This window comes from Macaca mulatta, chromosome 5, assembly GCF_049350105.2.
Source record: "Macaca mulatta isolate MMU2019108-1 chromosome 5, T2T-MMU8v2.0, whole genome shotgun sequence".
Classification (NCBI taxonomy): domain Eukaryota; kingdom Metazoa; phylum Chordata; class Mammalia; order Primates; family Cercopithecidae; genus Macaca; species Macaca mulatta.
Window position 1 is genome coordinate 91,735,266 of NC_133410.1, and position 144,179 is coordinate 91,879,444.

Genomic DNA, 144,179 nt, shown 5'->3' on the forward strand with positions numbered 1-144,179 from the left:
AGCTGTAACTCTGTGAGATGATTTCACAGAACACAAAGAAGTTTCTCAGAAAGCTTCTTTCTCTTAGTTATCGGAGGATATTTCCTTTGGCCCTATAGTCTTCAAAGGGATCCGAAATATCTGTTCTCAGATTCCACAGAAATAAGGCTAGCAAAGAGATCCACGAAATATAGAAGTAACTCTGTGAGATGAATTAACAGAACACTAAGCAGTTTCTCAGAAAGCTTCTTTCCAGATTTCATCGGAGGATACTTCCTTTTTCACCATAGCCCTCTATGGGCTTCAAAATATCACTTTGCCAATTCCACAACAACTGTCTTAGCGAAAGGCTTCTTGATGGGAAAGCTGTAACTCTGTGAGATGATTTCACAGAACACAAAGAAGTTTCTCAGAAAGCTTCTTTCTGTTTGTTATCAGAGGATATTTCCTTTGGCCCTATAGTCTTCAAAGGGATCCGAAATATCTGCTCCCAGATTCCCCAGAAATAAGGCTAGCAAAGAAATCCACGAAATATAGATGTAACTCTGTGAGATGAATTAACAGAACACTAAGCAGTTTGTCAGAAAGCTTCTTTCCAGATTTCATCGGAGGATATTTCCTTTTTCACCATAGCCCTCTATGGGCTTCCAAATATCACTTTGCCAATTCCACAAGAACTGTCTTAGCGAAAGGCTTCTTGAGGGGAAAGCTGTAACTCTGTGAGATGATTTCACAGAACACAAAGAAGTTTCTCAGAAAGCTTCTTTCTCTTTGTTATCGGAGGATATTTCCTTTGGTCCTATAGTCTTCAAACGGATCCGAAATATCTGTTCTCAGATTCCACAGAAATAAGGCTAGCAAAGAGATCCACGAAATACAGATGTAACTCAGTGAGATGAATTAACAGAACACTAAGCAGTTTCTCAGAAAGCTTCTTTCCAGATTTCATCTGAGGATATTTCCTTTTTCACCATAGCCCTGTATGGGCTTCAAAATATCACTTTGCCAATTCCACAACAACTGTCTTAGCGAAAGGCTTCTTGAGGGGAAAGCTGTAACTCTGTGAGATGATTTCACAGAACACAAAGAAGTTTCTCAGAAAGCTTCTTTCTCTTTGTTATCGGAGGATATTTCCTTTGGCCCTATAGTCTTCAAAGGGATCCGAAATATCTGTTGTCAGATTCCACAGAAATAAGGCTAGCAAAGAGATCCACGAAATACAGATGTAACTCTGTGAGATGAATTAACAGAACACTAAGCAGTTTCTCAGAAAGCTTCTTTCCTGATTTAATCTGAGATTATTTCCTTTTTCACCATAGCCCTCTATGGGCTTCCAAATATCACTTTGCCAATTCCACAAGAACTGTCTTAGCGAAAGGCTTCTTGAGGGGAAAGCTGTAACTCTGTGAGATGATTTCACAGAACACAAAGAAGTTTCTCAGAAAGCTTCTTTCTCTTTGTTATCAGAGGATATTTCCTTTGGCCCTATAGTCTTCAAAGGGATCCGAAATATCTGTTCTCAGATTCCACAGAAATAAGGCTAGCAAAGAGGTCCACGAAATACAGATGTAACTCTGTGAGATGAATTAACAGAACACTAAGCAGTTTCTCAGAAAGCTTCTTTCCAGATTTCATCGGAGGATATTTCCTTTTTCACCATAGCCCTCTATGGGCTTCCAAATATCACTTGGCCAATTCCACAAGAACTGTCTTCGCGAAAGGCTTCTTGAGGGGAAAGCTGTAACTCTGTGAGATGATTTCACAGAACACAAAGAAGTTTCTCAGAAAGCTTCTTTCTCTTTGTTATCAGAGGATATTTCCTTTGGCCCTATATTCTTCAAAGGGATCCGAAATATCTATTCTCAGATTCCACAGAAATAAGGCTAGCAAAGAGATCCACGAAATACAGATGTAACTCTGTGAGATGAATTAACAGAACACTAAGCAGTTTCTCAGAAAGCTTCTTTCCAGATTTCATCGGAGGATATTTCCTTTTTCACCATAGCCCTCTATGGGCTTCCAAATATCACTTTGCCAATTCCACAAGAACTGTCTTAGCGAAAGGCTTCTTGAGGGGAAAGCTGTAACTCTGTGAGATGATTTCACAGAACACAAAGAAGTTTCTCAGAAAGCTTCTTTCTCTTAGTTATCGGAGGATATTTCCTTTGGCCCTGTAGTCTTCAAAGGGATCCGAAATATCTGTTCTCAGATTCCACAGAAATAAGGCTAGCAAAGAGATCCACGAAATACAGATACAACTCTGTGAGATGAATTAACAGAACACTAAGCAGTTTCTCAGAAAGCTTCTTTCCAGATTTCATCTGAGGATATTTCCTTTTTCACCATAGCCCTCTAAGGGCTTCCAAATATCACTTGGCCAATTCCACAAGAACTGTCTTAGCGAAAGGCTTCTTGAGGGGAAAGCTGTAACTCTGTGAGATGATTTCACAGAACACAAAGAAGTTTCTCAGAAAGCTTCTTTCTCTTTTTTATCGGAGGATATTTCCTTTGGCCCTACAGTCTTCAAAGGGATCCGAAATATCTGTTCTCAGATTCCACAGAAATAAGGCTAGCAAAGAGATCCACGAAATACAGATGTAACTCTGTGAGATGAATTAACAGAACACTAAGCAGTTTCTCAGAAAGCTTCTTTCCAGATTTCATCGGAGGATACTTCCTTTTTCACCATAGCCCTGTATGGGCTTCAAAATATCACTATGCCAATTCCACAACAACTGTCTTAGCGAAAGGCTTCTTGATGGGAAAGCTGTAACTCTGTGAGATGATTTCACAGAACACAAAGAAGTTTCTCAGAAAGCTTCTTTCTCTTTGTTATCAGAGGATATTTCCTTTGGCCCTATAGTCTTCAAAGGGATCCGAAATATCTGCTCCCAGATTCCCCAGAAATAAGGCTAGCAAAGAAATCCACGAAATATAGATGTAACTCTGTGAGATGAATTAACAGAACACTAAGCAGTTTGTCAGAAAGCTTCTTTCCAGATTTCATCTGAGGATATTTCCTTTTTCACCATAGCCCTGTATGGGCTTCAAAATATCACTTTGCCAATTCCACAACAACTGTCTTAGCGAAAGGCTTCTTGAGGGGAAAGCTGTAACTCTGTGAGATGATTTCACAGAACACAAAGAAGTTTCTCAGAAAGCTTCTTTCTCTTTGTTATCGGAGGATATTTCCTTTGGCCCTATAGTCTTCAAAGGGATCCGAAATATCTGTTCTCAGATTCCACAGAAATAAGGCTAGCAAAGAGATCCACGAAATATAGAAGTAACTCTGTGAGATTAATTAACAGAACACTAAGCAGTTTCTCAGAAAGCTTCTTTCCAGATTTCATCAGAGGATATTTCCTTTTTGACCATAGCCCTCTCTGGGCTTCCAAATATCACTTTGCCAATTCCACAAGAAATGTCTTAGCGAAAGGCTTCTTGAGGGGAAAGCTGTAACTCTGTGAGATGATTTCACAGAACACAAAGAAGTTTCTCAGAAAGCTTCTTTCTCTTAGTTATCGGAGGATATTTCCTTTGGCCCTGTAGTCTTCAAAGGGATCCGAAATATCTGTTCTCAGATTCCACAGAAATAAGGCTAGCAAAGAGATCCACGAAATATAGAAGTAACTCTGTGAGATGAATTAACAGAACACTAAGCAGTTTCTCAGAAAGCTTCTTTCCAGATTTCATCGGAGGATATTTCCTTTTTCACCATAGCCCTCTAAGGGCTTCCAAATATCACTTTGCCAATTCCACAAGAACTGTCTTAGCGAAAGGCTTCTTGAAGGGAAAGCTGTAACTCTGTGAGATGATTTCACAGAACACAAAGAAGTTTCTCAGAAAGCTTCTTTCTCTTAGTTATCGGAGGATATTTCCTTTGGCCCTGTAGTCTTCAACGGGATCCGAAATATCTGTTCTCAGATTCCACAGAAATAAGGCTAGCAAAGAGATCCACGAAATACAGATATAACTCTGTGAAATGAATTAACAGAACACTAAGCAGTTTCTCAGAAAGCTTCTTTCCAGATTTCATCGGAGGATATTTCCTTTTTCACCATAGCCCTCTATGGGCTTCCAAATATCACTTTGCCAATTCCACAAGAACTGTCTTAGCGAAAGGCTTCTTGAAGGGAAAGCTGTAACTCTGTGAGATGATTTCACAGAACACAAAGAAGTTTCTCAGAAAGCTTCTTTCTCTTAGTTATCGGAGGATATTTCCTTTGGCCCTGTAGTCTTCAACGGGATCCGAAATATCTGTTCTCAGATTCCACAGAAATAAGGCTAGCAAAGAGATCCACGAAATACAGATATAACTATGTGAAATGAATTAACAGAACACTAAGCAGTTTCTCAGAAAGCTTCTTTCCAGATTTCATCGGAGGATATTTCCTTTTTCACCATAGCCCTCTATGGGCTTCCAAATATCACTTTGCCAATTCCACAAGAACTGTCTTAGCGAAAGGCTTCTTGAGGGGAAAGCTGTAACTCTGTGAGATGATTTCACAGAACACAAAGAAGTTTCTCAGAAAGCTTCTTTCTCTTTGTTATCAGAGGATATTTCCTTTGGCCCTGTAGTCTTCAAAGGGATCCGAAATATCTGTTCTCAGATTCCACAGAAATAAGGCTAGCAAAGAGATCCACGAAATATAGAAGTAACTCTGTGAGATGAATTAACAGAACACTAAGCAGTTTCTCAGAAAGCTTCTTTCCAGATTTCATCGGAGGATATTTCCTTTTTCACCATAGCCCTCTAAGGGCTTCCAAATATCACTTTGCCAATTCCACAAGAACTGTCTTAGCGAAAGGCTTCTTGAGGGGAAAGCTGTAACTCTGTGAGATGATTTCACAGAACACAAAGAAGTTTCTCAGAAAGCTTCTTTCTCTTAGTTATCGGAGGATATTTCCTTTGGCCCTGTAGTCTTCAAAGGGATCCGAAATATCTGTTCTCAGATTCCAGAGAAAAAAGGCTAGCAAAGAGATCCACGAAATACAGATGTAACTCTGTGAGATGAATTAACAGAACACTAAGAAGCTTCCCAGAAAGCTTCTTTCCAGATTTCATCTGAGGATATTTCCTTTTTCACCATAGCCCTCTATGGGCTTCCAAATATCACTTGGCCAATTCCACAAGAACTGTCTTAGCGAAAGGCTTCTTGAGGGGATAGCTGTAACTCTGTGAGATGATTTCACAGAACACAAAGAAGTTTCTCAGAAAGCTTTTTTCTCTTTGTAATCAGAGGATATTTCCTTTGGCCCTATAGTCTTCAAAGGGATCCGAAATATCTGTTCTCAGATTCCACAGAAATAAGGCTAGCAAAGAGATCCACGAAATACAGATGTAACTCTGTGAGATGAATTAACAGAACACTAAGCAGTTTCTCAGAAAGCTTCTTTCCAGATTTAATCTGAGGATATTTCCTTTTTCACCTTAGCCCTCTATGGGCTTCCAAATATCACTTTTCCAATTCCACAAGAACTGTCTTAGCGAAAGGCTTCTTGAGGGGAAAGCTGTAACTCTGTGAGATGATTTCACAGAACACAAAGAAGTTTCTCAGAAAGCTTCTTTCTCTTTGTTATCAGAGGATATTTCCTTTGGCCCTATAGTCTTCAAAGGGATCCGAAATATCTGTTCTCAGATTCCACAGAAATAAGGCTAGCAAAGAGATCCACGAAATATAGAAGTAATTCTGTGAGATTAATTAACAGAACACTAAGCAGTTTCTCAGAAAGCTTCTTTCCAGATTTCATCGGAGGATATTTCCTTTTTGACCATAGCCCTCTATGGGCTTCCAAATATCACTTGGCCAATTCCACAAGAACTGTCTTAGCGAAAGGCTTCTTGAGGGGAAAGCTGTAACTCTGTGAGATGATTTCACAGAACACAAAGAAGTTTCTCAGAAAGCTTTTTTCTCTTTGTTATCAGAGGATATTTCCTTTGGCCCTATAGTCTTCAAAGGGATCCGAAATATCTGTTGTCAGATTCCACAGAAATAAGGCTAGCAAAGAGATCCACGAAATACAGATGTAACTCTGTGAGATGAATTAACAGAACACTAAGCAGTTTCTCAGAAAGCTTCTTTCCTGATTTAATCTGAGATTATTTCCTTTTTCACCATAGCCCTCTATGGGCTTCCAAATATCACTTTGCCAATTCCACAAGAACTGTCTTAGCGAAAGGCTTCTTGAGGGGAAAGCTGTAACTCTGTGAGATGATTTCACAGAACACAAAGAAGTTTCTCAGAAAGCTTCTTTCTCTTTGTTATCAGAGGATATTTCCTTTGGCCCTATAGTCTTCAAAGGGATCCGAAATATCTGTTCTCAGATTCCACAGAAATAAGGCTAGCAAAGAGGTCCACGAAATACAGATGTAACTCTGTGAGATGAATTAACAGAACACTAAGCAGTTTCTCAGAAAGCTTCTTTCCAGATTTCATCGGAGGATATTTCCTTTTTCACCATAGCCCTCTATGGGCTTCCAAATATCACTTGGCCAATTCCACAAGAACTGTCTTAGCGAAAGGCTTCTTGAGGGGAAAGCTGTAACTCTGTGAGATGATTTCACAGAACACAAAGAAGTTTCTCAGAAAGCTTCTTTCTCTTAGTTATCGGAGGATATTTCCTTTGGCCCTGTAGTCTTCAAAGGGATCCGAAATATCTGTTCTCAGATTCCACAGAAATAAGGCTAGCAAAGAGATCCACGAAATACAGATACAACTCTGTGAGATGAATTAACAGAACACTAAGCAGTTTCTCAGAAAGCTTCTTTCCAGATTTCATCTGAGGATATTTCCTTTTTCACCATAGCCCTCTAAGGGCTTCCAAATATCACTTGGCCAATTCCACAAGAACTGTCTTAGCGAAAGGCTTCTTGAGGGGAAAGCTGTAACTCTGTGAGATGATTTCACAGAACACAAAGAAGTTTCTCAGAAAGCTTCTTTCTCTTTTTTATCGGAGGATATTTCCTTTGGCCCTACAGTCTTCAAAGGGATCCGAAATATCTGTTCTCAGATTCCACAGAAATAAGGCTAGCAAAGAGATCCACGAAATACAGATGTAACTCTGTGAGATGAATTAACAGAACACTAAGCAGTTTCTCAGAAAGCTTCTTTCCAGATTTCATCGGAGGATACTTCCTTTTTCACCATAGCCCTGTATGGGCTTCAAAATATCACTTTGCCAATTCCACAACAACTGTCTTAGCGAAAGGCTTCTTGATGGGAAAGCTGTAACTCTGTGAGATGATTTCACAGAACACAAAGAAGTTTCTCAGAAAGCTTCTTTCTCTTTGTTATCAGAGGATATTTCCTTTGGCCCTATAGTCTTCAAAGGGATCCGAAATATCTGCTCCCAGATTCCCCAGAAATAAGGCTAGCAAAGAAATCCACGAAATATAGATGTAACTCTGTGAGATGAATTAACAGAACACTAAGCAGTTTGTCAGAAAGCTTCTTTCCAGATTTCATCGGAGGATATTTCCTTTTTCACCATAGCCCTCTATGGGCTTCCAAATATCACTTTGCCAATTCCACAAGAACTGTCTTAGCGAAAGGCTTCTTGAGGGGAAAGCTGTAACTCTGTGAGATGATTTCACAGAACACAAAGAAGTTTCTCAGAAAGCTTCTTTCTCTTTGTTATCGGAGGATATTTCCTTTGGTCCTATAGTCTTCAAACGGATCCGAAATATCTGTTCTCAGATTCCACAGAAATAAGGCTAGCAAAGAGATCCACGAAATACAGATGTAACTCAGTGAGATGAATTAACAGAACACTAAGCAGTTTCTCAGAAAGCTTCTTTCCAGATTTCATCTGAGGATATTTCCTTTTTCACCATAGCCCTGTATGGGCTTCAAAATATCACTTTGCCAATTCCACAACAACTGTCTTAGCGAAAGGCTTCTTGAGGGGAAAGCTGTAACTCTGTGAGATGATTTCACAGAACACAAAGAAGTTTCTCAGAAAGCTTCTTTCTCTTTGTTATCGGAGGATATTTCCTTTGGCCCTATAGTCTTCAAAGGGATCCGAAATATCTGTTCTCAGATTCCACAGAAATAAGGCTAGCAAAGAGATCCACGAAATATAGAAGTAACTCTGTGAGATTAATTAACAGAACACTAAGCAGTTTCTCAGAAAGCTTCTTTCCAGATTTCATCAGAGGATATTTCCTTTTTGACCATAGCCCTCTATGGGCTTCCAAATATCACTTTGCCAATTAAACAAGAAATGTCTTAGCGAAAGGCTTCTTGAGGGGAAAGCTGTAACTCTGTGAGATGATTTCACAGAACACAAAGAAGTTTCTCAGAAAGCTTCTTTCTCTTAGTTATCGGAGGATATTTCCTTTGGCCCTGTAGTCTTCAAAGGGATCCGAAATATCTGTTCTCAGATTCCACAGAAATAAGGCTAGCAAAGAGATCCACGAAATATAGAAGTAACTCTGTGAGATGAATTAACAGAACACTAAGCAGTTTCTCAGAAAGCTTCTTTCCAGATTTCATCGGAGGTTATTTCCTTTTTCACCATAGCCCTCTAAGGGCTTCCAAATATCACTTTGCCAATTCCACAAGAACTGTCTTAGCGAAAGGCTTCTTGAAGGGAAAGCTGTAACTCTGTGAGATGATTTCACAGAACACAAAGAAGTTTCTCAGAAAGCTTCTTTCTCTTAGTTATCGGAGGATATTTCCTTTGGCCCTGTAGTCTTCAACGGGATCCGAAATATCTGTTCTCAGATTCCACAGAAATAAGGCTAGCAAAGAGATCCACGAAATACAGATATAACTCTGTGAAATGAATTAACAGAACACTAAGCAGTTTCTCAGAAAGCTTCTTTCCAGATTTCATCGGAGGATATTTCCTTTTTCACCATAGCCCTCTATGGGCTTCCAAATATCACTTTGCCAATTCCACAAGAACTGTCTTAGCGAAAGGCTTCTTGAGGGGAAAGCTGTAACTCTGTGAATTGATTTCACAGAACACAAAGAAGTGTCTCAGAAAGCTTCTTTCTCTTAGTTATCGGAGGATATTTCCTTTGGCCCTGTAGTCTTCAAAGGGATCCGAAATATCTGTTCTCAGATTCCAGAGAAAAAAGGCTAGCAAAGCGATCCACGAAATACAGATGTAACTCTGTGAGATGAATTAACAGAACACTAAGAAGCTTCCCAGAAAGCTTCTTTCCAGATTTCATCTGAGGATATTTCCTTTTTCACCATAGCCCTCTATGGGCTTCCAAATATCACTTGGTCAATTCCACAAGAACTGTCTTAGCGAAATGCTTCTTGAGGGGATAGCTGTAACTCTGTGAGATGATTTCACAGAACACAAAGAAGTTTCTCAGAAAGCTTTTTTATCTTTGATATCAGAGGATATTTCCTTTGGCCCTATAGTCTTCAAAGGGATCCGAAATATCTGTTCTCAGATTCCACAGAAATAAGGCTAGCAAAGAGATCCACGAAATACAGATGTAACTCTGTGAGATGAATTAACAGAACACTAAGCAGTTTCTCAGAAAGCTTCTTTCCAGATTTAATCTGAGGATATTTCCTTTTTCACCTTAGCCCTCTATGGGCTTCCAAATATCACTTTTCCAATTCCACAAGAACTGTCTTAGCGAAAGGCTTCTTGAGGGGAAAGCTGTAACTCTGTGAGATGATTTCACAGAACACAAAGAAGTTTCTCAGAAAGCTTCTTTCTCTTTGTTATCAGAGGATATTTCCTTTGGCCCTATAGTCTTCAAAGGGATCCGAAATATCTGTTCTCAGATTCCACAGAAATAAGGCTAGCAAAGAGATCCACGAAATATAGAAGTAATTCTGTGAGATTAATTAACAGAACACTAAGCAGTTTCTCAGAAAGCTTCTTTCCAGATTTCATCGGAAGATATTTCCTTTTTGACCATAGCCCTCTATGGGCTTCCAAATATCACTTGGCCAATTCCACAAGAACTGTCTTAGCGAAAGGCTTCTTGAGGGGAAAGCTGTAACTCTGTGAGATGATTTCACAGAACACAAAGAAGTTTCTCAGAAAGCTTTTTTCTCTTTGTTATCAGAGGATATTTCCTTTGGCCCTATAGTCTTCAAAGGGATCCGAAATATCTGTTGTCAGATTCCACAGAAATAAGGCTAGCAAAGAGATCCACGAAATACAGATGTAACTCTGTGAGATGAATTAACAGAACACTAAGCAGTTTCTCAGAAAGCTTCTTTCCTGATTTAATCTGAGATTATTTCCTTTTTCACCTTAGCCCTCTATGGGCTTCCAAATATCACTTTGCCAATTCCACAAGAACTGTCTTAGCGAAAGGCTTCTTGAGGGGAAAGCTGTAACTCTGTGAGATGATTTCACAGAACACAAAGAAGTTTCTCAGAAAGCTTCTTTCTCTTTGTTATCAGAGGATATTTCCTTTGGCCCTATAGTCTTCAAAGGGATCCGAAATATCTGTTCTCAGATTCCACAGAAATAAGGCTAGCAAAGAGATCCACGAAATAGAGAAGTAACTCTGTGAGATGAATTAACAGAACACTAAGCAGTTTCTCAGAAAGCTTCTTTCCAGATTTCATCTGAGGATATTTCCGTTTTCACCATAGCCCTCTATGGGCTTCCAAATATCACTTTGCCAATTCCACAACAACTGTCTTAGCGAAAGGCTTCTTGATGGGAAAGCTGTAACTCTGTGAGATGATTTCACAGAACACAAAGAAGTTTCTCAGAAAGCTTCTTTCTCTTTGTTATCAGAGGATATTTCCTTTGGCCCTATAGTCTTCAAAGGGATCCGAAATATCTGTTCTCAGATTCCACAGAAATAAGGCTAGCAAAGAGATCCACGAAATACAGAAGTAACTCTGTGAGATAAATTAACAGAACACTAAGCAGTTTCTCAGAAAGCTTCTTTCCAGATTTCATCTGAGGATATTTCCTTTTTGACCATAGCCCTCTATGGGCTTCCAAATATCACTTTGCCAATTCCACAAGAAATGTCTTAGCGAAAGGCTTCTTGAGGGGAAAGCTGTAACTCTGTGAGATGATTTCACAGAACACAAAGAAGTTTCTCAGAAAGCTTCTTTCTCTTAGTTATCGGAGGATATTTCCTTTGGCCCTGTAGTATTCAAAGGGATCCGAAATATCTGTTCTCAGATTCCACAGAAATAAGGCTAGCAAAGAGATCCACGAAATACAGATGTAACTCTGTGAGATGAATTAACAGAACACTAAGCAGTTTCTCAGAAAGCTTCTTTCCAGATTTAATCTGAGGATATTTCCTTTTTCACCTTAGCCCTCTATGGGCTTCCAAATATCACTTTGCCAATTCCACAGGAACTGTCTTAGCGAAAGGCTTCTTGAGGGGAAAGCTGTAACTCTGTGAGATGATTTCACAGAACACAAAGAAGTTTCTCAGAAAGCTTCTTTCTCTTTGTTATCGGAGGATATTTCCTTTGGCCCTATAGTCTTCAAAGGGATCCGAAATATCTGTTCTCAGATTCCACAGAAATAAGGCTAGCAAAGAGATCCACGAAATATAGAAGTAACTCTGTGAGATGAATTAACAGAACACTAAGCAGTTTCTCAGAAAGCTTCTTTCCAGATTTCATCGGAGGATATTTCCTTTTTGACCATAGCCCTGTATGGGCTTCAAAATATCACTTTGCCAATTCCACAAGAACTGTCTTAGCGAAAGGCTTCTTGAAGGGAAAGCTGTAACTCTGTGAGATGATTTCACAGAACACAAAGAAGTTTCTCAGAAAGCTTCTTTCTCTTAGTTATCGGATGATATTTCCTTTGGCCCTGTAGTCTTCAAAGGGATCCGAAATATCTGTTCTCAGATTCCACAGAAATAAGGCTAGCAAAGAGATCCACGAAATACAGATGTAACTCTGTGAGATGAATTAACAGAACACTAAGCAGCTTCTCAGAAAGCTTCTTTCCAGATTTCATCTGAGGATATTTCCTTTTTCACCATAGCCCTGTATGGGCTTCAAAATATCACTTTGCCAATTCCACAAGAACTGTCTTAGCGAAAGGCTTCTTGAGGGGAAAGCTGTAACTCTGTGAGGTGATTTCACAGAACACAAAGAAGTTTCTCAGAAAGCTTCTTTCTCTTTGTTATCAGAGGATATTTCCTTTGGCCCTATAGTCTTCAAAGGGATCCGAAATATCTGTTCTCAGATTCCACAGAAATAAGGCTAGCAAAGAGATCCACGAAATATAGAAGTAACTCTGTGAGATGAATTAACAGAACACTAAGCAGTTTCTCAGAAAGCTTCTTTCCAGATTTCATCGGAGGATATTTCCTTTTTCACCATAGCCCTCTAAGGGCTTCCAAATATCACTTTGCCAATTCCACAAGAACTGTCTTAGCGAAAGGCTTCTTGAAGGGAAAGCTGTAACTCTGTGAGATGATTTCACAGAACACAAAGAAGTTTCTCAGAAAGCTTCTTTCTCTTTTTTATCGGAGGATATTTCCTTTGGCCCTACAGTCTTCAAAGGGATCCGAAATATCTGTTCTCAGATTCCACAGAAATAAGGCTAGCAAAGAGATCCACGAAATACAGATGTAACTCTGTGAGATGAATTAACAGAACACTAAGCAGTTTCTCAGAAAGCTTCTTTCCAGATTTCATCGGAGGATACTTCCTTTTTCACCATAGCCCTGTATGGGCTTCAAAATATCACTTTGCCAATTCCACAACAACTGTCTTAGCGAAAGGCTTCTTGATGGGAAAGCTGTAACTCTGTGAGATGATTTCACAGAACACAAGGAAGTTTCTCAGAAAGCTTCTTTCTCTTTGTTATCAGAGGATATTTCCTTTGGCCCTATAGTCTTCAAAGGGATCCGAAATATCTGCTCCCAGATTCCCCAGAAATAAGGCTAGCAAAGAAATCCACGAAATATAGATGTAACTCTGTGAGATGAATTAACAGAACACTAAGCAGTTTGTCCGAAAGCTTCTTTCCAGATTTCATCGGAGGATATTTCCTTTTTCACCATAGCCCTCTATGGGCTTCCAAATATCACTTTGCCAATTCCACAAGAACTGTCTTAGCGAAAGGCTTCTTGAGAGGAAAGCTGTAACTCTGTGAGATGATTTCACAGAACACAAAGAAGTTTCTCAGAAAGCTTCTTTCTCTTTGTTATCGGAGGATATTTCCTTTGGTCCTATAGTCTTCAAACGGATCCGAAATATCTGTTCTCAGATTCCACAGAAATAAGGCTAGCAAAGAGATCCACGAAATACAGATGTAACTCAGTGAGATGAATTAACAGAACAATAAGCAGTTTCTCAGAAAGCTTCTTTCCAGATTTCATCTGAGGATATTTCCTTTTTCACCATAGCCCTGTATGGGCTTCAAAATATCACTTTGCCAATTCCACAACAACTGTCTTAGCGAAAGGCTTCTTGAGGGGAAAGCTGTAACTCTGTGAGATGATTTCACAGAACACAAAGAAGTTTCTCAGAAAGCTTCTTTCTCTTAGTTATCGGAGGATATTTCCTTTGGCCCTGTAGTCTTCAAAGGGATCCGAAATATCTGTTCTCAGATTCCACAGAAATAAGGCTAGCAAAGAGATCCACGAAATATAGAAGTAACTCTGTGAGATGAATTAACAGAACACTAAGCAGTTTCTCAGAAAGCTTCTTTCCAGATTTCATCGGAGGATATTTCCTTTTTCACCATAGCCCTCTAAGGGCTTCCAAATATCACTTTGCCAATTCCACAAGAACTGTCTTAGCGAAAGGCTTCTTGAAGGGAAAGCTGTAACTCTGTGAGATGATTTCACAGAACACAAAGAAGTTTCTCAGAAAGCTTCTTTCTCTTAGTTATCGGAGGATATTTCCTTTGGCCCTGTAGTCTTCAACGGGATCCGAAATATCTGTTCTCAGATTCCACAGAAATAAGGCTAGCAAAGAGATCCACGAAATACAGATATAACTCTGTGAAATGAATTAACAGAACACTAAGCAGTTTCTCAGAAAGCTTCTTTCCAGATTTCATCGGAGGATATTTCCTTTTTCACCATAGCCCTCTATGGGCTTCCAAATATCACTTTGCCAATTCCACAACAACTGTCTTAGCGAAAGGCTTCTTGAGGGGAAAGCTGTAACTCTGTGAGATGATTTCACAGAACACAAAGAAGTTTCTCAGAAAGCTTCTTTCTCTTTGTTATCAGAGGATATTTCATTTGGCCCTATAGTCTTCAAAGGGATCCGAAATATCTGTTCTCAGATTCCACAGAAATAAGGCTAGCAAAGAGATCCACGAAATATAGAAGTAACTCTGTGAGATGAATTAACAGAACACTAAGCAGTTTCTCAGAAAGCTTCTTTCCAGATTTCATCGGAGGATATTTCCTTTTTCACCATAGCCCTCTAAGGGCTTCCAAATATCACTTTGCCAATTCCACAAGAACTGTCTTAGCGAAAGGCTTCTTGAGGGGAAAGCTGTAACTCTGTGAGATGATTTCACAGAACACAAAGAAGTTTCTCAGAAAGCTTCTTTCTCTTAGTTATCGGAGGATATTTCCTTTGGCCCTGTAGTCTTCAAAGGGATCCGAAATATCTGTTCTCAGATTCCAGAGAAAAAAGGCTAGCAAAGAGATCCACGAAATACAGATGTAACTCTGTGAGATGAATTAACAGAACACTAAGAAGCTTCCCAGAAAGCTTCTTTCCAGATTTCATCTGAGGATATTTCCTTTTTCACCATAGCCCTCTATGGGCTTCCAAATATCACTTGGCCAATTCCACAAGAACTGTCTTAGCGAAAGGCTTCTTGAGGGGATAGCTGTAACTCTGTGAGATGATTTCACAGAACACAAAGAAGTTTCTCAGAAAGCTTTTTTCTCTTTGTTATCAGAGGATATTTCCTTTGGCCCTATAGTCTTCAAAGGGATCCGAAATATCTGTTCTCAGATTCCACAGAAATAAGGCTAGCAAAGAGATCCACGAAATACAGATGTAACTCTGTGAGATGAATTAACAGAACACTAAGCAGTTTCTCAGAAAGCTTCTTTCCAGATTTAATCTGAGGATATTTCCTTTTTCACCTTAGCCCTCTATGGGCTTCCAAATATCACTTTTCCATTTCCACAAGAACTGTCTTAGCGAAAGGCATCTTGAGGGGAAAGCTGTAACTCTGTGAGATGATTTCACAGAACACAAAGAAGTTTCTCAGAAAGCTTCTTTCTCTTTGTTATCAGAGGATATTTCCTTTGGCCCTATAGTCTTCAAAGGGATCCGAAATATCTGTTCTCAGATTCCACAGAAATAAGGCTAGCAAAGAGATCCACGAAATATAGAAGTAATTCTGTGAGATTAATTAACAGAACACTAAGCAGTTTCTCAGAAAGCTTCTTTCCAGATTTCATCGGAGGATATTTCCTTTTTGACCATAGCCCTCTATGGGCTTCCAAATATCACTTGGCCAATTCCACAAGAACTGTCTTAGCGAAAGGCTTCTTGAGGGGAAAGCTGTAACTCTGTGAGATGATTTCACAGAACACAAAGAAGTTTCTCAGAAAGCTTTTTTCTCTTTGTTATCAGAGGATATTTCCTTTGGCCCTATAGTCTTCAAAGGGATCCGAAATATCTGTTCTCAGATTCCACAGAAATAAGGCTAGCAAAGAGATCCACGAAATATAGAAGTAACTCTGTGAGATGAATTAACAGAACACTAAGCAGTTTCTCAGAAAGCTTCTTTCCAGATTTCATCGGAGGATATTTCCTTTTTCACCATAGCCCTCTAAGGGCTTCCAAATATCACTTTGCCAATTCCACAAGAACTGTCTTAGCGAAAGGCTTCTTGAAGGGAAAGCTGTAACTCTGTGAGATGATTTCACAGAACACAAAGAAGTTTCTCAGAAAGCTTCTTTCTCTTTTTTATCGGAGGATATTTCCTTTGGCCCTACAGTCCTCAAAGGGATCCGAAATATCTGTTCTCAGATTCCACAGAAATAAGGCTAGCAAAGAGATCCACGAAATACAGATGTAACTCTGTGAGATGAATTAACAGAACACTAAGCAGTTTCTCAGAAAGCTTCTTTCCAGATTTCATCGGAGGATACTTCCTTTTTCACCATAGCCCTGTATGGGCTTCAAAATATCACTTTGCCAATTCCACAACAACTGTCTTAGCGAAAGGCTTCTTGATGGGAAAGCTGTAACTCTGTGAGATGATTTCACAGAACACAAGGAAGTTTCTCAGAAAGCTTCTTTCTCTTTGTTATCAGAGGATATTTCCTTTGGCCCTATAGTCTTCAAAGGGATCCGAAATATCTGCTCCCAGATTCCCCAGAAATAAGGCTAGCAAAGAAATCCACGAAATATAGATGTAACTCTGTGAGATGAATTAACAGAACACTAAGCAGTTTGTCAGAAAGCTTCTTTCCAGATTTCATCGGAGGATATTTCCTTTTTCACCATAGCCCTCTATGGGCTTCCAAATATCACTTTGCCAATTCCACAAGAACTGTCTTAGCGAAAGGCTTCTTGAGAGGAAAGCTGTAACTCTGTGAGATGATTTCACAGAACACAAAGAAGTTTCTCAGAAAGCTTCTTTCTCTTTGTTATCGGAGGATATTTCCTTTGGTCCTATAGTCTTCAAACGGATCCGAAATATCTGTTCTCAGATTCCACAGAAATAAGGCTAGCAAAGAGATCCACGAAATACAGATGTAACTCAGTGAGATGAATTAACAGAACACTAAGCAGTTTCTCAGAAAGCTTCTTTCCAGATTTCATCTGAGGATATTTCCTTTTTCACCATAGCCCTGTATGGGCTTCAAAATATCACTTTGCCAATTCCACAACAACTGTCTTAGCGAAAGGCTTCTTGAGGGGAAAGCTGTAACTCTGTGAGATGATTTCACAGAACACAAAGAAGTTTCTCAGAAAGCTTCTTTCTCTTAGTTATCGGAGGATATTTCCTTTGGCCCTGTAGTCTTCAAAGGGATCCGAAATATCTGTTCTCATATTCCACAGAAATAAGGCTAGCAAAGAGATCCACGAAATATAGAAGTAACTCTGTGAGATGAATTAACAGAACACTAAGCAGTTTCTCAGAAAGCTTCTTTCCAGATTTCATCGGAGGATATTTCCTTTTTCACCATAGCCCTCTAAGGGCTTCCAAATATCACTTTGCCAATTCCACAAGAACTGTCTTAGCGAAAGGCTTCTTGAGGGGAAAGCTGTAACTCTGTGAGATGATTTCACAGAACACAAAGAAGTTTCTCAGAAAGCTTCTTTCTCTTAGTTATCGGAGGATATTTCCATTGGCCCTGTAGTCTTCAAAGGGATCCGAAATATCTGTTCTCAGATTCCAGAGAAAAAAGGCTAGCAAAGAGATCCACGAAATACAGATGTAACTCTGTGAGATGAATTAACAGAACACTAAGAAGCTTCCCAGAAAGCTTCTTTCCAGATTTCATCTGAGGATATTTCCTTTTTCACCGTAGCCCTCTATGGGCTTCCAAATATCACTTGGCCAATTCCACAAGAACTGTCTTAGCGAAAGGCTTCTTGAGGGGATAGCTGTAACTCTGTGAGATGATTTCACAGAACACAAAGAAGTTTCTCAGAAAGCTTTTTTCTCTTTGTTATCAGAGGATATTTCCTTTGGCCCTATAGTCTTCAAAGGGATCCGAAATATCTGTTCTCAGATTCCACAGAAAAAAGGCTAGCAAAGAGATCCAGGAAATACAGATGTAACTCTGTGAGATGAATTAACAGAACACTAAGCAGTTTCTCAGAAAGCTTCTTTCCAGATTTAATCTGAGGATATTTCCTTTTTCACCTTAGCCCTCTATGGGCTTCCAAATATCACTTTTCCATTTCCACAAGAACTGTCTTAGCGAAAGGCATCTTGAGGGGAAAGCTGTAACTCTGTGAGATGATTTCACAGAACACAAAGAAGTTTCTCAGAAAGCTTCTTTCTCTTTGTTATCAGAGGATATTTCCTTTGGCCCTATAGTCTTCAAAGGGATCCGAAATATCTGTTCTCAGATTCCACAGAAATAAGGCTAGCAAAGAGATCCACGAAATATAGAAGTAATTCTGTGAGATTAATTAACAGAACACTAAGCAGTTTCTCAGAAAGCTTCTTTCCAGATTTCATCGGAGGATATTTCCTTTTTGACCATAGCCCTCTATGGGCTTCCAAATATCACTTGGCCAATTCCACAAGAACTGTCTTAGCGAAAGGCTTCTTGAGGGGAAAGCTGTAACTCTGTGAGATGATTTCAGAGAACACAAAGAAGTTTCTCAGAAAGCTTTTTTCTCTTTGTTATCAGAGGATATTTCCTTTGGCCCTATAGTCTTCAAAGGGATCCGAAATATCTGTTGTCAGATTCCACAGAAATAAGGCTAGCAAAGAGATCCACGAAATACAGATGTAACTCTGTGAGATGAATTAACAGAACACTAAGCAGTTTCTCAGAAAGCTTCTTTCCTGATTTAATCTGAGATTATTTCCTTTTTCACCTTAGCCCTCTATGGGCTTCCAAATATCACTTTGCCAATTCCACAAGAACTGTCTTAGCGAAAGGCTTCTTGAGGGGAAAGCTGTAACTCTGTGAGATGATTTCACAGAACACAAAGAAGTTTCTCAGAAAGCTTCTTTCTCTTAGTTATCGGAGGATATTTCCTTTGGCCCTATAGTCTTCAAAGGGATCCGAAATATCTGTTCTCAGATTCCACAGAAATAAGGCTAGCAAAGAGATCCACGAAATACAGATGTAACTCTGTGAGATGAATTAACAGAACACTAAGCAGTTTCTCAGAAAGCTTCTTTCCAGATTTCATCGGAGGATATTTCCTTTTTCACCATAGCCCTCTATGGACTTCCAAATATCACTTTGCCAATTCCACAACAACTGTCTTAGCGAAAGGCTTCTTGAGGGGAAAGCTGTAACTCTGTGAGATGATTTCACAGAACACAAAGAAGTTTCTCAGAAAGCTTCTTTCTCTTTGTTATCGGAGGATATTTCCTTTCGCCCTACAGTCTTCAAAGGGATCCGAAATATCTGTTCTCAGATTCCACAGAAATAAGGCTAGCAAAGAGATCCACGAAATACAGATGTAACTCTGTGAGATGAATTAACAGAACACTAAGCAGTTTCTCAGAAAGCTTCTTTCCAGATTTCATCTGAGGATACTTCCTTTTTCACCATAGCCCTGTATGGGCTTCAAAATATCACTTTGCCAATTCCACAACAAATGTCTTAGCGAAAGGCTTCTTGATGGGAAAGCTGTAACTCTGTGAGATGATTTCACAGAACACAAAGAAGTTTCTCAGAAAGCTTCTTTCTCTTTGTTATCAGAGGATATTTCCTTTGGCCCTATAGTCTTCAAAGGGATCCGAAATATCTGCTCCCAGATTCCACAGAAATAAGGCTAGCAAAGACATCCACGAAATATAGATGTAACTCTGTGAGATGAATTAACAGAACACTAAGCAGTTTGTCAGAAAGCTTCTTTCCAGATTTCATCGGAGGATATTTCCTTTTTCACCATAGCCCTCTATGGGCTTCCAAATATCACTTTGCCAATTCCACAAGAACTGTCTTAGCGAAAGGCTTCTTGAGGGGAAAGCTGTAACTCTGTGAGATGATTTCACAGAACACAAAGAAGTTTCTCAGAAAGCTTCTTTCTCTTTGTTATCGGAGGATATTTCCTTTGGTCCTATAGTCTTCAAAGGGATCCGAAATATCTGTTCTCAGATTCCACAGAAATAAGGCTAGCAAAGAGATCCACGAAATACAGATGTAACTCTGTGAGATGAATTAACAGAACACTAAACAGTTTCTCAGAAAGCTTCTTTCCAGATTTCATCTGAGGATATTTCCTTTTTCACCATAGCCCTGTATGGGCTTCAAAATATCACTTTGCCAATTCCACAACAACTGTCTTAGCGAAAGGCTTCTTGATGGGAAAGCTGTAACTCTGTGAGATGATTTCACAGAACACAAAGAAGTTTCTCAGAAAGCTTCTTTCTCTTTGTTATCGGAGGATATTTCCTTTGGCCCTATAGTCTTCAAAGGGATCCGAAATATCTGTTCTCAGATTCCACAGAAATAAGGCTAGCAAAGAGATCCACGAAATATAGAAGTAACTCTGTGAGATGAATTAACAGAACACTAAGCAGTTTCTCAGAAAGCTTCTTTCCAGATTTCATCGGAGGATATTTCCTTTTTGACCATAGACCTCCATGGGCTTCCAAGTATCACTTTGCCAATTCCACAAGAACTGTCTTAGCGAAAGGCTTCTTGAGGGGAAAGCTGTAACTCTGTGAGATGATTTCACAGAACACAAAGAAGTTTCTCAGAAAGCTTCTTTCTCTTAGTTATCGGAGGATATTTCCTTTGGCCCTGTAGTCTTCAAAGGGATCCGAAATATCTGTTCTCAGATTCCACAGAAATAAGGCTAGCAAAGAGATCCACGAAATACAGATGTAACTCTGTGAGATGAATTAACAGAACACTAAGCAGCTTCTCAGAAAGCTTCTTTCCAGATTTCATCGGAGGATATTTCCTTTTTCACCATAGCCCTCTATGGGCTTCCAAATATCACTTGGCCAATTCCACAAGAACTGTCTTAGCGAAAGGCTTCTTGAGGGGAAAGCTGTAACTCTGTGAGATGATTTCACAGAACACAAAGAAGTTTCTCAGAAAGCTTTTTTCTCTTTGTTATCATAGGATATTTCCTTTGGCCCTATACTCTTCAAAGGGATCCGAAATATCTGTTGTCAGATTCCACAGAAATAAGGCTAGCAAAGAGATCCACGAAATACAGATGTAACTCTGTGAGATGAATTAACAGAACACTAAGCAGTTTCTCAGAAAGCTTCTTTCCTGATTTAATCTGAGATTATTTCCTTTTTCACCTTAGCCCTCTATGGGCTTCCAAATATCACTTTGCCAATTCCACAAGAACTGTCTTAGCGAAAGGCTTCTTGAGGGGAAAGCTGTAACTCTGTGAGATGATTTCACAGAACACAAAGAAGTTTCTCAGAAAGCTTCTTTCTCTTTGTTATCAGAGGATATTTCCTTTGGCCCTATAGTCTTCAAAGGGATCCGAAATATCTGTTCTCAGATTCCACAGAAATAAGGCTAGCAAAGAGATCCACGAAATAGAGAAGTAACTCTGTGAGATGAATTAACAGAACACTAAGCAGTTTCTCAGAAAGCTTCTTTCCAGATTTCATCTGAGGATATTTCCTTTTTCACCATAGCCCTCTATGGGCTTCCAAATATCACTTTGCCAATTCCACAACAACTGTCTTAGCGAAAGGCTTCTTGATGGGAAAGCTGTAACTCTGTGAGATGATTTCACAGAACACAAAGAAGTTTCTCAGAAAGCTTCTTTCTCTTTGTTATCGGAGGATATTTCCTTTGGCCCTATAGTCTTCAAAGGGATCCGAAATATCTGTTCTCAGATTCCACAGAAATAAGGCTAGCAAAGAGATCCACGAAATATAGAAGTAACTCTGTGAGATTAATTAACAGAACACTAAGCAGTTTCTCAGAAAGCTTCTTTCCAGATTTCATCGGAGGATATTTCCTTTTTCACCATAGCCCTGTATGGGCTTCAAAATATCACTTTGCCAATTCCACAAGAACTGTCTTAGCGAAAGGCTTCTTGAAGGGAAAGCTGTAACTCTGTGAGATGATTTCACAGAACACAAAGAAGTTTCTCAGAAAGCTTCTTTCTCTTAGTTATCGGATGATATTTCCTTTGGCCCTGTAGTCTTCAAAGGGATCCGAAATATCTGTTCTCAGATTCCACAGAAATAAGGCTAGCAAAGAGATCCACGAAATACAGATGTAACTCTGTGAGATGAATTAACAGAACACTAAGCAGCTTCTCAGAAAGCTTCTTTCCAGATTTCATCTGAGGATATTTCCTTTTTCACCATAGCCCGGTAGGGGTTCAAAATATCACTTTGCCAATTCCACAAGAAATGTCTTAGCGAAAGGCTTCTTGAGGGGAAAGCTGTAACTCTGTGAGATGATTTCACAGAACACAAAGAAGTTTCTCAGAAAGCTTCTTTCTCTTAGTTATCGGAGGATATTTCCTTTGGCCCTGTATTCTTCAAAGGGATCCGAAATATCTGTTCTCAGATTCCACAGAAATAAGGCTAGCAAAGAGATCCACGAAATACAGATGTAACTCTGTGAGACGAATTAACAGAACACTAAGCAGCTTCTCAGAAAGCTTCTTTCCAGATTTCATCTGAGGATATTCCCTTTTTCACCATAGCCCTCTATGGGCTCCCAAATATCACTTGGCCAATTCCACAAGAACTGTCTTAGCGTAAGGCTTCTTGAGGGGAAAGCTGTAACTCTGTGAGATGATTTCACAGAACACAAAGAAGTTTCTCAGAAAGCTTCTTTCTCTTAGTTATCGGAGGATATTTCCTTTGGCCCTGTAGTCTTCAAAGGGATCCGAAATATCTGTTCTCAGATTCCACAGAAATAAGGCTAGCAAAGAGATCCACGAAATACAGATATAACTCTGTGAAATGAATTAACAGAACACTAAGCAGTTTCTCAGAAAGCTTCTTTCCAGATTTCATCTGAGGATATTTCCATTTTCACCATAGCCCTCTATGGGCTTCCAAATATCACTTTGCCAATTCCACAAGAACTGTCTTAGCAAAAGGCTTCTTGAGGGGAAAGCTGTATCTCTGTGAGATGACTTCACAGAACACAAAGAAGTTTCTCAGAAAGCTTCTTTCTCTTTGTTATCAGAGGATATTCCCTTTGGCCCTATAGTCTTCAAAGGGATCCGAAATATCTGTTCTCAGATTCCACAGAAATAAGGCTAGCAAAGAGATCCACGAAATATAGAAGTAACTCTGTGAGATGAATTAACAGAACACTAAGCAGTTTCTCAGAAAGCTTCTTTCCAGATTTCATCGGAGGATATTTCCTTTTTCACCATAGCCCTCTAAGGGCTTCCAAATATCACTTTGCCAATTCCACAAGAACTGTCTTAGCGAAAGGCTTCTTGAGGGGAAAGCTGTAACTCTGTGAGATGATTTCACAGAACACAAAGAAGTTTCTCAGAAAGCTTCTTTCTCTTAGTTATCGGAGGATATTTCCTTTGGCCCTGTAGTCTTCAAAGGGATCCGAAATATCTGTTCTCAGATTCCAGAGAAAAAAGGCTAGCAAAGAGATCCACGAAATACAGATGTAACTCTGTGAGATGAATTAACAGAACACTAAGAAGCTTCTCAGAAAGCTTCTTTCCAGATTTCATCTGAGGATATTTCCATTTTCACCATAGCCCTCTATGGGCTTCCAAATATCACTTGGCCAATTCCACAAGAACTGTCTTAGCGAAAGGCTTCTTGAGGGGAAAGCTGTAACTCTGTGAGATGATTTCACAGAACACAAAGAAGTTTCTCAGAAAGCTTTTTTCTCTTTGTTATCAGAGGATATTTCCTTTGGCCCTATAGTCTTCAAAGGGATCCGAAATATCTGTTCTCAGATTCCACAGAAATAAGGCTAGCAAAGAGATCCACGAAATACAGATGTAACTCTGTGAGATGAATTAACAGAACACTAAGCAGTTTCTCAGAAAGCTTCTTTCCAGATTTAATCTGAGGATATTTCCTTTTTCACCTTAGCCCTCTATGGGCTTCCAAATATCACTTTTCCAATTCCACAAGAACTGTCTTAGCGAAAGGCTTCTTGAGGGGAAAGCTGTAACTTTGTGAGATGATTTCACAGAACACAAAGAAGTTTCTCAGAAAGCTTCTTTCTCTTTGTTATCAGAGGATATTTCCTTTGGCCCTATAGTCTTCAAAGGGATCCGAAATATCTGTTCTCAGATTCCACAGAAATAAGGCTAGCAAAGAGATCCACGAAATACAGATGTAACTCTGTGAGATGAATTAACAGAACACTAAGCAGTTTCTCAGAAAGCTTCTTTCCAGATTTCATCGGAGGATATTTCCTTTTTCACCATAGCCCTCTATGGACTTCCAAATATCACTTTGCCAATTCCACAACAACTGTCTTAGCGAAAGGCTTCTTGAGGGGAAAGCTGTAACTCTGTGAGATGATTTCACAGAACACAAAGAAGTTTCTCAGAAAGCTTCTTTCTCTTTGTTATCGGAGGATATTTCCTTTCGCCCTACAGTCTTCAAAGGGATCCGAAATATCTGTTCTCAGATTCCACAGAAATAAGGCTAGCAAAGAGATCCACGAAATACAGATGTAACTCTGTGAGATGAATTAACAGAACACTAAGCAGTTTCTCAGAAAGCTTCTTTCCAGATTTCATCTGAGGATACTTCCTTTTTCACCATAGCCCTGTATGGGCTTCAAAATATCACTTTGCCAATTCCACAACAACTGTCTTAGCGAAAGGCTTCTTGATGGGAAAGCTGTAACTCTGTGAGATGATTTCACAGAACACAAAGAAGTTTCTCAGAAAGCTTCTTTCTCTTTGTTATCAGAGGATATTTCCTTTGGCCCTATAGTCTTCAAAGGGATCCGAAATATCTGCTCCCAGATTCCACAGAAATAAGGCTAGCAAAGACATCCACGAAATATAGATGTAACTCTGTGAGATGAATTAACAGAACACTAAGCAGTTTGTCAGAAAGCTTCTTTCCATATTTCATCGGAGGATATTTCCTTTTTCACCATAGCCCTCTATGGGCTTCCAAATATCACTTTGCCAATTCCACAAGAACTGTCTTAGCGAAAGGCTTCTTGAGGGGAAAGCTGTAACTCTGTGAGATGATTTCACAGAACACAAAGAAGTTTCTCAGAAAGCTTCTTTCTCTTTGTTATCGGAGGATATTTCCTTTGGTCCTATAGTCTTCAAAGGGATCCGAAATATCTGTTCTCAGATTCCACAGAAATAAGGCTAGCAAAGAGATCCACGAAATACAGATGTAACTCTGTGAGATGAATTAACAGAACACTAAGCAGCTTCTCAGAAAGCTTCTTTCCAGATTTCATCGGAGGATATTTCCTTTTTCACCATAGCCCTCTATGGGCTTCCAAATATCACTTGGCCAATTCCACAAGAACTGTCTTAGCGAAAGGCTTCTTGAGGGGAAAGCTGTAACTCTGTGAGATGATTTCACAGAACACAAAGAAGTTTCTCAGAAAGCTTTTTTCTCTTTGTTATCAGAGGATATTTCCTTTGGCCCTATACTCTTCAAAGGGATCCGAAATATCTGTTGTCAGATTCCACAGAAATAAGGCTAGCAAAGAGATCCACGAAATACAGATGTAACTCTGTGAGATGAATTAACAGAACACTAAGCAGTTTCTCAGAAAGCTTCTTTCCTGATTTAATCTGAGATTATTTCCTTTTTCACCTTAGCCCTCTATGGGCTTCCAAATATCACTTTGCCAATTCCACAAGAACTGTCTTAGCGAAAGGCTTCTTGAGGGGAAAGCTGTAACTCTGTGAGATGATTTCACAGAACACAAAGAAGTTTCTCAGAAAGCTTCTTTCTCTTTGTTATCAGAGGATATTTCCTTTGGCCCTATAGTCTTCAAAGGGATCCGAAATATCTGTTCTCAGATTCCACAGAAATAAGGCTAGCAAAGAGATCCACGAAATAGAGAAGTAACTCTGTGAGATGAATTAACAGAACACTAAGCAGTTTCTCAGAAAGCTTCTTTCCAGATTTCATCTGAGGATATTTCCTTTTTCACCATAGCCCTCTATGGGCTTCCAAATATCACTTTGCCAATTCCACAACAACTGTCTTAGCGAAAGGCTTCTTGATGGGAAAGCTGTAACTCTGTGAGATGATTTCACAGAACACAAAGAAGTTTCTCAGAAAGCTTCTTTCTCTTTGTTATCGGAGGATATTTCCTTTGGCCCTATAGTCTTCAAAGGGATCCGAAATATCTGTTCTCAGATTCCACAGAAATAAGGCTAGCAAAGAGATCCACGAAATATAGAAGTAACTCTGTGAGATTAATTAACAGAACACTAAGCAGTTTCTCAGAAAGCTTCTTTCCAGATTTCATCGGAGGATATTTCCTTTTTCACCATAGCCCTGTATGGGCTTCAAAATATCACTTTGCCAATTCCACAAGAACTGTCTTAGCGAAAGGCTTCTTGAAGGGAAAGCTGTAACTCTGTGAGATGATTTCACAGAACACAAAGAAGTTTCTCAGAAAGCTTCTTTCTCTTAGTTATCGGATGATATTTCCTTTGGCCCTGTAGTCTTCAAAGGGATCCGAAATATCTGTTCTCAGATTCCACAGAAATAAGGCTAGCAAAGAGATCCACGAAATACAGATGTAACTCTGTGAGATGAATTAACAGAACACTAAGCAGCTTCTCAGAAAGCTTCTTTCCAGATTTCATCTGAGGATATTTCCTTTTTCACCATAGCCCTGTAGGGGTTCAAAATATCACTTTGCCAATTCCACAAGAAATGTCTTAGCGAAAGGCTTCTTGAGGGGAAAGCTGTAACTCTGTGAGATGATTTCACAGAACACAAAGAAGTTTCTCAGAAAGCTTCTTTCTCTTAGTTATCGGAGGATATTTTCTTTGGCCCTGTAGTCTTCAAAGGGATCCGAAATATCTGTTCTCAGATTCCACAGAAATAAGGCTAGCAAAGAGATCCACGAAATACAGATGTAACTCTGTGAGACGAATTAACAGAACACTAAGCAGCTTCTCAGAAAGCTTCTTTCCAGATTTCATCTGAGGATATTCCCTTTTTCACCATATCCCTCTATGGGCTCCCAAATATCACTTGGCCAATTCCACAAGAACTGTCTTAGCGTAAGGCTTCTTGAGGGGAAAGCTGTAACTCTGTGAGATGATTTCACAGAACACAAAGAAGTTTCTCAGAAAGCTTCTTTCTCTTAGTTATCGGAGGATATTTCCTTTGGCCCTGTAGTCTTCAAAGGGATCCGAAATATCTGTTCTCAGATTCCACAGAAATAAGGCTAGCAAAGAGATCCACGAAATACAGATATAACTCTGTGAAATGAATTAACAGAACACTAAGCAGTTTCTCAGAAAGCTTCTTTCCAGATTTCATCTGAGGATATTTCCATTTTCACCATAGCCCTCTATGGGCTTCCAAATATCACTTTGCCAATTCCACAAGAACTGTCTTAGCAAAAGGCTTCTTGAGGGGAAAGCTGTAACTCTGTGAGATGACTTCACAGAACACAAAGAAGTTTCTCAGAAAGCTTCTTTCTCTTTGTTATCAGAGGATATTCCCTTTGGCCCTATAGTCTTCAAAGGGATCCGAAATATCTGTTCTCAGATTCCACAGAAATAAGGCTAGCAAAGAGATCCACGAAATATAGAAGTAACTCTGTGAGATGAATTAACAGAACACTAAGCAGTTTCTCAGAAAGCTTCTTTCCAGATTTCATCGGAGGATATTTCCTTTTTCACCATAGCCCTCTAAGGGCTTCCAAATATCACTTTGCCAATTCCACAAGAACTGTCTTAGCGAAAGGCTTCTTGAGGGGAAAGCTGTAACTCTGTGAGATGATTTCACAGAACACAAAGAAGTTTCTCAGAAAGCTTCTTTCTCTTAGTTATCGGAGGATATTTCCTTTGGCCCTGTAGTCTTCACAGGGATCCGAAATATCTGTTCTCAGATTCCAGAGAAAAAAGGCTAGCAAAGAGATCCACGAAATACAGATGTAACTCTGTGAGATGAATTAGCAGAACACTAAGAAGCTTCTCAGAAAGCTTCTTTCCAGATTTCATCTGAGGATATTTCCATTTTCACCATAGCCCTCTATGGGCTTCCAAATATCACTTGGCCAATTGCACAAGAACTGTCTTAGCGAAAGGCTTCTTGAGGGGAAAGCTGTAACTCTGTGAGATGATTTCACAGAACACAAAGAAGTTTCTCAGAAAGCTTCTTTCTCTTAGTTATCGGAGGATATTTCCTTTGGCCCTATAGTCTTCAAAGGGATCCGAAATATCTGTTCTCAGATTCCACAGAAATAAGGCTAGCAAAGAGATCCACGAAATACAGATGTAACTCTGTGAGATGAATTAACAGAACACTAAGCAGTTTCTCCGAAAGCTTCTTTCCAGATTTCATCTGAGGATATTTCCTTTTTGACCATAGCCCTCTATGGGCTTCCAAATATCACTTTGCCAATTCCACAAGAAATGTCTTAGCGAAAGGATTCTTGAGGGGAAAGCTGTAACTCTGTGAGATGATTTCACAGAACACAAAGAAGTTTCTCAGAAAGCTTCTTTCTCTTAGTTATCGGAGGATATTTCCTTTGGCCCTATAGTCTTCAAAGGGATCCGAAATATCTGTTTTCAGATTCCACAGAAATAAGGCTAGCAAAGAGATCCACGAAATACAGATGTAACTCTGTGAGATGAATTAACAGAACACTAAGCAGCTTCCAGAAAGCTTCTTTCCAGATTTCATCTGAGGATATTTCCTTTTTCACCATAGCCCTGTATGGGCTTCCAAAAATCACTTTGCCAATTCCACAAGAACTGTCTTAGCGAAAGCCTTCTTGAGGGGAAAGCTGTAACTCTGTGAGATGATTTCACAGAACACAAAGAAGTTTCTCAGAAAGCTTCTTTCTCTTAGTTATCGGAGGATATTTCCTTTGGCCCTGTAGTCTTCAAAGGGATCCGAAATATCTGTTCTCAGATTCCAGAGAAAAAAGGCTAGCAAAGAGATCCACGAAATACAGATGTAACTCTGTGAGATGAATTAACAGAACACTAAGAAGCTTCTCAGAAAGCTTCTTTCCAGATTTCATCTGAGGATATTTCCATTTTCACCATAGCCCTCTATGGGCTTCCAAATATCACTTGGCCAATTCCACAAGAACTGTCTTAGCGAAAGGCTTCTTGAGGGGAAAGCTGTAACTCTGTGAGATGATTTCACAGAACACAAAGAAGTTTCTCAGAAAGCTTTTTTCTCTTTTTTTATCAGAGGATATTTCCTTTGGCCCTATAGTCTTCAAAGGGATCCGAAATATCTGTTCTCAGATTCCACAGAAATAAGGCTAGCAAAGAGATCCACGAAATACAGATGTAACTCTGTGAGATGAATTAACAGAACACTAAGCCGTTTCTCAGAAAGCTTCTTTCCAGATTTAATCTGAGGATATTTCCTTTTTCACCTTAGCCCTCTATGGGCTTCCAAATATCACTTTTCCAATTCCACAAGAACTGTCTTAGCGAAAGGCTTCTTGAGGGGAAAGCTGTAACTCTGTGAGATGATTTCACAGAACACAAAGAAGTTTCTCAGAAAGCTTCTTTCTCTTTGTTATCAGAGGATATTTCCTTTGGCCCTATAGTCTTCAAAGGGATCCGAAATATCTGTTCTCAGATTCCACCCAAATAAGGCTAGGAAAGAGATCCACGAAATATAGAAGTAACTCTGTGAGATGAATTAACAGAACACTAAGCAGTTTCTCAGAAATCTTCTTTCCAGATTTCATCGGAGGATATTTCCTTTTTCACCATAGCCCTCTAAGGGCTTCCAAAAATCACTTTGCCAATTCCACAAGAACTGTCTTAGCGAAAGGCTTCTTGAAGGGAAAGCTGTAACTCTGTGAGATGATTTCACAGAACACAAAGAAGTTTCTCAGAAAGCTTCTTTCTCTTAGTTATCGGAGGATATTTCCTTTGGCCCTGTAGTCTTCAAAGGGATCCGAAATATCTGTTCTCAGATTCCACAGAAATAAGGCTAGCAAAGAGATCCACGAAATACAGATATAACTCTGTGAAATGAATTAACAGAACACTAAGCAGTTTCTCAGAAAGCTTCTTTCCAGATTTCATCTGAGGATATTTCCTTTTTCACCATAGCCCTCTATGGGCTTCCAAATATCACTTTGCCAATTCCACAAGAACTGTCTTAGCGAAAGGCTTCTTGAGGGGAAAGCTGTAACTCTGTGAGATGATTTCACAGAACACAAAGAAGTTTCTCAGAAAGCTTCTTTCTCTTTGTTATCAGAGGATATTTCCTTTGGCCCTATAGTCTTCAAAGGGATCCGAAATATCTGTTCTCAGATTCCACAGAAATAAGGCTAGCAAAGAGATCCACGAAATACAGATGTAACTCTGTGAGATGAATTAACAGAACACTAAGCAGTTTCTCAGAAAGCTTCTTTCCAGATTTCATCTGAGGATATTTCCTTTTTGACCATAGCCCTCTATGGGCTTCCAAATATCACTTTGCCAATTCCACAAGAAATGTCTTAGCGAAAGGATTCTTGAGGGGAAAGCTGTAACTCTGTGAGATGATTTCACAGAACACAAAGAAGTTTCTCAGAAAGCTTCTTTCTCTTAGTTATCGGAGGATATTTCCTTTGGCCCTATAGTCTTCAAAGGGATCCGAAATATCTGTTTTCAGATTCCACAGAAATAAGACTAGCAAAGAGATCCACGAAATACAGATGTAACTCTGTGAGATGAATTAACAGAACACTAAGCAGCTTCTCAGAAAGCTTCTTTCCAGATTTCATCTGAGGATATTTCCTTTTTCACCATAGCCCTGTATGGGCTTCCAAAAATCACTTGGCCAATTCCACAAGAACTGTCTTAGCGAAAGGCTTCTTGAGGGGAAAGCTGTAACTCTGTGAGATGATTTCACAGAACACAAAGAAGTTTCTCAGAAAGCTTCTTTCTCTTTGTTATCAGAGGATATTTCCTTTGGCCCTTTAGTTCTCAAAGGGATCCGAAATATCTGTTCTCAGATTCCACAGAAATAAGGCTAGCAAAGAGATCCACGAAATACAGATGTAACTCTGTGAGATGAATTAACAGAACACTAAGCAGTTTCTCAGAAAGCTTCTTTCCAGATTTCATCTGAGGATATTTCCTTTTTCACCATAGCCCTCTATGGGCTTCCAAATATCACTTTGCCAATTCCACAAGAACTGTCTTAGCGAAAGGCTTCTTGAGGGGAAAGCTGTAGCTCTGTGAGATGATTTCACAGAACACAAAGAAGTTTCAAAGAAAGCTTCTTTCTCTTAGTTATCGGAGGATATTTCCTTTGGCCCTATAGTCTTCAAAGGGATCCGAAATCTCTGTTCTCAGATTCCACAGAAATAAGCCTAGCAAAGAGATCCACGAAATACAGATATAACTCTGTGAGATGAATTAACAGAACACTAAGCCGTTTCTCAGAAAGCTTCTTTCCAGATTTAATCTGAGGATATTTCCTTTTTCACCTTAGCCCTCTATGGGCTTCCAAATATCACTTTTCCAATTCCACAAGAACTGTCTTAGCGAAAGGCTTCTTGAGGGGAAAGCTGTAACTCTGTGAGATGATTTCACAGAACACAAAGAAGTTTCTCAGAAAGCTTCTTTCTCTTTGTTATCAGAGGATATTTCCTTTGGCCCTATAGTCTTCAAAGGGATCCGAAATATCTGTTCTCAGATTCCACCCAAATAAGGCTAGGAAAGAGATCCACGAAATATAGAAGTAACTCTGTGAGATGAATTAACAGAACACTAAGCAGTTTCTCAGAAATCTTCTTTCCAGATTTCATCGGAGGATATTTCCTTTTTCACCATAGCCCTCTAAGGGCTTCCAAAAATCACTTTGCCAATTCCACAAGAACTGTCTTAGCGAAAGGCTTCTTGAAGGGAAAGCTGTAACTCTGTGAGATGATTTCACAGAACACAAAGAAGTTTCTCAGAAAGCTTCTTTCTCTTAGTTATCGGAGGATATTTCCTTTGGCCCTGTAGTCTTCAAAGGGATCCGAAATATCTGTTCTCAGATTCCACAGAAATAAGGCTAGCAAAGAGATCCACGAAATACAGATATAACTCTGTGAAATGAATTAACAGAACACTAAGCAGTTTCTCAGAAAGCTTCTTTCCAGATTTCATCTGAGGATATTTCCTTTTTCACCATAGCCCTCTATGGGCTTCCAAATATCACTTGGCCAATTCCACAAGAACTGTCTTAGCGAAAGGCTTCTTGAGGGGAAAGCTGTAACTCTGTGAGATGATTTCACAGAACACAAAGAAGTTTCTCAGAAAGCTTCTTTCTCTTTGTTATCAGAGGATATTTCCTTTGGCCCTATAGTCTTCAAAGGGATCCGAAATATCTGTTCTCAGATTCCACAGAAATAAGGCTAGCAAAGAGATCCACGAAATACAGATGTAACTCTGTGAGATGAATTAACAGAACACTAAGCAGTTTCTCAGAAAGCTTCTTTCCAGATTTCATCTGAGGATATTTCCTTTTTGACCATAGCCCTCTATGGGCTTCCAAATATCACTTTGCCAATTCCACAAGAAATGTCTTAGCGAAAGGATTCTTGAGGGGAAAGCTGTAACTCTGTGAGATGATTTCACAGAACACAAAGAAGTTTCTCAGAAAGCTTCTTTCTCTTAGTTATCGGAGGATATTTCCTTTGGCCCTGTAGTCTTCAAAGGGATCCGAAATATCTGTTTTCAGATTCCACAGAAATAAGACTAGCAAAGAGATCCACGAAATACAGATGTAACTCTGTGAGATGAATTAACAGAACACTAAGCAGCTTCTCAGAAAGCTTCTTTCCAGATTTCATCTGAGGATATTTCCTTTTTCACCATAGCCCTGTATGGGCTTCCAAAAATCACTTGGCCAATTCCACAAGAACTGTCTTAGCGAAAGGCTTCTTGAGGGGAAAGCTGTAACTCTGTGAGATGATTTCACAGAACACAAAGAAGTTTCTCAGAAAGCTTCCTTCTCTTTGTTATCAGAGGATATTTCCTTTGGCCCTTTAGTTCTCATAGGGATCCGAAATATCTGTTCTCAGATTCCACAGAAATAAGGCTAGCAAAGAGATCCACGAAATACAGATGTAACTCTGTGAGATGAATTAACAGAACACTAAGCAGTTTCTCAGAAAGCTTCTTTCCAGATTTCATCGGAGGATATTTCCTTTTTCACCATAGCCCTCTATGGGCTTCCAAATATCACTTTGCCAATTCCACAAGAACTGTCTTAGCGAAAGGCTTCTTGAGGGGAAAGCTGTAGCTCTGTGAGATGATTTCACAGAACACAAAGAAGTTTCAAAGAAAGCTTCTTTCTCTTAGTTATCGGAGGATATTTCCTTTGGCCCTATAGTCTTCAAAGGGATCCGAAATCTCTGTTCTCAGATTCCACAGAAATAAGGCTAGCAAAGAGATCCACGAAATACAGATGCAACTCTGTGAGATGAATTAACAGAACACTAAGCAGTTTCTCAGAAAGCTTCTTTCCAGATTTCATCTGAGGATATTTCCTTTTTGACCATAGCCCTCTATGGGCTTCCAAATATCACTTTGCCAATTCCACAAGAACTGTCTTAGCGAAAGGCTTCTTGAGGGGAAAGCTGTAACTCTGTGAGATGATTTCACAGAACACAAAGAAGTTTCTCAGAAAGCTTCTTTCTCTTTGTTATCGGAGGATATTTCTTTGGCCCTATAGTCTTCAAAGGGATCCGAAGTATCTGTTCTCAGATTCCACAGAAATAAGGCTAGCAAAGAGATCCACGAAATATAGATGAAACTCTGTGAGATGAATTAACAGAACACTAAGCAGTTTCTCAGAAAGCTTCTTTACAGATTTCATCTGAGGATATTTCCTTTTTCACCATAGCCCTCTATGGGCTTCCAAATATCACTTTGCCAATTCCACAAGAACTGTCTTAGCGAAAGGCTTCTTGAGGGGAAAGCTGTAACTCTGTGAGATGATTTCACAGAACACAAAGAGGTTTCTCAGAAAGCTTCTTTCTCTTAGTTATCGGAGGATATTTCCTTTGGCCCTATAGTCTTCAAAGGGATCCGAAATATCTGTTCTCAGATTCCACAGAAATAAGGCTAGCAAAGAGATCCACGAAATACAGATGTAACTCTGTGAGTGGAAGTCACACATAACAGAGCAGTTTCTCAGAAAGCTTCTTTCCAGATTTCATCTGAGGATATTTCCTTTTTCACCATAGCCCTCTATGGGCTTCCAAATATCACTTTGCCAGTTCCACAAGAACTGTCTTAGCGAAAGGCTTCTTGAGGGGAAAGCTGTAACTCTGTGAGCTCATTTCACAGAACACAAAGAAGTTTCTCAGAAAGCTTCTTTCTCTTAGTTTTCGGAGGATATTTCCTTTGGCCCTATAGTCTTCAAAGCCATCCGAAATATCTGTTCTCAGATTCCACAGAAATAAGGCTAGCAAAGAGATCCACGAAATACAGATGTAACTCTGTGAGATGAATTAACAGAACACTAAGCAGTTTCTCAGAAAGCTTCTTTCCAGATTTCATCGGAGGATATTTCCTTTTTCACCATAGCCCTCTAAGGGCTTCCAAATATCACTTTGCCAATTCCACAAGAACTGTCTTAGCGAAAGGCTTCTTGAGGGGAAAGCTGTAACTCTGTGAGCTCATTTCACAGAACACAAAGAAGTTTCTCAGAAAGCTTATTTCTCTTAGTTTTCGGAGGATATTTCCTTTGGCCCCATAGTCTTCAAAGGGATCCGAAATATCTGTTCTCAGATTCCACAGAAATAAGGCTAGCAAAGAGATCCACGAAATACAGATGTAACTCTGTGAGATGAATTAACAGAACACTAAGCAGTTTCTCAGAAAGCTTCTTTCCAGTTTTCATCGGAGGATATTTCCTTTTTCACCATAGCCCTCTATGGGCTTCCAAATATCACTTGGCCAATTCCACAAGAACTGTCTTAGCGACAGGCTTCTTGAGGGGAAAGCTGTAACTCTGTGAGATGATTTCACAGAACACAAAGAAGTTTCTCAGAAAGCTTCTTTCTCTTTGTTATTGGAGGATATTTCCTTTGACACTATAGTCTTCAAAGGGATCCGAAATATCTGTTGTCAGATTCCACAGAAATAAGGCTAGCAAAGAGATCCACGAAATACAGATGTAACTCTGTGAGATGAATTAACAGAACACTAAGCAGTTTCTCAGAAAGCTTCTTTCCAGATTTCATCGGAGGATATTTCCTTTTTCACCATAGCCCTCTATGGGCTTCCAAATGTCACTTTGCCAATTCCACAAGAACTGTCTTAGCGAAAGGCTTCTTGAGGGGAAAGCTGTAACTCTGTGAGATGATTTCACAGAACACAAAGAAGTTTCTCAGAAAGCTTCTTTCTCTTAGTTTTCGGAGGATATTTCCTTTGGCCCTATAGTCTTCAAAGGCATCCGAAATATCTGTTCTCAGATTCCACAGAAATAAGGCTAGCAAAGAGATCCACGAAATACAGATGTAACTCTGTGAGATGAATTAACAGAACACTAAGCAGTTTCTCAGAAAGCTTCTTTCCAGATTTCAAAGGAGGATATTTCCTTTTTCACCATAGCCCTCTAAGGGCTTCCAAATATCACTTTGCCAATTCCACAAGAACTGTCTTAGCGAAAGGCTTCTTGAGGGGAAAGCTGTAACTCTGTGAGCTCATTTCACAGAACACAAAGAAGTTTCTCAGAAAGCTTATTTCTCTTAGTTTTCGGAGGATATTTCCTTTGGCCCCATAGTCTTCAAAGGGATCCGAAATATCTGTTCTCAGATTCCACAGAAATAAGGCTAGCAAAGAGATCCACGAAATACAGATGTAACTCTGTGAGATGAATTAACAGAACACTAAGCAGTTTCTCAGAAAGCTTCTTTCCAGATTTCATCGGAGGATATTACCTTTTTCACCATAGCCCTCTATGGGCTTCCAAATATCACTTTGCCAATTCCACAAGAACTGTCTTAGCGAAAGGATTCTTGAGGGGAAAGCTGTAACTCTGTGAGCTGATTTCACAGAACACAAAGAATTTAATCAGAAAGCTTCTTTCTCTTAGTTTTCGGAGGATATTTCCTTTGGCCCTATAGTCTTCAAAGGGATCCGAAATATCTGTTCTCAGATTCCACAGAAATAAGGCTAGCAAAGAGATCCACGAAATATAGATGTAACTCTGTGAGATGAATTAACAGAACACTAAGCAGTTTCTCAGAAAGCTTCTTTCCAGATTTCATCTGAGGATATTTCCTTTTTCACCATAGCCCTCTAGGGGCTTCCAAATATCACTTTGCCAATTCCACAAGAACTGTCTTAGCGAAAGGATTCTTGAGGGGAAAGCTGTAACTCTGTGAGAAGATTACAAAGAACACAAAGAAGTTTCTCAGAAAGCTTCTTTTTCTTTGTTATCGGAGGATATTTTCTTTGGCCCTATAGTCTTCAAAGGGATCCGAAATATCTGTTCTCAGATTCCACAGAAATAAGCCTAGCAAAGAGATCCAAGAAATACAGGTGTAACTCTCTGAGATGAATTAACAGAACACTGAGCAGTTTCTCAGAAAGCTTCTTTCCAGATTTCATCTGAGGATATTTCCATTTTCACCATAGCCCTCTATGGGCTTCCAAATATCACTTGGCCAATTCCACAAGAACTGTCTTAGCGAAAGGCTTCTTGAGGGGAAAGCTGTAACTCTGTGAGATGATTTCACAGAACACAAAGAAGTTTCTCAGAAAGCTTTTTTCTCTTTGTTATCAGAGGATATTTCCTTTGGCCCTATAGTCTTCAAAGGGATCCGAAATATCTGTTCTCAGATTCCACAGAAATAAGGCTAGCAAAGAGATCCACGAAATACAGATGTAACTCTGTGAGATGAATTAACAGAACACTAAGCAGTTTCTCAGAAAGCTTCTTTCCAGATTTAATCTGAGGATATTTCCTTTTTCACCTTAGCCCTCTATGGGCTTACAAATATCACTTTTCCAATTCCACAAGAACTGTCTTAGCGAAAGGCTTCTTGAGGGGAAAGCTGTAACTTTGTGAGATGATTTCACAGAACACAAAGAAGTTTCTCAGAAAGCTTCTTTCTCTTTGTTATCAGAGGATATTTCCTTTGGCCCTATAGTCTTCAAAGGGATCCGAAATATCTGTTCTCAGATTCCACAGAAATAAGGCTAGGAAAGAGATCCACGAAATATAGAAGTAACTCTGTGAGATGAATTAACAGAACACTAAGCAGTTTCTCAGAAAGCTTCTTTCCAGATTTCATCGGAGGATATTTCCTTTTTCACCATAGCCCTCTAAGGGCTTCCAAATATCACTTTGCCAATTCCACAAGAACTGTCTTAGCGAAAGGCTTCTTGAAGGGAAAGCTGTAACTCTGTGAGATGATTTCACAGAACACAAAGAAGTTTCTCAGAAAGCTTCTTTCTCTTAGTTATCGGAGGATATTTCCTTTGGCCCTGTAGTCTTCAAAGGGATCCGAAATATCTGTTCCCAGATTCCACAGAAATAAGGCTAGCAAAGAGATCCACGAAATACAGATATAACTCTGTGAAATGAATTAACAGAACACTAAGCAGTTTCTCAGAAAGCTTCTTTCCAGATTTCATCTGAGGATATTTCCTTTTTCACCATAGCCCTCTATGGGCTTCCAAATATCACTTGGCCAATTCCACAAGAACTGTCTTAGCGAAAGGCTTCTTGAGGGGAAAGCTGTAACTCTGTGAGATGATTTCACAGAACACAAAGAAGTTTCTCAGAAAGCTTCCTTCTCTTTGTTATCAGAGGATATTTCCTTTGGCCCTATAGTCTTCAAAGGGATCCGAAATATCTGTTCTCAGATTCCACAGAAATAAGGCTAGCAAAGAGATCCACGAAATATAGAAGTAACTCTGTGAGATGAATTAACAGAACACTAAGCAGTTTCTCAGAAAGCTTCTTTCCCGATTTCATCGGAGGATATTTCCTTTTTCACCATAGCCCTCTAAGGGCTTCCAAATATCACTTTGCCAATTCCACAAGAACTGTCTTAGCGAAAGGCTTCTTGAAGGGAAAGCTGTACCTCTGTGAGATGATTTCACAGAACACAAAGAAGTTTCTCAGAAAGCTTCTTTCTCTTTGTTATCGGAGGATATTTCCTTTGGCCCTGTAGTCTTCAAAGGGATCCGAAATATCTGTTCTCAGATTCCACAGAAATAAGGCTAGCAAAGAGATCCACGAAATACAGATATAACTCTGTGAAATGAATTAACAGAACACTAAGCAGTTTCTCAGAAAGCTACTTTCCAGATTTCATCGGAGGATATTTCCTTTTTCACCATAGCCCTCTATGGGCTTCCAAATATCACTTTGCCAATTCCACAAGAACTGTCTTAGCGAAAGGCTTCTTGAGGGGAAAGCTGTAACTCTGTGAGATGATTTCACAGAACACAAAGAAGTTTCTCAAAAAGCTTCTTTCTCTTTGTTATCGGAAGATATTTCCTTTGGCCCTATAGTCTTCAAAGGGATCCGAAATATCTGTTCTCAGATTCCACAGAAATAAGGCTAGCAAAGAGATCCACGAAATATAGATGTAACTCTGTGCGATGAATTAACAGAACGCTAAGCAGTTTCTCAGAAAGCTTCTTTCCAGATTTCATCTGAGGATATTTCCTTTTTCACCATAGCCCTCTATGGGCTTCCAAATATCACTTTGCCAATTGCACAAGAACTGTCTTAGCGAAAGGCTTCTTGAGGGGAAAGCTGTAACTCTGTGAGATGATTTCACAGAACACAAAGAAGTTTCTCAGAAAGCTTCTTTCTCTTAGTTATCGGAGGATATTTCCTTTGGCCCTATAGTCATCAAAGGGATCCGAAATATCTGTTCTCAGATTCCACAGAAATAAGGCTAGCAAAGAGATCCACGAAATACAGATGTAACTCTGTGAGATGAATTAACAGAACACTAAGCAGTTTCTCCGAAAGCTTCTTTCCAGATTTCATCTGAGGATATTTCCTTTTTGACCATAGCCCTCTATGGGCTTCCAAATATCACTTTGCCAATTCCACAAGAAATGTCTTAGCGAAAGGATTCTTGAGGGGAAAGCTGTAACTCTGTGAGATGATTTCACAGAACACAAAGAAGTTTCTCAGAAAGCTTCTTTCTCTTAGTTATCGGAGGATATTTCCTTTGGCCCTGTAGTCTTCAAAGGGATCCGAAATATCTGTTCTCAGATTCCAGAGAAAAAAGGCTAGCAAAGAGATCCACGAAATACAGATGTAACTCTGTGAGATGAATTAACAGAACACTAAGAAGCTTCTCAGAAAGCTTCTTTCCAGATTTCATCTGAGGATATTTCCATTTTCACCATAGCCCTCTATGGGCTTCCAAATATCACTTGGCCAATTCCACAAGAACTGTCTTAGCGAAAGGCTTCTTGAGGGGAAAGCTGTAACTCTGTGAGATGATTTCACAGAACACAAAGAAGTTTCTCAGAAAGCTTTTTTCTCTTTGTTATCAGAGGATATTTCCTTTGGCCCTATAGTCTTCAAAGGGATCCGAAATATCTGTTCTCAGATTCCACAGAAATAAGGCTAGCAAAGAGATCCACGAAATACAGATGTAACTCTGTGAGATGAATTAACAGAACACTAAGCAGTTTCTCAGAAAGCTTCTTTCCAGATTTCATCTGAGGATATTTCCTTTTTCACCATAGCCCTCTATGGGCTTCCAAATATCACTTTGCCAATTCCACAAGAACTGTCTTAGCGAAAGGCTTCTTGAGGGGAAAGCTGTAACTCTGTGAGATGATTTCACAGAACACAAAGAAGTTTCTCAGAAAGCTTCTTTCTCTTTGTTATCAGAGGATATTTCCTTTGGCCCTATAGTCTTCAAAGGGATCCGAAATATCTGTTCTCAGATTCCACAGAAATAAGGCTAGGAAAGAGATCCACGAAATATAGAAGTAACTCTGTGAGATGAATTAACAGAACACTAAGCAGTTTCTCAGAAATCTTCTTTCCAGATTTCATCGGAGGATATTTCCTTTTTCACCATAGCCCTCTAAGGGCTTCCAAATATCACTTTGCCAATTCCACAAGAACTGTCTTAGCGAAAGGCTTCTTGAAGGGAAAGCTGTAACTCTGTGAGATGATTTCACAGAACACAAAGAAGTTTCTCAGAAAGCTTCTTTCTCTTAGTTATCGGAGGATATTTCCTTTGGCCCTGTAGTCTTCAAAGGGATCCGAAATATCTGTTCTCAGATTCCACAGAAATAAGGCTAGCAAAGAGATCCACGAAATACAGATATAACTCTGTGAAATGAATTAACAGAACACTAAGCAGTTTCTCAGAAAGCTTCTTTCCAGATTTCATCTGAGGATATTTCCTTTTTCACCATAGCCCTCTATGGGCTTCCAAATATGACTTGGCCAATTCCACAAGAACTGTCTTAGCGAAAGGCTTCTTGAGGGGAAAGCTGTAACTCTGTGAGATGATTTCACAGAACACAAAGAAGTTTCTCATAAAGCTTCTTTCTCTTTGTTATCAGAGGATATTTCCTTTGGCCCTATAGTCTTCAAAGGGATCCGAAATATCTGTTCTCAGATTCCACAGAAATAAGGCTAGCAAAGAGATCCACGAAATATAGAAGTAACTCTGTGAGATGAATTAACAGAACACTAAGCAGTTTCTCAGAAAGCTTCTTTCCCGATTTCATCGGAGGATATTTCCTTTTTCACCATAGCCCTCTAAGGGCTTCCAAATATCACTTTGCCAATTCCACAAGAACTGTCTTAGCGAAAGGCTTCTTGAAGGGAAAGCTGTAACTCTGTGAGATGATTTCACAGAACACAAAGAAGTTTCTCAGAAAGCTTCTTTCTCTTAGTTATCGGAGGATATTTCCTTTGGCCCTGTAGTCTTCAAAGGGATCCGAAATATCTGTTCTCAGATTCCACAGAAATAAGGCTAGCAAAGAGATCCACGAAATACAGATATAACTCTGTGAAATGAATTAACAGAACACTAAGCAGTTTCTCAGAAAGCTTCTTTCCAGATTTCATCGGAGGATATTTCCTTTTTCACCATAGCCCTCTATGGGCTTCCAAATATCACTTTGCCAATTCCACAAGAACTATCTTAGCGAAAGGCTTCTTGAGGGGAAAGCTGTAACTCTGTGAGATGATTTCACAGAACACAAAGAAGTTTCTCAGAAAGCTTCTTTCTCTTTGTTATCGGAGGATATTTCCTTTGGCCCTATAGTCTTCAAAGGGATCCGAAGTATCTGTTCTCAGATTCCACAGAAATAAGGCTAGCAAAGAGATCCACGAAATATAGATGAAACTCTCTGAGATGAATTAACAGAACACTAAGCAGTTTCTCAGAAAGCTTCTTTACAGATTTCATCTGAGGATATTTCCTTTTTCACCATAGCCCTCTATGGGCTTCCAAATATCACTTTGCCAATTCCACAAGAACTGTCTTAGCGAAAGGCTTCTTGAGGGGAAAGCTGTAACTCTGTGAGATGATTTCACAGAACACAAAGAGGTTTCTCAGAAAGCTTCTTTCTCTTAGTTATCGGAGGATATTTCCTTTGGCCCTATAGTCTTCAAAGGGATCCGAAATATCTGTTCTCAGATTCCACAGAAATAAGGCTAGCAAAGAGATCCACGAAATACAGATGTAATTCTGTGAGTGGAAGTCACACATAACAGAGCAGTTTCTCAGAAAGCTTCTTTCCAGATTTCATCGGAGGATATTTCCTTTTTCACCATAGCCCTCTATGGGCTTCCAAATATCACTTTGCCAGTTCCACAAGAACTGTCTTAGCGAAAGGCTTCTTGAGGGGAAAGCTGTAACTCTGTGAGCTCATTTCACAGAACACAAAGAAGTTTCTCAGAAAGCTTCTTTCTCTTAGTTTTCGGAGGATATTTCCTTTGGCCCTATAGTCTTCAAAGCCATCCGAAATATCTGTTCTCAGATTCCACAGAAATAAGGCTAGCAAAGAGATCCACGAAATACAGATGTAACTCTGTGAGATGAATTAACAGAACACTAAGCAGTTTCTCAGAAAGCTTCTTTCCAGATTTCATCGGAGGATATTTCCTTTTTCACCATAGCCCTCTAAGGGCTTCCAAATATCACTTTGCCAATTCCACAAGAACTGTCTTAGCGAAAGGCTTCTTGAGGGGAAAGCTCTAACTCTGTGAGCTCATTTCACAGAACACAAAGAAGTTTCTCAGAAAGCTTATTTCTCTTAGTTTTCGGAGGATATTTCCTTTGGCCCCATAGTCTTCAAAGGGATCCGAAATATCTGTTCTCAGATTCCACAGAAATAAGGCTAGCAAAGAGATCCACGAAATACAGATGTAACTCTGTGAGATGAATTAACAGAACACTAAGCAGTTTCTCAGAAAGCTTCTTTCCAGATTTCATCGGAGGATATTTCCTTTTTCACCATAGCCCTCTATGGGCTTCCAAATATCACTTTGCCAATTCCACAAGAACTGTCTTAGCGAAAGGATTCTTGAGGGGAAAGCTGTAACTCTGTGAGCTGATTTCACAGAACACAAAGAATTTAATCAGAAAGCTTCTTTCTCTTAGTTATCGGAGGATATTTCCTTTGGCCCTATAGTCTTCAAAGGGATCCGAAATATCTGTTCTCAGATTCCACAGAAATAAGGCTAGCAAAGAGATCCACGAAATATAGATGTAACTCTGTGAGATGAATTAACAGAACACTAAGCAGTTTCTCAGAAAGCTTCTTTCCAGATTTCATCTGAGGATATTTCCTTTTTCACCATAGCCCTCTAGGGGCTTCCAAATATCACTTTGTCAATTCCACAAGAACTGTCTTAGCGAAAGGCTTCTTGAGGGGAAAGCTGTAACTCTGTGAGATGATTACAAAGAACACAAAGAAGTTTCTCAGAAAGCTTCTTTTTCTTTGTTATCGGAGGATATTTTCTTTGGCCCTATAGTCTTCAAAGGGATCCGAAATATCTGTTCTCAGATTCCACAGAAATAAGCCTAGCAAAGAGATCCAAGAAATACAGGTGTAACTCTGTGAGATGAATTAACAGAACACTGAGCAGTTTCTCAGAAAGCTTCTTTCCAGATTTCATCTGAGGATATTTCCTTTTTCACCATAGCCCTCTATGGGCTTCCAAATATCACTTTGCCAATTCCACAAGAACTGTCTTAGCGAAAGGCTTCTTGAGGGGAAAGCTGTAACTCTGTGAGATGATTTCACAGAACACAAAGAAGTTTCTCAGAAAGCTTCTTTCTCTTAGTTATCGGAGGATATTTCCTTTGGCCCTATAGTCTTCAAAGGGTTCCGAAATATCTGTTCTCAGATTCCACAGAAATAAGGCTAGCAAAGAGATCCACGAAATACAGATGTAACTCTGTGAGATGAATTAACAGAACACTAAGCAGTTTCTCAGAAAGCTTCTTTCCAGATTTCATCTGAGGATATTTCCTTTTTCACCATAGCCCTCTATGGGCTTCCAAATATCACTTTGCCAATTCCACAAGAACTGTCTTAGCGAAAGGCTTCTTGAGGGGAAAGCTGTAACTCTGTGAGATGATTTCACAGAACACAAAGAAGTTTCTCAGAAAGCTTCTTTCTCTTAGTTATCGGAGGATATTTCCTTTGGCCCTGTAGTCTTCAAAGGGATCCGAAATATCTGTTCTCAGATTCCAGAGAAAAAAGGCTAGCAAAGAGATCCACGAAATACAGATGTAACTCTGTGAGATGAATTAACAGAACACTAAGAGGCTTCCCAGAAAGCTTCTTTCCAGATTTCATCTGAGGATATTTCCATTTTCACCATAGCCCTCTATGGGCTTCCAAATATCACTTGGCCAATTCCACAAGAACTGTCTTAGCGAAAGACTTCTTGAGGGGAAAGCTGTAACTCTGTGAGATGATTTCACAGAACACAAAGAAGTTTCTCAGAAAGCTTTTTTCTCTTTGTTATCAGAGGATATTTCCTTTGGCCCTATAGTCTTCAAAGGGATCCGAAATATCTGTTCTCAGATTCCACAGAAATAAGGCTAGCAAAGAGATCCACGAAATACAGATGTAACTCTGTGAGATGAATTAACAGAACACTAAGCAGTTTCTCAGAAAGCTTCTTTCCAGATTTAATCTGAGGATATTTCCTTTTTCACCTTAGCCCTCTATGGGCTTCCAAATATCACTTTTCCAATTCCACAAGAACTGTCTTAGCGAAAGGCTTCTTGAGGGGAAAGCTGTAACTTTGTGAGATGATTTCACAGAACACAAAGAAGTTTCTCAGAAAGCTTCTTTCTCTTTGTTATCAGAGGATATTTCCTTTGGCCCTATAGTCTTCAAAGGGATCCGAAATATCTGTTCTCAGATTCCACAGAAATAAGGCTAGGAAACAGATCCACGAAATATAGAAGTAACTCTGTGAGATGAATTAACAGAACACTAAGCAGTTTCTCAGAAAGCTTCTTTCCAGATTTCATCGGAGGATATTTCCTTTTTCACCATAGCCCTCTAAGGGCTTCCAAATATCACTTTGCCAATTCCACAAGAACTGTCTTAGCGAAAGGCTTCTTGAAGGGAAAGCTGTAACTCTGTGAGATGATTTCACAGAACACAAAGAAGTTTCTCAGAAAGCTTCTTTCTCTTAGTTATCGGAGGATATTTCCTTTGGCCCTGTAGTCTTCAAAGGGATCCGAAATATCTGTTCCCAGATTCCACAGAAATAAGGCTAGCAAAGAGATCCACGAAATACAGATATAACTCTGTGAAATGAATTAACAGAACACTAAGCAGTTTCTCAGAAAGCTTCTTTCCAGATTTCATCTGAGGATATTTCCTTTTTCACCATAGCCCTCTATGGGCTTCCAAATATCACTTGGCCAATTCCACAAGAACTGTCTTAGCGAAAGGCTTCTTGAGGGGAAAGCTGTAACTCTGTGAGATGATTTCACAGAACACAAAGAAGTTTCTCAGAAAGCTTCTTTCTCTTTGTTATCAGAGGATATTTCCTTTGGCCCTATAGTCTTCAAAGGGATCCGAAATATCTGTTCTCAGATTCCACAGAAATAAGGCTAGCAAAGAGATCCACGAAACATAGAAGTAACTCTGTGAGATGAATTAACAGAACACTAAGCAGTTTCTCAGAAAGCTTCTTTCCCGATTTCATCGGAGGATATTTCCTTTTTCACCATAGCCCTCTAAGGGCTTCCATATATCACTTTGCCAATTCCACAAGAACTGTCTTAGCGAAAGGCTTCTTGAAGGGAAAGCTGTAACTCTGTGAGATGATTTCACAGAACACAAAGAAGTTTCTCAGAAAGCTTCTTTCTCTTTGTTATCGGAGGATATTTCCTTTGGCCCTGTAGTCTTCAAAGGGATCCGAAATATCTGTTCTCAGATTCCACAGAAATAAGGCTAGCAAAGAGATCCACGAAATACAGATATAACTCTGTGAAATGAATTAACAGAACACTAAGCAGTTTCTCAGAAAGCTACTTTCCAGATTTCATCGGAGGATATTTCCTTTTTCACCATAGCCCTCTATGGGCTTCCAAATATCACTTTGCCAATTCCACAAGAACTGTCTTAGCGAAAGGCTTCTTGAGGGGAAAGCTGTAACTCTGTGAGATGATTTCACAGAACACAAAGAAGTTTCTCAAAAAGCTTCTTTCTCTTTGTTATCGGAAGATATTTCCTTTGGCCCTATAGTCTTCAAAGGGATCCGAAATATCTGTTCTCAGATTCCACAGAAATAAGGCTAGCAAAGAGATCCACGAAATATAGATGTAACTCTGTGCGATGAATTAACAGAACGCTAAGCAGTTTCTCAGAAAGCTTCTTTCCAGATTTCATCTGAGGATATTTCCTTTTTCACCATAGCCCTCTATGGGCTTCCAAATATCACTTTGCCAATTGCACAAGAACTGTCTTAGCGAAAGGCTTCTTGAGGGGAAAGCTGTAACTCTGTGAGATGATTTCACAGAACACAAAGAAGTTTCTCAGAAAGCTTCTTTCTCTTAGTTATCGGAGGATATTTCCTTTGGCCCTATAGTCTTCAAAGGGATCCGAAATATCTGTTCTCAGATTCCACAGAAATAAGGCTAGCAAAGAGATCCACGAAATACAGATGTAACTCTGTGAGATGAATTAACAGAACACTAAGCAGTTTCTCCGAAAGCTTCTTTCCAGATTTCATCTGAGGATATTTCCTTTTTGACCATAGCCCTCTATGGGCTTCCAAATATCACTTTGCCAATTCCACAAGAAATGTCTTTGCGAAAGGATTCTTGAGGGGAAAGCTGTAACTCTGTGAGATGATTTCACAGAACACAAAGAAGTTTCTCAGAAAGCTTCTTTCTCTTAGTTATCGGAGGATATTTCCTTTGGCCCTGTAGTCTTCAAAGGGATCCGAAATATCTGTTCTCAGATTCCAGAGAAAAAAGGCTAGCAAAGAAATCCACGAAATACAGATGTAACTCTGTGAGATGAATTAACAGAACACTAAGAAGCTTCTCAGAAAGCTTCTTTCCAGATTTCATCTGAGGATATTTCCATTTTCACCATAGCCCTCTATGGGCTTCCAAATATCACTTGGCCAATTCCACAAGAACTGTCTTAGCGAAAGGCTTCTTGAGGGGAAAGCTGTAACTCTGTGAGATGATTTCACAGAACACAAAGAAGTTTCTCAGAAAGCTTTTTTCTCTTTGTTATCAGAGGATATTTCCTTTGGCCCTATAGTCTTCAAAGGGATCCGAAATATCTGTTCTCAGATTCCACAGAAATAAGGCTAGCAAAGAGATCCACGAAATACAGATGTAACTCTGTGAGATGAATTAACAGAACACTAAGCAGTTTCTCAGAAAGCTTCTTTCCAGATTTCATCTGAGGATATTTCCTTTTTCACCATAGCCCTCTATGGGCTTCCAAATATCACTTTGCCAATTCCACAAGAACTGTCTTAGCGAAAGGCTTCTTGAGGGGAAAGCTGTAACTCTGTGAGATGATTTCACAGAACACAAAGAAGTTTCTCAGAAAGCTTCTTTCTCTTTGTTATCAGAGGATATTTCCTTTGGCCCTATAGTCTTCAAAGGGATCCGAAATATGTGTTCTCAGATTCCACAGAAATAAGGCTAGGAAAGAGATCCACGAAATATAGAAGTAACTCTGTGAGATGAATTAACAGAACACTAAGCAGTTTCTCAGAAATCTTCTTTCCAGATTTCATCGGAGGATATTTCCTTTTTCACCATAGCCCTCTAAGGGCTTCCAAATATCACTTTGCCAATTCCACAAGAACTGTCTTAGCGAAAGGCTTCTTGAAGGGAAAGCTGTAACTCTGTGAGATGATTTCACAGAACACAAAGAAGTTTCTCAGAAAGCTTCTTTCTCTTAGTTATCGGAGGATATTTCCTTTGGCCCTGTAGTCTTCAAAGGGATCCGAAATATCTGTTCTCAGATTCCACAGAAATAAGGCTAGCAAAGAGATCCACGAAATACAGATATAACTCTGTGAAATGAATTAACAGAACACTAAGCAGTTTCTCAGAAAGCTTCTTTCCAGATTTCATCTGAGGATATTTCCTTTTTCACCATAGCCCTCTATGGGCTTCCAAATATCACTTGGCCAATTCCACAAGAACTGTCTTAGCGAAAGGCTTCTTGAGGGGAAAGCTGTAACTCTGTGAGATGATTTCACAGAACACAAAGAAGTTTCTCAAAAAGCTTCTTTCTCTTTGTTATCGGAAGATATTTCCTTTGGCCCTATAGTCTTCAAAGGGATCCGAAATATCTGTTCTCAGATTCCACAGAAATAAGGCTAGCAAAGAGATCGACGAAATATAGATGTAACTCTGTGCGATGAATTAACAGAACGCTAAGCAGTTTCTCAGAAAGCTTCTTTCCAGATTTCATCTGAGGATATTTCCTTTTTCACCATAGCCCTCTATGGGCTTCCAAATATCACTTTGCCAATTGCACAAGAACTGTCTTAGCGAAAGGCTTCTTGAGGGGAAAGTTGTAACTCTGTGAGATGATTTCACAGAACACAAAGAAGTTTCTCAGAAAGCTTCTTTCTCTTAGTTATCGGAGGATATTTCCTTTGGCCCTATAGTCTTCAAAGGGATCCGAAATATCTGTTCTCAGATTCCACAGAAATAAGGCTAGCAAAGAGATCCACGAAATACAGATGTAACTCTGTGAGATGAATTAACAGAACACTAAGCAGTTTCTCAGAAAGTTTCCTTCCAGATTTCATCTGTGGATATTTCCTTTGTCACCATAGCCCTCTATGGGCTTCCAAATATCACTTGGCCAATTCCATAAGAACTGTCTTAGCGAAAGGCTTCTTGAGGGGAAAGCTGTAACTCTGTGAGATGATTTCACAGAACACAAAGAAGTTTCTCAGAAAGCTTCTTTCTCTTAGTTATCGGAGGATATTTCCTTTGGCCCTATAGTCTTCAAAGGGATCCGAAATCTCTGTTCTCAGATTCCACAGAAATAAGGCTAGCAAAGAGATCCACGAAATACAGATGTAACTCTGTGAGATGAATTAACAGAACACTAAGCAGTTTCTCAGAAAGCTTCTTTCCAGATTTCATCGGAGGATATTTCCTTTTTCACCATAGCCCTCTATGGGCTTCCAAATATCACTTTGCCAATTCCACAACAACTGTCTTAGCGAAAGGCTTCTTGAGGGGAAAGCTGTAACTCTGTGAGATGATTTCACAGAACACAAAGAAGTTTCTCAGAAAGCTTCTTTCTCTTAGTTATCGGAGGATATTTCCTTTGGCCCTATAGTCTTCAAAGGGATCCGAAATATCTGTTCTCAGATTCCACAGAAATAAGGCTAGCTAAGAGATCCACGAAATATAGAAGTAACTCTGTGAGATGAATTAACAGAACACTAAGCAGTTTCTCAGAAAGCTTCTTTCCAGATTTCATCGGAGGATATTTCCTTTTTCACCATAGCCCTCTATGGGCTTCCAAATATCACTTTGCCAATTCCACAAGAACTGTCTTAGCGAAAGGCTTCTTGAGAGGAAAGCTGTAACTCTGTGAGATGATTTCACAGAACACAAAGAAGTTTCTCAGAAAGCTTCTTTCTCATTGTTATCGGAGGATATTTCCTTTGGCCCTATAGTCTTCAAAGGGATCCGAAATCTCTGTTCTCAGATTCCACAGAAATAAGGCTAGCAAAGAGATGCACGAAATACAGATGCAACTCTGTGAGATGAATTAACAGAACACTAAGCAGTTTCTCAGAAAGCTTCTTTCCAGATTTCATCTGAGGATATTTCCTTTTTGACCATAGCCCTCTATGGGCTTCCAAATATCACTTTGCCAATTCCACAAGAACTGTCTTAGCGAAAGGCTTCTTGAGGGGAAAGCTGTAACTCTGTGAGATGATTTCACAGAACACAAAGAAGTTTCTCAGAAAGCTTCTTTCTCTTTGTTATCGGAGGATATTTCCTTTGGCCCTATAGTCTTCAAAGGGATCCGAAGTATCTGTTCTCAGATTCCACAGAAATAAGGCTAGCAAAGAGATCCACGAAATATAGATGAAACTCTGTGAGATGAATTAACAGAACACTAAGCAGTTTCTCAGAAAGCTTCTTTACAGATTTCATCTGAGGATATTTCCTTTTTCACCATAGCCCTCTATGGGCTTCCAAATATCACTTTGCCAATTCCACAAGAACTGTCTTAGCGAAAGGCTTCTTGAGGGGAAAGCTGTAACTCTGTGAGATGATTTCACAGAACACAAAGAGGTTTCTCAGAAAGCTTCTTTCTCTTAGTTATCGGAGGATATTTCCTTTGGCCCTATAGTCTTCAAAGGCATCCGAAATATCTGTTCTCAGATTCCACAGAAATAAGGCTAGCAAAGAGATCCACGAAATACAGATGTAACTCTGTGAGTGGAAGTCACACATAACAGAGCAGTTTCTCAGAAAGCTTCTTTCCAGATTTCATCTGAGGATATTTCCTTTTTCACCATAGCCCTCTATGGGCTTCCAAATATCACTTTGCCAGTTCCACAAGAACTGTCTTAGCGAAAGGCTTCTTGAGGGGAAAGCTGTAACTCTGTGAGCTCATTTCACAGAACACAAAGAAGTTTCTCAGAAAGCTTCTTTCTCTTAGTTTTCGGAGGATATTTCCTTTGGCCCTATAGTCTTCAAAGCCATCCGAAATATCTGTTCTCAGATTCCACAGAAATAAGGCTAGCAAAGAGATCCACGAAATACAGATGTAACTCTGTGAGATGAATTAACAGAACACTAAGCAGTTTCTCAGAAAGCTTCTTTCCAGATTTCATCGGAGGATATTTCCTTTTTCACCATAGCCCTCTAAGGGCTTCCAAATATCACTTTGCCAATTCCACAAGAACTGTCTTAGCGAAAGGCTTCTTGAGGGGAAAGCTGTAACTCTGTGAGCTCATTTCACAGAACACAAAGAAGTTTCTCAGAAAGCTTATTTCTCTTAGTTTTCGGAGGATATTTCCTTTGGCCCCATAGTCTTCAAAGGGATCCGAAATATCTGTTCTCAGATTCCACAGAAATAAGGCTAGCAAAGAGATCCACGAAATACAGATGTAACTCTGTGAGATGAATTAACAGAACACTAAGCAGTTTCTCAGAAAGCTTCTTTCCAGTTTTCATCGGAGGATATTTCCTTTTTCACCATAGCCCTCTATGGGCTTCCAAATATCACTTGGCCAATTCCACAAGAACTGTCTTAGCGACAGGCTTCTTGAGGGGAAAGCTGTAACTCTGTGAGATGATTTCACAGAACACAAAGAAGTTTCTCAGAAAGCTTCTTTCTCTTTGTTATTGGAGGATATTTCCTTTGACCCTATAGTCTTCAAAGGGATCCGAAATATCTGTTGTCAGAACCCACAGAAATAAGGCTAGCAAAGAGATCCACGAAATACAGATGTAACTCTGTGAGATGAATTAACAGAACACTAAGCAGTTTCTCAGAAAGCTTCTTTCCAGATTTCATCGGAGGATATTTCCTTTTTCACCATAGCCCTCTATGGGCTTCCAAATATCACTTTGCCAATTCCACAAGAACTGTCTTAGCGAAAGGCTTCTTGAGGGGAAAGCTGTAACTCTGTGAGATGATTTCACAGAACACAAAGAAGTTTCTCAGAAAGCTTCTTTCTCTTAGTTTTCGGAGGATATTTCCTTTGGCCCTATAGTCTTCAAAGGCATCCGAAATATCTGTTCTCAGATTCCACAGAAATAAGGCTAGCAAAGAGATCCACGAAATACAGATGTAACTCTGTGAGATGAATTAACAGAACACTAAGCAGTTTCTCAGAAAGCTTCTTTCCAGATTTCAAAGGAGGATATTTCCTTTTTCACCATAGCCCTCTAAGGGCTTCCAAATATCACTTTGCCAATTCCACAAGAACTGTCTTAGCGAAAGGCTTCTTGAGGGGAAAGCTGTAACTCTGTGAGCTAATTTCACAGAACACAAAGAATTTAATCAGAAAGCTTCTTTGTCTTAGTTTTCGGAGGATATTTCCTTTGGCCCTATAGTCTTCAAAGGGATCCGAAATATCTGTTCTCAGATTCCACAGAAATAAGGCTAGCAAAGAGATCCACGAAATATAGATGTAACTCTGTGAGATGAATTAACAGAACACTAAGCAGTTTCTCAGAAAGCTTCTTTCCAGATTTCATCTGAGGATATTTCCTTTTTCACCATAGCCCTCTAGGGGCTTCCAAATATCACTTTGCCAATTCCACAAGAACTGTCTTAGCGAAAGGCTTCTTGAGGGGAAAGCTGTAACTCTGTGAGATGATTACAAAGAACACAAGAAGTTTCTCAGAAAGCTTCTTTTTCTTTGTTATCGGAGGATATTTTCTTTGGCCCTATAGTCTTCAAAGGGATCCGAAATATCTGTTCTCAGATTCCACAGAAATAAGCCTAGCAAAGAGATCCAAGAAATACAGGTGTAACTCTGTGAGATGAATTAACAGAACACTGAGCAGTTTCTCAGAAAGCTTCTTTCCAGATTTCATCTGAGGATATTTCCTTTTTCACCATAGCCCTCTATGGGCTTCCAAATATCACTTTGCCAATTCCACAAGAACTGTCTTAGCGAAAGGCTTCTTGAGGGGAAAGCTGTAACTCTGTGAGATGATTTCACAGAACACAAAGAAGTTTCTCAGAAAGCTTCTTTCTCTTAGTTATCGGAGGATATTTCCTTTGGCCCTATAGTCTTCAAAGGGTTCCGAAATATCTGTTCTCAGATTCCACGGAAATAAGGCTAGCAAAGAGATCCACGAAATACAGATGTAACTCTGTGAGATGAATTAACAGAACACTAAGCAGTTTCTCAGAAAGCTTCTTTCCAGATTTCATCGGAGGATATTTCCTTTTTCACCATAGCCCTCTATGGGCTTCCAAATATCACTTTGCCAATTCCACAAGAACTGTCTTAGCGAAAGGCTTCTTGAGGGGAAAGCTGTAACTCTGTGAGATGATTTCACAGAACACAAAGAAGTTTCTCAGAAAGCTTCTTTCTCTTACTTATCGGAGGATATTTCCTTTTCCCTATAGTCTTCAAAGGGATCCGAAATATCTGTTCTCAGATTCCACAGAAATAAGGCTAGCCAAGTGATCCACGAAATACAGATGTAACTGTGTGAGATGAATTAACAGAACACTAAGCAGTTTCTCAGAAAGCTTCTTTCCAGATTTCATCTAGGATATTTCCTTTTTCACCATAGCCCTCTAAGGGCTTCCAAATATCACTTTGCCAATTCCACAAGAACTGTCTTAGCGAAAGGCTTCTTGAGGGGAAAGCTGTAACTCTATGAGTTGATTACATAGAACACAAAGAAATTTCTCACAAGGCTTCTTTCTCTTTGTTATCGGAGGATATTTCCTTTTGCCCTATAGTCTTCAAAGGGATCCGAAATATCTGTTCTCAGATTCCACAGAAATAAGGCTAGCAAAGAGATCCACGAAATATAGATGTAACTCTGTGAGATGAATTAACAGAACACTAAGCAGTTTCTCAGAAAGCTTCTTTCCAGATTTCATCTGAGGATATTTCCTTTTTCACCATAGCCCTCTATGGGCTTCCAAATATCACTTTGCCAATTCCACAAGAACTGTCTTAGCGAAAGGCTTCTTGAGGGGAAAGCTGTAACTCTGTGAGCTGATTTCACAGAACACAAAGAATTTAATCAGAAAGCTTCTTTCTCTTTATTTTCGGAGGATATTTCCTTTGGCCCTATAGTCTTCAAAGGGATCCGAAATATCTGTTCTCAGATTCCACAGAAATAAGCCTAGCAAAGAGATCCACGAAATATAGATTTAACTCTGTGAGATGAATTAACAGAACACTAAGCAGTTTCTCAGAAAGCTTCTTTCCAGATTTCATCAGAGGATATTTCCTTTTTCACCATAGCCCTCTATGGGCTTCCAAATATCACTTTGCCAATTCCACAAGAACTGTCTTAGCGAAAGGCTTCTTGAGGGGAAAGCTGTAACTCTGTGAGATGATTTCACAGAACACAAAGAAGTTTCTCAAAAAGCTTCTTTCTCTTTGTTATCGGAAGATATTTCCTTTGGCCCTATAGTCTTCAAAGGGATCCGAAATATCTGTTCTCAGATTCCACAGAAATAAGGCTAGCAAAGAGATCCACGAAATATAGATGTAACTCTGTGAGATGAATTAACAGAACGCTAAGCAGTTTCTCAGAAAGCTTCTTTCCAGATTTCATCTGAGGATATTTCCTTTTTCACCATAGCCCTCTATGGGCTTCCAAATATCACTTTGCCAATTCCACAAGAACTGTCTTAGCGAAAGGCTTCTTGAGGGGAAAGCTGTAGCTCTGTGAGATGATTTCACAGAACACAAAGAAGTTTCTCAGAAAGCTTCTTTCTCTTAGTTATCGGAGGATATTTCCTTTGGCCCTATAGTCTTCAAAGGGATCCGAAATATCTGTTCTCAGATTCCACAGAAATAAGGCTAGCAAAGAGATCCACGAAATACAGATGTAACTCTGTGAGATGAATTAACAGAACACTAAGCAGTTTCTCGGAAAGCTTCTTTCCAGATTTCATCGGAGGATATTTCCTTTTTGACCATAGCCCTCTATGGGCTTCCAAATATCACTTTGCCAATTCCACAAGAAATGTCTTAGCGAAAGGATTCTTGAGGGGAAAGCTGTAACTCTGTGAGATGATTTCACAGAACACAAACAAGTTTCTCAGAAAGCTTCTTTCTCTTACTTATCGGAGGATATTTCCTTTGGCCCTATAGTCTTCAAAGGGATCCGAAATATCTGTTTTCAGATTCCACAGAAATAAGGCTAGCAAAGAGATCCACGAAATACAGATGTAACTCTGTGAGATGAATTAACAGAACACTAAGCAGCTTCTCAGAAAGCTTCTTTCCAGATTTCATCGGAGGATATTTCCTTTTTCACCATAGCCCTGTATGGGCTTCCAAAAATCACTTGGCCAATTCCACAAGAACTGTCTTAGCGAAAGGCTTCTTGAGGGGAAAGCTGTAACTCTGTGAGATGATTTCACAGAACACAAAGAAGTTTCTCAGAAAGCTTCTTTCTCTTTGTTATCAGAGGATATTTCCTTTGGCCCTTTAGTTCTCAAAGGGATACGAAATATCTGTTCTCAGATTCCACAGAAATAAGGCTAGCAAAGAGATCCACGAAATACAGATGTAACTCTGTGAGATGAATTAACAGAACACTAAGCAGTTTCTCAGAAAGCTTCTTTCCAGATTTCATCTGAGGATATTTCCTTTTTCACCATAGCCCTCTATGGGCTTCCAAATATCACTTTGCCAATTCCACAAGAACTGTCTTAGCGAAAGGCTTCTTGAGGGGAAAGCTGTAGCTCTGTGAGATGATTTCACAGAACACAAAGAAGTTTCTCAGAAAGCTTCTTTCTCTTAGTTATCGGAGGATATTTCCTTTGGCCCTATAGTCTTCAAAGGGATCCGAAATATCTGTTCTCAGATTCCACAGAAATAAGGCTAGCAAAGAGATCCACGAAATACAGATGTAACTCTGTGAGATGAATTAACAGAACACTAAGCAGTTTCTCAGAAAGCTTCTTTCCAGATTTCATCGGAGGATATTTCCTTTTTGACCATAGCCCTCTATGGGCTTCCAAATATCACTTTGCCAATTCCACAAGAAATGTCTTAGCGAAAGGCTTCTTGAGGGGAAAGCTGTAACTCTGTGAGATGATTTCACAGAACACAAAGAAGTTTCTCAGAAAGCTTCTTCCTCTTAGTTATCGGAGGATATTTCCTTTGGCCCTGTAGTCTTCAAAAGGATCCGAAATATCTGTTCTCGGATTCCACAGAAATCAGGCTAGCAAAGAGATCCACGAAATACAGATGTAACTCTGTGAGATGAATTAACAGAACACTAAGCAGTTTCTCAGAAAGCTTCTTTCCAGATTTCATCTGAGGATATTTCCTTTTTCACCATAGCCCTCTATGGGCTTCCAAATATCACTTGGCCAATTCCACAAGAACTGTCTTAGCGAAAGGCTTCTTGAGGGGAAAGCTGTAACTCTGTGAGATGATTTCACAGAACACAAAGAAGTTTCTCAGAAAGCTTCTTTCTCTTTGTTATCAGAGGATATTTCCTTTGGCCCTATAGTCTTCAAAGGGATCCGAAATATCTGTTCTCAGATTCCACAGAAATAAGGCTAGCAAAGAGATCCACGAAATACAGATGTAACTCTGTGAGATGAATTAACAGAACACTAAGCAGTTTCTCAGAAAGCTTCTTTCCAGATTTCATCTGAGGATATTTCCTTTTTCACCATAGCCCTCTATGGGCTTCCAAATATCACTTTGCCAATTCCACAAGAACTGTCTTAGCGAAAGGCTTCTTGAGGGGAAAGCTGTAGCTCTGTGAGATGATTTCACAGAACACAAAGAAGTTTCTCAGAAAGCTTCTTTCTCTTAGTTATCGGAGGATATTTCCTTTGGCCCTATATTCTTCAAAGGGATCCGAAATATCTGTTCTCAGATTCCACAGAAATAAGGCTAGCAAAGAGATCCACGAAATACAGATGTAACTCTGTGAGATGAATTAACAGAACACTAAGCAGTTTCTCAGAAAGCTTCTTTCCAGATTTCATCGGAGGATATTTCCTTTTTGACCATAGCCCTCTATGGGCTTCCAAATATCACTTTGCCAATTCCACAAGAAATGTCTTAGCGAAAGGATTCTTGAGGGGAAAGCTGTAACTCTGTGAGATGATTTCACAGAACACAAACAAGTTTCTCAGAAAGCTTCTTCCTCTTAGTTATCGGAGGATATTTCCTTTGGCCCTGTAGTCTTCAAAAGGATCCGAAATATCTGTTCTCGGATTCCACAGAAATCAGGCTAGCAAAGAGATCCACGAAATACAGATGTAACTCTGTGAGATGAATTAACAGAACACTGAGCAGTTTCTCAGAAAGCTTCTTTCCAGATTTCATCTGAGGATATTTCCTTTTTCACAATAGCCCTCTATGGGCTTCCAAATATCACTTTGCCAATTCCACAAGAACTGTCTTAGCGAAAGGCTTCTTGAGGGGAAAGCTGTAACTCTGTGAGATGATTTCACAGAACACAAAGAAGTTTCTGAGAAAGCTTCTTTCTCTTAGTTATCGGAGGATATTTCCTTTGGCCCTATGGTCTTCAAAGGTATCCGAAATATCTGTTGTCAGATTCCACAGAAATAAGGCTAGCCAAGTGATCCACGAAATACAGATGTAACTCTGTGAGTGGAAGTCACACATCACAGAGCAGTTTCTCAGAAAGCTTCTTTCCAGACTTCATCTGAGGATATTTCCTTTTTCACCATAGCCCTCCATGGGCTTCCAAATATCACTTTGCCAGTTCCACAACAACTGTCTTAGCGAAAGGCTTCTTGAGGGGAAAGCTGTAACTCTGTGAGCTCATTTCACAGAACACAAAGAAGTTTCTCAGAAAGCTTCTTTCTCTTAGTTTTCGGAGGATGTTTCCTTTGGCCCTGTAGTCTTGAAAGGGATCCGAAATATCTGTTCTCAGATTCCACAGAAATAAGGCTAGCAAAGAGATCCACGAAATACAGATGTAACTCTGTGAGATGAATTAACAGAACACTAAGCAGTTTCTCAGAAAGCTTCTTTCCAGATTTCATCGGAGGATATTTCCTTTTTCACCATAGCCCTCTATGGGGTTCCAAATATCACTTTGCCAATTCCACAAGAACTGTCTTAGCGAAAGGCTTCTTGAGGGGAAAGCTGTAACTCTGTGAGCTCATTTCACAGAACACAAAGAAGTTTCTCAGAAAGCTTATTTCTCTTAGTTTTCGGACGATATTTCCTTTGGCCCTATAGTCTTCAAAGGGATCCGAAATATCTGTTCTCAGATTCCACAGAAATAAGGCTAGCAAAGGGATCCACGAAATACAGATGTAACTCTGTGAGATGAATTAACAGAACACTAAGCAGTTTCTCAGAGCGCTTCTTTCCAGATTTCATCTGAGGATATTTCCTTTTTCACCATAGCCCTCTATGGGCTTCCAAATATCACTTGGCCAATTCCACAAGAACTGTCCTAACGAAAGACTTCTTGAGGGGAAAGCTGTAACTCTGTGAGATGATTTCACAGAACACAAAGAAGTTTCTCAGAAAGCTTCTTTCTCTTTGTAATTGGAGGATATTTCCTTTGGCCCTATAGTCTTCAAAGGGTTCCGAAATATCTGTTCTCAGATTCCACAGAAATAAGGCTAGCAAAGAGATCCACGAAATACAGATGTAACTCTGTGAGATGAATTAACAGAACACTAAGCAGTTTCTCAGAAAGCTTCTTTCCAGATTTCATCGGAGGATATTTCCTTTTTCACGATAGCCCTCTATGGGCTTCCAAATATCACTTTGCCAATTCCACAAGAACTGTCTTAGCGAAAGGCTTCTTGAGGGGAAAGCTGTAACTCTGTGAGATGATTTCACAGAACACAAAGAAGTTTCTCAGAAAGCTTCTTTCTCTTAGTTGTCGGAGGATATTTCCTTTGGCCCTATAGTCTTCAAAGGGATCCGAAATATCTGTTCTCAGATTCCACAGAAATAAGGCTAGCAAAGAGATCCACGAAATATAGATGTAACTCTGTGAGATGAATTAACAGAACGCTAAGCAGTTTCTCAGAAATCTTCTTTCCAGATTTCATCTGAGGATATTTCCTTTTTCACCGTAGCCCTCTATGAGCTTCCAAATATCACTTTGCCAGTTCCACAAGAACTGTTTTAGCGAAAGGCTTCTTGAGGGGAAAGCTGTAACTCTGTGAGATGATTTCACAGAACACAAAGAAGTTTCTCAGAAAGCTTCTTTCTCTTTGTTATCGGAGGATATTTCCTTTGGCCCTATAGTCTTCAAAGGGATCCGAAATATCTGTGCTCAGATTCCACAGAAATAAGGCTAGCAAAGAGATCCAGGAAATATAGAAGTAACTCTGTGAGATGAATTAACGGAACACCAAGCAGTTTCTTAGAAAGCTTCTTTCCAGATTTCATCGGAAGATATTTCCTTTTTCAACATAGCCCTCTAGGGATTCCAAATATCACTTTGCCAATTCCACAAGAACTGTCTTAGCGAAAGGCTTCTTGAGGGGAAAGCTGTAACTCTGTGAGATGATTTCACAGAACACAAAGAAGTTTCTCAGAAAGCTTCTTTCTCTTAGTTATCGGAGGATATTTCCTTTGGCCCTATAGTCTTCAAAGGGATCCGAAATATCTGTTGTCAGATTCCACAGAAAAAAGGCTAGCAAAGAGATCCACGAAATACAGATGTAACTCTGTGAGATGAATTAACAGAACACTAAGCAGTTTCTCAGAAAGCTTCTTTCCAGATTTCATCTGAGGATATTTCCTTTTTCACCATAGCCCTCTATGGGCTTCCAAATATCACTTTGCCAATTCCACAAGAACTGTCTTAGCGAAAGTCTTCTTGAAGGGAAAGCTGTAACTCTGTGAGATGATTTCACAGAACACAAAGAAGTTTCTGAGAAAGCTTCTTTCTCTTAGTTATCGGAGGATATTTCCTTTGGCCCTATGGTCTTCAAAGGTATCCGAAATATCTGTTGTCAGATTCCACAGAAATAAGGCTACCCAAGTGATCCACGAAATACAGATGTAACTCTGTGAGATGAATTAACAGAACACTAAGCAGTTTCTCAGAAAGCTTCTTTCCAGATTTCATCTGAGGATATTTCCTTTTTCACCATAGCCCTCTATGGGCTTCCAAATATCACTTTTCCAATTTCACAAGAACTGTCTTATCGAAAGGCTTCTTGAGGGGAAAGCTGTAACTCTGTGAGCTCATTTCACAGAACACAAAGAAGTTTCTCAGAAAGCTTCTTTCTCTTAGTTTTCGGAGGATATTTCCTTTGGCCCTATAGTCTTCAAAGGGATCCGAAATATCTGTTCTCAGATTCCACAGAAATAAGCCTAGCAAAGAGATCCACGAAATACAGATGTAACTCTGTGAGATGAATTAACAGAACACTGAGCAGTTTCTCAGAAAGCTTCTTTCCAGATTTCATCTGAGGATATTTCCTTTTTCACCATAGCCCTCTATGGGCTTCCAAATATCACTTTGCCAATTCCACAAGAACTGTCTTAGCGAAAGGCTTCTTGAGGGGAAAGCTGTAACTCTGTGAGATGATTTCACAGAACACAAAGAAGTTTCTCAGAAAGCTTCTTTCTCTTAGTTATCGGAGGATATTTCCTTTGGCCCTATAGTCTTCAAAGGGATCCGAAATATCTGTTGTCAGATTCCACAGAAAAAAGGCTAGCAAAGAGATCCAAGAAATACAGATGTAACTCTGTGAGATGAATTAACAGAACACTAAGCAGTTTCTCAGAAAGCTTCTTTCCAGATTTCATCTGAGGATAATTCCTTTTTCACCATAGCCCTCTATGGGCTTCCAAATATCACTTTGCCAATTCCACAAGAACTGTCTTAGCGAAAGGCTTCTTGAAGGGAAAGCTGTAACTCTGTGAGATGATTTCACAGAACACAAAGAAGTTTCTCAGAAAGCTTCTTTTTCTTTGTTATCGGAGGATATTTCCTTTGGCCCTATAGTCTTCAAAGGGATCCGAAATATCTGTTCTCAGATTCCACAGAAATAAGCCTAGCAAAGAGATCCACGAAATACAGATGTAACTCTGTGAGATGAATTAACAGAACACTAAGCAGTTTCTCAGAAAGCTTCTTTCCAGATTTCATCTGAGGATATTTCCTTTTTCACCATAGCCCTCTATGGGCTTCCAAATATCACTTTGCCAATTCCACAAGAACTGTCTTAGCGAAAGGCTTCCTGAGGGGAAAGCTGTAACTCTGTGAGATGATTTCACAGAACACAAAGAAGTTTCTCAGAAAGCTTCTTTCTCTTAGTTATCGGAGGATATTTCCTTTGGCCCTATAGTCTTCAAAGGGATCCGAAATATCTGTTGTCAGATTCCACAGAAAAAAGGCTAGCAAAGAGATCCACGAAATACAGATGTAACTCTGTGAGATGAATTAACAGAACACTAAGCAGTTTCTCAGAAAGCGTCTTTCTAGATTTCATCTGAGGATATTTCCTTTTTCACCATAGCCCTCTATGGGCTTCCAAATATCACTTTGCCAATTCCACAAGAACTGTCTTAGCGAAAGGCTTCTTGAAGGGAAAGCTGTAACTCTGTGAGATGATTTCACAGAACACAAAGAAGTTTCTCAGAAAGCTTCTTTTTCTTTGTTATCGGAGGATATTTCCTTTGGCCCTATAGTCTTCAAAGGGATCCGAAATATCTGTTCTCAGATTCCATAGAAATAAGCCTAGCAAAGAGATCCGCGAAATACAGATGTAACTCTGTGAGATGAATTAACAGAACACTGAGCAGTTTCTCAGAAAGCTTCTTTCCAGATTTCATCTGAGGATATTTCCTTTTTCACAATAGCCCTCTATGGGCTTCCAAATATCACTTTGCCAATTCCACAAGAACTGTCTTAGCGAAAGGCTTCTTGAGGGGAAAGCTGTAACTCTGTGAGATGATTTCACAGAACACAAAGAAGTTTCTGAGAAAGCTTCTTTCTCTTAGTTATCGGAGGATATATCCTTTGGCCCTATGGTCTTCAAAGGTATCCGAAATATCTGTTGTCAGATTCCACAGAAATAAGGCTAGCCAAGTGATCCACGAAATACAGATGTAACTCTGTGAGTGGAAGTCACACATCACAGAGCAGTTTCTCAGAAAGCTTCTTTCCAGACTTCATCTGAGGATATTTCCTTTTTCACCATAGCCCTCCATGGGCTTCCAAATATCACTTTGCCAGTTCCACAACAACTGTCTTAGCGAAAGGCTTCTTGAGGGGAAAGCTGTAACTCTGTGAGCTCATTTCACAGAACACAAAGAAGTTTCTCAGAAAGCTTCTTTCTCTTAGTTTTCGGAGGATGTTTCCTTTGGCCCTATAGTCTTGAAAGGGATCCGAAATATCTGTTCTCAGATTCCACAGAAATAAGGCTAGCAAAGAGATCCACGAAATACAGATGTAACTCTGTGAGATGAATTAACAGAACACTAAGCAGTTTCTCAGAAAGCTTCTTTCCAGATTTCATCGGAGGATATTTCCTTTTTCACCATAGCCCTCTATGGGGTTCCAAATATCACTTTGCCAATTCCACAAGAACTGTCTTAGCGAAAGGCTTCTTGAGGGGAAAGCTGTAACTCTGTGAGCTCATTTCACAGAACACAAAGAAGTTTCTCAGAAAGCTTATTTCTCTTAGTTTTCGGACGATATTTCCTTTGGCCCTATAGTCTTCAAAGGGATCCGAAATATCTGTTCTCAGATTCCACAGAAATAAGGCTAGCAAAGGGATCCACGAAATACAGATGTAACTCTGTGAGATGAATTAACAGAACACTAAGCAGTTTCTCAGAGCGCTTCTTTCCAGATTTCATCTGAGGATATTTCCTTTTTCACCATAGCCCTCTATGGGCTTCCAAATATCACTTGGCCAATTCCACAAGAACTGTCCTAACGAAAGACTTCTTGAGGGGAAAGCTGTAACTCTGTGAGATGATTTCACAGAACACAAAGAAGTTTCTCAGAAAGCTTCTTTCTCTTTGTAATTGGAGGATATTTCCTTTGGCCCTATAGTCTTCAAAGGGTTCCGAAATATCTGTTCTCAGATTCCACAGAAATAAGGCTAGCAAAGAGATCCACGAAATACAGATGTAACTCTGTGAGATGAATTAACAGAACACTAAGCAGTTTCTCAGAAAGCTTCTTTCCAGATTTCATCGGAGGATATTTCCTTTTTCACCATAGCCCTCTATGGGCTTCCAAATATCACTTTGCCAATTCCACAAGAACTGTCTTAGCGAAAGGCTTCTTGAGGGGAAAGCTGTAACTCTGTGAGATGATTTCACAGAACACAAAGAAGTTTCTCAGAAAGCTTCTTTCTCTTAGTTGTCGGAGGATATTTCCTTTGGCCCTATAGTCTTCAAAGGGATCCGAAATATCTGTTCTCAGATTCCACAGAAATAAGGCTAGCAAAGAGATCCACGAAATATAGATGTAACTCTGTGAGATGAATTAACAGAACGCTAAGCAGTTTCTCAGAAAGCTTCTTTCCAGATTTCATCTGAGGATATTTCCTTTTTCACCGTAGCCCTCTATGAGCTTCCAAATATCACTTTGCCAGTTCCACAAGAACTTTTTTAGCGAAAAGCTTCTTGAGGGGAAAGCTGTAACTCTGTGAGATGATTTCACAGAACACAAAGAAGTTTCTCAGAAAGCTTCTTTCTCTTTGTTATCGGAGGATATTTCCTTTGGCCCTATAGTCTTCAAAGGGATCCGAAATATCTGTTCTCAGATTCCACAGAAATAAGGCTAGCAAAGAGATCCAGGAAATATAGAAGTAACTCTGTGAGATGAATTAACGGAACACCAAGCAGTTTCTTAGAAAGCTTCTTTCCAGATTTCATCGGAGGATATTTCCTTTTTCAACATAGCCCTCTAGGGATTCCAAATATCACTTTGCCAATTCCACAAGAAATGTCTTAGCGAAAGGCTTCTTGAGGGGAAAGCTGTAACTCTGTGAGATGATTTCACAGAACACAAAGAAGTTTCTCAGAAAGCTTCTTTCTCTTAGTTATCGGAGGATATTTCCTTTGGCCCTATAGTCTTCAAAGGGATCCGAAATATCTGTTCTCAGATTCCTCAGAAATCAGGCTAGCAAAGATATCCAGGAAATATAGATGTAACTCTGTGAGATGAATTAACAGAACACTAAGTAGTTTCTCAGAAAGCTTCTTTCCAGATTTCATCGGAGGATATTTCCTTTTTCACCATAGCCCTCTAAGGGCTTCCAAATATCACTTTGCCAATTCCACAAGAACTGTCTTAGCGAAAGGCTTCTTGAGGGGAAAGCTGTAACTCTGTGAGATGATTTCACAGAACACAAAGAAGTTTCTCAGAAAGCTTCTTTCTCTTAGTTATCGAAGGATATTTCCTTTGGCCCTATAGTCTTCAAAGGGATCCGAAATATCTGTTGTCAGATTCCACAGAAATAAGGCTAGCAAAGAGATCCACGAAATACAGATGTAACTCTGTGAGATGAATTAACAGAACACTAAGCAGTTTCTCAGAAAGCTTCTTTCCAGATTTCATCTGAGGATATTTCCTTTTTCACCGTAGCCCTCTATGAGCTTCCAAATATCACTTTGCCAATTCCACAAGAACTGTCTTAGCGAAAGGCTTCTTGAGGGGAAAGCTGTAACTCTGTGAGATGATTACATAGAACACGAAGAAATTTCTCACAAAGCTTCTTTCTCTTTGTTATCGGAGGATATTTCCTTTGGCCCTATAGTCTTCAAAGGGATCCGAAATATCTGTTCTCAGATTCCAGAGAAATAAGGCTAGCAAAGAGATCCACGAAATACAGATGTAACTCTGTGAGATGAATTAACAGAACACTAAGCAGTTTCTCAGAAAGCTTCTTTCCAGATTTCATCTGAGGATATTTCCTTTTTCACCAAAGCCCTCTATGGGCTTCCAAATATCACTTGGCCAATTCCACAAGAACTGTCTTAGCGAAAGGCTTCTTGAGGGGAAAGCTGTAACTCTGTGAGCTCATTTCACAGAACACAAAGAAGTTTCTCAGAAAGCTTCTTTCTCTTTGTTATCGGAGGATATTTCCTTTGGTCCTATAGTCTTCAAAGGGATCCGAAATATCTGTTCTCAGATTCCACAGAAATAAGGCTAGCAAAGAGATCCACGAAATATAGATGTAACTCTGTGAGATGAATTAACAGAACACTAAGCAGTTTCTCAGAAAGCTTCTTTCCAGATTTCATCTGAGGATATTTCCTTTTTCACCATAGCCCTCTATGGGCTTCCAAATATCACTTGGCCAATTCCACAAGAACTGTCTTAGCGACAGGCTTCTTGAGGGGAAAGCTGTAACTCTGTGAGATGATTTCACAGAACACAAAGAAGTTTCTCAGAAAGCTTCTTTCTCTTAGTTTTCGGAGGGTATTTCCTTTGGTCCTATAGTCTTCACAGGGATCCGAAATATCTGTTCTCAGATTCCACAGAAATAAGGCTAGCAAAGAGATCCACGAAATATAGATGTAACTCTGTGAGATGAATTAACAGAACACTAAGCAGTTTCTCAGAAAGCTTCTTTCCAGATTTCATCGGAGGATATTTCCTTTTTCACCATAGCCCTCTATGGGCTTCCAAATATCACTATGCCAATTCCACAAGAACTGTCTTAGCGAAAGGCTTCTTGAGGGGAAAGCTGTAACTCTGTGAGATGATTTCACAGAACACAAAGAAGTTTCTCAGAAAGCTTCTTTCTCTTAGTTATCGGAGGATATTTCCTTTGGCTCTATAGTCTTCAAAGGGATCCGAAATATCTGTTTTCAGATTCCACAGAAATAAGACTAGCAAAGAGATCCACGAAATACAGATGTAACTCTGTGAGATGAATTAACAGAACACTAAGCAGTTTCTCAGAAGGCTTCTTTCCAGATTTCATCTGAGGATATTTCCTTTTTCACCATAGCCCTCTATGGGCTTCCAAATATCACTTTGCCAATTCCACAAGAACTGTCTTAGTGAAAGGCTTCTTGAGGGGAAAGCTGTAACTCTGTGAGATGATTTCACAGAACACAAAGAAGTTTCTCAGAAAGCTTCTTTCTCTTTGTTATCGGAGGATATTTCCTTTGGCCCTATAGTCTTCAAAGGGATCCGAAATATCTGTTCTCAGATTCCACAGAAATAACGCTAGCAAAGAGATCCACGAAATATAGAAGTAACTCTGTGAGATGAATTAACAGAACACTAAGCAGTTTCTCAGAAAGCTTCTTTCCAGATTTCATATGAGGATATTTCCTTTTTCAACATAGCCCTCTATGGGCTTCCAAATATCACTTTGCCAATTCCACAAGAACTGTCTTAGCGGAAGGCTTCTTGAGGGGAAAGCTGTAACTCTGTGAGCTCATTTCACAGAACACAAAGAAGTTTCTCAGAAAGCTTCTTTCTCTTAGTTTTCGGAGGATATTTCCTTTGGCCCTATAGTCTTCAAAGGGATCCGAAATATCTGTTCTCAGATTCCACAGAAATAAGGCTAGCCAAGTGATCCACGAAATACAGATGTAACTCTGTGAGATGAATTAACAGAACACTAAGCAGTTTCTCAGAAAGCTTCTTTCCAGATTTCATCTGAGGATATTTCCTTTTTCACCATAGCCCTCTATGGGCTTCCAAATATCACTTTGCCAATTCCACAAGAACTGTCTTAGCGAAAGGCTTCTTGAGGGGAAAGCTGTAACTCTGTGAGATGATTACATGGAACACAAAGAAATTTCTCACAAAGCTTCTTTTTCTTAGTTATCGGAGGATATTTCCTTTGGCCCTATAGTCTTCAAAGGGATCCGAAATATCTGTTCTCAGATTCCACAGAAATAAGGTAGCCAAGTGATCCACGAAATACAGATGTAACTCTGTGAGATGAATTAACAGAACACTAAGCAGTTTCTCAGAAAGCTTCTTTCCAGATTTCATCTGAGGATATTTCCTTTTTCACCATAGCCCTCTATGGGCTTCCAAATATCACTTTGCCAATTCCACAAGAACTGTCTTAGCGAAAGGCTTCTTGAGGGGAAAGCTGTAACTCTGTGAGATGATTTCACAGAACACAAAGAAGTTTCTCAGAAAGCTTCTTTCTCTTAGATATCGGAGGATATTTCCTTTGGCCCTATAGTCTTCAAAGGGATCCGAAATATCTGTTGTCAGATTCCACAGAAAAAAGGCTAGCAAAGAGATCCACGAAATACAGATGTAATTCTGTGAGATGAATTAACAGAACACTAAGCAGTTTCTCAGAAAGCGTCTTTCCAGATTTCATCTGAGGATATTTCCTTTTTCACCATAGCCCTCTATGGGCTTCCAAATATCACTTTGCCAATTCCACAAGAACTGTCTTAGCGAAAGGCTTCTTGAAGGGAAAGCTGTAACTCTGTGAGATGATTTCACAGAACACAAAGAAGTTTATCAGAAAGCTTCTTTTTCTTTGTTATCGGAGGATATTTCCTTTGGCCCTATAGTCTTCAAAGGGATCCGAAATATCTGTTCTCAGATTCCATAGAAATAAGCCTAGCAAAGAGATCCGCGAAATACAGATGTAACTCTGTGAGATGAATTAACAGAACACTGAGCAGTTTCTCAGAAAGCTTCTTTCCAGATTTCATCTGAGGATATTTCCTTTTTCACAATAGCCCTCTATGGGCTTCCAAATATCACTTTGCCAATTCCACAAGAACTGTCTTAGCGAAAGGCTTCTTGAGGGGAAAGCTGTAACTCTGTGAGATGATTTCACAGAACACAAAGAAGTTTCTGAGAAAGCTTCCTTCTCTTAGTTATCGGAGGATATTTCCTTTGGCCCTATGGTCTTCAAAGGTATACGAAATATCTGTTGTCAGATTCCACAGAAATAAGGCTAGCCAAGTGATCCACGAAATACAGATGTAACTCTGTGAGATGAATTAACAGAACACTAAGCAGTTTCTCAGAAAGCTTCTTTCCAGATTTCATCTGAGGATATTTCCTTTTTCACCATAGCCCTCTATGGGCTTCCAAATATCACTTTGCCAATTCCACAAGAACTGTCTTAGCGAAAGGCTTCTTGAGGGGAAAGCTGTAACTCTGTGAGATGATTACATAGAACACAAAGAAATTTCTCACAAAGCTTCTTTCTCTTTGTTATCGGAGGATATTTCCTTTGGCCCTGTAGTCTTCAAAGGGATCCGAAATATCTGTTCTCAGATTCCACAGAAATAAGGCTAGCAAAGAGATCCACGAAATACAGATGTAACTCTGTGAGATGAATTAACAGAACACTAAGCAGTTTCTCAGAAAGCTTCTTTCCAGATTTCATCTGAGGATATTTCCTTTTTCACCATAGCCCTCTATGGGCTTCCAAATATCTCTTTGCCAATTCCACAAGAACTGTCTTAGCGAAAGGCTTCTTGAGGGGAAAGCTGTAACTCTGTGAGCTCATTTCACAGAACACAAAGAAGTTTCTCAGAAAGCTTCTTTCTCTTAGTTTTCGGAGGATATTTCCTTTGGCCCTATAGTCTTCAAAGGGATCCGAAATATCTGTTCTCAGATTCCACAGAAATAAGCCTAGAAAAGAGATCCACGAAATACAGATGTAACTCTGTGAGATGAATTAACAGAACACTGAGCAGTTTCTCAGAAAGCTTCTTTCCAGATTTCATCTGAGGATATTTCCTTTTTCACCATAGCCCTCTATGGGCTTCCAAATATCACTTTGCCAATTCTACAAGAACTGTCTTAGCGAAAGGCTTCTTGAGGGGAAAGCTGTAACTCTGTGAGATGATTTCACAGAACACAAAGAAGTTTCTCAGAAAGCTTCTTTCTCTTAGTTATCGGAGGATATTTCCTTTGGCCCTATAGTCTTCAATGGGATCCGTAATATCTGTTGTCAGATTCCACAGAAAAAAGGCTAGCAAAGAGATCCACGAAATACAGATGTAACTCTGTGAGATGAATTAACAGAACACTAAGCAGTTTCTCAGAAAGCTTCTTTCCAGATTTCATCTGAGGATATTTCCTTTTTCACCATAGCCCTCTATGGGCTTCCAAATATCACTTGGCCAATTCCACAAGAACTGTCTTAGTGAAAGGCTTCTTGAGGGGAAAGCTGTAACTCTGTGAGCTCATTTCACAGAACACAAAGAAGTTTCTCAGAAAGCTTCTTTCTCTTTGTTATCGGAGGATATTTCCTTTGGTCCTATAGTCTTCAAAGGGATCCGAAATATCTGTTCTCAGATTCCACAGAAATAAGGCTAGCAAAGAGATCCACGAAATATAGATGTAACTCTGTGAGATGAATTAACAGAACACTAAGCAGTTTCTCAGAAAGCTTCTTTCCAGATTTCATCTGAGGATATTTCCTTTTTCACCATAGCCCTCTATGGGCTTCCAAATATCACTTGGCCAATTCCACAAGAACTGTCTTAGCGACAGGCTTCTTGAGGGGAAAGCTGTAACTCTGTGAGATGATTTCACAGAACACAAAGAAGTTTCTCAGAAAGCTTCTTTCTCTTAGTTTTCGGAGGGTATTTCCTTTGGTGCTATAGTCTTCACAGGGATCCGAAATATCTGTTCTCAGATTCCACAGAAATAAGGCTAGCAAAGAGATCCACGAAATATAGATGTAACTCTGTGAGATGAATTAACAGAACACTAAGCAGTTTCTCAGAAAGCTTCTTTCCAGATTTCATCGGAGGATATTTCCTTTTTCACCATAGCCCTCTATGGGCTTCCAAATATCACTTTGCCAATTCCACAAGAACTGTCTTAGCGAAAGGCTTCTTGAGGGGAAAGCTGTAACTCTGTGAGATGATTTCACAGAACACAAAGAAGTTTCTCAGAAAGCTTCTTTCTCTTAGTTATCGGAGGATATTTCCTTTGGCTCTATAGTCTTCAAAGGGATCCGAAATATCTGTTTTCAGATTCCACAGAAATAAGACTAGCAAAGAGATCCACGAAATACAGATGTAACTCTGTGAGATGAATTAACAGAACACTAAGCAGTTTCTCAGAAGGCTTCTTTCCAGATTTCATCTGAGGATATTTCCTTTTTCACCATAGCCCTCTATGGGCTTCCAAATATCACTTTGCCAATTCCACAAGAACTGTCTTAGTGAAAGGCTTCTTGAGGGGAAAGCTGTAACTCTGTGAGATGATTTCACAGAACACAAAGAAGTTTCTCAGAAAGCTTCTTTCTCTTTGTTATCGGAGGATATTTCCTTTGGCCCTATAGTCTTCAAAGGGATCCGAAATATCTGTTCTCAGATTCCACAGAAATAACGCTAGCAAAGAGATCCACGAAATATAGAAGTAACTATGTGAGATGAATTAACAGAACACTAAGCAGTTTCTCAGAAAGCTTCTTTCCAGATTTCATATGAGGATATTTCCTTTTTCAACATAGCCCTCTATGGGCTTCCAAATATCACTTTGACAATTACACAAGAAATGTCTTAGCGAAAGGCTCCTTGAGGGGAAAGCTGTAACTCTGTGAGATGATTTCACAGAACACAAAGAAGTTTCTCAGAAAGCTTCTTTCTCTTAGTTATCGGAGGATATTTCCTTTGGCCCTATAGTCTTCAAAGGGATCCGAAATATCTGTTCTCAGATTCCACAGAAATAAGGCTAGCAAAGAGATCCACGAAATACAGATGTAACTCTGTGAGATGAATTAACAGAACACTAAGCAGTTTCTCAGAAAGCTTCTTTCCAGATTTCATCTGAGGATATTTCCTTTTTCATCATAGCCCTCTATGGGCTTCCAAATATCACTTTGCCAATTCCACAAGAACTGTCTTAGCGAAAGGCTTCTTGAGGGGAAAGCTGTAACTCTGTGAGATGATTTCACAGAACACAAAGAAGTTTCTCAGAAAGCTTCTTTCTCTTTGTTATCGGAGGATATTTCCTTTGGCCCTATAGTCTTCAAAGGGATCCGAAATATCTGTTCTCAGATTCCACAGAAATAAGGCTAGCAAAGAGATCCACGAAATATAGATGTAAATCTGTGAGATGAACTAACAGAACACTAAGCAGTTTCTCAGAAAGCTTCTTTCCAGATTTCATCTGAGGATATTTCCTTTTTCACCATAGCCCTCTATGGGCTTCCAAATATCACTTTGCCAATTCCACAAGAACTGTCTTAGCGGAAGGCTTCTTGAGGGGAAAGCTGTAACTCTGTGAGCTCATTTCACAGAACACAAAGAAGTTTGTCAGAAAGCTTCTTTCTCTTAGTTTTCGGAGGATATTTCCTTTGGCCCTATAGTCTTCAAAGGGATCCGAAATATCTGTTCTCAGATTCCACAGAAATAAGGCTAGCCAAGTGATCCACGAAATACAGATGTAACTCTGTGAGATGAATTAACAGAACACTAAGCAGTTTCTCAGAAAGCTTCTTTCCAGATTTCATCTGAGGATATTTCCTTTTTCACCATAGCCCTCTATGGGCTTCCAAATATCACTTTGCCAATTCCACAAGAACTGTCTTAGCGAAAGGCTTCTTGAGGGGAAAGCTGTAACTCTGTGAGCTCATTTCACAGAACACAAAGAAGTTTCTCAGAAAGCTTCTTTCTCTTAGTTTTCGGAGGATATTTCCTTTGGCCCTATAGTCTTCAAAGGGATCCGAAATATCTGTTCTCAGATTCCACAGAAATAAGCCTAGCAAAGAGATCCACGAAATACAGATGTAACTCTGTGAGATGAATTAACAGAACACTGAGCAGTTTCTCAGAAAGCTTCTTTCCAGATTTCATCGGAGGATATTTCCTTTTTCACCATAGCCCTCTATGGGCTTCCAAATATCACTTTGCCAATTCTACAAGAACTGTCTTAGCGAAAGGCTTCTTGAGGGGAAAGCTGTAACTCTGTGAGATGATTTCACAGAACACAAAGAAGTTTCTCAGAAAGCTTCTTTCTCTTAGTTATCGGAGGATATTTCCTTTGGCCCTATAGTCTTCAAAGGGATCCGAAATATCTGTTGTCAGATTCCACAGAAAAAAGGCTAGCAAAGAGATCCACGAAATACAGATGTAACTCTGTGAGATGAATTAACAGAACACTAAGCAGTTTCTCAGAAAGCTTCTTTCCAGATTTCATCTGAGGATATTTCCTTTTTCACCATAGCCCTCTATGGGCTTCCAAATATCACTTTGCCAATTCCACAAGAACTGTCTTAGCGAAAGGCTTCTTGAAGGGAAAGCTGTAACTCTGTGAGATGATTTCACAGAACACAAAGAAGTTTCTCAGAAAGCTTCTTTTTCTTTGTTATCGGAGGATATTTCCTTTGGCCCTATAGTCTTCAAAGGGATCCGAAATATCTGTTCTCAGATTCCATAGAAATAAGCCTAGCAAAGAGATCCACGAAATACAGATGTAACTCTGTGAGATGAATTAACAGAACACTGAGCAGTTTCTCAGAAAGCTTCTTTCCAGATTTCATCTGAGGATATTTCCTTTTTCACCATAGCCCTCTATGGGCTTCCAAATATCACTTTGCCAATTCCACAAGAACTGTCTTAGCGAAAGGCTTCTTGAGGGGAAAGCTGTAACTCTGTGAGATGATTTCACAGAACACAAAGAAGTTTCTGAGAAAGCTTCTTTCTCTTAGTTATCGGAGGATATTTCCTTTGGCCCTATGGTCTTCAAAGGTATCCGAAATATCTGTTGTCAGATTCCACAGAAATAAGGCTAGCCAAGTGATCCACGAAATACAGATGTAACTCTGTGAGATGAATTAACAGAACACTAAGCAGTTTCTCAGAAAGCTTCTTTCCAGATTTCATCTGACGATATTTCCTTTTTCACCATAGCCCTCTATGGGCTTCCAAATATCACTTTGCCAATTCCACAAGAACTGTCTTAGCGAAAGGCTTCTTGAGGGGAAAGCTGTAACTCTGTGAGCTCATTTCACAGAACACAAAGAAGTTTCTCAGAAAGCTTCTTTCTCTTAGTTTTCGGAGGATATTTCCTTTGGCCCTATAGTCTTCAAAGGGATCCGAAATATCTGTTCTCAGATTCCACAGAAATAAGCCTAGCAAAGAGATCCACGAAATACAGATGTAACTCTGTGAGATGAATTAACAGAACACTGAGCAGTTTCTCAGAAAGCTTCTTTCCAGATTTCATCGGAGGATATTTCCTTTTTCACCATAGCCCTCTATGGGCTTCCAAATATCACTTTGCCAATTCCACAAGAACTGTCTTAGCGAAAGGCTTCTTGAGGGGAAAGCTGTAACTCTGTGAGCTCATTTCACAGAACACAAAGAAGTTTCTCAGAAAGCTTCTTTTTCTTTGTTATCGGAGGATATTTCCTTTGGCCCTATAGTCTTCAAAGGGATCCGAAATATCTGTTCTCAGATTCCATAGAAATAAGCCTAGCAAAGAGATCGACGAAATACAGATGTAACTCTGTGAGATGAATTAACAGAACACTGAGCAGTTTCTCAGAAAGCTTCTTTCCAGATTTCATCTGAGGATATTTCCTTTTTCACCATAGCCCTCTATGGGCTTCCAAATATCACTTTGCCAATTCCACAAGAACTGTCTTAGCGAAAGGCTTCTTGAGGGGAAAGCTGTAACTCTGTGAGATGATTTCACAGAACACAAAGAAGTTTCTGAGAAAGCTTCCTTCTCTTAGTTATCGGAGGATATTTCCTTTGGCCCTATGGTCTTCAAAGGTATACGAAATATCTGTTGTCAGATTCCACAGAAGTAAGGCTAGCCAAGTGATTCACGAAATACAGATGTAACTCTGTGAGATGAATTAACAGAACACTAAGCAGTTTCTCAGAAAGCTTCTTTCCAGATTTCATCGGAGGATATTTCCTTTTTCACCATAGCCCTCTATGGGCTTCCAAATATCACTTTGCCAATTCCACAAGAACTGTCTTAGCGAAAGGCTTCTTGAGGGGAAAGCTGTAACTCTGTGAGCTCATTTCACAGAACACAAAGAAGTTTCTCAGAAAGCTTCTTTCTCTTAGTTTTCGGAGGATATTTCCTTTGGCCCTATAGTCTTCAAAGGGATCCGAAATATCTGTTCTCAGATTCCACAGAAATAAGCCTAGCAAAGAGATCCACGAAATACAGATGTAACTCTGTGAGATGAATTAACAGAACACTGAGCAGTTTCTCAGAAAGCTTCTTTCCAGATTTCATCGGAGGATATTTCCTTTTTCACCATAGCCCTCTATGGGCTTCCAAATATCACTTTGCCAATTCTACAAGAACTGTCTTAGCGAAAGGCTTCTTGAGGGGAAAGCTGTAACTCTGTGAGATGATTTCACAGAACACAAAGAAGTTTCTCAGAAAGCTTCTTTCTCTTAGTTATCGGAGGATATTTCCTTTGGCCCTATAGTCTTCAAAGGGATCCGAAATATCTGTTGTCAGATTCCACAGAAAAAAGGCTAGCAAAGAGATCCACGAAATACAGATGTAACTCTGTGAGATGAATTAACAGAACACTAAGCAGTTTCTCAGAAAGCTTCTTTCCAGATTTCATCTGAGGATATTTCCTTTTTCACCATAGCCCTCTATGGGCTTCCAAATATCACTTTGCCAATTCCACAAGAACTGTCTTAGCGAAAGGCTTCTTGAAGGGAAAGCTGTAACTCTGTGAGATGATTTCACAGAACACAAAGAAGTTTCTCAGAAAGCTTCTTTTTCTTTGTTATCGGAGGATATTTCCTTTGGCCCTATAGTCTTCAAAGGGATCCGAAATATCTGTTCTCAGATTCCATAGAAATAAGCCTAGCAAAGAGATCCACGAAATACAGATGTAACTCTGTGAGATGAATTAACAGAACACTGAGCAGTTTCTCAGAAAGCTTCTTTCCAGATTTCATCTGAGGATATTTCCTTTTTCACCAAAGCCCTCTATGGGCTTCCCAATATCACTTTGCCAATTCCACAAGAACTGTCTTAGCGAAAGGCTTCTTGAGGGGAAAGCTGTAACTCTGTGAGATGATTTCACAGAACACAAAGAAGTTTCTGAGAAAGCTTCTTTCTCTTAGTTATCGGAGGATATTTCCTTTGGCCCTATAGTCTTCAAAGGGATCCGAAATATCTGTTGTCAGATTCCACAGAAAAAAGGCTAGCAAAGAGATCCACGAAATACAGATGTAACTCTGTGAGATGAATTAACAGAACACTAAGCAGTTTCTCAGAAAGCTTCTTTCCAGATTTCATCTGAGGATATTTCCTTTTTCACCATAGCCCTCTATGGGCTTCCAAATATCACTTTGCCAGTTCCACAAGAACTGTCTTAGCGAAAGGCTTCTTGAAGGGAAAGCTGTAACTCTGTGAGATGATTTCACAGAACACAAAGAAGTTTCTCAGAAAGCTTCTTTTTCTTTGTTATCGGAGGATATTTCCTTTGGCCCTATAGTCTTCAAAGGGATCCGAAATATCTGTTCTCAGATTCCACAGAAATAAGGCTAGCAAAGAGATCCACGAAATACAGATGTAACTCTGTGAGATGAATTAACAGAACACTAAGCAGTTTCTCAGAAAGCTTCTTTCCAGATTTCATCTGAGGATATTTCCTTTTTCACCATAGCCCTCTATGGGCTTCCAAATATCACTTTGCCAATTCCACAAGAACTGTCTTAGCGAAAGGCTTCTTGAGGGGAAAGCTGTAACTCTGTGAGATGATTTCACAGAACACAAAGAAGTTTCTCAGAAAGCTTCTTTTTCTTTGTTATCGGAGGATATTTCCTTTGGCCCTATAGTCTTCAAAGGGATCCGAAATATCTGTTCTCAGATTCCATAGAAATAAGCCTAGCAAAGAGATCGACGAAATACAGATGTAACTCTGTGAGATGAATTAACAGAACACTGAGCAGTTTCTCAGAAAGCTTCTTTCCAGATTTCATCTGAGGATATTTCCTTTTTCACCATAGCCCTCTATGGGCTTCCAAATATCACTTTGCCAATTCCACAAGAACTGTCTTAGCGAAAGGCTTCTTGAGGGGAAAGCTGTAACTCTGTGAGATGATTTCACAGAACACAAAGAAGTTTCTGAGAAAGCTTCCTTCTCTTAGTTATCGGAGGATATTTCCTTTGGCCCTATGGTCTTCAAAGGTATACGAAATATCTGTTGTCAGATTCCACAGAAATAAGGCTACCCAAGTGATCCACGAAATACACATGTAACTCTGTGAGATGAATTAACAGAACACTAAGCAGTTTCTCAGAAAGATTCTTTCCAGATTTCATCTGAGGATATTTCCTTTTTCACCATAGCCCTCTATGGGCTTCCAAATATCACTTTGCCAATTCCACAAGAACTGTCTTAGCGAAAGGCTTCTTGAGGGGAAAGCTGTAACTCTGTGAGCTCATTTCACAGAACACAAAGAAGTTTCTCAGAAAGCTTCTTTCTCTTAGTTTTCGGAGGATATTTCCTTTGGCCCTATAGTCTTCAAAGGGATCCGAAATATCTGTTCTCAGATTCCATAGAAATAAGCCCAGCAAAGAGATCCAGGAAATACAGATGTAACTCTGTGAGATGAATTAACAGAACACTGAGCAGTTTCTCAGAAAGCTTCTTTCCAGATTTCATCTGAGGATATTTCCTTTTTCACCATAGCCCTCTATGGGCTTCCAAATATCACTTTGCCAATTCCACAAGAACTGTCTTAGCAAAAGGCTTCTTGAGGGGAAAGCTGTAACTCTGTGAGATGATTTCACAGAACACAAAGAAGTTTCTGAGAAAGCTTCTTTCACTTAGTTATCGGAGGATATTTCCTTTGGCCCTATGGTCTTCAAAGGTATCCGAAATATCTGTTGTCAGATTCCACAGAAATAAGGCTAGCCAAGTGATCCACGAAATACAGATGTAACTCTGTGAGATGAATTAACAGAACACTAAGCAGTTTCTCAGAAAGCTTCTTTCCAGATTTCATCTGTGGATATTTCCTTTTTCATCATAGCCCTCTAAGGGCTTCCAAATATCACTTTGCCAATTCCACAAGAACTGTCTTAGCGAAAGGCTTCTTGAGGGGAAAGCTGTAACTCTCTGAGCTCATTTCACAGAACACAAAGAAGTTTCTCAGAAAGCTTCTTTTTCTTAGTTTTCGGAGGATATTTCCTTTGGCCCTATAGTCTTCAAAGGGATCCGAAATATCTGTTCTCAGATTCCACAGAAATAAGGCTAGCAAAGAGATCCACGAAATACAGATGTAACTCTGTGAGATGAATTAACAGAACACTGAGCAGTTTCTCAGAAAGCTTCTTTCCAGATTTCATCTGAGGATGTTTCCTTTTTCACCATAGCCCTCTATGGGCTTCCAAATATCACTTTGCCAATTCCACAAGAACTGTCTTAGCGAAAGGCTTCTTGAGGGGAAAGCTGTAACTCTGTGAGATGATTTCACAGAACACAAAGAAGTTTCTCAGAAAGCTTCTTTCTCTTAGTTATCGGAGGATATTTCCTTTGGCCCTATAGTCTTCAAAGGGATCCGAAATATCTGTTGTCAGATTCCACAGAAAAAAGACTAGCAAAGAGATCCACGAAATACAGATGTAACTCTGTGAGATGAATTAACAGAACACTAAGCAGTTTCTCAGAAAGCTTCTTTCCAGATTTCATCTGAGGATATTTCCTTTTTCACCATAGCCCTCTATGGGCTTCCAAATATCACTTTGCCAATTCCACAAGAACTGTCTTAGCGAAAGGCTTCTTGAAGGGAAAGCTGTAACTCTGTGAGATGATTTCACAGAACACAAAGAAGTTTCTCAGAAAGCTTCTTTTTCTTTGTTATCGGAGGATATTTCCTTTGGCCCTATAGTCTTCAAAGGGATCCGAAATATCTGTTCTCAGATTCCATAGAAATAAGCCTAGCAAAGAGATCCACGAAATACAGATGTAACTCTGTGAGATGAATTAACAGAACACTGAGCAGTTTCTCAGAAAGCTTCTTTCCAGATTTCATCTGAGGATATTTCCTTTTTCACCATAGCCCTCTATCGGCTTCCAAATATCACTTTGCCAATTCCACAAGAACTGTTTTAGCGAAAGGCTTCTTGAGGGGAAAGCTGTAACTCTGTGAGATGATTTCACAGAACACAAAGTAGTTTCTGCGAAAGCTTCTTTCTCTTAGTTATCGGAGGATATTTCCTTTGGCCCTATGGTCTTCAAAGGTATCCGAAATATCTGTTGTCAGATTCCACAGAAATAAGGCTAGCCAAGTGATCCACGAAATACAGATGTAACTCTGTGAGATGATTTAACAGAACACTAAGCAGTTTCTCAGAAAGCTTCTTTCCAGATTTCATCTGAGGATATTTCCTTTTTCACCATAGCCCTCTATGGGCTTCCAAATATAACTTTGCCAATTCCACAAGAACTGTCTTAGCGAAAGGCTTCTTGAGGGGAAAGCTGTAACTCTGTGAGATGATTACATAGAACACAAAGAAATTTCTCACAAAGCTTCTTTCTCTTTGTTATCGGAGGATATTTCCTTTGGCCCTATAGTCTTCAAAGGGATCCGAAATATCTGTTCTCAGATTCCACAGAAATAAGGCTAGCGAAGTGATCCACGAAATACAGATGTAACTCTGTGAGATGAATTAACAGAACACAAAGCAGTTTCTCAGAAAGCTTCCTTCCAGATTTCATCTGAGGATATTTCCTTTTTCACAATAGCCCTCTATGGGCTTCCAAATATCACTTTGCCAATTCCACAAGAACTGTCTTAGCGAAAGGCTTCTTGAGGGGAAAGCTGTAACTCTGTGAGCTCATTTCACAGAACACAAAGAAGTTTCTCAGAAAGCTTCTTTCTCTTAGTTTTCGGAGGATATTTCCTTTGGCCCTATAGTCTTCAAAGGGATCCGAAATATCTGTTCTCAGATTCCACAGAAATAGGGCTAGCAAAGAGATCCACGAAATATAGATGTAACTCTGTGAGATGAATTAACAGAACACTAAGCAGTTTCTCAGAAAGCTTCTTTCCAGATTTCATCGGAGGATATTTCCTTTTTCACCATAGCCCTCTATGGGCTTCCAAATATCACTTTGCCAATTCCACAAGAACTATCTTAGCGAAAGGCTTCTTGAGGGGAAAGCTGTAACTCTGTGAGCTCATTTCACAGAACACAAAGAAGTTTCTCAGAAAGCTTCTTTCTTTTAGTTTTCGGAGGATATTTCCTTTGGCCCTATAGTCTTCAAAGGGATCCGAAATATCTGTTCTCAGATTCCACAGAAATAAGGCTAGCAAAGAGATCCACGAAATATAGATGTAACTCTGTGAGATGAATTAACAGAACACTAAGAAGTTTCTCAGAAAGCTTCTTTCCAGATTTCATCGGAGGATATTTCCTTTTTCACCATAGCCCTCTATGGGCTTCCAAATATCACTAGGCGAATTCCACAAGAACTGTCTTAGCGAAAGGCTTCTTGAGAGGAAAGCTGTAACTCTGTGAGATGATATCACAGAACACAAAGAAGTTTCTCAGAAAGCTTCTTTCTCTTTGTTATCGGAGGATATTTCCTTTGGCCCTATAGTCTTCAAAGGGATCCGAAATATCTGTTCTCAGATTCCACAGAAATAAGCCTAGCAAAGAGATCCACGAAATACAGATGTAACTCTGTGAGATGAATTAACAGAACACTGAGCAGTTTCTCAGAAAGCTTCTTTCCAGATTTCATCTGAGGATATTTCCTTTTTCACCATAGCCCTCTATGGGCTTCCAAATATCAATTTGCCAATTCCACAAGAACTGTCTTAGCGAAACGCTTCTTGAGGGGGAAGCTGTAACTCTGTGAGATGATTTCACAGAACACAAAGAAGTTTCTCAGAAAGCTTCTTTTTCTTTGTTATCCGAGGATATTTCCTTTGGCCCTATAGTCTTCATAGGGATCCGAAATATCTGTTTTCAGATTCCACAGAAATAAGCCTAGCAAAGAGATCCACGAAATACAGATGTAACTCTGTGAGATGAATTAACAGAACACTGAGCAGTTTCTCAGAAAGCTTCTTTCCAGATTTCATCTGAGGATATTTCCTTTTTCACCATAGCCCTCTATGGGCTTCCAAATATCACTTTGCCAATTCCACAAGAACTGTCTTAGCGAAAGGCTTCTTGAGGGGAAAGCTGTAACTCTGTGAGATGATTACATAGAACACAAAGAAATTTCTCACAAAGCTTCTTTCTCTTAGTTATCGGAGGATATTTCCTTTGGCCCTATAGTCTTCAAAGGGATCCGAAATATCTGTTCTCAGATTCCACAGAAATAAGGCTAGCAAAGAGATCCACGAAATATAGATTTAACTCTGTGAGATGAATTAACAGAACACTAAGCAGTTTCTCAGAAAGCTTCTTTCCAGATTTCATCGGAAGATATTTCCTTTTTCACCTTAGCCCTCTATGGGCTTCCAAATATCACTTTGCCAATTCCACAAGAACTGTCTTAGCGAAAGGCTTCTTGAGGGGAAAGCTGTAACTCTGTGAGCTCATTTCACAGAACACAAAGAAGTTTCTCAGAAAGCTTCTTTCTCTTAGTTATCGGAGGATATTTCCTTTGGCCCTATAGTCTTCAAAGGGATCCGAAATATCTGTTGTCAGATTCCACAGAAAAAAGGCTAGCAAAGAGATCCACGAAATACAGATGTAACTCTGTGAGATGAATTAACAGAACACTAAGCAGTTTCTCAGAAAGCTTCTTTCCAGATTTCATCTGAGGATATTTCCTTTTCCACCATAGCCCTCTATGGGCTTCCAAATATCACTTTGCCAATTCCACAAGAACTGTCTTAGCGAAAGGTTTCTTGAAGGGAAAGCTGTAACTCTGTGAGATGATTTCACAGAACACAAAGAAGTTTCTCAGAAAGCTTCTTTTTCTTTGTTATCGGAGGATATTTCCTTTGGCCCTATAGTCTTCAATGGGATCCGAAATATCTGTTCTCAGATTCCATAGAAATAAGCCTAGCAAAGAGATCCGCGAAATACAGATGTAACTCTGTGAGATGAACTAACAGAACACTGAGCAGTTTCTCAGAAAGCTTCTTTCCAGATTTCATCTGAGGATATTTCCTTTTTCACAATAGCCCTCTATGGGCTTCCAAATATCACTTTGCCAATTCCACAAGAACTGTCTTAGCGAAAGGCTTCTTGAGGGGAAAGCTGTAACTCTGTGAGATGATGTCACAGAACACAAAGAAGTTTCTGAGAAAGCTTCTTTCTCTTAGTTATCGGAGGATATTTCCTTTGGCCCTATGGTCTTCAAAGGTATCCGAAATATCTGTTGTCAGATTCCACAGAAATAAGTCTAGCCAAGTGATCCACGAAATACAGATGTAACTCTGTGAGATGAATTAACAGGACACTAAGCAGTTTCTCAGAAAGCTTCTTTCCAGATTTCATCTGAGGATATTTCCTCTTTCACCATAGCCCTCTATGGGCTTCCAAATATCACTTTGCCAATTCCACAAGAACTGTCTTAGCGAAAGGCTTCTTGAGGGGAAAGCTGTAACTCTGTGAGATGATTACATAGAACACAAAGAAATTTCTCACAAAGCTTCTTTCTCTTTGTTATCGGAGGATATTTCCTTTGGCCCTGTAGTCTTCAAAGGGATCCGAAATATCTGTTCTCAGATTCCACAGAAATAAGGCTAGCAAAGAGATCCACGAAATACAGATGTAACTCTGTGAGATGAATTAACAGAACACTAAGCAGTTTCTCAGAAAGCTTCTTTCCAGATTTCATCTGAGGATATTTCCTTTTTCAAAATAGCCCTCTATGGGCTTCCAAATATCACTTTGCCAATTCCACAAGAACTGTCTTAGCGAAAGGCTTCTTGAGGGGAAAGCTGTAACTCTGTGAGATGATTTCACAGAACACAAAGAAGTTTCTCAGAAAGCCTCTTTCTCTTTGTTATCGGAGGATATTTCCTTTGGCCCTATAGTCTTCAAAGGGATCCGAAATATCTGTTCTCAGATTCCACAGAAATAAGCCTAGCAAAGAGATCCACGAAATACAGATGTAACTCTGTGAGATGAATTAACAGAACACTGAGCAGTTTCTCAGAAAGCTTCTTTCCAGATTTCATCGGAGGATATTTCCTTTTTCACCTTAGCCCACTATGGTCTTCCAAATATCACTTTGCCAATTCCACAAGAACTGTCTTAGCGAAAGGCTTCTTGAGGGGAAAGCTGTAACTCTGTGAGATGATTTCACAGAACACAAAGAAGTTTCTCAGAAAGCTTCTTTCTCTTAGTTATCGGAGGATATTTCCTTTGGCCCTGTAGTCTTCAAAGGGATACGAAATATCTGTTGTCAGATTCCACAGAAAAAAGGCTAGCAAAGAGATCCACGAAATACAGATGTAACTCTGTGAGATGAATTAACAGAACACTAAGCAGTTTCTCAGAAAGCTTCTTTCCAGATTTCATCTGAGGATATTTCCTTTTTCACCATAGCCCTCTATGGGCTTCCAAATATCACTTTGCCAATTCCACAAGAACTGTCTTAGCGAAAGGCTTCTTGAAGGGAAAGCTGTAACTCTGTGAGATGATTTCACAGAACACAAAGAAGTTTCTCACAAAGCTTCTTTTTCTTTGTTATCGGTGGATATTTCCTTTGGCCCTATAGTCTTCAAAGGGATCCGAAATATCTGTTCTCAGATTCCATAGAAATAAGCCTAGCAAAGAGATCCACGAAATACAGATGTAACTCTGTGAGATGAATTAACAGAACACTGAGCAGTTTCTCAGAAAGCTTCTTTCCAGATTTCATCTGAGGATATTTCCTTTTTCACCATAGCCCTCTATGGGCTTCCAAATATCACTTTGCCAATTCCACAAGAACTGTCTTAGCGAAAGGCTTCTTGAGGGGAAAGCTGTAACTCTGTGAGATGATTTCACAGAACACAAAGAAGTTTCTGAGAAAGCTTCTTTCTCTTAGTTATCGGAGGATATTTCCTTTGGCCCTATGGTCTTCAAAGGTATCCGAAATATCTGTTGTCAGATTCCACAGAAATAAGGCTAGCCAAGTGATCCACGAAATACAGATGTAACTCTGTGAGATGAATTAACAGAACACTAACCAGTTTCTCAGAAAGCTTCTTTCCAGATTTCATCTGAGGATATTTCCTTTTTCACCATAGCCCTCCATGGGCTTCCAAATATCACTTTGCCAATTCCACAAGAACTGTCTTAGCGAAAGGCTTCTTGAGGGGAAAGCTGTAACTCTGTGAGCTCATTTCACAGAACACAAAGAAGTTTATCAGAAAGCTTCTTTCTCTTAGTTTTCGGAGGATATTTCCTTTGGCCCTATAGTCTTCAAAGGGATCCGAAATATCTGTTCTCAGATTCCACAGAAATAAGCCTAGCAAAGAGATCCACGAAATACAGATGTAACTCTGTGAGATGAATTAACAGAACACTGAGCAGTTTCTCAGAAAGCTTCTTTCCAGATTTCATCGGAGGATATTTCCTTTTTCACCATAGCCCTCTATGGGCTTCCAAATATCACTTTGCCAATTCCACAAGAACTGTCTTAGCGAAAGGCTTCTTGAGGGGAAAGCTGTAACTCTGTGAGATGATTTCACAGAACACAAAGAAGTTTCTCAGAAAGCTTCTTTCTCTTAGTTATCGGAGGATATTTCCTTTGGCCCTATAGTCTTCAAAGGGATCCGAAATATCTGTTGTCAGATTCCACAGAAAAAAGGCTAGCAAAGAGATCCACGAAATACAGATGTAACTCTGTGAGATGAATTAACAGAACACTAAGCAGTTTCTCAGAAGCTTCTTTCCAGATTTCATCTGAGGATATTTCCTTTTTCACCATAGCCCTCTAAGGGCTTCCAAATATCACTTTGCCAATTCCACAAGAACTGTCTTAGCGAAAGGTTTCTTGAAGGGAAAGGTGTAACTCTGTGAGATGATTTCACAGAACACAAAGAAGTTTCTCAGAAAGCTTCTTTTTCTTTGTTATCGGAGGATATTTCCTTTGGCCCTATAGTCTTCAAAGGGATCCGAAATATCTGTTCTAAGATTCCATAGAAATAAGCCTAGCAAAGAGATCCACGAAATACAGGTGTAACTCTGTGAGATGAATTAACAGAACACTGAGCAGTTTCTCAGAAAGCTTCTTTCCAGATTTCATCTGAGGATATTTCCTTTTTCACCATAGCCCTCTATGGGCTTCCAAATATCACTTTGCCAATTCCACAAGAACTGTTTTAGCGAAAGGCTTCTTGAGGGGAAAGCTGTAACTATGTGAGATGATTTCACAGAACACAAAGTAGTTTCTGAGAAAGCTTCTTTCTCTTAGTTATCGGAGGATATTTCCTTTGGCCCTATGGTCTTCAAAGGTATCCGAAATATCTGTTGTCAGATTCCACAGAAATAAGGCTAGCCAAGTGATCCACGAAATACAGATGTAACTCTTTGAGATGAATTAACAGAACACTAAGCAGTTTCTCAGAAAGCTTCTTTCCAGATTTCATCTGAGGATATTTCCTTTTTCACAATAGCCCTCTATGGGCTTCCAAATATCACTTTGCCAATTCCACAAGAACTGTCTTAGCGAAAGGCTTCTTGAGGGGAAAGCTGTAACTCTGTGAGATGATTACACAGAACACAAAGAAATTTCTCACAAAGCTTCTTTCTCTTTGTTATCGGAGGATATTTCCTTTGGCCCTATAGTCTTCAAAGGGATCCGAAATATCTGTTCTCAGATTCCACAGAAATAAGGCTAGCCAAGTGATCCACGAAATACAGATGTAACTCTGTGAGATGAATTAACAGAACACAAAGCAGTTTCTCAGAAAGCTTCCTTCCAGATTTCATCTGAGGATATTTCCTTTTTCACAATAGCCCGCTATGGGCTTCCAAATATCACTTTGCCAATTCCGCAAGAAATGTCTTAGCGAAAGGCTTCTTGAGGGGAAAGCTGTAACTCTGTGAGCTCATTTCACAGAACACAAAGAAGTTTCTCAGAAAGCTTCTTTCTCTTAGTTTTCGGAGGATATTTCCTTTGGCCCTATAGTCTTCAAAGGGATCCGAAATATCTGTTCTCAGATTCCACAGAAATAAGGCTAGCAAAGAGATCCACGAAATACAGATGTAACTCTGTGAGATGAATTAACAGAACACTAAGCAGTTTCTCAGAAAGCTTCTTTCCAGATTTCATCGGAGGATATTTCCTTTTTCACCATAGCCCTCTATGGGCTTCCAAATATCACTTTGCCAATTCCACAAGAACTATCTTAGCGAAAGGCTTTTTGAGGGGAAAGCTGTAACTCTGTGAGCTCATTTCACAGAACACAAAGAAGTTTCTCAGAAAGCTTCTTTTTCTTAGTTTTCGGAGGATATTTCCTTTGGCCCTATAGTCTTCAAAGGGATCCGAAATATCTGTTCTCAGATTCCACAGAAATAAGGCTAGCAAAGAGATCCACGAAATATAGATGTAACTCTGTGAGATGAATTAACAGAACACTAAGAAGTTTCTCAGAAAGCTTCTTTCCAGATTTCATCGGAGGATATTTCCTTTTTCACCATAGCCCTCTATGGGCTTGCAAATATCACTTGGCGAATTCCACAAGAACTGTCTTAGCGAAAGGCTTCTTGAGGGGAAAGCTGTAACTCTGTGAGATGATTTCACAGAACACAAAGAAGTTTCTCAGAAAGCTTCTTTCTCTTTGTTATCGGAGGATATTTCCTTTGGCCCTATAGTCTTCAAAGGGATCCGAAATATCTGTTCTCAGATTCCACAGAAATAAGCCTAGCAAAGAGATCCACGAAATACAGATGTAACTCTGTTAGATGAATTAACAGAACACTGAGCAGTTTCTCAGAAAGCTTCTTTCCAGATTTCATCTGAGGATATTTCCTTTTTCACCATAGCCCTCTATGGGCTTCCAAATATCAATTTGCCAATTCCACAAGAACTGTCTTAGCGAAACGCTTCTTGAGGGGGAAGTTGTAACTCTGTGAGATGATTTCACAGAACACAAAGAAGTTTCTCAGAAAGCTTCTTTTTCTTTGTTATCCGAGGATATTTCCTTTGGCCCTATAGTCTTCATAGGGATCCGAAATATCTGTTCTCAGATTCCACAGAAATAAGCCTAGCAAAGAGATCCACCAAATACAGATGTAACTCTGTGAGATGAATTAACAGAACACTGAGCAGTTTCTCAGAAAGCTTCTTTCCAGATTTCATCTGAGGATATTTCCTTTTTCACCATAGCCCTCTATGGGCTTCCAAATATCACTTTGCCAATTCCACAAGAACTGTCTTAGCGAAAGGCTTCTTGAGGGGAAAGCTGTAACTCTGTGAGATGATTTCACAGAACACAAAGAAGTTTATCAGAAAGCTTCTTTCTCTTAGTTTTCGGAGGATATTTCCTTTGGCCCTATAGTCTTCAAAGGGATCCGAAATATCTGTTCTCAGATTCCACAGAAATAAGGCTAGCAAAGAGATCCACGAAATATAGATGTAACTCTGTGAGATGAATTAACAGAACACTAAGCAGTTTCTCAGAAAGCTTCTTTCCAGATTTCATCGGAGGATATTTCCTTTTTCACCATAGCCCTCTATGGGCTTCCAAATATCACTTTGCCAATTCCACAAGAACTATCTTAGCGAAAGGCTTCTTGAGGGGAAAGCTGTAACTCTGTGAGCTCATTTCACAGAACACAAAGAAGTTTCTCAGAAAGCTTCTTTCTCTTAGTTTTCGAAGGATATTTCCTTTGGCCCTATAGTCTTCAAAGGGATCCGAAATATCTGTTCTCAGATTCCACAGAAATAAGGCTAGCAAAGAGAGCCACGAAATATAGATGTAACTCTGTGAGATGAATTAACAGAACACTAAGTAGTTTCTCAGAAAGCTTCTTTCCAGATTTCATCGGAGGATATTTCCTTTTTCACCATAGCCCTCTATGGGCTTCCAAATATCACTTTGCCAATTCCACAAGAACTGTCTTAGCGAAAGGCTTCTTGAGGGGAAAGCTGTAACTCTGTGAGATGATTACATAGAACACAAAGAAATTTCTCACAAAGCTTCTTTCTCTTAGTTATCGGAGGATATTTCCTTTGGCCCTATACTCTTCAAAGGGATCCGAAATATCTGTTCTCAGATTCCACAGAAATAATGCTAGCAAAGAGATCCACGAAATATAGATGTAACTCTGTGAGATGAATTAACAGAACACTAAGCAGTTTCTCAGAAAGCTTCTTTACAGATTTCATCGGAGGATATTTCCTTTTTCACCATAGCCCTCTATGGGCTTCCAAATATCACTTTGCCAATTCCACAAGAACTGTCTTAGCGAAAGGCTTCTTGAGGGGAAAGCTGTAACTCTGTGAGATGATTTCACAGAACACAAAGAAGTTTATCAGAAAGCTTCTTTCTCTTAGTTTTCGGAGGATATTTCCTTTGGCCCTATAGTCTTCAAAGGGATCCGAAATATCTGTTCTCAGATTCCACAGAAATAAGGCTAGCAAAGAGATCCACGAAATATAGATGTAACTCTGTGAGATGAATTAAGAGAACACTAAGTAGTTTCTCAGAAAGCTTCTTTCCAGATTTCATCGGAGGATATTTCCTTTTTCACCATAGCCCTCTATGTGCTTCCAAATATCACTTTGCCAATTCCACAAGAACTGTCTTAGCGAAAGGCTTCTTGAGGGGAAAGCTGTAACTCTGTGAGATGATTACATAGTACACAAAGAAATTTCTCACAAAGCTTCTTTCTCTTAGTTATCGGAGGATATTTCCTTTGGCCCTATCGTCTTCAAAGGTATCCGAAATATCTGTTGTCAGATTCCACAGAAAAAAGGCTAGCAAAGAGATCCACGAAATACAGATGTAACTCTGTGAGATGAATTAACAGAACACTAAGCAGTTTCTCAGAAAGCTTCTTTCCAGATTTCATCTGAGGATATTTCCTTTTTCACCATAGCCCTCTATGGGCTTCCAAATATCAGTTTGCCAATTCCACAAGAACTGTCTTAGCGAAAGATTCTTGAAGGGAAAGCTGTAACTCTGTGAGATGATTTCACAGAACACAAAGAAGTTTCTCAGAAAGCTTCTTTTTCTTTGTTATCGGAGGATATTTCCTTTGGCCCTATAGTCTTCAAAGGGATCCGAAATATCTGTTGTCAGATTCCATAGAAATAAGCCTAGCAAAGAGATCCACGAAATACAGATGTAACTCTGTGAGATGAATTAACAGAACACTGAGCAGTTTCTCAGAAAGCTTCTTTCCAGATTTCATCTGAGGATATTTCCTTTTTCACCATAGCCCTCTATGGGCTTCCAAATATCACTTTGCCAATTCCACAAGAACTGTCTTAGCGAAAGGCTTCTTGAGGGGAAAGCTGTAACTCTGTGAGATGATTTCACAGAACACAAAGAAGTTTCTCAGAAAGCTTCTTTCTCTTTGTTATCGGAGGATATTTCCTTTGGCCCTATAGTCTTCAAAGGGATCCGAAATATCTGTTCTCAGATTCCACAGAAATAAGGCTAGCAAAGAGATCCACGAAATACAGATGTAACTCTGGGAGATAAATTAACAGAACACTGAGCAGTTTCTCAGAAAGCTTCTTTCCAGATTTCACCTGAGGATATTTCCTTTTTCACCATAGCCCTCTATGTGCTTCCAAATATCACTTTGCCAATTCCACAAGAACTGTCTTAGCGAAAGGCTTCTTGAGGGGAAAGCTGTAACTCTGTGAGATGATTACATAGTACACAAAGAAATTTCTCACAAAGCTTCTTTCTCTTAGTTATCGGAGGATATTTCCTTTGGCCCTATCGTCTTCAAAGGTATCCGAAATATCTGTTGTCAGATTCCACAGAAAAAAGGCTAGCAAAGAGATCCACGAAATACAGATGTAACTCTGTGAGATGAATTAACAGAACACTAAGCAGTTTCTCAGAAAGCTTCTTTCCAGATTTCATCTGAGGATATTTCCTTTTTCACCATAGCCCTCTATGGGCTTCCAAATATCAGTTTGCCAATTCCACAAGAACGGTCTTAGCGAAAGATTCTTGAAGGGAAAGCTGTAACTCTGTGAGATGATTTCACAGAACACAAAGAAGTTTCTCAGAAAGCTTCTTTTTCTTTGTTATCGGAGGATATTTCCTTTGGCCCTATAGTCTTCAAAGGGATCCGAAATATCTGTTCTCAGATTCCACAGAAATAAGCCTAGCAAAGAGATCCACGAAATACAGATGTAACTCTGTGAGATGAATTAACAGAACACTGAGCAGTTTCTCAGAAAGCTTCTTTCCAGATTTCATCTGAGGATATTTCCTTTTTCACCATAGCCCTCTATGGGCTTCCAAATATCACTTTGCCAATTCCACAAGAACTGTCTTAGCGAAAGGCTTCTTGAGGGGAAAGCTGTAACTCTGTGAGATGATTTCACAGAACACAAAGAAGTTTCTCAGAAAGCTTCTTTCTCTTTGTTATCGGAGGATATTTCCTTTGGCCCTATAGTCTTCAAAGGGATCCGAAATATCTGTTCTCAGATTCCACAGAAATAAGGCTAGCAAAGAGATCCACGAAATACAGATGTAACTCTGTGAGATAAATTAACAGAACACTGAGCAGTTTCTCAGAAAGCTTCTTTCCAGATTTCACCTGAGGATATTTCCTTTTTCACCATAGCCCTCTATGGGCTTCCAAATATCAATTTGCCAATTCCACAAGAACTGTCTTAGCGAAAGGCTTCTTGAGGGGAAAGCTGTAACTCTGTGAGATGATTTCACAGAACACCAAGAAGTTTCTCAGAAAGCTTCTTTCTCTTAGTTATCGGAGGATATTTCCTTTGGCCCTATAGTCTTCAAAGGGATCCGAAATATCTGTTCTCAGATTCCACAGAAATAAGGTAGCCAAGTGATCCACGAAATACAGATGTAACTCTGTGAGATGAATTAACAGAACACTGAGCAGTTTCTCAGAAAGCTTCTTTCCAGATTTCATCTGAGGATATTTCCTTTTTCACCATAGCCCTCTATGGGCTTCCAAATATCACTTTGCCAATTCCACAAGAACTGTCTTAGCGAAAGGCTTCTTGAGGGGAAAGCTGTAACTCTGTGAGATGATTTCACAGAACACAAAGACGTTTCTCAGAAAGCTTCTTTCTCTTAGTTATCGGAGGATATTTCCTTTGGCCCTATCGTCTTCAAAGGTATCCGAAATATCTGTTGTCAGATTCCACAGAAAAAAGGCTAGCAAAGAGATCCACGAAATACAGATGTAACTCTGTGAGATGAATTAACAGAACACTAAGCAGTTTCTCAGAAAGCTTCTTTCCAGATTTCATCTGAGGATATTTCCTTTTTCACCATAGCCCTCTATGGGCTTCCAAATATCAGTTTGCCAATTCCACAAGAACTGTCTTAGCGAAAGATTCTTGAAGGGAAAGCTGTAACTCTGTGAGATGATTTCACAGAACACAAAGAAGTTTCTCAGAAAGCTTCTTTTTCTTTGTTATCGGAGGATATTTCCTTTGGCCCTATAGTCTTCAAAGGGATCCGAAATATCTGTTGTCAGATTCCATAGAAATAAGCCTAGCAAAGAGATCCACGAAATACAGATGTAACTCTGTGAGATGAATTAACAGAACACTAAGCAGTTTCTCAGAAAGCTTCTTTCCAGATTTCATCTGAGGATATTTCCTTTTTCACCATAGCCCTCTATGGGCTTCCAAATATCACTTTGCCAATTCCACAAGAACTGTCTTAGCGAAAGGCTTCTTGAGGGGAAAGCTGTAACTCTGTGAGATGATTTCACAGAACACAAAGTAGTTTCTCAGAAAGCTTCTTTCTCTTTGTTAACGGAGGATATTTCCTTTGGCCCTATAGTCTTCAAAGGGATCCGAAATATCTGTTCTCAGATTCCACAGAAATAAGCCTAGCAAAGAGATCCACGAAATACAGATGTAACTCTGTGAGATAAATTAACAGAACACTGAGCAGTTTCTCAGAAAGCTTCTTTCCAGATTTCATCGGAGGATATTTCCTTTTTCACCATAGCCCTCTATAGGCTTCCAAATATCAATTTGCCAATTCCACAAGAACTGTCTTAGCGAAAGGCTTCTTGAGGGGAAAGCTGTAACTCTGTGAGATGATTTCACAGAACACCAAGAAGTTTCTCAGAAAGCTTCTTTCTCTTAGTTATCGGAGGATATTTCCTTTGGCCCTATAGTCTTCAAAGGGATCCGAAATATCTGTTCTCAGATTCCACAGAAATAAGGTAGCCAAGTGATCCACGAAATACAGATGTAACTCTGTGAGATGAATTAACAGAACACTGAGCAGTTTCTCAGAAAGCTTCTTTCCAGATTTCATCTGAGGATATTTCCTTTTTCACCATAGCCCTCTATGGGCTTCCAAATATCACTTTGCCAATTCCACAAGAACTGTCTTAGCGAAAGGCTTCTTGAGGGGAAAGCTGTAACTCTGTGAGATGATTTCACAGAACACAAAGAAGTTTCTCAGAAAGCTTCTTTCTCTTAGTTATCGGAGGATATTTCCTTTGGCCCTATAGTCTTCAAAGGGATCCGAAATATCTGTTCTCAGATTCCACAGAAATAAGCCTAGCAAAGAGATCCACGAAATACAGATGTAACTCCGTGAGATGAATTAACAGAACACTGAGCAGTTTCTCAGAAAGCTTCTTTCCAGATTTCATCGGAGGATATTTCCTTTTTCACCATAGCCCTCTATGGGCTTCCAAATATCACTTTGCCAATTCCACAAGAACTGTCTTAGCGAAAGGCTTCTTGAGGGGAAAGCTGTAACTCTGTGAGATGATTTCACAGAACACAAAGAAGTTTCTCAGAAAGCTTCTTTCTCTTAGTTATCGGAGGATATTTCCTTTGGCCCTATAGTCTTCAAAGGGATCCGAAATATCTGTTGTCAGATTCCACAGAAAAAAGGCTAGCAAAGAGATCCACGAAATATAGATGTAACTCTGTGAGATGAATTAACAGAACACTAAGCAGTTTCTCAGAAAGCTTCTTTCCAGACTTCATCTGAGGATATTTCCTTTTTCACCATAGCCCTCTATGGGCTTCCAAATATCACTTTGCCAATTCCACAAGAACTGTCTTAGCGAAAGGCTTCTTGAAGGGAAAGCTGTAACTCTGTGAGATGATTTCACAGAACACAAAGAAGTTTCTCAGAAAGCTTCTTTTTCTTTGTTATCGGAGGATATTTCCTTTGGCCGTATAGTCTTCAAAGGGATCCGAAATATCTGTTCTCAGATTCCATAGAAATAAGCCTAGCAAAGAGATCCACGAAATACAGATGTAACTCTGTGAGATGAATTAACAGAACACTGAGCAGTTTCTCAGAAAGCTTCTCTCCAGATTTCATCTGAGGATATTTCCTTTTTCACCATAGCCCTCTATGGGCTTCCAAATATCACTTTGCCAATTCCACAAGAACTGTCTTAGCGAAAGGCTTCTTGAGGGGAAAGCTGTAACTCTGTGAGATGATTTCACAGAACACAAAGAAGTTTCTGAGAAAGCTTCTTTCTCTTAGTTATCGGAGGATATTTCCTTTGGCCCTATGGTCTTCAAAGGTATCCGAAATATCTGTTGTCAGATACCACAGAAAGAAGGCTAGCCAAGTGATCCACGAAATACAGATGTAACTCTGTGAGATGAATTAACAGAACACTAAGCAGTTTCTCAGAAAGCTTCTTTCCAGATTTCATCTGAGGATATTTCCTTTTTCACCATAGCCCTCTATGGGCTTCCAAATATCACTTTGCCAATTCCACAAGAACTGTCTTAGCGAAAGGCTTCTAGAGGGGAAAGCTGTAACTCTGTGAGATGATTACATAGAACACAAAGAAATTTCTCACAAAGCTTCTTTCTCTTTGTTATCGGAGGATATTTCCTTTGGCCCTATAGTCTTCAAAGGGATCCGAAATATCTGTTCTCAGATTCCACAGAAATAAGGCTAGCAAAGAGATCCACGAAATACAGATGTAACTCTGTGAGATGAATTAACAGAACACTAAGCAGTTTCTCAGAAAGCTTCTTTCCAGATTTCATCTGAGGATATTTCCTTTTTCACCATAGCCCTCTATGGACTTCCAAATATCACTTTGCCAATTCCACAAGAACTGTCTTAGCGAAAGGCTTCTTGAGGGGAAAGCTGTAACTCTGTGAGCTCATTTCACAGAACACAAAGAAGTTTCTCAGAAAGCTTCTTTCTCTTAGTTTTCGGAGGATATTTCCTTTGGCGCTATAGTCTTCAAAGGGATCCGAAATATCTGTTCTCAGATTCCACAGAAACAAGGCTAGCAAAGAGATCCACGAAATACAGATGTAACTCTGTGAGATGAATTAACAGAACACTAAGCAGTTTCTCAGAAAGCTTCTTTCCAGATTTCATCTGAGGATATTTCCTTTTTCACCATAGCCCTCTATGGGCTTCCAAATATCACTTTGCCAATTCCACAAGAACTGTCCTAGCGAAAGGCTTCTTGAGGGTAAAGCTGTAACTCTGTGAGCTCATTTCACAGAACACAAAGAAGTTTCTCAGAAAGCTTCTTTCTCTTAGTTTTCGGAGGATATTTCCTTTGGCCCTATAGTCTTCAAAGGGATCCGAAATATCTGTTCTCAGATTCCACAGAAATAAGCCTAGCAAAGAGATCCACGAAATACAGATGTAACTCCGTGAGATGAATTAACAGAACACTGAGCAGTTTCTCAGAAAGCTTCTTTCCAGATTTCATCGGAGGATATTTCCTTTTTCACCATAGCCCTCTATGGGCTTCCAAATATCACTTTGCCAATTCCACAAGAACTGTCTTAGCGAAAGGCTTCTTGAGGGGAAAGCTGTAACTCTGTGAGATGATTTCACAGAACACAAAGAAGTTTCTCAGAAAGCTTCTTTCTCTTAGTTATCGGAGGATATTTCCTTTGGCCCTATAGTCTTCAAAGGGATCCGAAATATCTGTTGTCAGATTCCACAGAAAAAAGGCTAGCAAAGAGATCCACGAAATACAGATGTAACTCTGTGAGATGAATTAACAGAACACTAAGCAGTTTCTCAGAAAGCTTCTTTCCAGACTTCATCTGAGGATATTTCCTTTTTCACCATAGCCCTCTATGGGCTTCCAAATATCACTTTGCCAATTCCACAAGAACTGTCTTAGCGAAAGGCTTCTTGAGGGGAAAGCTGTAACTCTGTGAGATGATTACATAGAACACAAAGAAATTTCTCACAAAGCTTCTTTCTCTTTGTTATCGGAGGATATTTCCTTTGGCCCTATAGTCTTCAAAGGGATCCGAAATATCTGTTCTCAGATTCCACAGAAATAAGCCTAGCAAAGAGATCCACGAAATACAGATGTAACTCTGTGAGATGAATTAACAGAACACTAAGCAGTTTCTCAGAAAGCTTCTTTCCAGATTTCATCTGAGGATATTTCCTTTTTCACCATAGCCCTCTATGGACTTCCAAATATCACTTTGCCAATTCCACAAGAACTGTCTTAGCGAAAAGCTTCTTGAGGGGAAAGCTGTAACTCTGTGAGCTCATTTCACAGAGCACAAAGAAGTTTCTCAGAAACCTTCTTTCTCTTAGTTTTCGGAGGATATTTCCTTTGCCCCTATAGTCTTCAAAGGGATCCGAAATATCTGTTCTCAGATTCCACAGAAATAAGCCTAGCCAAGTGATCCACGAAATACAGATGTAACTCTGTGAGATGAATTAACAGAACACTAAGCAGTTTCTCAGAAAGCTTCTTTCCAGATTTCATCGGAGGATATTTCCTTTTTCACCATAGCCCTCTATGGGCTTCCAAATATCACTTTGCCAATTCCACAAGAACTGTCTTAGCGAAAGGCTTCTTGAGGGGAAAGCTGTAACTCTGTGAGATGATTACATAGAACACAAAGAAATTTCTCACAAAGCTTCTTTCTCTTTGTTATCGGAGGATATTTCCTTTGGCCCTATAGTCTTCAAAGGGATCCGAAATATCTGTTCTCAGATTCCACAGAAATAAGGCTAGCAAAGAGATCCACGAAATACAGATGTAACTCTGTGAGATGAATTAACAGAACACTAAGCAGTTTCTCAGAAAGCTTCTTTCCAGATTTCATCTGAGGATATTTCCTTTTTCACCATAGCCCTCTATGGGCTTCCAAATATCACTTTTCCAATTCCACAAGAACTGTCTTAGCGAAAGGCTTCTTGAGGGGAAAGCTGTAACTCTGTGAGCTCATTTCACAGAACACAAAGAAGTTTCTCAGAAAGCTTCTTTCTCTTAGTTTTCGGAGGATATTTCCTTTGGCCCTATAGTCTTCAAAGGGATCCGAAATATCTGTTCTCAGATTCCACAGAAATAGGGCTAGCAAAGAGATAAACGAAATATAGATGTAACTCTGTGAGATGAATTAACAGAACACTAAGCAGTTTCTCAGAAAGCTTCTTTCCAGATTTCATTGGAGGATATTTCCTTTTTCACCATAGCCCTCTATGGGCTTCCAAATATCACTTTGCCAATTCCACAAGAACTATCTTAGCGAAAGGCTTCTTGAGGGGAAAGCTGTAACTCTGTGAGCTCATTTCACAGAACACAAAGAAGTTTCTCAGAAAGCTTCTTTCTCTTAGTTTTCGGAGGATATTTCCTTTGGCCCTATAGTCTTCAAAGGGATCCGAAATATCTGTTCTCAGATTCCACAGAAATAAGGCTAGCAAAGAGATCCACGAAATATAGATGTAACTCTGTGAGATGAATTAACAGAACACTAAGAAGTTTCTCAGAAAGCTTCTTTCCAGATTTCATCGGAGGATATTTCCTTTTTCACCATAGCCCTCTAAGGGCTTCCAAATATCACTTGGCGAATTCCACAAGAACCGTCTTAGCGAAAGGCTTCTTGAGGGGAAAGCTCTAACTCCGTGAGATGATTTCACAGAACACAAAGAAGTTTCTCAGAAAGCTTCTTTCTCTTTGTTATCGGAGGATATTTCCTTTGGCCCTATAGTCTTCAAAGGGATCCGAAATATCTGTTCTCAGATTCCACAGAAATAAGGCTAGCAAAGAGATCCACGAAATACAGATGTAACTCTGTGAGATGAATTAACAGAACACTAAGCAGTTTCTCAGAAAGCTTCTTTCCAGATTTCATCTGAGGATATTTCCTTTTTCACCATAGCCCTCTATGGGCTTCCAAATATCACTTTGCCAATTCCACAAGAACTGTCTTAGCGAAAGGCTTCTTGAGGGGAAAGCTGTAACTCTGTGAGATGATTTCACAGAACACAAAGAAGTTTCTCAGAAAGCTTCTTTCTCTTAGTTATCGGAGGATATTTCCTTTGGCCCTATAGTCTTCAAAGGGATCCGAAATATCTGTTCTCAGATTCCACAGAAATAAGGCCAGCCAAGTGATCCACGAAATACAGATGTAACTCTGTGAGATGAATTAACAGAACACTAAGCAGTTTCTCAGAAAGCTTCTTTCCAGATTTCATCGGAGGATATTTCCTTTTTCACCATTGCCAACTATGGGCTTCCAAATATCACTTTGCCAATTCCACAAGAACTGTCTTAGCGAAAGGCTTCTTGAGGGGAAAGCTGTAACTCTGTGAGATGATTTCACAGAACACAAAGAAGTTTCTCAGAAAGCTTCTTTCTCTTAGTTTTCGGAGGATATTTCCATTGGCCCTATAGTCTACAAAGGGATCCGAAATATCTGTTCTCAAATTCCACAGAAACAAGGCTAGCAAAGAGATCCACGAAATATAGATTTAACTCTGTGAGATGAATTAACAGAACACTAAGCAGTTTCTCAGAAAGCTTCTTTCCAGATTTCATCGGAGGATATTTCCTTTTTCACCATAGCCCTCTATGGGCTTCCAAATATCACTTGGCCAATTCCACAAGAACTGTTTTAGCGAAAGGCTTCTTGAGGGGAAAGCTGTAACTCTGTGAGATGATTTCACAGAACACAAAGTAGTTTCTGAGAAAGCTTCTTTCTCTTAGTTATCGGAGGATATTTCCTTTGGCCCTATGGTCTTCAAAGGTATCTGAAATATCTGTTGTCAGATTCCACAGAAATAAGGCTAGCCAAGTGATCCACGAAATACAGATGTAACTCTGTGAGATGAATTAACAGAACACTAAGCAGTTTCTCAGAAAGCTTCTTTCCAGATTTCATCTGAGGATATTTCCTTTTTCACCATAGCCCTCTATGGGCTTCCAAATATCACTTTGCCAATTCCACAAGAACTGTCTTAGCGAAAGGCTTCTTGAGGGGAAAGCTGTAACTCTGTGAGATGATTACATAGAACACAAAGAAATTTCTCACAAAGCTTCTTTCTCTTTGTTATCGGAGGATATTTCCTTTGGCCCTATAGTCTTCAAAGGGATCCGAAATATCTGTTCTCAGATTCCACAGAAATAAGCCTAGCAAAGTGATCCACGAAATACAGATGTAACTCTGTGAGATGAATTAACAGAACACTGAGCAGGTTCTCAGAAAGCTTCTTTCCAGATTTCATCTGAGGATATTTCCTTTTTCACCATAGCCCTCTATGGGCTTCCAAATATCACTTGGCCAATTCCACAAGAACTGTCTTAGCGAAAGGCTTCTTGAGGGGAAAGCTGTGACTCTGTGAGATGATTTCACAGAACACAAAGAAGTTTCTCAGAAAGCTTCTTTCTCTTAGTTATCGGAGGATATTCCCTTTAGCCCTATAGTCTACAAAGGGATCCGAAATATCTGTTCTCAGATTCCACAGAAATAAGGCTAGCCAAGTGATCCACGAAATACAGATGTAACTCTGTGAGATGAATTAACAGAACACTAAGCAGTTTCTCAGAAAGCTTCTTTCCAGAATTCATCTGATTATATTTCCTTTTTCACCTTAGCCCTCTATGGGCTTCCAAATATCACTTTGCCAATTCCACAAGAACTGTCTTAGCGAAAGGCTTCTTGAGGGGAAAGCTGTAACTCTGTGAGATGATTTCACAGAACACAAAGAAGTTTCTCAGAAAGCTTCTTTCTCTTAGTTTTCGGAGGATATTTCCATTGGCCCTATAGTCTACAAAGGGATCCGAAATATCTGTTCTCAAATTCCACAGAAACAAGGCTAGCAAAGAGATCCACGAAATATAGATTTAACTCTGTGAGATGAATTAACAGAACACTAAGCAGTTTCTCAGAAAGCTTCTTTCCAGATTTCATCGGAGGATATTTCCTTTTTCACCATAGCCCTCTATGGGCTTCCAAATATCACTTGGCCAATTCCACAAGAACTGTTTTAGCGAAAGGCTTCTTGAGGGGAAAGCTGTAACTCTGTGAGATGATTTCACAGAACACAAAGTAGTTTCTGAGAAAGCTTCTTTCTCTTAGTTATCGGAGGATATTTCCTTTGGCCCTATGGTCTTCAAAGGTATCTGAAATATCTGTTGTCAGATTCCACAGAAATAAGGCTAGCCAAGTGATCCACGAAATACAGATGTAACTCTGTGAGATGAATTAACAGAACACTAAGCAGTTTCTCAGAAAGCTTCTTTCCAGATTTCATCTGAGGATATTTCCTTTTTCACCATAGCCCTCTATGGGCTTCCAAATATCACTTTGCCAATTCCACAAGAACTGTCTTAGCGAAAGGCTTCTTGAGGGGAAAGCTGTAACTCTGTGAGATGATTACATAGAACACAAAGAAATTTCTCACAAAGCTTCTTTCTCTTTGTTATCGGAGGATATTTCCTTTGGCCCTATAGTCTTCAAAGGGATCCGAAATATCTGTTCTCAGATTCCACAGAAATAAGGCTAGCAAAGAGATCCACGAAATACAGATGTAACTCTGTGAGATGAATTAACAGAACACTGAGCAGTTTCTCAGAAAGCTTCTTTCCAGATTTCATCGGAGGATATTTCCTTTTTCACCATAGCCCTCTATGGGCTTCCAAATATCACTTTGCCAATTCCACAATAACTGTCTTAGCGAAAAGCTTCTTGAGGGGAAAGCTGTAACTCTGTGAGATGATTTCACAGAACACAAAGAAGTTTCTCAGAAAGCTTCTTTCTCTTAGTTATCGGAGGATATTTCCTTTGGCCCTATAGTCTTCAAAGGGATCCGAAATATCTGTTCTCAGATTCCACAGAAATAAGGCTAGCAAAGAGATCCACGAAATACAGATGTAACTCTGTGAGATGAATTAACAGAACACTAAGCAGTTTCTCAGAAAGCTTCTTTCCAGATTTCATCTGAGGATATTTCCTTTTTCACCATAGCCCTCTATGGGCTTCCAAATATCACTTTGCCAATTCCACAAGAACTGTCTTAGCGAAAGGCTTCTTGAGGGGAAAGCTGTAACTCTGTGAGATGATTTCACAGAACACAAAGAAGTTTCTCAGAAAGCTTCTTTCTCTTTGTTATCGGAGGATATTTCCTTTGGCCCTATAGTCTTCAAAGGGATCCGAAATATCTGTTCTCAGATTCCACAGAAATAAGCCTAGCAAAGAGATCCACGAAATACAGATGTAACTCTGTGAGATGAATTAACAGAACACTGAGCAGTTTCTCAGAAAGCTTCTTTCCAGATTTCATCTGAGGATATTTCTTTTTTCACCATAGCCCTCTATGGGCTTCCAAATATCAATTTGCCAATTCCACAAGAACTGTCTTAGCGAAACGCTTCTTGAGGGGGAAGCTGTAACTCTGTGAGATGATTTCACAGAACACAAAGAAGTTTCTCAGAAAGCTTCTTTTTCTTTGTTATCCGAGGATATTTTCTTTGGCCCTATAGTCTTCAGAGGGATCCGAAATATCTGTTCTCAGAATCCACAGAAATAAGCCTAGCAAAGAGATCCACGAAATACAGATGTAACTCTGTGAGATGAATTAACAGAACACTGAGCAGTTTCTCAGAAAGCTTCTTTCCAGATTTCATCTGAGGATATTTCCTTTTTCACCATAGCCCTCTATGGGCTTCCAAATATCACTTTGCCAATTCCACAAGAACTGTCTTAGCGAAAGGCTTCTTGAGGGGAAAGCTGTAACTCTGTGAGATGATTTCACAGAACACAAAGAAGTTTATCAGAAAGCTTCTTTCTCTTAGTTTTCGGAGGATATTTCCTTTGGCCCTATAGTCTTCAAAGGGATCCGAAATATCTGTTCTCAGATTCCACAGAAATAAGGCTAGCAAAGAGATCCACGAAATATAGATGTAACTCTGTGAGATTAATTAACAGAACACTAAGCAGTTTCTCAGAAAGCTTCTTTCCAGATTTCATCGGAGGATATTTCCTTTTTCACCATAGCCCTCTATGGGCTTCCAAATATCACTTTGCCAATTCCACAAGAACTATCTTAGCGAAAGGCTTCTTGAGGGGAAAGCTGTAACTCTGTGAGCTCATTTCACAGAACACAAAGAAGTTTCTCAGAAAGCTTCTTTCTCTTAGTTTTCGAAGGATATTTCCTTTGGCCCTATAGTCTTCAAAGGGATCCGAAATATCTGTTCTCAGATTCCACAGAAATAAGGCTAGCAAAGAGATCCACGAAATATAGATGTAACTCTGTGAGATGAATTAACAGAACACTAAGTAGTTTCTAAGAAAGCTTCTTTCCAGATTTCATCGGAGGATATTTCCTTTTTCACCATAGCCCTCTATGTGCTTCCAAATATCACTTTGCCAATTCCACAAGAACTGTCTTAGCGAAAGGCTTCTTGAGGGGAAAGCTGTAACTCTGTGAGATGATTACATAGAACACAAAGAAATTTCTCACAAAGCTTCTTTCTCTTAGTTATCGGAGGATATTTCCATTGGCCCTATACTCTTCAAAGGGATCCGAAATATCTGTTCTCAGATTCCACAGAAATAAGGCTAGCAAAGAGATCCACGAAATACAGATGTAACTCTGTGAGATGAATTAACAGAACACTAAGCAGTTTCTCAGAAAGCTTCTTTCCAGATTTCATCTGAGGATATTTCCTTTTTCACCATAGCCCTCTATGGGCTTCCAAATATCACTTTGCCAATTCCACAAGAACTGTCTTAGCGAAAGGCTTCCTGAGGGGAAAGCTGTAACTCTGTGAGCTCATTTCACAGAACACAAAGAAGTTTCTCAGAAAGCTTCTTTCTCTTAGTTATCGGAGGATATTTCCTTTGGCCCTATCGTCTTCAAAGGGATCCGAAATATCTGTTGTCAGATTCCACAGAAAAAAGGCTAGCAAAGAGATCCACGAAATACAGATGTAACTCTGTGAGATGAATTAACAGAACACTAAGCAGTTTCTCAGAAAGCTTCTTTCCAGATTTCATCTGAAGATATTTCCTTTTTCACCATAGCCCTCTATGGGCTTCCAAATATCACTTTGCCAATTCCACAAGAACTGTCTTAGCGAAAGATTCTTGAAGGGAAAGCTGTAACTCTGTGAGATGATTTCACAGAACACAAAGAAGTTTCTCAGAAAGCTTCTTTTTCCTTGTTATCGGAGGATATTTCCTTTGGCCCTATGGTCTTCAAAGGTATCCGAAATATCTGTTGTCAGATTCCACAGAAATAAGGCTAGCCAAGTGATCCACGAAATACAGATGTAACTCTGTGAGATGAATTAACAGAACACTAAGCAGTTTCTCAGAAAGCTTCTTTCCAGATTTCATCTGAGGATATTTCCTTTTTCACCATAGCCCTCTATGGGCTTCCAAATATCACTTTGCCAATTTCACAAGAACTGTCTTAGCGAAAGGCTTCTTGAGGAGAAAGCTGTAACTCTGTGAGATGATTACATAGAACACAAAGAAATTTCTCACAAAGCTTCTTTCTCTTTGTTATCGGAGGATATTTCCTTTGGCCCTATAGTCTTCAAAATGATCCGAAATATCTGTTCTCAGATTCCACAGAAATAAGGCAAGCAAAGAGATCCACGAAATACAGATGTAACTCTGTGAGATGAATTAACAGAACACTAAGCAGTTTCTCAGAAAGCTTCTTTCCAGATTTCATCTGAGGATATTTCCTTTTTCACCATAGCCCTCTATGGGCTTCCAAATATCACTTTGCCAATTCCACAAGAACTCTCTTAGCGAAAGGCTTCTTGAGGGGAAAGCTGTAACTCTGTGAGATGATTTCACAGAACACAAAGAAGTTTCTGAGAAAGCTTCTTTCTCTTAGTTATCGGAGGATATTTCCTTTGGCCCTATTTTCTTCAAAGGTATCCGAAATATCTGTTGTCAGATTCCACAGAAATAAGGCTAGCCAAGTGATCCACGAAATACAGATGTAACTCTGTGAGATGAATTAACAGAACACTAAGCAGTTTCTCAGAAAGCTTCTTTCCAGATTTCATCTGAGGATATTTCCTTTTTCACCATAGCCCTCTATGGGCTTCCAAATATCACTTTGCCAATTCCACAAGAACTGTCTTAGCGAAAGGCTTCTTGAGGGGAAGCTGTAACTCTGTGAGATGATTACATAGAACACAAAGAAATTTCTCACAAAGCTTCTTTCTCTTTGTTATCGGAGGATATTTCCTTTGGCCCTATAGTCTTCAAAGGGATCCGAAATATCTGTTCTCAGATTCCACAGAAATAAGGCAAGCAAAGAGATCCACGAAATACAGATGTAACTCTGTGAGATGAATTAACAGAACACTAAGCAGTTTCTCAGAAAGCTTCTTTCCAGATTTCATCTGAGGATATTTCCTTTTTCACCATAGCCCTCTATGGGCTTCCAAATATCACTTTGCCAATTCCACAAGAACTCTCTTAGCGAAAGGCTTCTTCAGGGGAAAGCTGTAACTCTGTGAGATGATTTCACAGAACACAAAGAAGTTTCTGAGAAACCTTCTTTCTCTTAGTTATCGGAGGATATTTCCTTTGGCCCTATGGTCTTCAAAGGTATCCGAAATATCTGTTGTCAGATTCCACAGAAATAAGGCTAGCCAAGTGATCCACGAAATACAGATGTAACTCTGTGAGATGAATTGACAGAACACTAAGCAGTTTCTCAGAAAGCTTCTTTCCAGATTTCATCTGAGGATATTTCCTTTTTCACCATAGCCCTCTATGGGCTTCCAAATATCACTTTGCCAATTCCACAAGAACTGTCTTAGCGAAAGGCTTCTTGAGGGGAAAGCTGTAACTCTGTGAGCTCATTTCACAGAACACAAAGAAGTTTCTCAGAAAGCTTCTTTCTCTTAGTTTTCGGAGGATATTTCCTTTGGCCCTATAGTCTTCAAAGGGATCCGAAATATCTGTTCTCAGATTCCACAGAAATAAGCCTAGCAAAGAGATCCACGAAATACAGATGTAACTCTGTGAGATGAATTAACAGAACACTGAGCAGTTTCTCAGAAAGCTTCTTTCCAGATTTCATCGGAGGATATTTCCTTTTTCACCATAGCCCTCTATGGGCTTCCAAATATCACTTTGCCAATTCCACAAGAACTGTCTTAGCGAAAGGCTTCTTGAGGGGAAAGCTGTAACTCTGTGAGATGATTTCACAGAACACAAAGAAGTTTCTCAGAAAGCTTCTTTCTCTTAGTTATCGGAGGATATTTCCTTTGGCCCTATAGTCTTCAAAAGGATCCGAAATATCTGTTCTCAGATTCCACAGAAATAAGGCTAGCCAAGTGATCCACGAAATACAGATGTAACTCTGTGAGATGAATTAACAGAACACTAAGCAGTTTCTCAGAAAGCTTCTTTCCAGATTTCATCTGAGGATATTTCCTTTTTCACAATAGCCCTCTATGGGCTTCCAAATATCACTTTGCCAATTCCACAAGAACTGTCTTAGCGAAAGGCTTCTTGAGGGGAAAGCTGTAACTCTGTGAGCTCATTTCACAGAACACAAAGAAGTTTCTCAGAAAGCTTCTTTCTCTTAGTTTTCGGAGGATATTTCCTTTGGCCCTATAGTCTTCAAAGGGATCCGAAATATCTGTTCTCAGATTCCACAGAAATAGGGCTAGCAAAGAGATAAACGAAATATAGATGTAACTCTGTGAGATGAATTAACAGAACACTAAGCAGTTTCTCAGAAAGCTTTTTTCCAGATTTCATCGGAGGATATTTCCTTTTTCACCGTAGCCCTCTATGGGCTTCCAAATATCACTTTGCCAATTCCACAAGAACTATCTTAGCGAAAGGCTTCTTGAGGGGAAAGCTGTAACTCTGTGAGCTCATTTCACAGAACACAAAGAAGTTTCTCAGAAAGCTTCTTTCTCTTAGTTTTCGGAGGATATTTCCTTTGGACCTATAGTCTTCAAAGGGATCCGAAATATCTGTTCTCAGATTCCACAGAAATAAGGCTAGCAAAGAGGTCCACGAAATATAGATGTAACTCTGTGAGATGAATTAACAGAACACTAAGAAGTTTCTCAGAAAGCTTCTTTCCAGATTTCATCGGAGGATATTTCCTTTTTCACCATAGCCCTCTAAGGGCTTCCAAATATCACTTCGCGAATTCCACAAGAACTGTCTTAGCGAAAGGCTTCTTGAGGGGAAAGCTCTAACTCTGTGAGATGATTTCACAGAACACAAAGAAGTTTCTCAGAAAGCTTCTTTCTCTTTGTTATCGGAGGATATTTCCTTTGGCCCTATAGTCTTCAAAGGGATCCGAAATATCTGTTCTCAGATTCCACAGAAATAAGGCTAGCAAAGAGATCCACGAAATACAGATGTAACTCTGTGAGATGAATTAACAGAACACTGAGCAGTTTCTCAGAAAGCTTCTTTCCAGATTTCATCTGAGGATATTTCCTTTTTCACCATAGCCCTCTATGGGCTTCCAAATATCACTTTGCCAATTCCACAAGAACTGTCTTAGCGAAAGGCTTCTTGAGGGGAAAGCTGTAACTCTGTGAGATGATTTCACAGAACACAAAGAAGTTTCTCAGAAAGCTTCTTTCTCTTAGTTATCGGAGGATATTTCCTTTGGCCCTATAGTCTTCAAAGGGATCCGAAATATCTGTTCTCAGATTCCACAGAAATAAGGCCAGCCAAGTGATCCACGAAATACAGATGTAACTCTGTGAGATGAATTAACAGAACACTAAGCAGTTTCTCAGAAAGCTTCTTTCCAGATTTCATCAGAGGATATTTCCTTTTTCACAATAGCCCTCTATGGGCTTCCAAATATCACTTTGCCAATTCCACAAGAACTGTCTTAGCGAAAGGCTTCTTGAGGGGAAAGCTGTAACTCTGTGAGCTCATTTCACAGAACACAAAGAAGTTCCTCAGAAAGCTTCTTTCTCTTAGTTTTCGGAGGATATTTCCTTTGGCCCTATAGTCTTCAAAGGGATCCGAAATATCTGTTCTCAGATTCCACAAAAATAAGGCTAGCAAAGAGATCCACGAAATATAGATGTAACTCTCTGAGATGAATTAACAGAACACTAAGCAGTTTCTCAGAAAGCTTCTTTCCAGATTTCATCGGAGGATATTTCCTTTTTCACCATAGCCCTCTATGGGCTTCCAAATATCACTTTGCCAATTCCACAAGAACTGTCTTAGCGAACGGCTTCTTGCGGGGAAAGCTGTAACTCTGTGAGCTCATTTCACAGAACACAAAGAAGTTTCTCAGAAAGCTTCATTCTCTTAGTTTTCGGAGGATATTTCCTTTGGCGCTATAGTCTTCAAAGGGATCCGAAATATCTGTTCTCAGATTCCACAGAAACAAGGCTAACAAAGAGATACACGAAATACAGATGTAACTCTGTGAGATGAATTAACAGAACACTAAGCAGTTTCTCAGAAAGCTTCTTTCCAGATTTCATCTGAGGATATTTCCTTTTTCACCATAGCCCTCTATGGGCTTCCAAATATCTCTTTGCCAATTCCACAAGAACTGTCTTAGCGAAAGGCTTCTTGAGGGTAAAGCTGTAACTCTGTGAGCTCATTTCACAGAACACAAAGAAGTTTCTCAGAAAGCTTCTTTCTCTTAGTTTTCGGAGGATATTTCCTTTGCCCCTATAGTCTTCAAAGAGATCCGAAATATCTGTTCTCAGATTCCACAGAAATAAGCCTAGCAAAGAGATCCACGAAATACAGATGTAACTCCGTGAGATGAATTAACAGAACACTGAGCAGTTTCTCAGAAAGCTTCTTTCCAGATTTCATCGGAGGATATTTCCTTTTTCACCGTAGCCCTCTATGGGCTTCCAAATATCACTTTGCCAATTCCACAAGAACTGTCTTAGCGAAAGGCTTCTTGAGGGGAAAGCTGTAACTCTGTGAGATGATTTCACAGAACACAAAGAAGTTTCTCAGAAAGCTTCTTTCTCTTAGTTATCGGAGGATATTTCCTTTGGCCCTATAGTCTTCAAAGGGATCCGAAATATCTGTTGTCAGATTCCACAGAAAAAAGGCTAGCAAAGAGATCCACGAAATACAGATGTAACTCTGTGAGATGAATTAACAGAACACTAAGCAGTTTCTCAGAAATCTTCTTTCCAGACTTCATCTGAGGATATTTCCTTTTTCACCATAGCCCTCTATGGGCTTCCAAATATCACTTTGCCAATTCCACAAGAACTGTCTTAGCGAAAGGCTTCTTGAAGGGAAAGCTGTAACTCTGTGAGATGATTTCACAGAACACAAAGAAGTTTCTCAGAAAGCTTCTTTTTCTTTGTTATCGGAGGATATTTCCTTTGGCCCTATAGTCTTCAAAGGGATCCGAAATATCTGTTCTCAGATTCCATAGAAATAAGCCTAGCAAAGAGATCCACGAAATACAGATGTAACTCTGTGAGATGAATTAACAGAACACTGAGCAGTTTCTCACAAAGCTTCTCTCCAGATTTCAACTGAGGATATTTCCTTTTTCACCATAGCCCTCTATGGGCTTCCAAATATCACTTTGCCAATTCCACAAGAACTCTCTTAGCGAAAGGCTTCTTGAGGGGAAAGCTGTAACTCTGTGAGATGATTTCACAGAACACAAAGAAGTTTCTGAGAAAGCTTCTTTCTCTTAGTTATCGGAGGATATTTCCTTTGGCCCTATGGTGTTCAAAGGTATCCGAAATATCTGTTGTCAGATTCCACAGAAATAAGGCTAGCCAAGTGATCCACGAAATACAGATGTAACTCTGTGAGATGAATTAACAGAACAATAAGCAGTTTCACAGAAAGCTTCTTTCCAGATTTCATCTGAGGATATTTCCTTTTTCACCATAGCCCTCTATGGGCTTCCAAATATCACTTTGCCAATTCCACAAGAACTGTCTTAGCGAAAGGCTTCTTGAGGGGAAAGCTGTAACTCTGTGAGATGATTACATAGAACACAAAGAAATTTCTCACAAAGCTTCTTTCTCTTGGTTATCGGAGGATATTTCCTTTGGCCCTATAGTCTTCAAAGGGATCCGAAATATCTGTTCTTAGATTCCACAGAAATAAGGCTAGCAAAGAGATCCACGAAATACAGATGTAACTCTGTGAGATGAATTAACAGAACACTAAGCAGTTTCTCAGAAACCTTCTTTCCAGATTTCATCTGAGGATATTTCCTTTTTCACCATAGCCCACTATGGGCTTCCAAATATCACTTTGCCAATTCCACAAGAACTGTCTTAGCGAAAGGCTTCTTGAGGGGAAAGCTGTAACTCTGTGAGCTCATTTCACAGAACACAAAGAAGTTTCTCAGAAAGCTTCTTTCTCTTAGTTTTCGGAGGATATTTCCTTTGGCCCTATAGTCTTCAAAGGGTTCCGAAATATCTGTTCTCAGATTCCACAGAAATAAGCCTAGCAAAGAGATCCACGAAATACAGATGTAACTCTGTGAGATGAATTAACAGAACACTGAGCAGTTTCTGAGAAAGCTTCTTTCCACATTTCATCGGAGGATATTTCCTTTATCACCATAGCCCTCTATGGGCTTCCAAATATCACTTTGCCAATTCCACAAGAACTGTCTTAGCGAAAGGCTTCTTGAGGGGAAAGCTGTAACTCTGTGAGATGATTTCACAGAACACAAAGAAGTTTCTCAGAAAGCTTCTTTCTCTTAGTTATCGGAGGATATTTCCTTTGGCCCTATAGTCTTCAAAGGGATCCGAAATATCTGTTCTCAGATTCCACAGAAATAAGGCTAGCCAAGTGATCCACGAAATACAGATGTAACTCTGTGAGATGAATTAACAGAACACTAAGCAGTTTCTCAGAAAGCTTCTTTCCAGATTTCATCTGAGGATATTTCCTTTTTCACAATAGCCCTCTATGGGCTTCCAAATATCACTTTGCCAATTCCACTAGAACTGTCTTAGCGAAAGGCTTCTTGAGGGGAAAGCTGTAACTCTGTGAGCTCATTTCACAGAACACAAAGAAGTTTCTCAGAAAGCTTCTTTCTCTTAGTTTTCGGAGGATATTTCCTTTGGCCCTATAGTCTTCAAAGGGATCCGAAATATCTGTTCTCAGATTCCACAGAAATAGGGCTAGCAAAGAGATAAACGAAATATAGATGTAACTCTGTGAGATGAATTAACAGAACACTAAGCAGTTTCTCAGAAAGCTTCTTTCCAGATTTCATCGGAGGATATTTCCTTTTTCACCATAGCCCTCTATGGGCTTCCAAATATCACTTTGCCAATTCCACAAGAACTATCTTAGCGAAAGGCTTCTTGAGGGGAAAGCTGTAACTCTGTGAGCTCATTTCACAGAACACAAAGAAGTTTCTCAGAAAGCTTCTTTCTCTTAGTTTTCAGAGGATATTTCCTTTGGCCCTATAGTCTTCAAAGGGATCCGAAATATCTGTTCTCAGATTCCACAGAAATAAGGCTAGCAAAGAGATCCACGAAATATAGATGTAACACTGTGAGATGAATTAACAGAACACTAAGAAGTTTCTCAGAAAGCTTCTTTCCAGATTTCATCGGAGGATATTTCCTTTTTCACCATAGCCCTCTAAGGGCTTCCAAATATCACTTGGCGAATTCCACAAGAACTGTATTAGCGAAAGGCTTCTTGAGGGGAAAGTTGTAACTCTGTGAGATGATTTCACAGAACACAAAGAAGTTTCTCAGAAAGCTTCTTTCTCTTTGTTATCGGAGGATATTTCCTTTGGCCCTATAGTCTTCAAAGGGATCCGAAATATCTGTTCTCAGATTCCACAGAAATAAGGCTAGCAAAGACGTCCACGAAATACAGATGTAACTCTGTGAGATGAATTAACAGAACACTGAGCAGTTTCTCAGAAAGCTTCTTTCCAGATTTCATCTGAGGATATTTCCTTTTTCACCATAGCCCTCTATGGGCTTCCAAATATCACTTTGCCAATTCCACAAGAACTGTCTTAGCGAAAGGCTTCTTGAGGGGAAAGCTGTAACTCTTTGAGATGATTTCACAGAACACAAAGAAGTTTCTCAGAAAGCTTCTTTCTCTTAGTTATCGGAGAATATTTCCTTTGGCCCTATAGTCTTCAAAGGGATCCGAAATATCTGTTCTCAGATTCCACAGAAATAAGGCCAGCCAAGTGACCCACGAAATACAGATGTAACTCTGTGAGATGAATTAACAGAACACTAAGCAGTTTCTCAGAAAGCTTCTTTCCAGATTTCATCTGAGGATATTTCCTTTTTCACAATAGCCCTCTATGGGCTTCCAAATATGACTTTGCCAATTCCACAAGAACTGTCTTAGCGAAAGGCTTCTTGAGGGGAAAGCTGTAACTCTGTGAGCTCATTTCACAGAACACAAAGAAGTTACTCAGAAAGCTTCTTTCTCTTAGTTTTCGGAGGATATTTCCTTTGGCCCTATAGTATTCAAAGGGATCCGAAATATCTGTTCTCAGATTCCACAAAAATAAGGCTAGCAAAGAGATCCACGAAATATAGATGTAACTCTCTGAGATGAATTAACAGAACACTAAGCAGTTTCTCAGAAAGCTTCTTTCCAGATTTCATCGGAGGATATTTCCTTTTTCACCATAGCCCTCTATGGGCTTCCAAATATCACTTTGCCAAATCCACAAGAACTATCTTAGCGAAAGGCTTCTTGAGGGGAAAGCTGTAACTCTGTGAGCTCATTTCACAGAACACAAAGAAGTTTCTCAGAAAGCTTCTTTCTCTTAATTTTCGGAGGATATTTCCTTTGGCCCTATAGTCTTCAAAGGGATCCGAAATATCTGTTCTCAGATTCCACAGAAATAAGACTAGCAAAGAGATCCACGAAATATAGATGTAACTCTGTGAGATGAATTAACAGAACACTAAGCAGTTTCTCAGAAAGCTTCTTTCCAGATTTCATCGGAGGATATTTCCTTTTTCACCATAGCCCTCTATGGGCTTCCAAATATCACTTTGCCAATTCCACAAGAACTGTCTTAGCGAAAGGCTTCTTGAGGGGAAAGCTGTATCTCTGTGAGATGATTTCACAGAACACAAAGAAGTTTCTCAGAAAGCTTCTTTCTCTTTGTTATCGGAGGATATTTCCTTTGGCCCTATAGTCTTCAAAGGGATCCGAAATATCTGTTCTCAGATTCCACAGAAATAAGGCTAGCCAAGTGATCCACGAAATACAGATGTAACTCTGTGAGATGAATTAACAGAACACTGAGCAGTTTCTCAGAAAGCTTCTTTCCAGATTTCATCTGAGGATATTTCCTTTTTCACCATAGCCCTCTATGGGCTTCCAAATATCACTTGGATAATTCCACAAGAACTGTCTTAGCGAAAGGCTTCTTGAGGGGAAAGCTGTAACTCTGTGAGATGATTTCACAGAACACAAAGAAGTTTCTCAGAAAGCTTCTTTCTCTTAGTTATCGGAGGGTATTCCCTTTAGCCCTATAGTCTACAAAGGATCCGAAATATCTGTTCTCAGATTCCACAGAAATAAGGCTAGCCAAGTGATCCACGAAATACAGATGTAACTCTGTGAGATGAATTAACAGAACACTAAGCAGTTTCTCTGAAAGCTTCTTTCCATAATTCATCTGATTATATTTCCTTTTTCACCTTAGCCCTCTATGGGCTTCCAAATATCACTTTGCCAATTCCACAAGAACTGTCTTAGCGAAAGGCTTCTTGAGGGGAAAGTTGTAACTCTGTGAGATGATTTCACAGAACACAAAGAAGTTTCTCAGAAAGCTTCTTTCTCTTAGTTATCGGAGGATATTTCCTTTGGCCCTATAGTCTTCAAAGGGATCCGAAATATCTGTTCTCAGATTCCACAGAAATAAGGCTAGCCAAGTGATCCACGAAATACAGATGTAACTCTGTGAGATGAATTAACAGAACACTAAGCAGTTTCTCAGAAAGCTTCTTTCCAGATTTCATCTGAGGATATTTCCTTTTTCACAATAGCCCTCTATGGGCTTTCAAATATCACTTTGCCAATTCCACAAGAACTGTCGTAGCGAAAGGCTTCTTGAGGGGAAAGCTGTAACTCTGTGAGCTCATTTCACAGAACACAAAGAAGTTTCTCAGAAAGCTTATTTCTCTTAGTTTTCGGAGGATATTTCCTTTGGCCCTATAGTCTTCAAAGGTATCCGAAATATCTGTTCTCAGATTCCACAGAAATAAGGCTAGCAAAGAGATCCACGAAATATAGATGTAACTCTGTGAGATGAATTAACAGAACACTAAGCAGTTTCTCAGAAAGCTTCTTTCCAGATTTCATCGGAGGATATTTCCTTTTTCACCATAGCCCTCTATGGGGTTCCAAATATCACTTTGCCAATTCCACAAGAACTGTCTTAGCGAAAGGCTTCTTGAGGGGAAAGCTGTAACTCTGTGAGCTCATTTCACAGAACACAAAGAAGTTTCTCAGAAAGCTTCTTTCTCTTAGTTTTCGGAGGATATTTCCTTTGGCCCTATAGTCTTCAAAGGGATCCGAAATATCTATTCTCAGATTCCACAGAAATAAGGCTAGCAAAGAGATCCACGAAATATAGATGTAACACTGTGAGATGAATTAACAGAACACTAAGCAGTTTCTCAGAAAGCTTCTTTCCAGATTTTATCGGAGGATATTTCCTTTTTCACCATAGCCCTCTATGGGCTTCCAAATATCACTTTGCCAATTCCACAAGAACTATCTTAGCGAAAGGCTTCTTCAGGGGAAAGCTGTAACTCTGTGAGATGATTTCACAGAACACAAAGAAGTTTCTCAGAAAGCTTCTTTCTCTTAGTTTTCGGAGGATATTTCCTTTGGCCCTATAGTCTTCAAAGGGATCCGAAATATCTGTTCTCAGATTCCACAGAAATAAGGCTAGCAAAGAGATCCACGAAATATAGATGTAACTCTGTGAGATGAATTAACAGAACACTAAGCAGTTTCTCAGAAAGCTTCTTTCCAGATTTCATCGGAGGATATTTCCTTTTTCACCATAGCCCTCTATGGGCTTCCAACTATCACTTTGCCAATTAAACAAGAACTGTCTTAGCGAAAGGCTTCTTGAGGGGAAAGCTGTAACTCTGTGAGCTCATTTCACAGAATACGAAGAAGTTTCTCAGAAAGCTTCTTTCTCTTAGTTTTCGGAGGATATTTCCTTTGGCCCTATAGACGTCAAAGGGATCCGAAATATCTGTTCTCAGATTCCACAGAAATAAGGCTAGCAAAGAGATCCACGAAATGTAGATGTAACTCTGTGAGATGAATTAACAGAACACTAAGCAGTTTCTCAGAAAGCTTCTTTCCAGATTTCATCGGAGGATATTTCCTTTTTCACCATAGCCCTCTATGGGCTTCCAAATATCACTTGGCCAATTCCACAGGAACTTTCTTAGCGAAAGGCTTCTAGAGGGGAAAGCTGTAACTCTGTGAGATGATTTCACAGAACACAAAGAAGTTTCTCAGAAAGCTTCTTTCTCTTTGTTATCGGAGGATATTTCCTTTGGCCCTATAGTCTTCAAAGGGATCCGAAATATCTGTTCTCAGATTCCACAGAAATAAGCCTAGCAAAGAGATCCACGAAATACAGATGTAACTCTGTGAGATGAATTAACAGAACACTGAGCAGTTTCTCAGAAAGCTTCTTTTCAGATTTCATCTGAGGATATTTCCTTTTTCACCATAGCCCTCTATGGGCTTCCAAATATCACTTTGCCAATTCCACAAGAACTGTCTTAGCGAAAGGCTTCTTGAGGGGAAAGCTGTAACTCTGTGAGATGATTACATAGAACACAAAGAAATTTCTCACAAAGCTTCTTTATCTTTGTTATCGGAGGATATTTCCTTTGGCCCTATAGTCTTCAAAGGGATCCGAAATATCTGTTCTCAGATTCCACAGAAAAAAGGCTAGCAAAGAGATCCACGAAATATAGATGTAACTCTGTGAGATGAATTAACAGAACACTAAGCAGTTTCTCAGAAAGCTTCTTTCCAGATTTCATCGGAGGATATTTCCTTTTTCACCATAGCCCTCTATGGGCTTCCAAATATCACTTGGCCATTTCCACAAGAACTGTCTTAGCGAAAGGCTTCTTGAGGGGAAAGCTGTAACTCTGTGAGATGATTTCACAGAACACATAGAAGTTTCTCAAAAAGCTTCTTTCTCTTTGTTATCGGAGGATATTTCCTTTGGCCCTATAGTCTTCAAAGGGATCGGAAATATCTGTTCTCAGATTCCACAGAAATAAGCCTAGCAAAGAGATCCACGAATTACAGATGTAACTCTGTGAGATGAATTAACAGAACACTGAGCAGTTTCTCAGAAAGCTTCTTTCCAGATTTCATCCGAGGATATTTCCTTTTTCACCATAGCCCTCTATGGGCTTCCAAATATCACTTTGCCAATTCCACAAGAACTGTCTTAGCGAAAGGCTTCTTGAGGGGAAAGCTGTAACTCTGTGAGATGATTTCACAGAACACAAAGAAGTTTCTCAGAAAGCTTCTTTCTTTTAGTTATGGGAGGATATTTCCTTTGGCCCTATAGTCTTCAAAGGGATCCGAAATATCTGTTCTCAGATTCCACAGAAATAAGGCTAGCCAAGTGATCCACGAAATACAGATGTAACTCTGTGAGATGAATTAACAGAACACTAAGCAGTTTCTCAGAAAGCTTCTTTCCAGCTTTCATCTGAGGATATTTCCTTTTTCACCATAGCCCTCTATGGGATTCCAAATATCACTTTGCCAATTCCACAAGAACTGTCTTAGCGAAAGGCTTCTTGAGGGGAAAGCTGTAACTCTGTGAGCTCATTTCACAGAACACTAAGAAGTTTCTCAGAAAGCTTCTTTCTCTTAGTTTTCGGAGGATATTTCCTTTGGCCCTATAGTCTTCAAAGGGATCCGAAATATCTATTCTCAGATTCCACAGAAATAAGGCTAGCAAAGAGATCCACGAAATATAGATGTAACTCTGTGAGATGAATTAACAGAACACTAAGCAGTTTCTCAGAAAGCTTCTTTCCAGATTTTATCGGAGGATATTTCCTTTTTCACCATAGCCCTCTATGGGCTTCCAAATATCACTTTGCCAATTCCACAAGAACTATCTTAGCGAAAGGCTTCTTGAGGGGAAAGCTGTAACTCTGTGAGATGATTTCACAGAACACAAAGAAGTTTCTCAGAAAGCTTCTTTCTCTTAGTTTTCGGAGGATATTTCCTTTGGCCCTATAGTCTTCAAAGGGATCCGAAATATCTGTTCTCAGATTCCACAGAAATAAGGCTAGCAAAGAGATCCACGAAATATAGATGTAACTCTGTGAGATGAATTAACAGAACACTAAGCAGTTTCTCAGAAAGCTTCTTTCCAGATTTCATCGGAGGATATTTCCTTTTTCACCGTAGCCCTCTATGGGCTTCCAAATATCACTTTGCCAATTCCACAAGAACTGTCTTAGCGAAAGGCTTCTTGAGGGGAAAGCTGTAACTCTGTGAGCTCATTTCACAGAACACAAAGAAGTTTCTCAGAAAGCTTCTTTCTCTTAGTTTTCGGAGGATATTTCCTTTGGCCCTATAGACGTCAAAGGGATCCGAAATATCTGTTGTCAGATTCCACAGAAATAAGGCTAGCAAAGAGATCCACGAAATATAGATTTAACTCTGTGAGATGAATTAACAGAACACTAACCAGTTTCTCAGAAAGCTTCTTTCCAGATTTCATCGGAGGATATTTCCTTTTTCACCATAGCCCTCTATGGGCTTCCCAATATCAGTTGGCCAATTCCACAGGAACTTTCTTAGCGAAAGGCTTCTTGAGGGGAAAGCTGTAACTCTGTGAGATGATTTCACAGAACACAAAGAAGTTTCTCAGAAAGCTTCTTTCTCTTAGTTATGGGAGGATATTTCCTTTGGCCCTATAGTCTTCAAAGGGATCGGAAATATCTGTTCTCAGATTCCACAGAAATAAGGCTAGCCAAGTGATCCACGAAATACAGATGTAACTCTGTGAGATGAATTAACAGAACACTAAGCAGTTTCTCAGAAAGCTTCTTTCCAGATTTCATCTGAGGATATTTCCTTTTTCACCATAGCCCTGTATGGGCTTCCAAATATGACTTTGCCAATTCCACAAGAACTGTCTTAGCGAAAGGCTTCTTGAGGGGAAAGCTGTAACTCTGTGAGATGATTACATAGAACACAAAGAAATTTCTCACAAAGCTTCTTTCTCTTTGTTATCGGAGGATATTTCCTTTGGCCCTATAGTCTTCAAAGGGATCCGAAATATCTGTTCTCAGATTCCACAGAAATAAGGCTAGCAAAGAGATCCACGAAATATAGATGTAACTCTCTGAGATGAATTAACAGAACACTAAGCAGTTTCTCAGAAAGCTTCTTTCCAGATTTCATCGGAGGATATTTCCTTTTTCACCATAGCCCTCTATGGGCTTCCAAATATCACTTTGCCAATTCCACAAGAACTGTCTTAGCGAAAGGCTTCTTGAGGGGAAAGCTGTAACTCTGTGAGCTCATTTCACAGAACACAAAGAAGTTTCTCAGAAAGCTTCTTTCTCTTAGTTTTCGGAGGATATTTCCTTTGGCCCTATAGACGTCAAAGGGATCCGAAATATCTGTTCTCAGATTCCACAGAAATAAGGCTAGCAAAGAGATCCACGAAATGTAGATGTAACTCTGTGAGATGAATTAACAGAACACTAAGCAGTTTCTCAGAAAGCTTCTTTCCAGATTTCATCGGAGGATATTTCCTTTTTCACCATAGCCCTCTATGGGCTTCCAAATATCACTTGGCCAATTCCACAGGAACTTTCTTAGCGAAAGGCTTCTAGAGGGGAAAGCTGTAACTCTGTGAGATGATTTCACAGAACACAAAGAAGTTTCTCAGAAAGCTTCTTTCTCTTTGTTATCGGAGGATATTTCCTTTGGCCCTATAGTCTTCAAAGGGATCCGAAATATCTGTTCTCAGATTCCACAGAAATAAGCCTAGCAAAGAGATCCACGAAATACAGATGTAACTCTGTGAGATGAATTAACAGAACACTGAGCAGTTTCTCAGAAAGCTTCTTTTCAGATTTCATCTGAGGATATTTCCTTTTTCACCATAGCCCTCTATGGGCTTCCAAATATCACTTTGCCAATTCCACAAGAACTGTCTTAGCGAAAGGCTTCTTGAGGGGAAAGCTGTAACTCTGTGAGATGATTACATAGAACACAAAGAAATTTCTCACAAAGCTTCTTTATCTTTGTTATCGGAGGATATTTCCTTTGGCCCTATAGTCTTCAAAGGGATCCGAAATATCTGTTCTCAGATTCCACAGAAATAAGGCTAGCAAAGAGATCCACGAAATATAGATGTAACTCTGTGAGATGAATTAACAGAACACTAAGCATCTTCTCAGAAAGCTTCTTTCCAGATTTCATCGGAGAATATTTCCTTTTTCACCATAGCCCTCTATGGGCTTCCAAATATCACTTTGCCAATTCCACAAGAACTGCTTAGCGAAAGGCTTCTTGAGGGGAAAGCTGTAACTCTGTGAGATGATTTCACAGAACACAAAGAAGTTTCTCAGAAAGCTTCTTTCTCTTTGTTATCGGAGGATATTTCCTTTGGCCCTATAGTCTTCAAAGGGATCCGAAATATCTGTTCTCAGATTCCACAGAAATAAGCCTAGCAAAGAGGTCCAGGAAATACAGATGTAACTGTGTGAGATGAATTAACAGAACACTGAGCAGTTTCTCAGAAAGCTTCTTTCCAGATTTCATCTGAGGATATTTCCTTTTTCACGATAGCCCTCTAAGGGCTTCCAAATATCAATTTGCCAATTCCACAGGAACTGTCTTAGCGAAAGGCTTCTTGAGGGGAAAGCTGTAACTCTGTGAGATGATTTCACAGAACACAAAGAAGTTTCTCAGAAAGCTTCTTTCTCTTAGTTATCGGAGGATATTCCCTTTAGCCCTATAGTCTACAAAGGGATCCGAAATATCTGTTCTCAGATTCCATAGAAATAAGGCTAGCCAAGTGATCCACGAAATACAGATGTAACTCTGTGAGATGATTTAACAGAACACTAAGCAGTTTCTCAGAAAGCTTCTTTCCAGATTTCATCTGATTATATTTCCTTTTTCACCATAGCCCTATATGGGCTTCCAAATATCACTTTGCCAATTCCACAAGAACTGTCTTAGCGAAAGGCTTCTTGAGGGGAAAGCTGTAACTCTGTGAGATGATTTCACAGAACACAAAGAAGGTTCTCAGAAAGCTTCTTTCTTTTAGTTATCGGAGGATATTTCCTTTGGCCCTATAGTCTTCAAAGGGATCCGAAATATCTGTTCTCAGATTCCACAGAAATAAGGCTAGCCAAGTGATCCACGAAATACAGATGTAACTCTGTGAGATGAATTAACAGAACACTAAGCAGTTTCTCAGAAAGCTTCTTTCCAGATTTTATCGGAGGATATTTCCTTTTTCACCATAGCCCTCTATGGGCTTCCAAATATCACTTTGCCAATTCCACAAGAACTATCTTAGCGAAAGGCTTCTTGAGGGGAAAGCTGTAACTCTGTGAGATGATTTCACAGAACACAAAGAAGTTTCTCAGAAAGCTTCTTTCTCTTAGTTATCGGAGGATATTTCCTTTGGCCCTATAGTCTTCAAAGGGATCCGAAATATCTGTTCTCAGATTCCACAGAAATAAGGCTAGCCAAGTGATCCACGAAATACAGATGTAACTCTGTGAGATGAATTAACAGAACACTAAGCAGTTTCTCAGAAAGCTTCTTTCCAGATTTCATCTGAGGATATTTCCTTTTTCACAATAGCCCTCTATGGGCTTTCAAATATCACTTTGCCAATTCCACAAGAACTGTCGTAGCGAAAGGCTTCTTGAGGGGAAAGCTGTAACTCTGTGAGCTCATTTCACAGAACACAAAGAAGTTTCTCAGAAAGCTTCTTTCTCTTAGTTTTCGGAGGATATTTCCTTTGGCCCTATAGTCTTCAAAGGTATCCGAAATATCTGTTCTCAGATTCCACAGAAATAAGGCTAGCAAAGAGATCCACGAAATATAGATGTAACTCTGTGAGATGAATTAACAGAACACTAAGCAGTTTCTCAGAAAGCTTCTTTCCAGATTTCATCGGAGGATATTTCCTTTTTCACCATAGCCCTCTATGGGGTTCCAAATATCACTTTGCCAATTCCACAAGAACTGTCTTAGCGAAAGGCTTCTTGAGGGGAAAGCTGTAACTCTGTGAGCTCATTTCACAGAACACAAAGAAGTTTCTCAGAAAGCTTCTTTCTCTTAGTTTTCGGAGGATATTTCCTTTGGCCCTATAGTCTTCAAAGGGATCCGAAATATCTATTCTCAGATTCCACAGAAATAAGGCTAGCAAAGAGATCCACGAAATATAGATGTAACACTGTGAGATGAATTAACAGAACACTAAGCAGTTTCTCAGAAAGCTTCTTTCCAGATTTTATCGGAGGATATTTCCTTTTTCACCATAGCCCTCTATGGGCTTCCAAATATCACTTTGCCAATTCCACAAGAACTATCTTAGCGAAAGGCTTCTTCAGGGGAAAGCTGTAACTCTGTGAGATGATTTCACAGAACACAAAGAAGTTTCTCAGAAAGCTTCTTTCTCTTAGTTTTCGGAGGATATTTCCTTTGGCCCTATAGTCTTCAAAGGGATCCGAAATATCTGTTCTCAGATTCCACAGAAATAAGGCTAGCAAAGAGATCCACGAAATATAGATGTAACTCTGTGAGATGAATTAACAGAACACTAAGCAGTTTCTCAGAAAGCTTCTTTCCAGATTTCATCGGAGGATATTTCCTTTTTCACCATAGCCCTCTATGGGCTTCCAACTATCACTTTGCCAATTAAACAAGAACTGTCTTAGCGAAAGGCTTCTTGAGGGGAAAGCTGTAACTCTGTGAGCTCATTTCACAGAACACGAAGAAGTTTCTCAGAAAGCTTCTTTCTCTTAGTTTTCGGAGGATATTTCCTTTGGCCCTATAGACGTCAAAGGGATCCGAAATATCTGTTCTCAGATTCCACAGAAATAAGGCTAGCAAAGAGATCCACGAAATGTAGATGTAACTCTGTGAGATGAATTAACAGAACACTAAGCAGTTTCTCAGAAAGCTTCTTTCCAGATTTCATCGGAGGATATTTCCTTTTTCACCATAGCCCTCTATGGGCTTCCAAATATCACTTGGCCAATTCCACAGGAACTTTCTTAGCGAAAGGCTTCTAGAGGGGAAAGCTGTAACTCTGTGAGATGATTTCACAGAACACAAAGAAGTTTCTCAGAAAGCTTCTTTCTCTTTGTTATCGGAGGATATTTCCTTTGGCCCTATAGTCTTCAAAGGGATCCGAAATATCTGTTCTCAGATTCCACAGAAATAAGCCTAGCAAAGAGATCCACGAAATACAGATGTAACTCTGTGAGATGAATTAACAGAACACTGAGCAGTTTCTCAGAAAGCTTCTTTTCAGATTTCATCTGAGGATATTTCCTTTTTCACCATAGCCCTCTATGGGCTTCCAAATATCACTTTGCCAATTCCACAAGAACTGTCTTAGCGAAAGGCTTCTTGAGGGGAAAGCTGTAACTCTGTGAGATGATTACATAGAACACAAAGAAATTTCTCACAAAGCTTCTTTATCTTTGTTATCGGAGGATATTTCCTTTGGCCCTATAGTCTTCAAAGGGATCCGAAATATCTGTTCTCAGATTCCACAGAAAAAAGGCTAGCAAAGAGATCCACGAAATATAGATGTAACTCTGTGAGATGAATTAACAGAACACTAAGCAGTTTCTCAGAAAGCTTCTTTCCAGATTTCATCGGAGGATATTTCCTTTTTCACCATAGCCCTCTATGGGCTTCCAAATATCACTTGGCCATTTCCACAAGAACTGTCTTAGCGAAAGGCTTCTTGAGGGGAAAGCTGTAACTCTGTGAGATGATTTCACAGAACACATAGAAGTTTCTCAAAAAGCTTCTTTCTCTTTGTTATCGGAGGATATTTCCTTTGGCCCTATAGTCTTCAAAGGGATCGGAAATATCTGTTCTCAGATTCCACAGAAATAAGCCTAGCAAAGAGATCCACGAATTACAGATGTAACTCTGTGAGATGAATTAACAGAACACTGAGCAGTTTCTCAGAAAGCTTCTTTCCAGATTTCATCCGAGGATATTTCCTTTTTCACCATAGCCCTCTATGGGCTTCCAAATATCACTTTGCCAATTCCACAAGAACTGTCTTAGCGAAAGGCTTCTTGAGGGGAAAGCTGTAACTCTGTGAGATGATTTCACAGAACACAAAGAAGTTTCTCAGAAAGCTTCTTTCTTTTAGTTATCGGAGGATATTTCCTTTGGCCCTATAGTCTTCAAAGGGATCCGAAATATCTGTTCTCAGATTCCACAGAAATAAGGCTAGCCAAGTGATCCACGAAATACAGATGTAACTCTGTGAGATGAATTAACAGAACACTAAGCAGTTTCTCAGAAAGCTTCTTTCCAGCTTTCATCTGAGGATATTTCCTTTTTCACCATAGCCCTCTATGGGATTCCAAATATCACTTTGCCAATTCCACAAGAACTGTCTTAGCGAAAGGCTTCTTGAGGGGAAAGCTGTAACTCTGTGAGCTCATTTCACAGAACACTAAGAAGTTTCTCAGAAAGCTTCTTTCTCTTAGTTTTCGGAGGATATTTCCTTTGGCCCTATAGTCTTCAAAGGGATCCGAAATATCTATTCTCAGATTCCACAGAAATAAGGCTAGCAAAGAGATCCACGAAATATAGATGTAACTCTGTGAGATGAATTAACAGAACACTAAGCAGTTTCTCAGAAAGCTTCTTTCCAGATTTTATCGGAGGATATTTCCTTTTTCACCATAGCCCTCTATGGGCTTCCAAATATCACTTTGCCAATTCCACAAGAACTATCTTAGCGAAAGGCTTCTTGAGGGGAAAGCTGTAACTCTGTGAGATGATTTCACAGAACACAAAGAAGTTTCTCAGAAAGCTTCTTTCTCTTAGTTTTCGGAGGATATTTCCTTTGGCCCTATAGTCTTCAAAGGGATCCGAAATATCTGTTCTCAGATTCCACAGAAATAAGGCTAGCAAAGAGATCCACGAAATATAGATGTAACTCTGTGAGATGAATTAACAGAACACTAAGCAGTTTCTCAGAAAGCTTCTTTCCAGATTTCATCGGAGGATATTTCCTTTTTCACCGTAGCCCTCTATGGGCTTCCAAATATCACTTTGCCAATTCCACAAGAACTGTCTTAGCGAAAGGCTTCTTGAGGGGAAAGCTGTAACTCTGTGAGCTCATTTCACAGAACACAAAGAAGTTTCTCAGAAAGCTTCTTTCTCTTAGTTTTCGGAGGATATTTCCTTTGGCCCTATAGACGTCAAAGGGATCCGAAATATCTGTTGTCAGATTCCACAGAAATAAGGCTAGCAAAGAGATCCACGAAATATAGATTTAACTCTGTGAGATGAATTAACAGAACACTAACCAGTTTCTCAGAAAGCTTCTTTCCAGATTTCATCGGAGGATATTTCCTTTTTCACCATAGCCCTCTATGGGCTTCCCAATATCAGTTGGCCAATTCCACAGGAACTTTCTTAGCGAAAGGCTTCTTGAGGGGAAAGCTGTAACTCTGTGAGATGATTTCACAGAACACAAAGAAGTTTCTCAGAAAGCTTCTTTCTCTTAGTTATGGGAGGATATTTCCTTTGGCCCTATAGTCTTCAAAGGGATCGGAAATATCTGTTCTCAGATTCCACAGAAATAAGGCTAGCCAAGTGATCCACGAAATACAGATGTAACTCTGTGAGATGAATTAACAGAACACTAAGCAGTTTCTCAGAAAGCTTCTTTCCAGATTTCATCTGAGGATATTTCCTTTTTCACCATAGCCCTGTACGGGCTTCCAAATATGACTTTGCCAATTCCACAAGAACTGTCTTAGCGAAAGGCTTCTTGAGGGGAAAGCTGTAACTCTGTGAGATGATTACATAGAACACAAAGAAATTTCTCACAAAGCTTCTTTCTCTTTGTTATCGGAGGATATTTCCTTTGGCCCTATAGTCTTCAAAGGGATCCGAAATATCTGTTCTCAGATTCCACAGAAATAAGGCTAGCAAAGAGATCCACGAAATATAGATGTAACTCTCTGAGATGAATTAACAGAACACTAAGCAGTTTCTCAGAAAGCTTCTTTCCAGATTTCATCGGAGGATATTTCCTTTTTCACCATAGCCCTCTATGGGCTTCCAAATATCACTTTGCCAATTCCACAAGAACTGTCTTAGCGAAAGGCTTCTTGAGGGGAAAGCTGTAACTCTGTGAGCTCATTTCACAGAACACAAAGAAGTTTCTCAGAAAGCTTCTTTCTCTTAGTTTTCGGAGGATATTTCCTTTGGCCCTATAGACGTCAAAGGGATCCGAAATATCTGTTCTCAGATTCCACAGAAATAAGGCTAGCAAAGAGATCCACGAAATGTAGATGTAACTCTGTGAGATGAATTAACAGAACACTAAGCAGTTTCTCAGAAAGCTTCTTTCCAGATTTCATCGGAGGATATTTCCTTTTTCACCATAGCCCTCTATGGGCTTCCAAATATCACTTGGCCAATTCCACAGGAACTTTCTTAGCGAAAGGCTTCTAGAGGGGAAAGCTGTAACTCTGTGAGATGATTTCACAGAACACAAAGAAGTTTCTCAGAAAGCTTCTTTCTCTTTGTTATCGGAGGATATTTCCTTTGGCCCTATAGTCTTCAAAGGGATCCGAAATATCTGTTCTCAGATTCCACAGAAATAAGCCTAGCAAAGAGATCCACGAAATACAGATGTAACTCTGTGAGATGAATTAACAGAACACTGAGCAGTTTCTCAGAAAGCTTCTTTTCAGATTTCATCTGAGGATATTTCCTTTTTCACCATAGCCCTCTATGGGCTTCCAAATATCACTTTGCCAATTCCACAAGAACTGTCTTAGCGAAAGGCTTCTTGAGGGGAAAGCTGTAACTCTGTGAGATGATTACATAGAACACAAAGAAATTTCTCACAAAGCTTCTTTATCTTTGTTATCGGAGGATATTTCCTTTGGCCCTATAGTCTTCAAAGGGATCCGAAATATCTGTTCTCAGATTCCACAGAAATAAGGCTAGCAAAGAGATCCACGAAATATAGATGTAACTCTGTGAGATGAATTAACAGAACACTAAGCATCTTCTCAGAAAGCTTCTTTCCAGATTTCATCGGAGAATATTTCCTTTTTCACCATAGCCCTCTATGGGCTTCCAAATATCACTTTGCCAATTCCACAAGAACTGCTTAGCGAAAGGCTTCTTGAGGGGAAAGCTGTAACTCTGTGAGATGATTTCACAGAACACAAAGAAGTTTCTCAGAAAGCTTCTTTCTCTTTGTTATCGGAGGATATTTCCTTTGGCCCTATAGTCTTCAAAGGGATCCGAAATATCTGTTCTCAGATTCCACAGAAATAAGCCTAGCAAAGAGGTCCAGGAAATACAGATGTAACTGTGTGAGATGAATTAACAGAACACTGAGCAGTTTCTCAGAAAGCTTCTTTCCAGATTTCATCTGAGGATATTTCCTTTTTCACGATAGCCCTCTAAGGGCTTCCAAATATCAATTTGCCAATTCCACAGGAACTGTCTTAGCGAAAGGCTTCTTGAGGGGAAAGCTGTAACTCTGTGAGATGATTTCACAGAACACAAAGAAGTTTCTCAGAAAGCTTCTTTCTCTTAGTTATCGGAGGATATTCCCTTTAGCCCTATAGTCTACAAAGGGATCCGAAATATCTGTTCTCAGATTCCATAGAAATAAGGCTAGCCAAGTGATCCACGAAATACAGATGTAACTCTGTGAGATGATTTAACAGAACACTAAGCAGTTTCTCAGAAAGCTTCTTTCCAGATTTCATCTGATTATATTTCCTTTTTCACCATAGCCCTATATGGGCTTCCAAATATCACTTTGCCAATTCCACAAGAACTGTCTTAGCGAAAGGCTTCTTGAGGGGAAAGCTGTAACTCTGTGAGATGATTTCACAGAACACAAAGAAGGTTCTCAGAAAGCTTCTTTCTTTTAGTTATCGGAGGATATTTCCTTTGGCCCTATAGTCTTCAAAGGGATCCGAAATATCTGTTCTCAGATTCCACAGAAATAAGGCTAGCCAAGTGATCCACGAAATACAGATGTAACTCTGTGAGATGAATTAACAGAACACTAAGCAGTTTCTCAGAAAGCTTCTTTCCAGATTTTATCGGAGGATATTTCCTTTTTCACCATAGCCCTCTATGGGCTTCCAAATATCACTTTGCCAATTCCACAAGAACTATCTTAGCGAAAGGCTTCTTGAGGGGAAAGCTGTAACTCTGTGAGATGATTTCACAGAACACAAAGAAGTTTCTCAGAAAGCTTCTTTCTCTTAGTTTTCGGAGGATATTTCCTTTCCCCTATAGTCTTCAAAGGGATCCGAAATATCTGTTCTCAGATTCCACAGAAATAAGGCTAGCAAAGAGATCCACGAAATATAGATGTAACTCTGTGAGATGAATTAACAGAACACTAAGCAGTTTCTCAGAAAGCTTCTTTCCAGATTTCATCGGAGGATATTTCCTTTTTCACCGTAGCCCTCTATGGGCTTCCAAATATCACTTTGCCAATTCCACAAGAACTGTCTTAGCGAAAGGCTTCTTGAGGGGAAAGCTGTAACTCTGTGAGCTCATTTCACAGAACACAAAGAAGTTTCTCAGAAAGCTTCTTTCTCTTAGTTTTCGGAGGATATTTCCTTTGGCCCTATAGACGTCAAAGGGATCCGAAATATCTGTTGTCAGATTCCACAGAAATAAGGCTAGCAAAGAGATCCACGAAATATAGATTTAACTCTGTGAGATGAATTAACAGAACACTAACCAGTTTCTCAGAAAGCTTCTTTCCAGATTTCATCGGAGGATATTTCCTTTTTCACCATAGCCCTCTATGGGCTTCCCAATATCACTTGGCCAATTCCACAGGAACTTTCTTAGCGAAAGGCTTCTTGAGGGGAAAGCTGTAACTCTTTGAGATGATTTCACAGAACACAAAGAAGTTTCTCAGAAAGCTTCTTTCTCTTAGTTATGGGAGGATATTTCCTTTGGCCCTATAGTCTTCAAAGGGATCGGAAATATCTGTTCTCAGATTCCACAGAAATAAGGCTAGCCAAGTGATCCACGAAATACAGATGTAACTCTGTGAGATGAATTAACAGAACACTAAGCAGTTTCTCAGAAAGCTTCTTTCCAGATTTCATCTGAGGATATTTCCTTTTTCACCATAGCCCTGTATGGGCTTCCAAATATGACTTTGCCAATTCCACAAGAACTGTCTTAGCGAAAGGCTTCTTGAGGGGAAAGCTGTAACTCTGTGAGATGATTACATAGAACACAAAGAAATTTCTCACAAAGCTTCTTTCTCTTTGTTATCGGAGGATATTTCCTTTGGCCCTATAGTCTTCAAAGGGATCCGAAATATCTGTTCTCAGATTCCACAGAAATAAGGCTAGCAAAGAGATCCATGAAATATAGATGTAACTCTCTGAGATGAATTAACAGAACACTAAGCAGTTTCTCAGAAAGCTTCTTTCCAGATTTCATCGGAGGATATTTCCTTTTTCACCATAGCCCTCTATGGGCTTCCAAATATCACTTTGCCAATTCCACAAGAACTGTCTTAGCGAAAGGCTTCTTGAGGGGACAGCTGTAACTCTGTGAGATGATTTCACAGAACACAAAGAAGTTTCTCAGAAAGCTTCTTTCTCTTTGTTATCGGAGGATATTTCCTTTGGCCCTATAGTCTTCAAAGGGATCCAAAATATCTGTTCTCAGATTCCACAGAAATAAGCCTAGCAAAGAGGTCCACGAAATACAGATGTATCTCTGTGAGATGAATTAACAGAACACTGAGCAGTTTCTCAGAAAGCTTCTTTCCAGATTTCATCTGAGGATATTTCCTTTTTCACCATAGCCCTCTATGGGCTTCCAAATATCAATTTGCCAATTCCACAGGAACTGTCTTAGCGAAAGGCTTCTTGAGGGGAAAGCTGTAACTCTGTGAGATGATTTCACAGAACACAAAGAAGTTTCTCAGAAAGCTTCTTTCTCTTAGTTATCGGAGGATATTTCCTTTGGCCCTATAGTCTACAAAGGGATCCGAAATATCTGTTCTCAGATTCCACAGAAATAAGGCTAGCCAAGTGATCCACGAAATACAGATGTAACTCTGTGAGATGAATTAACAGAACACTAAGCAGTTTCTCAGAAAGCTTCTTTCCAGATTTCATCGGAGGATATTTCCTTTTTCACCATAGCCCTCTATGGGCTTCCAAATATCACTTTGCCAATTCCACAAGAACTGTCTTAGCGAAAGGATTCTTGAGGGGAAGCTGTAACTCTGTGAGATGATTTCACAGAACACAAAGAAGTTTCTCAGAAAGCTTCTTTCTCTTAGTTATCGGAGGATATTTCCTTTGGCCCTATAGTCTTCAAAGGGATCCGAAATATCTGTTGTCAGATTCCACAGAAATAAGGCTAGCAAAGAGATCCACGACATACAGATGTAACTCTGTGAGATGAATTAACAGAACACTAAGCAGTTTCTCAGAAAGCTTCTTTCCAGATTTCATCTGAGGATATTTCCTTTTTCACCTTAGCCCTCTATGGGCTTCCAAATATCACTTTACCAATTCCACAAGAACTGTCTTAGAGAAAGGCTTCTTGAGGGGAAAGCTGTAACTCTGTGAGCTCATTTCACAGAACACAAAGAAGTTTCTCAGAAAGCTTCTTTCTCTTAGTTATCGGAGGATATTTCCTTTGGCCCTATAGTCTTCAAAGGGATCCGAAATATCTGTTCTCAGATTCCACAGAAATAAGGCCAGCAAAGAGATCCACGAAATATAGATGTAACTCTGTGAGATGAATTAACAGAACACTAAGCAGTTTCTCAGAAAGCTTCTTTCCAGATTTCATCGGAGGATATTTCCTTTTTCACCATAGCCCTGTATGGGCTTCCAAATATCACTTTGCCAATTCCACAAGAACTGTCTTAGCGAAAGGCTTCTTGAGTGGAAAGCTGTAACTCTGTGAGATGATTTCACAGAACACAAAGAAGTTTCTCAGAAAGCCTCTTTTTCTTTGTTATCCGAGGATATTTCCTTTGGCCCTATAGTCTTCAAAGGGATCCGAAATATCTGTTCTCAGATTCCACAGAAATAAGCCTAGCAAAGAGATCCACGAAATACAGATGTAACTCTGTGAGATGAATTAACAGAACACTAAGCAGTTTCTCAGAAAGCTTCTTTCCAGATTTCATCTGAGGATATTTCCTTTTTCACCATAGCCCTCTATGGGCTTCCAAATATCACTTTGCCAATTCCACAAGAACTGTCTTAGCGAAAGGCTTCTTGAGGGGAAAGCTGTAACTCTGTGAGCTCATTTCACAGAACACAAAGAAGTTTCTGAGAAAGCTTCTTTCTCTTAGTTTTCGGAGGATATTTCCTTTGGCCCTATAGTCTTCAAAGGGATCCGAAATATCTGTTCTCAGATTCCACAGAAATAAGGCTAGCAAAGAGATCCACGAAATATAGATTTAACTCTGTGAGATGAATTAACAGAACACTAAGCAGTTTCTCAGAAAGCTTCTTTCCAGATTTCATCGGAAGATATTTCCTTTTTCACCATAGCCCTCTATGGGCTTCCAAATATCACTTGGCCAATTCCACAAGAACTGTCTTACCGAAAGGCTTCTTGAGGGGAAAGCTGTAACTCTGTGAGATGATTTCACAGAACACAAAGAAGGTTCTCCGAAAGCTTCTTTCTCTTTGTTATCGGAGGATATTTCCTTTCGCCGTATAGTCTTCAAAGGGATCCGAAATATCTGTTCTCAGATTCCACAGAAATAAGCCTAGCAAAGAGATCCACGAAATACAGATGTAACTCTGTGAGATGGATTAACAGAACACTGAGCAGTTTCTCAGAAAGCTTCTTTCCAGATTTCATCTGAGGATATTTCCTTTTTCACCATAGCCCTCTATGTCTTCCAAATATCAATTTGCCAATTCCACAAGAACTGTCTTAGCGAAAGGCTTCTTGAGGGGAAAGCTGTAACTCTTTGAGATGATTTCACAGAACACAAAGAAGTTTCTCAGAAAGCTTCTTTCTCTTAGTTATCGGAGGATATTTCCTTTGGCCCTATAGTCTTCAAAGGGATCGGAAATATCTGTTCTCAGATTCCACAGAAATAAGGCTAGCCAAGTGATCCACGAAATACAGATGTAACTCTGTGAGATGAATTAACAGAACACTAAGCAGTTTCTCAGAAAGCTTCTTTCCAGATTTCATCTGAGGATATTTCCTTTTTCACCATAGCCCTGTATGGGCTTCCAAATATGACTTTGCCAATTCCACAGGAACTGTCTTAGCGAAAGGCTTCTTGAGGGGAAAGCTGTAACTCTGTGAGATGATTACATAGAACACAAAGAAATTTCTCACAAAGCTTCTTTCTCTTTGTTATCGGAGGATATTTCCTTTGGCCCTATAGTCTTCAAAGGGATCCGAAATATCTGTTCTCAGATTCCACAGAAATAAGGCTAGCAAAGAGATCCACGAAATATAGATGGAACTCTCTGAGATGAATTAACAGAACACTAAGCAGTTTCTCAGAAAGCTTCTTTCCAGATTTCATCGGAGGATATTTCCTTTTTCACCATAGCCCTCTATGGGCTTCCAAATATCACTTTGCCAATTCCACAAGAACTGTCTTAGCGAAAGGCTTCTTGAGGGGACAGCTGTAACTCTGTGAGATGATTTCACAGAACACAAAGAAGTTTCTCAGAAAGCTTCTTTCTCTTTGTTATCGGATTATATTTCCTTTGGCCCTATAGTCTTCAAAGGGATCCGAAATATCTGTTCTCAGATTCCACAGAAATAAGCCTAGCAAAGAGGTCCACGAAATACAGATGTAACTCTGTGAGATGAATTAACAGAACACTGAGCAGTTTCTCAGAAAGCTTCTTTCCAGATTTCATCTGAGGATATTTCCTTTTTCACCATAGCCCTCTATGGGCTTCCAAATATCAATTTGCCAATTCCACAGGAACTGTCTTAGCGAAAGGCTTCTTGAGGGGAAAGCTGTAACTCTGTGAGATGATTTCACAGAACACAAAGAAGTTTCTCAGAAAGCTTCTTTCTCTTAGTTATCGGAGGATATTTCCTTTGGCCCTATAGTCTACAAAGGGATCCGAAATATCTGTTCTCAGATTCCACAGAAATAAGGCTAGCCAAGTGATCCACGAAATACAGATGTAACTCTGTGAGATGAATTAACAGAACACTAAGCAGTTTCTCAGAAAGCTTCTTTCCAGATTTCATCTGAGGATATTTCCTTTTCCACCATAGCCCTCTATGGGCTTCCAAATATCACTTTGCCAATTCCACAAGAACTGTCTTAGCGAAAGGATTCTTGAGGGGAAAGCTGTAACTCTGTGAGATGATTTCACAGAACACAAAGAAGTTTCTCAGAAAGCTTCTTTCTCTTAGTTATCGGAGGATATTTCCTTTGGCCCTATAGTCTTCAAAGGGATCCGAAATATCTGTTGTCAGATTCCACAGAAATAAGGCTAGCAAAGAGATCCATGAAATACAGATGTAACTCTGTGAGATGAATTAACAGAACACTAAGCAGTTTCTCAGAAAGCTTCTTTCCAGATTTCATCTGAGGATATTTCCTTTTTCACCATAGCCCTCTATGGGCTTCCAAATATCACTTTGCCAATTCCACAAGAACTGTCTTAGCGAAAGGCTTCTTGAGGGGAAAGCTGTAACTCTGTGAGCTCATTTCACAGAACAGAAAGAAGTTTCTCAGAAAGCTTCTTTCTCTTAGTTATCGAAGGATATTTCCTTTGGCCCTATAGTCTTCAAAGGGATCCGAAATATCTGTTCTCAGATTCCACAGAAATAAGGCCAGCAAAGAGATCCACGAAATATAGATGTAACTCTGTGAGATGAATTAAGAGAACACTAAGCAGTTTCTCAGAAAGCTTCTTTCCAGATTTCATCGGAGGATATTTCCTTTTTCACCATAGCCCTCTATGGGCTTCCAAATATCACTTGGCCAATTCCACAAGAACAGTCTTAGCGAAAGGCTTCTTGAGTGGAAAGCTGTAACTCTGTGAGATGATTTCACAGAACACAAAGAAGTTTCTCAGAAAGCTTCTTTTTCTTTGTTATCCGAGGATATTTCCTTTGGCCCTATAGTCTTCAAAGGGATCCGAAATATCTGTTCTCAGATTCCACAGAAATAAGCCTAGCAAAGAGATCCACGAAATACAGATGTAACTCTGTGAGATGAATTAACAGAACACTAAGCAGTTTCTCAGAAAGCTTCTTTCCAGATTTCATCTGAGGATATTTCCTTTTTCATCGTAGCCCTCTATGGGCTTCCATATATCACTTTGCCAATTCCACAAGAACTGTCTTAGCGAAAGGCTTCTTGAGGGGAAAGCTGTAACTCTGTGAGATGATTTCACAGAACACAAAGAAGTTTCTCAGAAAGCTTCTTTCTCTTTGTTATCGGAGGATATTTCCTTTGGCCCTATAGTCTTCAAAGGGATCCGAAATATCTCTTCTCAGATTCCACAGAAATAAGGCTAGCAAAGAGATCCACGAAATATAGAAGTAACTCTGTGAGATGAATTAACAGAACACTAAGCAGATTCTCAGAAAGCTTCTTTCCAGATTTCATTGGAGGATATTTCCTTTTTCACCATAGCTCTCTATGGGCTTCCAAATATCACTTTGCCAATTCCACAAGAACTATCTTAGCGAAAGGCATCTTGAGGGGAAAGCTGTAACTCTGTGAGATGATTTCACAGAACACAAAGAGGTTTCTCAGAAAGCTTCTTTCTCTTAGTTATCGTAGGATATTTCTTTGGCCCTATAGTATTCAAAGGGATCCGAAATATCTGTTCTCAGATTCCACAGAAATAAGGCTAGCAAAGAGATCAACGAAATACAGATGTAACTCTGTGAGTGGAAGTCACACATCACAGAGCAGTTTCTCAGAAAGCTTCTTTCCAGATTTCATCTGAGGATATATCCTTTTTCACCTTAGACCTCTATGGGCTTCCAAATATCACTTTGCCAATTCCACAAGAACTGTCTTAGCGAAAGGCTTCTTTAGGGGAAAGCTGTAACTCTGTGAGATGATTTCATAGACCACAAAGAAGTTTCTCAGACAGCTTCTTTCTCTTAGTTATCGGAGGATATTTCCTTTGGCCCTATAGTCTTCAAAGGGATCCGAAATATCTGTTCTCAGATTCCACAGAAATAAGGCTAGCAAAGAGATCCATGAAATACAGATGTAACTCTGTGAGATGAATTAACAGAACACTAAGCAGTTTCTCAGAAAGCTTCTTTCCAGATTTAATCTAAGGATATTTCCTTTTTACCATAGTCCTCTATGGGCTTCCAAATATCACTTTGCCAATTACACAAGAACTGTCTTAGCGAAAGGCTTCTTGAGGGGAAAGCTGTAACTCTCTGAGATGATTTCACAGAACACAAAGAAGTTTCTCAGAAAGCTTCTTTCTCTTAGTTTTCGGAGGATATTTCCTTTGGCCCTATAGTCTTCAAAGGGATCCGAAATATCTGTTCTCAGATTCCACAGAAATAAGGCTAGCAAAGAGATCCACGAAATATAGATGTAACTCTGTGAGATGAATTAACAAAACACTAAGCAGTTTCTCAGAAAGCTTCTTTCCAGTTTTCATCGGAGGATATTTCCTTTTTCACCATAGCCCTCTATGGGCTTCCAAATATCACTTTGCCAATTCCACAAGAACTGTCTTAGTGAAAGGCTTCTTGAGGGTAAAGCTGTAACTCTGTGAGAATATTTCACAGAACACAAAGAAGTTTCTGAGAAAGCTTCTTTCTCTTAGTTATCGGAGGATATTTCCTTTGGCCCTATAGTCTTCAAAGGGATCCGAAATATCTGTTCTCAGATTCCACAGAAATAAGGCTAGTCAAGTGATCCACGAAATACAGATGTACCTCCGTGAGATGAATTAACAGAACACTAAGCAGTTTCTCAGAAAGCTTCTTTCCAGATTTCATCTGAGGATATTTCCTTTTTCACCATAGCCCTCTATGGGCTTCCAAATATCACATTGCCAATTCCACAAGAACTGTCTTAGCGAAAGGCTTCTTGAGGGGAAAGCTGTAACTCTGTGAGATGATTACATAGAACACAAAGAAATTTCTCACAAAGCTTCTTTCTCTTTGTTATCGGAGGATATTTCCTTTGGCCCTATAGTCTTCAAAGGGATCCGAAATATCTGTTCTCAGATTCCACAGAAATAAGGCTAGCAAAGAGATCCAGGAAATACAGATGTAACTCTGTGAGATGAATTAACAGAACACTAAGCAGTTTCTCAGAAAGCTTCTTTCCAGATTTCATCCGAGGATATTTCCTTTTTCACCATAGCCCTCTATGGGCTTCCAAATATCACTTTGACAATTCCACAAGAACTGTCTTAGCGAAAGGCTTCTTGAGGGGAAAGCTGTAACTCTGTGAGCTCATTTCACAGAACACAAAGAAGTTTCTCAGAAAGCTTCTTTCTCTTAGTTTTCGGAGGATATTTCCTTTGGCCCTATAGTCTTCAAAGGGATCCGAAATATCTGTTCTCAGATTCCACAGAAATAAGGCTAGCAAAGAGATCCACGAAATACAGATGTAACTCTGTGAGATGAATTAACAGAACACTAAGCAGTTTCTCAGAAAGCTTCTTTCCAGATTTCATCGTAGGATATTTCCTTTTTCACCATAGCCCTCTATGGGCTTCCAAATATCACTTTGCCAATTCCACAAGAAATGTCTTAGCGAAAGGCTTCTTGAGGGGAAAGCTGTAACTCTGTGAGATGATTTCACAGAACACAAAGAAGTTTCTCAGAAAGCTTCTTTCTCTTTGTTATCGAAGGATATTTCCTTTGGCCCTATAGTCTTCAAAGGGATCCGAAATATCTGTTTTCAGATTCCACAGAAATAAGGCTAGCAAAGAGATCCACGAAAGACAGATGTAACTCTGTGAGATGAATTAACAGAACACTAAGCAGTTTCTCAGAAAGCTTCTTTCCAGCTTTCATCTGAGGATATTTCCTTTTTCACCATAGACCTCTATGGGCTTCCAAATATCACTTTGCCAATTCCACAAGAACTGTCTTAGCGAAAGGCTTCTTGAGGGAAAACTGTAACTCTGTGAGATGATTTCACAGAACACAAAGAAGTTTCTCAGAAAGCTTCTTTCTCTTAGTTATCGGAGGATATTTCCTTTGGCCCTATAGTCTTCAAAGGGATCCGAAATATCTGTTGTCAGATTCCACAGAAATAAGGCTAGCAAAGAGATCCACGAAATACAGATGTAACTCTGTGAGATGAATTAACAGAACACTAAGCCGTTTCTCAGAAAGCTTTCCAGATTTCATCGGAGGATATTTCGTTTTTCACCATAGCCCTCTATGGGCTTCCAAATATCACTTTGCCAATTCCACAAGAACTGTCTTAGCGAAAGGCTTTTTGAGGGGAAAGCTGTAACTCTGTTAGCTCATTTCACAGAACACAAAGAAGTTTCTCAGAAAGCTTCTTTCTCTTAGTTATCGGAGGATATTTCCTTTGGCCCTATAGTCTTCAAAGGGATCCGAAATATCTGTTCTCAGATTCCACAGAAATAAGCCTAGCAAAGAGATCCACGAAATACAGATGTAACTCTGTGAGATGAATTAACAGAACACTAAGCAGTTTCTCAGAAAGCTTCTTTCCAGCTTTCATCTGAGGATATTTCCTTTTTCACCATAGCCCTCTATGGGCTTCCAAATATCACTTTGCCAATTCCACAAGAACTGTCTTAGCGAAAGGCTTCTTGAGGGAAAACTGTAACTCTGTGAGATGATTTCACAGAACACAAAGAAGTTTCTCAGAAAGCTTCTTTCTCTTAGTTATCGGAGGATATTTCCTTTGGCCCTATAGTCTTCAAAGGGATCCGAAATATCTGTTGTCAGATTCCACAGAAATAAGGCTAGCAAAGAGATCCACGAAATACAGATGTAACTGTGAGATGAATTAACAGAACACTAAGCCGTTTCTCAGAAAGCTTTCCAGATTTCATCTGAGGATATTTCGTTTTTCACCATAGCCCTCTATGGGCTTCCAAATATCACTTTGCCAATTCCACAAGAACTGTCTTAGCGAAAGGCTTCTTGAGGGGAAAGCTGTAACTCTGTTAGCTCATTTCACGGAACACAAAGAAGTTTCTCAGAAAGCTTCTTTTTCTTTGTTATCGGAGGATATTTCCTTTGGCCCTATAGTCTTCAAAGGGATCCGAAATATCTGTTCTCAGATTCCACAGAAATAAGGCTAGCAAAGAGATCCACGAAATATAGATGGAACTCTCTGAGATGAATTAACAGAACACTAAGCAGTTTCTCAGAAAGCTTCTTTCCAGATTTCATCGGAGGATATTTCCTTTTTCACCATAGCCCTCTATGGGCTTCCAAATATCACTTTGCCAATTCCACAAGAACTGTCTTAGCGAAAGGCTTCTTGAGGGGACAGCTGTAACTCTGTGAGATGATTTCACAGAACACAAAGAAGTTTCTCAGAAAGCTTCTTTCTCTTTGTTATCGGAGGATATTTCCTTTGGCCCTATAGTCTTCAAAGGGATCCGAAATATCTGTTCTCAGATTCCACAGAAATAAGCCTAGCAAAGAGGTCCACGAAATACAGATGTAACTCTGTGAGATGAATTAACAGAACACTGAGCAGTTTCTCAGAAAGCTTCTTTCCAGATTTCATCTGAGGATATTTCCTTTTTCACCATAGCCCTCTATGGGCTTCCAAATATCAATTTGCCAATTCCACAGGAACTGTCTTAGCGAAAGGCTTCTTGAGGGGAAAGCTGTAACTCTGTGAGATGATTTCACAGAACACAAAGAAGTTTCTCAGAAAGCTTCTTTCTCTTAGTTATCGGAGGATATTTCCTTTGGCCCTATAGTCTACAAAGGGATCCGAAATATCTGTTCTCAGATTCCACAGAAATAAGGCTAGCCAAGTGATCCACGAAATACAGATGTAACTCTGTGAGATGAATTAACAGAACACTAAGCAGTTTCTCAGAAAGCTTCTTTCCAGATTTCATCTGAGGATATTTCCTTTCTCACCATAGCCCTCTATGGGCTTCCAAATATCACTTTGCCAATTCCACAAGAACTGTCTTAGCGAAAGGATTCTTGAGGGGAAAGCTGTAACTCTGTGAGATGATTTCACAGAACACAAAGAAGTTTCTCAGAAAGCTTCTTTCTCTTAGTTATCGGAGGATATTTCCTTTGGCCCTATAGTCTTCAAAGGGATCCGAAATATCTGTTGTCAGATTCCACAGAAATAAGGCTAGCAAAGAGATCCACGAAATACAGATGTAACTCTGTGAGATGAATTAACAGAACACTAAGCAGTTTCTCAGAAAGCTTCTTTCCAGATTTCATCTGAGGATATTTCCTTTTTCACCATAGCCCTCTATGGGCTTCCAAATATCACTTTGCCAATTCCACAAGAACTGTCTTAGCGAAAGGCTTCTTGAGGGGAAAGCTGTAACTCTGTGAGCTCATTTCACAGAACAGAAAGAAGTTTCTCAGAAAGCTTCTTTCTCTTAGTTATCGAAGGATATTTCCTTTGGCCCTATAGTCTTCAAAGGGATCCGAAATATCTGTTCTCAGATTCCACAGAAATAAGGCCAGCAAAGAGATCCACGAAATATAGATGTAACTCTGTGAGATGAATTAACAGAACACTAAGCAGTTTCTCAGAAAGTTTCTTTCCAGATTTCATCGGAGGATATTTCCTTTTTCACCATAGCCCTCTATGGGCTTCCAAATATCACTTGGCCAATTCCACAAGAACAGTCTTAGCGAAAGGCTTCTTGAGTGGAAAGCTGTAACTCTGTGAGATGATTTCACAGAACACAAAGAAGTTTCTCAGAAAGCTTCTTTTTCTTTGTTATCCGAGGATATTTCCTTTGGCCCTATAGTCTTCAAAGGGATCCGAAATATCTGTTCTCAGATTCCACAGAAATAAGGCTAGCAAAGAGATCCACGAAATACAGATGTAACTCTGTGAGATGAATTAACAGAACACTAAGCAGTTTCTCAGAAAGCTTCTTTCCAGATTTCATCTGAGGATATTTCCTTTTTCACCGTAGCCCTCTATGGGCTTCCATATATCACTTTGCCAATTCCACAAGAACTGTCTTAGCGAAAGGCTTCTTGAGGGGAAAGCTGTAACTCTGTGAGATGATTTCACAGAACACAAAAAAGTTTCTCAGAAAGCTTCTTTCTCTTTGTTATCGGAGGATATTTCCTTTGGCCCTATAGTCTTCAAAGGGATCCGATATATCTATTCTCAGATTCCAAAGAAATAAGGCTAGCAAAGAGATCCACGAAATATAGATGTAACTCTGTGAGATGAATTAACAGAACATTAAGCAGTTTCTCAAAAACCTTCTTTCCAGATTTCATCGGAGGATATTTCCTTTTTCACCATAGCCCTCTATGGGCTTCCAAATATCACTTTGCCAATTCCACAAGAACTGTCTTAGCGAAAGGCTTCTTGAGGGGAAAGCTGTAGCTCTGTGAGATGATTTCACAGAACACAAAGAAGTTTCTCAGAAAGCTTCTTCCTCTTTGTTATCGGAGGATATTTCCTTTGGCCCTATAGTCTTCAAAGGGATCCGAAATATCTGTTCTCAGATTCCACAGAAATAAGGCTAGCAAAGAGATCCACGAAATATAGATGTAACTCTGTGAGATGAATTAACAGAACATTAAGCAGTTTCTCAAAAAGCTTCTTTCCAGATTTCATCGGAGTATATTTCCTTTTTCACCATAGCCCTCTATGGGCTTCCAAATATCACATTGCCAATTCCACAAGAACTGTCTTAGCGAAAGGCTTCTTGAAGGGAAAGCTGTAACTCTGTGAGATGATTTCACAGAACACAAAGAAGTTTCTCAGAAAGCTTCTTTCTCTTTGTTATCGGAGGATATTTCCTTTGGCCCTATAGTCTTCAAAGGGATCCGAAATATCTCTTCTCAGATTCCACAGAAATAAGGCTAGCAAAGAGATCCACGAAATATAGAAGTAACTCTGTGAGATGAATTAACAGAACACTAAGCAGATTCTCAGAAAGCTTCTTTCCAGATTTCATTGGAGGATATTTCCTTTTTCACCATAGCTCTCTATGGGCTTCCAAATATCACTTTGCCAATTCCAGAAGAACTATCTTAGCGATAGGCATCTTGAGGGGAAAGCTGTAACTCTGTGAGATGATTTCACAGGACACAAAGAGGTTTCTCAGAAAGCTTCTTTCTCTTAGTTATCGTAGGATATTTCTTTGGCCCTATAGTATTCAAAGGGATCCGAAATATCTGTTCTCAGATTCCACAGAAATAAGGCTAGCAAAGAGATCAAAGAAATACAGATGTAACTCTGTGAGTGGAAGTCACACATCCCAGAGCAGTTTCTCAGAAAGCTTCTTTCCAGATTTCATCTGAGGATATATCCTTTTTCACCTTAGACCTCTATGGGCTTCCAAATATCACTTTGCCAATTCCACAAGAACTGTCTTAGCGAAAGGCTTCTTTAGGGGAAAGCTGTAACTCTTCGAGATGATTTCATAGACCACAAAGAAGTTTCTCAGACAGCTTCTTTCTCTTAGTTATCGGAGGATATTTCCTTTGGCCCTATAGTCTTCAAAGGGATCCGAAATATCTGTTCTCAGATTCCACAGAAATAAGGCTAGCAAAGAGATCCATGAAATACAGATGTAACTGTGTGAGATGAATTAACAGAACACTAAGCAGTTTCTCAGAAAGCTTCTTTCCAGATTTCATCTAAGGATATTTCCTTTTTACCATAGTCCTCTATGGGCTTCCAAATATCACTTTGCCAATTACACAAGAACTGTCTTAGCGAAAGGCTTCTTGAGGGGAAAGCTGTAACTCTGTGAGATGATTTCACAGAACACAAAGAAGTTTCTCAGAAAGCTTCTTTCTCTTAGTTTTCGGAGGATATTTCCTTTGGCCCTATAGTCTTCAAAGGGATCCGAAATATCTGTTCTCAGATTCCACAGAAATAAGGCTAGCAAAGAGATCCACGAAATATAGATGTAACTCTGTGAGATGAATTAACAGAACACTAAGCAGTTTCTCAGAAAGCTTCTTTCCAGTTTTCATCGGAGGATATTTCCTTTTTCACCATAGCCCTCTATGGGCTTCCAAATATCACTTTGCCAATTCCACAAGAACTGTCTTAGTGAAAGGCTTCTTGAGGGTAAAGCTGTAACTCTGTGAGAATATTTCACAGAACACAAAGAAGTTTCTGAGAAAGCTTCTTTCTCTTAGTTATCGGAGGATATTTCCTTTGGCCCTATAGTCTTCAAAGGGATCCGAAATATCTGTTCTCAGATTCCACAGAAATAAGGCTAGTCAAGTGATCCACGAAATACAGATGTAACTCCGTGAGATGAATTAACAGAACACTAAGCAGTTTCTCAGAAAGCTTCTTTCCAGATTTCATCTGAGGATATTTCCTTTTTCACCATAGCCCTCTATGGGCTTCCAAATATCACATTGCCAATTCCACAAGAACTGTCTTAGCGAAAGGCTTCTTGAGGGGAAAGCTGTAACTCTGTGAGATGATTACATAGAACACAAAGAAATTTCTCACAAAGCTTCTTTCTCTTTGTTATCGGAGGATATTTCCTTTGGCCCTATAGTCTTCAAAGGGATCCTAAATATCTGTTCTCAGATTCCACAGAAATAAGGCTAGCAAAGAGATCCACGAAATACAGATGTAACTCTGTGAGATGAATTAACAGAACACTAAGCAGTTTCTCAGAAAGCTTCTTTCCAGATTTCATCTGAGGATATTTCCTTTTTCACCATAGCCCTCTATGGGCTTCCAAATATCACTTTGACAATTCCACAAGAACTGTCTTAGCGAAAGGCTTCTTGAGGGGAAAGCTGTAACTCTGTGAGCTCATTTCACAGAACACAAAGAAGTTTCTCAGAAAGCTTCTTTCTCTTAGTTTTCGGAGGATATTTCCTTTGGCCCTATAGTCTTCAAAGGGATCCGAAATATCTGTTCTCAGATTCCACAGAAATAAGGCTAGCAAAGAGATCCACGAAATATAGATGTAACTCTGTGAGATGAATTAACAGAACACTAAGCAGTTTCTCAGAAAGCTTCTTTCCAGATTTCATCGGAGGATATTTCCTTTTTCACCATAGCCCTCTATGGGCTTCCAAATATCACTTTGCCAATTCCACAAGAAATGTCTTAGCGAAAGGCTTCTTGAGGGGAAAGCTGTAACTCTGTGAGATGATTTCACAGAACACAAAGAAGTTTCTCAGAAAGCTTCTTTCTCTTTGTTATCGAAGGATATTTCCTTTGGCCCTATAGTCTTCAATGGGATCCGAAATATCTGTTTTCAGATTCCACAGAAATAAGGCTAGCAAAGAGATCCACGAAAGACAGATGTAACTCTGTGAGATGAATTAACAGAACACTAAGCAGTTTCTCAGAAAGCTTCTTTCCAGCTTTCATCTGAGGATATTTCCTTTTTCACCATAGACCTCTATGGGCTTCCAAATATCACTTTGCCAATTCCACAAGAACTGTCTTAGCGAAAGGCTTCTTGAGGGAAAACTGTAACTCTGTGAGATGATTTCACAGAACACAAAGAAGTTTCTCAGAAAGCTTCTTTCTCTTAGTTATCGGAGGATATTTCCTTTGGCCCTATAGTCTTCAAAGGGATCCGAAATATCTGTTCTCAGATTCCACAGAAATAAGCCTAGCAAAGAGATCCACGAAATACAGATGTAACTCTGTGAGATGAATTAACAGAACACTAAGCAGTTTCTCAGAAAGCTTCTTTCCAGCTTTCATCTGAGGATATTTCCTTTTTCACCATAGCCCTCTATGGGCTTCCAAATATCACTTTGCCAATTCCACAAGAACTGTCTTAGCGAAAGGCTTCTTGAGGGGAAAGCTGTAACTCTGTTAGATGATTTCACAGAACACAAAGAAGTTTCTCAGAAAGCTTCTTTCTCTTAGTTATTGGAGGATATTTCCTTTGGCCCTATTGTCTTCAAAGGGATCCGAAATATCTGTTCTCAGATTCCACAGAAATAAGCCTAGCAAAGAGATCCACGAAATATAGAAGTAACTCTGTGAGATGAATTAACAGAACACTAAGCAGTTTCTCAGAAAGCTTCTTTCCAGATTTCATCGTAGGATATTTCCTTTTTCACCATAGGCCTCTATGGGCTTCCAAATATCACTTTGCCAATTCCTCAAGAAATGTCTTAGCGAAAGGCTTCCTGAGGGAAAACTGTAACTCTGTGAGATGATTTCACAGAACACAAAGAAGTTTCTCAGAAAGCTTCTTTCTCTTAGTTATCGGAGGATATTTCCTTTGGCCCTATAGTCTTCAAAGGGATCCGAAATATCTGTTCTCAAATTCCACAGAAATAAGGCTAGCCAGGTGATCCACGAAATACAGATGTAACTCTGTGAGATGAATTAACAGAACACTAAGCATTTTCTCGGAAAGCTTCTTTCCAGATTTCATCTGAGGATATTTCCTTTTTCACCATAGCCCTCTATGGGCTACCAAATATCACTTTGCCAATTCCACAAGAACTGTCTTAGCGAAAGGCTTCTTGAGGGGAAAGCTGTAACTCTGTGAGATGATTACATAGAACACAAAGAAATTTCTCACAAAGCTTCTTTCTCTTTGTTATCGGAGGATATTTCCTTTGGCCCTATAGTCTTCAAAGGGATCCGAAATATCTGTTCGCAGATGCCACAGAAATAAGGCTAGCAAAGAGATCCACGAAATACAGATGTAACTCTGTGAGATGAATTAACAGAACACTAAGCAGTTTCTCAGAAAGCTTCTTTCCAGATTTCATCTGAGGATATTTCCTTTTTCACCATAGCCCTCTATGGGCTTCCAAATATCAATTTGCCAATTCCACAAGAACTGTCTTAGCGAAAGGCTTCTTGAGGGGAAAGCTGTAAGTCTGTGAGCTCATTTCACAGAACACAAAGAAGTTTCTCAGGAAGCTTCTTTCTCTTTGTTATCGGAGGATATTTCCTTTGGCCCTATAGTCTTTAAAGGGATCCGAAATATCTGTTCTCAGATTCCACAGAAATAAGGTGAGCAAAGAGATCCACAAAATATAGATGTAACTCTGTGAGATGAATTAACAGAACACTAAGCAGTTTCTCAGAAAGCTTCTTTCCAGATTTCATCGGAGGATATTTCCTTTTTCACCATAGCCCTCTATGGGCTTCCAAATATCACTTTGCCAATTCCACAAGAACTGTCTTAGCGAAAGGCTTCTTCAGGGGAAAGCTGTAACTCTATGAGATGATTTCACAGAACACAAAGAGGTTTCTCAGAAAGCTTCTTTCTCTTTGTTATCGGAGGATATTTACTATGGCCCTATAGTCTTCAAAAGGATCCGAAATATCTGTTCTCAGATTCCACAGAAATAATGCTAGCAAAGAGATCCACGAAATATAGAAGTAACTCTGTGAGATGAATTAACAGAACACTAAGCAGTTTCTCAGAAAGCTTCTTTCCAGATTTCATCGGAGGATATTTCCTTTTTCACCATAGCTCTCTATGGGCTTCCAAATATCACTTTGCCAATTCCACAAGAACTGTCTTAGCGAAAGGCATCTTGAGGGGAAAGCTGAAACTCTGTGAGATGATTTAACAAAACACAAAGAGGTTTCTCAGAAAGCTTCTTTCTCTTAGTTATCGGAGGATATTTCCTTTGGCCCTATAGTGTTCAAAGGGATCCAAAATATCTGTTCTCAGATTCCACAGAAATAAGGATAGCAAAGAGATCAACGAAATACAGATGTAACTTTTGAGTGGAAGTCACACATCACAGAGCAGTTTCTCAGAAAGCTTCTTTCCAGATTTCATCTGAGGATATATCCTTTTTCAACATAGCCCTCTATGGGCTTCCAAATATCACTTTGCCAATTCCACAAGAACTGTCTTAGCGAAAGGCTTCTTGAGGAGAAAGCTGTAACTCTGTGAGATGATTTCATAGACCACAAAGAAGTTTCTCAGAAAGCTTCTTTTTCTTAGTTATCGGAGGATATTTCCTTTGGACCTATGGTCTTCAAAGGGATCCGAAATATCTGTTCTCAGATTCCACAGAAATAAGGCTAGCAAAGAGATCCATGAAATACAGATGTAACTCTGTGAGATGAATTAACAGAACACTAATCAGTTTCTCAGAAAGCTTCTTTCCAGATTTCATCTGAGGATATTTCCTTTTTCACCATAGTCCTCTATGGGCTTCCACATATCACTTTGCCAATTACACAAGAACTGTCTTAGCGAAAGGCTTCTTGAGGGGATAGCTGTAACTCTCTGAGATGATTTCACAGAACACAAAGAAGTTTCTCAGAAAGCTTCTTTCTCTTAGTTTTCGGAGGATATTTCCTTTGGCCCTATAGTCTTCAAAGGGATCCGAAATATCTGTTCTCAGATTCCACAGAAATAAGGCTAGCAAAGAGATCCACGAAATACAGATGTAACTCTGTGAGATGAATTAACAGAACACTGAGCAGTTTCTCAGAAAGCTTCTTTCCAGATTTCATCTGAAGATATTTCCTTTTTCACCATAGACCTCTATGGGCTTCGAAATATCACTTTGCCAATTCCACTAGAACTGTCTTAGCGAAAAGCTTCTTGAGGGGAAAGCTGTAACTCTGTGAGATGATTTCACAGAACACAAAGAAGTTTCTCAGAAAGCTTCTTTCTCTTAGTTATCGGAGGATATTTCCTTTGGCCCTATAGTCTTCAAAGGGATCCGAAATATCTGTTCTCAGATTCCACAGAAATAAGGCTAGCCAAGTGATCCACGAAATACAGATGTAACTCTGTGAGATGAATTAACAGAACACTAAGCAGTTTTTCAGAAAGGTTCTTTCCAGATTTCATCGGAGGATATTTCCTTTTTCACCATAGCCCTCTATGGGCTTCCAAATATCACTTTGCGAATTCCACAAGAACTGTCTTAGCCAAAGGCTTCTTGAGGGGACAGCTGTAACTCTGTGAGATGATTACATAGAACACAAAGAAATTTCTCACAAAGCTTCTTTCTCTTTGTTATCGGAGGATATTTCCTTTGGCCCTATAGTCTTCAAAGGGATCCGAAATATCTGTTCTCAGATTCCACAGAAATAAGGCTAGCAAAGAGATCCCCAAAATATAGATGTAACACTGTGAGCTGAATTAACAGAACACTAAGCAGTTTCTCAGAAAGCTTCTTTCCAGATTTCATCTGAGGATATTTCCTTTTTCACCATAGCCCTCTATGGGCTTCCAAATATCACTTGGCCAATTCCACAGGAACTGTCTTAGCGAAAGGCTTCTTGAGGGGAAAGCTGTAACTCTGTGAGATGATTTCACAGAACACAAAGAAGTTTCTCAGAAAGCTTCTTTCTCTTAGTTATCCTAGGATATTTCCTTTGGCCCTATAGCCTTCAAAGGGATCCGAAATATCTGTTCTCAGATTCCACAGAAATCAGGCTAGCCAAGTGATCCACAAAATACAGATGTAACACTGTGAGATGAAATAACAGAACACTAAGCAGTTTCTCAGAAGGCTTCTTTCCAGATTTCATCTGAGGATATTTCCTTTTTCACCATAGCCCTCTAGGGGCTTCCAAATATCACTTTGCCAATTCCACAAGAACTGTCTTAGCGAAAGGCTTTTTGAGGGGAAAGCTGTAACTCTGTTAGCTCATTTCACAGAACACAAAGAAGTTTCTCAGAAAGCTTCTTTCTCTTAGTTATCGGAGGATATTTCCTTTGGCCCTATAGTCTTCAAAGGGATCCGAAATATCTGTTCTCAGATTCCACAGAAATAAGCCTAGCAAAGAGATCCACGAAATACAGATGTAACTCTGTGAGATGAATTAACAGAACACTAAGCAGTTTCTCAGAAAGCTTCTTTCCAGCTTTCATCTGAGGATATTTCCTTTTTCACCATAGCCCTCTATGGGCTTCCAAATATCACTTTGCCAATTCCACAAGAACTGTCTTAGCGAAAGGCTTCTTGAGGGAAAACTGTAACTCTGTGAGATGATTTCACAGAACACAAAGAAGTTTCTCAGAAAGCTTCTTTCCAGCTTTCATCTGAGGATATTTCCTTTTTCACCATAGCCCTCTATGGGCTTCCAAATATCACTTTGCCAATTCCACAAGAACTGTCTTAGCGAATGGCTTCTTCAGGGGAAAGCTGTAACTCTGTGAGCTCATTTCTCAGAACACAAAGAAGTTTCTCAGAAAGCTTCTTTCTCTTAGTTTTCGGAGGATATTTCCTTTGGCCCTATAGTCTTCAAAGAGATCCGAAATATCTGTTCTCAGATTCCACAGAAATAAGGCTAGCAAAGAGATCCACGAAATATAGATGTAACTCTGTGAGATGAATTAACAGAACACTAAGCAGTTTCTCAGAAAGCTTCTTTCCAGATTTCATCGGAGGGTATTTCCTTTTTCACCATAGCCCTCCATTGGCTTCCAAATATCACTTTGCCAATTCCACAAGAACTGTCTTAGCGAAAGGCTTCTTGAGGGGAAAGCTGTAACTCTGTGAGATGATTTCACAGAACACAAAGAAGTTTCTCAGAAAGCTTCTTTCTCTTAGTTATTGGAGGATATTTCCTTTGGCCCTACAGTCTTCAAAGGGATCCGAAATATCTGTTCTCAGATTACACAGAAATAAGGCTAGCAAAGAGATCCACGAAATACAGATGTAACTCTTTGAGATGAATTAACAGAACACTAAGCAGTTTCTCAGAAAGCTTCTTTCCAGTTTTCATCGGAGGATATTTCCTTTTTCACCATAGCCCTCTATGGGCTTCCAAATATCACTTTGCCAATTCCACAAGAACTGTCTTAGCGAAAGGCT